This window comes from Lontra canadensis, unplaced genomic scaffold, assembly GCF_010015895.1.
Source record: "Lontra canadensis isolate GAN:19392208 unplaced genomic scaffold, GSC_riverotter_1.0 scaffold61, whole genome shotgun sequence".
NCBI lineage: Eukaryota > Metazoa > Chordata > Mammalia > Carnivora > Mustelidae > Lontra > Lontra canadensis.
This window is the reverse complement of record NW_022631055.1, coordinates 7,082,101-7,226,279: the sequence shown is the minus strand read 5'-3', so window position 1 is coordinate 7,226,279 and position 144,179 is coordinate 7,082,101. Positions and strand designations below refer to the sequence as shown.

Sequence of the window (144,179 nt, the reverse complement as noted above, 5' to 3'; positions counted from 1 at the left end):
CCAAAGCCCAAGAGTGCCCCCTGCTGGAAGGCACTGAGATTAAATAACGTGATTGACAAATATCCATTGAGCCTTAAACGTGCCAGGCATTGTGCTCAGGACAGACTCAAGACCTCTTTGCAAGGAAGTAAAAATCTAAAGGGGAGTATGTGTTTAGACATTGTAGAGTACTTCGAGTTTCTAAAAGCCAGGAAAAATAGGCAAGAAAACTTGAAGGTTTTTACCAATCTTTTAGAGAAGCAGATAGAAAAAGTTTTGTTTCTAACAATATTGTTTGTTTCTAACAACAATTTGTTTCTAACAATATTCTGGAATATTGCTACCTCTTTACCTTGAGTAAATTAGGTTGCAAAAGTTCCAAAAGAATTCTTTCCTTTAAAATGGGAATATCAACTTAGAGCGTCTCTGATACCATTTTCAGCTCTGAAAGTGTAGATTTCACAGTTCATCATCAAAATTGTAGTAATTAAATAATAATAGTGGATTTATAATCGAATAGTGGATTTATAATCGAATAGCACTTTGCCCAGTAGTCCTATATAGTCTAGCATACCGCGGTCTAGTGCTCTCTGTGGGCCAGCTGGTTTGATCGGGCCTCACGACGATCCTGTAAGGTTCATGTTAGCATCACCAATATCATCACTCCCATTTTCAGATGAGGAAACAGAGGCTCAGAGACATCAAGGAGCTTGCCTAGGGTCACACAGCCATTACGGAGCAGAGTTGGGATTGGTCTCTGGGCCATGTGGGTCCTGTGTCTATGTTCTTAGCCACTGTGCCATAAAGGATGTAAGAGTGCCTGAGTTGAGTTTAAATAAATTTACTGCCTCCTTGCTGCAGACAGAAGACTAAGAAAGGGTAATAGATTTTGGAATCCCCGCCCCCAGCCCCGTGTGTGTGTGTGTGTGTGTGTGTGTGTGTGTGTGTGTGAATAAAGTTATCACTTGCCTGCAGGGATCTGGGTAGCTTAGAGCACCTCAGAGGCCATGGCCATCCTGCCCTCCCTGTAAGTGGTGGAGATGTCTAATGAGCATCTGTTGGTTAATTGATTGATCACTTCTCAAGGCCTTTTACAGCCTTAGAATTCTATTAGTCTCTCTACAAGGAACAGGTTGTAAGGAATGAAAGGCAATTTATCTTTTAAGAATTAAGTGAAATCCTTTAAACTCTTGCTTTTTGTGCCTCAAGCTGTATTCTGATGGAAATATTCTTTCTCAAGGTGTGGCAGTGGTAAAGTAATTTAATCTGGCTTTTCAAATAGTTGTCATCTCATACATTTATTTAAATAAAGATAGCTGCATTAGATATGTAGATGCTGTGGACAACACAAGAGAATCAGGGAACTTTGTAGACTTACAACAGTGATTGCATTGGAAACATTTTTTACTCCATTGTAACATATGCACGTGTGCACACACAGGTTACAAGACCCTACTTAAAATCTTTGGGTATATCCAATATCCCTGGGTCTGGCACCAAGCCTGGCCTAGCATAGAGTAGATGTTCAAAGCCTGGCAAATTGAATTAAGTGGAAGCAAATATTAGATTAAAACACTGGAAGCAATACGCCCATCTCTCAGTGTGCATTTGTTCTAGGCAAAGCTTTTGAGGGGTGGTGAGCAAGAATTACAGCAGTAAAAAATCATCTGTTCTACTGAAGAAAGAGTTCTTGGCCTAGAGTACTTTCTAAAATATAATAAAACTTGAATTAGTTTCACTTAAAAAAATTAGAATGTTTAATAATGTGACCCAGTTTGGGCTGAAGTTTACCTTTGCATTACCTCTTAAGAAACAGAGTGTTAAGGAAATTAATAAGGTAAGACTTATTGTAAGAGCTTTTTAATTTACTTAAGGGAAAAGGGTTTTTTTTTTTTTTTGCCAACATATCCTGTGTACATTATAGCCAATTAATGATGCTTAATACCAGTATTGGTCATTTAATTAAAGAAATTTAACATACTCTTAATTAAAAACACTTTAGATTACATCTCTCCCCAGATTTCATTTGAAGCAAATCTCAGATTTTGTATCTTCTGAGCATAAATATCTTGGTATATGTACCTAAAAGATAAAGAGAAGCCTCATGTTTTTAAATAACTATATACCACTGTCACGTATTAAACTTAATGAAAATATGGTAATGTCAACTATCAAACCACCATTCAATTTCCTAATTTTCTCATAAAGATCACAATTTAAAAAAAATCCATTTACTTGTTTGAATCTGGATCCAAATAAAGTCCATAATTGTGATTAAAAAAAAAAAAAACACTTTAGGAGTTAATGTATATATAGTAATGAACTTGTACTTATTTTAAAGCTGGTATTTTAAAAGTGCAGATAGATTTCCACTAGTTGGTGCAAAAATTCACTAGTTGGTGAGTTTTGGTAGTATGTTATCTAAACAGAACTTACACTGCCGTAGTGCTAATGGAATTGTATATTAAAGAGAAGGACGAGTGCTTTTTACGTTTAAGAGAAATGTTCAATGACCATTGACGTACTTTGACCATTTGATTTTTTTCTTCAAGGTTCTGATCATCCCCATTGCTTGTCATACAAACTAGAACTTGGATCAGACCAAGAAATTCCCTCTGATTGGTATCCATTTGCTACTGTTCAATTTGGAATGCTGGACACCTGTGCCTCGAGGACAGAGGTCAGGTCTCTGGGGGTGGAGAGTGATGTCCAGCCACAGAAGCATGTTCATCAGCGAGCTTGCTACAACATTCAGGTATATCCTCGTACTTTGGTTCAAATTGAGGCTTCTGGAGCTATGACCTGATTGGCTTGAGATGTCTGTTTTGCCCTTGTCAATGATTATGTATGTGTATATGTATGTGTGTTTATTTGACCTAGAAAAGAGCCCAGTCATGGAAACTTGTTGGTAACCAGTGAGCCAAATTTCTCTCAGTTCTAGAAATCAGGAGCCTCAGTACATGGTGCTACTTAATTCTGTTCTCAAAGAATAGGGCATTAAAAGCAAATTCACATTTCAAAAGCATCTGTGTAATAGAATTATGTTAGAATAGCATTTCTCAAGGTGTGTTCTTTGGAATACATATACTGATCCCCAAAAAAATAAGTTGGGGAATGCCATACACTAAGTTAATGCTAAATAAAGACTGAAAAGTTCTGCAATAAAGAAACTTGTTAGACTTAATTTCTCCCAACTCATTGATTATAGAATCTTGTCCTTATGGGCATGTATATGTAGAACACCCATCAGTGTCTTCCAGAATAGTCCTCTGTGGTGCACCCTTTGGGAAATGCTGAGTTATTCTATTACAACAGTTTTAAATGTTCACCATTGGCTCTTCTGCATTTTTATACCAGATGAGTTAAAGAGTGACATACACTTGCACCTATTTCTAAACTTGCTTTTCCTTCTCATCTTTGAAGTTAGTAGATACAGAGATAACCTCTGCCACAGATTTCCCACAGTATCTTGAAGTGGTGTGATTATGTATGACATCATTAACACCAACTGGTGGTTTCATAATACAGTAATATAAGTCAGGGTTTTCTTTTTCTTTTTTTATTTTGGACCATCTGTTTATATGCCTATGTGTTTGGGTCTGGTGATTTTTTTTTTTTTTTAACTATTGATAAAATTATTGATGGGTGAGTGCCCTTGTATGGAGCCCCTTTGGGACCTAGGACTTAACTCTTCCAGCAGCTGGAAATTGCCCTGCTGAAGAAAACTGCCTTGCCTCAGGTCACACCCTCTTTCTGTGGATACAGGTATATCAAGACCCTCTTGCCTCAGCTTGGGGTAACTCCACACCCCTCCTAGCTCCAGCTCACCCTGGGGGATTGGCTGAAGCCTTTATGGTGATTGCATTGCAGCCCAACTTCTGTCTGCTTCCTTCCATTCCCTTCCTTCCCCCACAGGTGCCAACCCTGACAGCACTCCCCAGTATGCTTTCTACACACCAGTCTCCATCTCAGAGTCTGCTTTTTGGAGACCCTGACTGGTCACACTAGATACATAAGTATTATGTGTGACTGAATTATGGGTCAAGTACAATGGAGAATTCATTTATACTTCTTTTCCTATGCATGGGCTGTTCCAGTTTCCTATTGTTTTAGAGGACAGCCCAAAACTACAGGAACAAAGTCTGCTGCTTTAACAGCATTTACTAACGCTTGTCACTTGGTGACAGTTTCAAAATGTTACCTTCCATTTCATAAGGATTTATTGAGCAATTTCAAAGTGCCAGGTACCACTCTGGATGTTAGAGACACAAACGTGAGCAAGAGACAAGTCCCTGTCCTCGCAACACACACCTTCTAGCAGGCAAACAAAACATTATTTGTAAACAGATAAAGAGTTTCCAAGAGGGACAGATTCTAAGAAGGGAATAAAATAGGGGACTAAGAGATAGAATGATGGAGAGCGTCCTTATGTCGTATGGTCCAGGAGGGCCTCTGTGATGAGGTAGCATTTGAGATGCGATGAAGAAGATGAGGGGCAGGTAGATGGTTCTGTCCAGCTGGTTTACTAGCTTGTAAAGTAGTTCATATTAATGAGAGGATTTGAGGTGGGTTATAAATCTCAAGTGGGCCAAAGGCTACAGATGTGATACTTGGGGGTATAATTGATTGCATGTCTGGCCAGGATTCTAAAGGTCTTATCAATATGTGTATTCTGTGTCTATTTTATAAACCCTCTGTCTGATTTTGAAGGGGAGGAGAGTTTCAGTCCTCTTCCCTGGAGGGAAGGGTTTGGGGGGCTTTGTTGCCCAAGAAGAGAGAAGGCTGGCTCACTAGGAGCTAGCATGAGACAGTGGGGGCACCGTCTGTGTCCAGAAGAGGTGGTGGCTTCAGTCCCTGTGTCAGGCGCGAAGTAGAAGCCAGCAGGGTTAGTATTGTGTTGGTTACTGCCGCCATGTTTTGCTTTTGCATACAGGTTGAAATAGAAAAGAAGAGGATTAAAATCGATGGAGAAGACCCAGACAGAGCTGGTGACTGCGTAACTCAGTAGGAGTAGCAAGAGGAAATGACGACCTACTTTTCAAATATGTCATTCACAGAAACCACACGCAGATCTGCTTCTGTGTACTGGGAGTGATTTCAGAATAGTGGGCCTGGGACAGGTCCAGTGGCCATGTTTGGAGAAGTGAAGACCTGAAACTGAACAATATTTTATGCTTTTGACAATGTTTGTGTTCTAGGGGTTTCATCTAAAATGTCTATCATTTGTATGATGTTTTTGCTTCCCATTAAAACTCTAAGTTTTAATGTGTTACCAGACAGCCAGCTTGGCGAAAGGGTTTTGGATTTTTAATTACTCAGTGGCTAAGTGTTTTGCACTCTGGGTCACCTGGGGGCCATATTTATCATCTTCCAGTCCCCATCTCTTCTTGCTCTGTTAGCCCCTCTACTGGAGGGTGAGGCCATCAAAGGAGACGTAGTGGAAATACTCCATCTTTCCTCTTGCTTGTCTTTGGAATGTGGCTAGGTGTGGGGTGATGCCAAAACCACAGGTTAAAGTGGTGATGTGGAAGTACTGTGATTTTGAGTAATTTATCTTCCTGTGCCCGTACTACATTGGTGAGTAATCATTGACTGTATTTGGTACCTGTCTTTCCCCCATGGTGTTAGCATTTTCAAAATATATTTGTATTCTGGTGTGTTGTTACAAAGAAGTTATTTCTGGGGATATACATATTTTAGTACAAGTCAGTAAGACATATTGCCTTTTGCTTGGAGAGATTCCTTTCAGAATGGAATGGTATTGGGCACTAGTTAAAATATTTATGTATATTAGAGATGAATTTTTAAAGTTCATGAATATTGTCTCCCAAAAGTACAGACTCTAAGAATGTATTTTTGATAAAAGTATTATTTGTAATTAACACAAAGCCTCTCTTGAGTAGAATTCTAAATCACATTATGATTATTTTATGCTGGTTCTGCTATTCTGCTATGTATGCTAATTCTGCTTACTTTAGAGTATTTCTCTTTAAAAGGTAAAGAAAATGAGACACTTGATTATTTTACCTGGATTTTTAAGAGGTGACGTTTCTATTATTCAAAGTCAGGTAAATGCTTGGGGTTTCTTTTTCTTTTTTTTGCTTCGGGTTTCTAATAAAAAGCCAATGGCATTAGCAGTTATAATTCTGTTTATAATTTTCTTACAGTATTTACAGTGAAAGGTAAGGCTTAGATTTATAAATTTTATAGTCTACATATTTTTTAGTCTGGAAAAACAAAGTAATCCTTGGGGTATTACTATACTTTCAATTTGTATTAAATCTTAAATATGATTAGGAGGCATGTTTCTCTATTTACCAGATTTGTTTTGAGTCAAAGCTGATGATATAATAATGTTCTTCCAAACAGCATTTATTTGTTGGTGCACAGACTCGATGTCACATGTTTTATTTAATGTTGTATTTACATTCATTTTAATCTGTTCAGGAACAGATTAAAACAAACACTTATGATGGCCTGTAGCAATCAGTGGATTTTATTGCTCTTCATTATTATACCTTAAAGACAAAAGATGCAAAGGTTGGCTGTTAAAATGTTCTTGTTCTTCTTAACTTCACTTGATGCATTGGTTGTAATGTCACATGTTTCAGACTCACTGTGGATGCGTAGGATCCTGAATCTGTGTGTGTGTCATTAAAAAAAAAAAAAAATCCACTGTTTTTCCCCATCAGCTGGTGTGGCACATTCTGGAGTGACTTCAGTCAGCTCAGAACAAATATGGAGGCAGGCTAGACCGGATGCTGCTCCATGATCCTAAGGAAGTCAGCTGGGTTAACTACTGCCTTTCCTTTTAAATCTGTTCTATGGCATCCTGCCCATAAAGAACTCAGGGTCTGAGTCAGATGAACTTAATGAATATTTACACCTCCAAATAATTTCAGCAAAGGGTTCAGTGAATCACCCCTCATGTTCCACAGGTTGCCCAGTATTGATGGGTACCCCACTGCTGGGGTCATTTACCCAGCAGCCATCCAGCCTTCAGGAGCATCTCAAGATTCCGTGTTGAAAATATTAGTAACAAAAGGCTGACTGAAGACCAAATTGAGTTTCTGCAGCAATGCAAAGGTTGATAGCATGAACAGCGGGGTGTTACAGCATAATTGTTAATTTGCACATCTATTAGGATCCTTAAATATTCATTACTTAGCATTAAATTAACATTCTGTGAAGGAAGGAGAGGCTTTTTAATACAATTCTTCTGACCTCAGAAATGGCAGAAGGTCAAATGTGACCATGGTGCTCTAAGTGAAAAATCTGGTAAGATTCATTTAGACTTACAAATTAAGAAGTGAAATTGCCTTCGTCAGAAAGTAAATGATAATCTTCAAAACAATCACAAAACCCCTGCTTTTAAGATTGGGAAGGGAGGAAGGATGTGAGTGGAGGAGGAGCTACTCCTTTTTAACATTTTAATTTAAGTACTTTAGATCCACTCTTTATGAGTTGGACTGTTTGGGGATCAGTTGTTTGATGGACACACTGGTGGAGTTCCAAGGAGTTGACCAGTCTGAGACAAGTTGTTCTGCCCTCATTGTTCTGATTTGGTTGCCTTACTAGTCAAAGGATCATATTAACCATGTAAATGAATTCATGGCTTGATGGTTACCTGATCAATTGTATAGGTCTGAATTTAAGTACATTTCCTTTTTCTATGGGAAGAAAAATAGTTGATCCATTAAAAATGTATAAAAATAATTATTTCCCAGCACATAAATAAAGGTTGGAATTTTTGACCTGATTTATACATTAGACAGTTTTAGGGTTTTAGTTTCCTTCATTCTGGAGCTGTACTTATGATACAGCCCTTTTTCTTACAAATTCAGTTAGAAGGCCTTCCTTAATAATTCAGCATTATTATGTCTTACTCAAAATATGATTTTTATGTCATAGCAATACAAATAGAGAACAGATTGAGCCTTAATAATCATGTAACAAAGTATTTTGTAGATTGCATATTGATTTTTTAAAATTAAAGATGTATTTCAAATGCTTCTTGCTGTGCGGTGGACTTATATCTTTTTAGCAAGGTCTGGGGCTATTTTTTTTTCTAAATTTTTCTTTTTAAGGCATGAATTCCATTTCAAGGATCTTAAATAATTGAGTCTCTGTCAGGCAAATGTATACTGCTTCATTATGAAGGAGTTCAGTGAACGTGACATCTTGGCACATCCTGGAAAAACAGCACCATCAACTACAATCTGATGTTAAAGGATGATTTTTAAAAGAGGGTCTAGTTGTTACCTCATAGAGAAATAATATGAGTATGTGTCTAAGGTTTTAGTTAACTCATTAGCTAATGAGGGAACTGTAAGATGTTATAGCTGGTTTCGAGGACGATTCAAAGAGCAGAGATGCTTAGAAGCAGTAAGGATTCTGAAATCAATTTACAAATAGATGCAGAATGGATCTATCCATAGGGCAATAATCAATAATCAATTTGCCCTACCCCCACTCAATTTATTTGCATTTGTATGGACAAAGATCATGTGCATTAATATCCGTTCTCTAAAATTTACAGAGTTGGAAAATAACTCAAAGAAAACGAAAGGTGTTGATAACCTGAATAAATGAGCTAATAGGGTACCTGCTGTCAAAATTCTTCGCCAGTTTTTCCTGACAACCATATGTACTTTGTCCACAGGAGAATCCTAAGGAATTTTCAAACGTTGGCAACTAGTATTATAGAAATCATGTTTATTTAATGCAATTTTTTTTCAGTTTAGAAAGTGATTTTTAGGGTAGGAGAAGAGTAAATGAAGCAAGATGGGATTGGGAGGGAGATAAACCATAAGTGACTCTTAATCTCACAAAACAAACTGAGGCTTGCAGGGGGGGGGGGGGTGGGGGGGATGGGGTTATTATGGACATTGGGGAGGGTATGTGCTACGATGAGTGTGGGGAAGTGTGTAAACCTGGCGATTCACAGACCTGTACCCCTGGGGAAAAAATATATATGTTTATAAAAAATAAAATTAAAAAAAAATTATAAAAAAAAAAAAAGAAAGTGATTTTTATGCAATTGTACAGAATATGTTTCAGATAAGTTATGTGTTGGGGCGGGTGAGGGGGGTAGGCCATAGAAGTTGGGAAGATGTATCAGCTAAAACCAACTTAACAATTTCTCTACCTGCCCTTTTTGTAAGAAAGCTGCCTTGTGTTGAAATTCAATTTTTATCTAGCTAGAGAAGTTAAATCTCCAAACTGCATCAGGAAATAAACTTTAGGTGGCTTGGGGCGCCTGGGTGGCTCAGTGGGTTAAAGCCTCTGCCTTCAGCTCAGGTCATGATCCCAGGGTCCTGGCGGACTCTCTGCTCAGCAGGGAGGCTGCTTCCTCCTCTCTCTCTGCCTGCTTCTCTGCCTACTTGTGATCTCTATCTGCCAAATAAATAAATAAAATCTTTAAAAAAAAAAAACAAACAACTTTATTGTGGCCAGATCATTGAGCGCTGTGTTAGCCACTACTGGAATGAACAGGGTTTGGCTCTAGTTCTGCAGGAACAACTAAAGAATCAAATGGCGTAAACTGATTATATTTGTAACCAAATTCCTCAAATTCCCATCAATCAATTCTCCATCCCTTTGTCTCAACTCCACCTAGACTACCTTGCTTGTTGTGTGTGTAGACACACCCTGAGTCTACTAGGTCGTGCTGTGTCTCTCTCAGACCCTCTTAGTACTCTTTCTTACCCAGGCTTCCAAAGCACAGGGGCTGGGTATATTTGATGAAACCATTAGAAGTGGCCAATATTTAACCATTCTTGATGGCAATTTCATGGGGCTCAACTTCATTCCCTGCGTATTTTCCCGGTTTACAAGAAACAAAAGATTTTTCTGGTTATAATCGTATTAACACATTCCTGCTTAGAACTGGCATCTAAATATGAATTTGGCTGTATATTATTAATTTTTAAAGCAAGACAGGATTGCTAATCAGAAAGCAAATAGTTGAGTTAAAAAGAGTACCTTACATAAAAGACACAGGTAGTATTCTGCCTTTAAGATCATGTCTGTAAGGAAAAGGAAAACAGATTGGATTAGTTAGTTGCTCCATCTTTTGAAAGATTAAAGTTCATTTCTCAGAGACTTTCCTGGGGATGAAAAGCAAATCACCATTAACATCTGGGGTTTCAACTTTCCCCTCGTCTTCCCCTCCTACCTGCTCCAGAACAGCCTGACAAATCTCAGGGGGGAGGACAGCATATTTAAATAATACGGTTGTGTGTGTTGACATTTTCCTGAAAAGCCCATGTTACACTAGCCAGAATTGCTGTGGATTCCGAGATGAAACTTGTGGTGTACTTTTGAGACAGAAGAGGGCACTCTCAGACAAGCTGCTGCTACCCAGAGTTAGAAAAAAACAGCATTTGAGTTTGATGGTGCTTGTATTATGATTCATAAAAGATCTTGGGGGCATTTTGTAAAGCATTTCAAAGCATTGTGAGTCCAGTGGAGTATAATTAAAATTAATGCAGTAGACAAACACTTTAAGTATTCTTAATGCCCTGTCTAAAAATGCTGTTGAATACAATTTTACACATCCCAGAGATTTAAATATCATGCTTCTCTCTAAACATTTGTAAGTACTAAAAAGACAGGAAAATGGTGCCTTCCTTCTCAACAGATTTCAAACAACTTTTGTTTAATGAGAGTTAATAAACTCTAAATCTGCTTACTTTAAACTATTTATAAAATATTACAATTAATATATCCTGTTTGACTTCTGAGTTTTTAGTTGCTGTGTATCAACTGTCACGTGGTCTGTAAAAAGCTCTAGCCCAGGGTTGTACTTTTAGTCTGAGGTAAGCAAATCCGTGCTTTCGGGAGAATATTCCATACTGCCTTGCCTCAGAAACCAGTAATGAGCATTGTCCTTTCAAGATGGGCTCTTTCATAATAATCTTTCTGGATGGATGTAGTCAGTGTCTTATAAAGCCTGTTAGAACAATATATTTCCAAAAATCCTACAGGATGAGTAGGTGTATGAATATGGCTAAACACTTCACGCTTCCCCAAAGTTACCTTCCACACTCTGAGGTACAGAAGGCTTGTTTGGCATTGGCTGCCTTAAGTGGTCACATTGAATCACCTCAAAATGCTGTGTGACCATTGTTCCAACTCACTGTCTTGTTGACTTTAATGTTTATTGTGTGCCTACTATGTGCTTGCCTTTTTCTAGATACTGGGGTTAAGCAATTGCAAAACAGTGAATTCCTGTTCCTGTAGAGGATATTTAATAGTAGGGGAATTTGGACAATAAACAGATACTGTGCTATGATCATTGCTGTGCAGGGAGGAGGGTGGGGGGAGCAACAGAGTGGTGAAAAATTGAAACCCATTTTGGTTTTCAGAAGTCCTCTGAGGAGATGACATTCTAGCAGAGACCTGAAAGAAGTGAGGAAGCTAGTCACCAAGATCTCCCAGAGGAGGGTGTGTCCAGCAGAGGGAAATGTTAGGGCAGAGGCACTGAAATCCGAGGAGGGCAGACGGCTTCTGGGTGGCGGTAGCAGATGAACAGAGGGCTGGTTGGGGGAGAGATCAGAGAGGTTGTGGGTGGGTGAGGGAAGCAGATCACACAGGGCTCTGTGGTCTTGGGGAAGGATCTGGATTTTGTTCTGAGGGAGACAGGAGCCACTAGAAGGTTTGTGCCGGTGAATGACAGGAACTGAATTACACATTAAAGATGATTGCATGGACGTAGAAGGGGGGTAGCGACAGAAGCCGCGTGTGGTTGGAAGGCTGTTGAAGTAACTCCGGTGAGAGGTGATGGTGGCTAGGAGTGGTGAAGGGGGATAACATGACTGGACACGTCTGAAATTAGAGCCAGGAGTGTGTGCTGACTGATTGGATTGGGCTCTCAGTGCGGAGGGGAAAGGGAAACAAAACGGACTCCCAGACTTTTGGCCTGAGCAGCTTAAAAAAGGGAGCTGTCTTTTATGGAGAAGGGGAAGAATGTTAAGGGAGAAAGTTTGGGGAGAAAGATCAGAAATAAATGCCGGTTTGGTTGTGTTGGCTTTGAGATGACTATCAGACAGACAGCCAAATGGATACACCAGGCAGGAAAGAGGGTCAGGCCAGAGATGGGACGTTTAGAGACACTAGTATTTAAAACTGCGAGACTGGATGAGACCAGTTAGGAGTGAGCCATGGAGAGCAGCAGCGGTCTGAGCAGTGGGCTTTCAGACTCCAACATTTAGAGGTCAGGAAAGCAAGGATGATCCAGGAAAGGAGATGGAGAAAGAGGAGCTAGCTAGACTACGTGTAATCAGCTGCCTCAGATGCTACTGATCTTATAAGCTGAGGAGTAAGAATGGGCCATTGAATTTAGTAACGTGGAAATCATCGGTGACGTTGACAGACAACTCAAGTAGGAGTGGAGACGGTGAGTAGATGACTTTTTTGAGGAGATTTGCTGTAAATAGGAACAACGGGACAGTAGCTGGTGAGGATGAGATCTTTTCAACACCCTTGCCTCCTAAAGACCAAATTCTTGGTCTTGTTCTTAGTAGGGTCTATAGTTTCCATTTTTTTCGTCATTGTTTTCTTAAATCTGACTGATGTTGATATTTGCTAAAATTTCCCTTCTCTTCCTCATTGCCAGTACTTCTCGAGAATAATTCCTTGTCAGCTCTTGGTCCCGTGTCATCTGAATCAGGCTGTTGTTTCAACCAGGCGTTCTGGATGCACTTGCATTCTTCAGAGTTTCCATTAGCTGTGCATGTGGTGTTGAAGGCATTACAGATTTAAAAATAAATTCAGCCATTGCTTTAATCGTCTCTTGTTTTGCCTTAGGACTTTTCTTGGCTAGTTTCCACCAGCCAATGTTATTTCACGTTGGTATGGAGATCTCAACTTCAGATTTTTTTATGGAATTTAGAACAATTATGAACGAGTTGCTGGTTTCACAATCTTGTGAACACCCACCAAATTCCTCCAAGTCCCTGCAGGACGAAAACAGCACAACTATTTATTCAGTAGTTTTTATATTTACCCAACAGTTCGTACTTGGGCTCTGTGTTATAGTCTGTTGTAATAAAATTATATGTAAATTGTCCAGTAACTAATACATGAATTTTAATAATACAGAAATATCTGCAGTAGGTACAATCTAGGCAACTGCTAATTTAATGTTTTATTTGCCTAATTCCTTCTTCAGTTTTAAAATAATTAATGATTAAGATAGAAGAATAAACTTCAATTTTAAAGGTCCTATTACTCAAATACAATAAATATTTCATGTGTGAAGTAACCAAACAAAAATTTCCTCAGCAAAAATATGACATCTTGCCATACTCACTCTGTTTCACTCCTGTATTTTTACTTATTCATTTTGTAAATTTATTTCTTTATTTTTGAGTAATCTCCACACCCCACATGGGGATCAAACTGACAACCCTGAGATCAAGAGTCACATTCTCTTCTAATGGTGGGCTGGGGGGGCGGTGCGGTGTCTCACTGTTTTACTCTTTTAATTTAAAGACACAAATAGCAATTCCGAATGGTCACACAGGATCACAAAAAATGAAGTCACTCAAGTTTTATTTCTTCTTCTTTATGATCATTTTGACTGTGAATTGATGGTTTACACCCAGGAATCTGTAATACCAAGGGGAATGAAGACAGGAACTGCACACGAAGCAAGTTTGAATGACTCTGCACTGTTATGAATTCACAAAATGAACATAGGCATCTGAGTCCGTGAGTGTCTTGGGCCCAACTGTGTAACTGGAGGGTTTTCAAATTAACTTCTATATAGACTACAATGTTACATTAAATGCTAAAAAGCTAATATGAGCTGATTTGATGTTTACATATATATTATTAAAACAACAGTAATTGCAGGAATTGTTTAGAACGCTATACCAATACGGAACTGGGTGGGGGGATGAGTTGTGGGAGTTGTCTTATTTTAGACATGGCTTAGTTGTCTTATTTTAGACGTGTGGTGATAAGAGCAAGCCGACTGCCTTTTAGTTGTTTTCATTCTTGTTTGTAAATTTTCTATGGACAATGCACATGCCATTACCCACATCCAGGACTGACTGGCCCCTCTCCCACCTTTGGTCTGCTCCTGGGTGGTGGATGTCTGCATGTTGGCAGTGATCCAGAAGCAAAAGGAAAATGGATGATGCCGAAGACAGAGAGAGAAAAATTGCTAAGATCATATCCCTGAGTAGACAGTAGGGATGAGCTCTTAGGTGCTAATGAGGGAGGGGCTGGTTTGGATAAGGGCATGTGCAGTTCACCCATTGCAATAGGAGGGAAGGCAGAGTTTATGGGTGCAGAAATGCAAGCAGGCCTCTTATTTTTTAGTTTCTTTTCCAGAAATGGAGTTGCATTCAAAAGCTTTTCACCCTTCCATGGAGGGTGGGTGTCTGTGACTCCCTTTAAGGGCCCTTTAGGAATGATTTTAATTTCATTTTCTTGAAGAACTGGGTTGGATATTTTAATTTATGTGTTCTTTACTGATAATAATGTTTGGATAGCAACTATACTGTCCAAGATGGGGAAATTCATGTGATTTTGGGATTGAAGATTATTAATCCCCCTAAAGGAACAGATGTTCTGACTGGGGAAACCCAGTTGTGAATACTGTAGAATGTATTCTTTTTCTGCTCCCTGTCTCTGAGAAAGATGCGGGAGGTCTGTGAGTGGCTGCCTGGGGGGTTGGGGTGGGAGCAGCCATGCTTGGCCTTTTGTGGGGTTCTATTTTGATATTTTCACACTGTTCAGAGAGAATTCCACCTGGGTCCTCAAGTGCCATGAAAAGGACAAGGAAAGAACATCTTTGAACAGTGGCATTGTTAAATGCCAAGAGCCTGCCTCTCCAGTGGTTAATTTTGAGACCTTCTGAAACACTTTTCAAAGGCTTTGCTAAGTACTCATTGTGGAAAAGGACAAATTCTATATTAAACTCACACTGGGACCAGAAGTAGCCTTGGATAAAATTGTTAACGAGATGATGTTTGTCGCCCTCTTTTTACTGCCCTTTTCCTGCCAGTGGATCTCCACCCCCTTCCAGTAAAGTTGCTCAAGTCACTTGGGGTCTTCCTCCTCTCTTCCTCTTTGCCTTCTGTGATTGAGCACCAGGAAAGGATACACATCGATAACTTCGATCTCGTTCTTCCTGTGGACATGGCCTCTGCTGCAGGCCTGCCTTCCTTCCTTCCTTCCTTTCTTTCCTTTTTTGTTTTTTAAAGATTTTATTTATTTATTTGACAGAGAATGGGGGAGAGAGTGAGAGTGAGCACAAGCAGGGGGAGCCGCAGAGGGAAAGGAAGAAGCAGGTCCCCACTGAGCAAGGAGTCTGAAGCAGGGCTCAATCCCAGGACTCCAGGATCATGTCCTGAGCCAAACGAAGATGCTTAACTGACTGAGCCACACAGGTGCCCCAATTCCTTCCTCCAGATTTGTAACTGGTCCTCCGATTTTTGTGGCTGTCCTCCAGTCCAGGCTCCACGCTGCAGTCAGTGGGAAGCACCTGATCTGACACCGACCAGCCAGCCTTAGCCTTGCCTAAACTTGTCTTGTTCTCTGTCGTCTGACCAAACCAATCTGCTCTCATTTCCTCAAACCTAACCTCCCTTGCGGCCCAAGCTTTGGCTTGTATGGCACCCTCTCCCTGGGACATACTTCCTTTATACCTTCCTTTATCCCTGACTCATTCCACAGTCTAAGTTGAGGGGTCCTACTCCAGAAAGTCTTCTTGATTCTCCCTGTTGAAATTAGGTGTTCCTCATATATAATTTTAAGTACTAATCTCATTACATTTTAATTGCTTGCATATTTTTCTTTCCTCTCTCCCCATTTGTGATTTTCATTGGGTTGACTCTGCCTATAGTAATTTCCCATTCTCTGGGAAGAAGCTTCAGGAATGGTGGGTAGGTTATTTCTTGTATCAGTGTCAATGCTATGGTGTTGATCCCTTAGCCAGTTTATCACCTACATGTTGAATAAAAAATATTGAATGAATGAATGGAGATATCATTACTTCTCCTATGGATAGTTTCATTTTTTGTCCCTTTTCTCCCCCACCTCCTCAGTAGGATAGAAATTCTGTTTTATAGCAGTTTAATGATAATATCAAATCAATAACATTTAATGAATGCTTTCTGCAGAGGAAGTATTATGCTAGGAGCTCAGGGGGCATATAAGGATAATAACATGCAGCCTCAGTCCTCAAGAAATTTAAAATCTATCACACTTAGAAATGTATTTTTTCATAATAAACACACATATATCTTCAAGGGATTGAAAAAAGTAAAGTGTTTGTTTTAAAATTTGATTTAATCTTATTTTTGAAAGCTGCTGGAAATGAAGAGGAAGCACCTTTAGGCTTTTAGACCTCTTCTGTGCCAGGGGTCATGTTTTCTCATTTAGTACCCAACATCCAATAAAGTGGTATTTTGGGTTGTGAAATGAGTGTATCTGTCTTTTGTTAAACATATTTTGGAACCATTTGGTAGCTTCAGAAGGTTTTTGTCTTGCATTTGAAATAACACCAGGCACTTAATTTCCTAGGCCTGCCCCATAAGGATAAAATGCAATTCCAAGTTAAAATGAAGAGTTAACTGTTTAGTGGGTACAGAGTTCAGTTTTGTAGGATGAAAAGACTTACAGACATGGATGGTGGTGATAGTTGTACAACAGTGGGGAGGGGCTTAATGCTACTGAGCTGTGTACTTAAGAATGGTTGGGGAGGGGGGTTGTGCCTGGTTGGCCCAGTGTTCCACTTTTGGTTTCAACTGAGGTCATGATCTCAGAGTTGTGTGATAGAGCCCCACGCCTGGGCTCTGTGCTCAGTGGGGAGTCTGCTGCTTGAGATTATCTCCTTCTGCACCACCCCAACTCATTCACCCACACTCTCTCCTTCTCTAAAGTAAATAGAATCTTTGAAAAAATGGTTAAGATGGCACATTTTATGGTGTGTTTTACCGTAATTAAAAAATAAATTAGGTCCACCCTAGAGAAGAGAGCCTCCCTGATTCCTTGATCCTTTTTAACAGCTTTTTTGATGACTGGGTCTCACAATATTCACCTGTTTTAACTGTACAATTCAAAGATTTTTAGTGCATTCACAGCATTGTGTAACTATTACCCACAATCAATTTTACAACACTTCCACATTCCCCCAAACTTCCTTGAGTCCATTTTCAGTCACTTCTTTTTATTCTTTTAAAAATATTTTATTTATTTATTTGAAAGAGAGAGAGAGAGAGTGAGCGAGTGCACCAGTGGGGGGTGCAGTGAGAGGGAGAAGCAGACTCCCAGCTGAGCTCAGAGCCCAGCTCGGGGCGCCATCCCAGGACCACGAGATCATGACCTGAACTGAAGGCAGACCCTTAACCAACTGAGCCACATAAGTGTCCCTTCAGACACTTCCTATTTTCATCCCAGTCCCAGGCAACCATTAGTCTAATTTCTGTCTCTATATATTTGCCTTTTCTGAACCTTTCACATGAATAAATAGTATAAGTTTTTTGTCTCTGGCTTTTTTAACTTAGTATAGCATTTCGGAGGCTAATGAATATTGTGTATCTGTGTTCATCTAGATTCATGTACATATCAGTGCTTCATTCCTTTTTATTGTCAAATAGTATTTCATTGTATGGCTATACTACATTTTATTTACTCATTTCTCATTTGATGGTCATTTGGGTTTTCCCCAGTTTTTTTGCTATTATCAACAGTGCTGCAATGAACATTCATGTATCAGTGTTTGTGTGGACATGTTTTCATTTCTCTCGGGTATGAGTGAGATGGCTGGGTCATATAGTAAATTTATTTTTTCCCCCCAGAAACTGCTGAACTGTTTTCCAAAGTAGCTGCACCATTTACATGTGTAGTTCTTGCCAACGCTTGTCTGTGCCTTTCTTTTTCTGTTTCTTCCCTCCGTTCTTTATTTCTCTTTTATTTTCCTGTTAGTTACTTGTGCACTTTTTTTTTTTTTTTTAGAATTCCATTTTGATTTATCTGTAGTATTTTCGAGTATATTTCTTTGTGTAGCTTTTGCTAGTGGTTGCTCTGGGTATTACATTATACATACATGACTTATCCGTCAATGTTTTTCCAGTTCTAGTGGTATTTTGAATTGAAGAAACCTTATCTTCCTCTATCTTTCTCCATTGATAATAGAATTTGAGAACTATATAAGGCAATGTTACAATTTTCGCCTCAACTGTGAAACACACTCAGAAAGGCAAGAAAAGGAAGTCTACTACATTTAATCATTTTTTCTTTTCTTTTTTCTCTTCTTTCACTCCTTCCTTCCTTCCTTATATTGTTCCTTTTGTTCTTTTCTTTTTTTTTTTTTTAAATATGTTATTTATTTATTTGACACAGAGAGAGACAGCGAGAGAGGCAACACGAGCAGGGGAAGTGGGAGAGGGAAAAACAGGCTCCCTGATGACCTGAGCGGAAGGCAGATGCTTAAGGACTGAGACACCCAGGTGCCCTATATTCTTCCTTTTATCATTTCCTTTCTATTTCAAGAACTTCCTTTAGGCAGTCTTTTAGGTTAGTTTTGCTGGTGATAAATAATCTTAGGGTTTTTTTTTTTTTTTTCCATTTGAGAATATTTTTATTTTCTCTTTTTTCCCTGAATGGTATTACCACTGCCTTTCGGATAGTGAGTTGAACATTCTTTCAGCCCAATTTCTTCTGACCTTTATGTTTCCTGACTAGAAAGACACTTATATTTCAATTGTCTATTTTTGTCTTCGTTGCTTAAATTGGGCTGTTCTGTTTTCAAGTTCATGGATTCTTTCTTTTTTCTCTCCATTCTGCTGCTGAGTCTTGTATTAGTTTCTTAGGACTGCTGTAACAGACTACTATGACCTGAGAAACATATTTCATTCCTGAAATAACAGGAATGAATTGTCTCAATTTGACATTTTGTTAGAAGTTTGAAATAAGGGTGTTGACATAGCCAAACTCCCTCTGAAACCTGTAGGGGGGAATTTCTTCCTTGCTTTTTCCAGCTTTCCAGTGTTTGCCCACAGTCTTTGGTGTTCCTAGTTTGTAGGTACATCTCTCCACTATCTGCCTCTGTTGTCACATGACTGCTTTCTTTCTGTGTGTCTTTGTCCTTCTCTTAAAAGGATCTTAACTAATTCCATCTTCAACAACTCTATTTCCAAATAAGGTCACGTGCTGAGGTACTGGGGTTTGGACTTCCACATACCTTTTTGAGAGATACAATTAACTCATAATAAACCCATCCATAGAATTTTTTATTTTGGTTATTCTATTTTTTGGTCGTAAAATTTCCATTTGATTCTCTTTGTATCTTCGATTTCTTTGTGGAGACCTTCTATGCTTTCATTTTGTGAAACTCATTTCATTTCAAAGTGGTCATTAAATTGCTTGCCTAATTGCTCATCAAAGCAGTTTTAGGAAGACTGCTTTAAAATCCTTGTCAGAAAATTCCAACACCTTAGTCATCTTTATATTGGTGTCTACTGATGGTCTTTTCTCATTCAAGTTGAGATTTCCCCATTCTTGTTTTGACAGATGATTTTCAGTTGTTTGCTGGGCATTTTGGTTACTATGAAACTGGATCTTCTTTAAATCTGTTTTGGCAGGTCTTCTGTGACCCCAGGTCAGTGGGGGAAGGTAAGAGTTCCATCTTGCTATTGCCAGGTAGAGGTGAAGGGCCTGTTCTCCACTCAGCCTCTGCTGACACTCCAGGAGGGAGGAGGTCTCATTACTATTGGGTCAGGTAGAAGTTCAGGCTCCCCACCAGGCTTCCACTGACATCACCCTGGCTGAGACAGGGAATGGTGCCTTGTCTCTCCTTCTCACATAGTCTCCATTGGCACTGCATGGGACAGGTCCCACTCTTGGCAGCAGGGCCTTCTCTGACACAGCCCCAGTGGGTGGTAGGGATGACTCGTTATACCTGGGTGGAGTGCAAGTCCCCACATCCCATGGGGTCTCCAGTGACATTGTGGGAATGGCTGTACCTTGTTACATGTGGGCAAGAGTGGAAGTCTAAACTCCCTTCTTTGCCTTCGCGGACAAGTGTGGGATGGAGCCAATCTTCTCTATGTGTTTGACTGCAGTGGAGCAGTGTTGTTTAAGAATTTTCTGTCTTACTGCCCCTTTCCTGGTCCTTTGGCTAGAAAGAGAAGGCTTTTGTGCTTTTTTTGGTCTGTGACAGTTGGTTTTTCTGGGTTGCCCACTTCACCAGCACCCAGTTTGGGATATATGAGGCAAAAAGAAAACCAGGGAATCCCCTGCTGTGCCATTCTCTGGGTTATAAAGTCGCTAACTGGTCTGTGCTCTTCTCTCTACCATTCAGGGTCTTCTTATGTTTGTTTTATATATAATATCCAGAGGTGTGTTGTTTTTTTTAAGCTCTATTTAGCAGGAGGAATAGGAAGACGTGTGTCTACTCCATGTCTTCCCTGCCTCCCCTGATATTTGAAGCACCTAAGGAAACAATATAGAATATTAAGGTGCTGCCATTTACTTCTTACAAAATGAGACAAATTAGATAAGAAGAAAAGTACAGTTATTGTGGGAACAAAGCTAGTTTGTTCTCTCCAAATCGTAGCCTTAAGTTCAGTTTTATTTGTCTTTACTTCTCTCTTCTCTAGGTAGAAATTTATGTTGGAAAATTAACTGGACAATGGACATTTTCCTCGCTAACATTTCATGTTCATATATGATTACACACGTTGTGATTTTAAGAATGAAAATGGAATCATTTGTTAGCTAGGAAATTACTGAATCCTTATCAGACCCTGATGAAACTATAGAAAAAGTAGCTGTGGGGAAAATTGTGTTTGAAGTCATCCTCCACACTCACTGTGAGTTAATTATAGTCACTAATTTTCATATGTACACAATGTATACATCTTTTTAATATTAAAATATTTTGAAAGAGGCAACAATGTGATCATTAAGAGTTCCACTGTGTGTTAAGGTTACCAGTTGGCCATAGCCTAATGGCACAGTCATTTTAAGTGAAATCATGTTGGGGTGGGGAGGGGAGTTCATCATGGTGAAGCAATATCTGATGTTCACATAATATAAGGTGATTTTGGACTACAAAATGGAAAATGTTACAAAAGTACAGAATGTAAATAAATCAGACCACCAACATTGTAACCATTTCAAAGTTACAAGGTGAGATAGAGATTATCTGCATTTTCATTTCCTGGAAGATGTGAAGGATGAGACAGTCAGAGGAACACAATACTGCTGGTTTAGTGCAGTGGTTGCAAAATGTGCAGAAACTAATTATGAATATTTGCTGTCTTAAGCCATATGCTCATAGACTAACTTGTATTTTTCATTACAGATTAAAAATATTATTTAGAATCTATACAGTTACTGAAGTGTCCTATATTTGGCTGTAGAATTTAATATATAAAAGATAATGGTCTTTTTCTAAAATACCTTTTGTAAAAAAATATTCTCATTCAGAGAAAAGACTTCACAGATCTGTTTTTTTCTCACAATAAGCATAGTGAAATTGTTTCTTTACTCTTGAAGTAATATCACTGAGACCTCTAGGCAAAAATAATGAGAATATACAAAATACAAAGAAATTAATCTGATTATTAGATTTGTTTAAATGTTGCAAAACTGGTGTGTGTTATAGATGAAATATTACATATTATAGTCTGTAAAGAAAGCAGGGGAAAATGAAAATCTGTTGCTCTGAATTGTGATGAGCTGCTAGGGAAAATCTTTGTGCTTTGCAGTAGGTGTAATTTCAAAGAATTGAGCACTCAAAGAAGGACCACAGCTCAGCATTCTTTTTTTATCTTCTATTTACTAACATAAAAAATCGTCACTGAAGATTGGCCTCGCTGAAGCTTGAAGATCTAGAAATTTCAATTTTAGCATCAAAAGTGTTTTGTGTGTGCAGCACACTTCCCTGATGGGTTTGAAAAATTGACAAAAGAAATACGACCATAACTATAAGAGTTTGCTTGTTTGATGATAACCTGGGGTCAATGCCACCAAATATCAGTCTATAAAGTTTACTTTACATACATTTCAAATGCTTTTATGATTGACAAGAGTATTCAAAAAACTTTAAATGCTGAGATTACAGTGAGGGAAAACTAAACCTTTGGAAGTCACAATCCAATCAGACAATGGGTTCTGTCTTAGTTATCTCATGCTGTGTAACAAATTTATCCCCAAATTTAACTGCTTAAAATGGCATGTATTTATTATCTCACACAGTCTCTCAGGATTAGGAATCATGAAATGCCTAGAGGGTGGTTCTAGTTCAAGGACTCTTGAAGGAATGCAGCCAAGCTGTCAGTCGGGGCTACAGTAAATAATTTGACCACCCAAATGGGGAAGGATTGATTTCCAAGCTTACTCATGTGGTTGTCTACAGGCTTCTGCTCTTTGCTGGCTACGGGCTGGAGTCTTAGTTCCTTGTCACCCAGGCTTCTCCATAGGCTACCTGAGTGCCTGAATGTCCTCACAACATGACTGCTGTTGTCTCCCAAAGTGAGAAATCTGAAGGAATTTCAAGGAGGGAAGCCACAATCATTTTTTAAAAAAGAATTTATTTATTTATTTGACAAAGAGAGAAAACAAGCAGGCAGAGAGGCAAGCAGAGAGAGGAAGCAGGCTCCCTGCTGAGAGCCCGATGTGGGGCTCGATGCCAGGACCTTGAGATCATGACCTGAGCCGAAGGCAGAGGCTTAACCCACTGAGCCACCCAGGTGCCCCGCCACAGTCTTCTTTAACCTCATTTCAGAAGTGATACAACACCACCTCTGCTTTATTCTATTGGCCCTCCAGACAAACCATAGTACAGTGTGGGAGGGGACAACATAAGGCTGTGAATGCCAGGAGGTGAGAATCATTGTGGGCCATCATGGATGGTGGCGACCACAGGTTCAGAGCAGCCTTATGACTTGGAGTCACCTAGAATTCACCTAGAGGTTAAAATATACTTCCTCTAAAAGCCATTGTTTATTATCAGGGAAAAATTACATCTGGGTCTACTAGTGACTATCCAGACAGACCACAAGGGGCAAATGGAAAGCTGCTGACATTTCTCTGCCAAAGTCACATAACCTCTCTGTCACCTGAGTCTACTAAGTATACTAAGCATTAACAATTCAACTCTTAGCCACACTTTTTATGGGGATTAACGGCCAAATTTAATTTAAAAAATGAGTATGATCTATAGTATAGCCTTGAGAAGGGTAAAATAAATAAGGGAGTAATATAAAAATATGCTGTAAGATGATTACCAATCATATGCTTGTAAGAATAAACTTTTAAAACTTGATGAAAAGTTAGAAAACAAGAGACCTTTCAGGTTGCTCCTCAGTTTGAATAATTTAATTGGATTTTATAATATCAGTAGGAATCAGTGACTGCTTTTAGCTTTTCTATTTTGGGTGGTAGATAAGTCACTCTGAATACTTCTGGTAGTAAATTGCCAGGTAGAGATACAATCATTAAAAATTACTATATAAAATTCACAGCTTTTTTGTAAAACAGATTTCAGATACTTTTTAATTTCAGAAAGTCTTCTAAGAGGCTTCATATAAATCAGCTGCTTAAAACTCACAAATCATAAGGTACCTGACCCAGGCAAAGCAAATACAGAGCAGTAGGGCATAAATAGCTCTACTGAATTTATACGTACAAATAAACAGCCAATTTTAAACCTACTATTATTTTTTAAATCATTAAATAACCTAGCCATCTGGTTAAGTCAGGACCTATATGTAAATTAGAAAGGCTATTTAAAAGACAGAGCAGTGGCAATAGATGACTTTTTCTTAAGAGTTCACATTGTCTATGCTTGGATTTACTCTCAGTCCTAGGCAAGATATGCTCCTAGATGCTCTCTACCTTTCAGGGGAGGGAGGGAATTGTTGCAGGTCAAGAGATGGTGATTGCTATCTGAGGAAGAAAAAGAGACTGGGTAGTGCCTGGTGCTAACTTTATTTTAGCAGTCGTTCCCCTAAGGTGCTTAATAGAATCAAGAGTCTCTGCCGTGAGACTCAGGTGCCAAATATTTAAACTCTCCAAGTGATTTCACTGGGCAGCCAAAGCTGAGAATTTTTGTCTTGGGGCAGTAGATCTCATTTCAGAGATCATCAGAATCTTCTGGAGAGCATGCTGAAATTACGGAATGCTGGGCCCCATCCCTAGAATTTCTGGTAGGTAGGTCTGGGGTGGGCTCAATAATTTGTGTTTTTAACAGGTTCCCAGATGATGCTGATTTGCTGTCCTACGCTTTGAGGATCAATCTTAGATGAGTTTTGGCCTTTTTTTTTACTAGAGTTCAGTTGTGCGTGGGGTGTAGGGGGAGGGGTGAAAATTGGTAGAAGGAGAGGGACAGAAGCCGCTAGTCTCCCCACTTTCCTGGCCCAATCCCCTTCCAAGCTGAAGGGGAACTGGAATCTACCACTGCATCACATCTCCCCTATTTTCTGAGTCTTTATTTCACAGACCGAGTAAATAAAGGTGCTTCAGGGGTCAGTTGAACGGTCCACAGCTGTTTAGATCGCAGTTAACCAGCCCATTTTAGCGGGCTTCTTCGCTCACGCACACCGTCCCTCCAAGGAACCCTGCTCAAAGTGGCCCACTAACCTTTCTCTCCTCCCTGCCCCGCCCCCAGAGTCTCTGCGTAGTTGCGCAGACGACGTGGCCGGCGTTCAAAGCGAGCAGCTAGAGGAGTTCAGTGGGGCACCGCGTGCCGCGCAGGCGCTAGGGGAGAGGTGCCGGAGCCGCCATCATGGCCTGTGTCAACCCCGTGGTAAGGAGGACCGGCCTAGCCTGAAGGCCCATGGTCTGTGTGGAGGGAGGGCTGGTCCAGGGATCACGGCAGGCAAGGCCTGTACACACGCTTTCCCCTCCTGGCCCTTCACAGTCTTTCAGAAACCGTCACTCTAAGTGCCCCCCCCCCCCCCCCCGCTGTTCGCCTCCGCTTTGGAGGAAGCCGGTGAGGGCCAGTAGTAGCTCAGCCGGAAGTTGGAATCCGCCCGCTGAAGGAACCGCTGCCTCCTCCTCCCCACCGTTCTCACTGGCACTGAGGCTGTCTGGAAGAGGTGGTTAGAGCTGGAGCTCGCGGTAACCCTCCAGTTTCCTGTCCTGAGAAAATTCCCGAGTTCAGCTGTACCCTTATTCTAATTCTTACTTCCAGTGTGGCCATTGTTGATTCTGAGCTCTATTATTTACCTGAAGTAATAAGTGATGTGGTATTTCTTGTTGCCCAGGCGTATTTTTTGAGTTCTCTCCTACCCCGCATTTCCCCATCCTGAATGCTTAAGTACGCCATTGGAATTAAACACAAACCTTGATCTCCTACCCTTACAGTGAGAATTGACAGGCTAGCCCTTCAGCTCATAACCCTGCTGTCATGAGCACTGGCCCTTTTAGTTTTAATGGCGGAAACCTCGATATCAGCGTCACGTGATGAATTAAGCACGTTATCCCAGATGTTTCATGAAACACTTGGTCCCGAGTCTTAGGAAACATCTACCCTAAAAGAAAGATAACCAACACAAATCTAGACCCAGTTTACTGGAGAGGCTTCCTTTTTTCGTTCTTTTTGTTCCCATTTCATTCAGCGGTCTGAGAAATTTGGGAGAAAACAAGGGCACCTGGAATGGCACTTGTGAAACGCTCTATCAATTTTTAAAGAGCTGAATTAAAGAGAAAAACAAGGATTCACCTTTATTTTCATTTCACCTGAACAAACTTGGTATTTGGTGAAAGGCAGTGTGCTTGTCCCGGTTTGTTATTTTATGGGTTCCATGTACATACATGCAACATAAAAGGGTACTTTTTTAGAGACACATTATTTCATTGTGTATCCATTTTTTGATGCTAATGTATTTTAAGATACGTAAAATACTCAGGCTTGAATATAAGTTTACCATGTGTACCGTTTTATCTGATGGTGAACTCTGCGGAGGGTGTGAGTTTTCTTAAATAGAGAAGAGGTTAAGGTGGATTTCCTGGACTATACATTGTTCTGATTAAGGTATTAGGGAAAGAATATAAAGGCTAACCTTAGTTCCAGAAGAAAAAGGTATGTTCAATACTTATTTTCCTTTTTAAAAATTGTGTTCTAATGGTTTATTTTTGACAGCTGCTCTTATATTCTGAGGGTGGATCTTTTTTTTTTTTTTTTTAAAGATTTTATTTATTTATTTGAGAGAGGAAGCATGAGAGAGGAGAAGGTAGAGGGAGAAGCAGACTCCCCCCTGGAGCTGGGGGACTGATGTGGGACTCAATCCCGGGACTCTGGGATCATGACCTGAGCCAAAGGCAGTTGCTTAACCAACTGAGCCACCCGGGCACCCTCTGAGGGTAGATCTTAAGGAAGTTTTTAACCCTAGAAGTGTTTTCTTCTTGTGGTAAAAGTGATCAAACTAGCTGGGATGAACACCGAAGTATCACTTTAGTATGCCTTTATCGGGGTAAGCTATTTGAGAAGAAGCAACTAATCTAGGGCACTTAATGGATATGCCTGTGAATAATGTGGTACTGATTGGCCTATTTATAAGCTTACCTGGGATCTTTATGGGGATTAATTTTAAACCTAACTATTCTTGATGTGAGCGGGAGTATTTAGAGAGTATTTACTGGGTAGTGTGAAAAAGCAGTCCTAGAATGCTACAATTTTTATTGCCAAATCTTGTGGAAAGGTATAGTTCATTCATGTCTTGGTTAGGTTCTGTTAGGAATCCATTTGGGTGCACTTGTACTTTTCACTTGACAGTGGTTCAGAATATTTTTTTGGACTACAGGTATTTTGGAAGTGGGATAGTCTTTGGTTACTCTCTTGTAAGTGCTTGTCTCAGTCTTACAGCTTGCAGTTTATTCATATATGTGAAAGTAATATAGTGAACTCTAAAAACTCCTTTGTCCGCTTTGAGAAAATAAATTGAAGACAGTAGGTTCGTTTCCACCTGCCTTAAATGAATTTATGCTAAGCGAAATAAATCAGAGAATTATCATATGATCTCACTCATGTGGAATTTAAGAAACAAAACAGGATATAGCAGAAGAGAGGAAAAAAATAAAACAAGATGAAGTCAGAAATGTGACAAATCAGAAGAGACTTTTTTTTTTTTTAAAGATTTTATTTATTTATTTGACAGAGAGAGATCACAAGCAGGCAGAGAGGTATGCAGAGAGAGAGAGGAGGAAGCAGGCTCCCTGCTGAGCAGAGAGCCCGATGAGGGGCTCAATCCCAGGACCTTGAGATCATGACCCGAGCCGAAGGCAGTGGCTTAACCCACTGAGCCACCCAGGCACCCCCTGAAGAGACTCTTAATCACAGGAAACAAAATGAGGGTTGCTGGAAGGGAGGGGTGGGGGATGGGGTAACTTGATGATGGACATTAAGGAGGGCACGTGATGTAATGACCGCTGGGTATTATATAAGACTGATGAATCACTGACCTCTCCCTCTAAAACTAATAATACATTATATGTTAATTAATTGAATTTAAATAAAAAAATAAAAGGGAGAAGGTTAAATTTTGACAAAAACCAAGTGACGTAATTGTAACCTACCATCTTGATTAATTATTATCTCATATTTGATTGTGGTTCTTTAAGTCAGTCTTGTAGATAGCCTGAGACTATGGGTCAAAAGCTAACACAATTTATGGACAGTTAAGACTATACTGGAAGTAGATCGCATTTAGTAAGAATCTTTATGGTGGTTTTTCTTTAAACCATAAGAAAGAATACACTGCATGTATTCTTACTTACTATTAAACGTTTAATTGTTTTAATGTTTAAACTATTTAAACATAGTTTAAAATGTTAACAATTGCTTTTTTGTAGCCTAAACTCTACAGATCAATAATTGAAGATGTAATTGAAGGAGTGCGGGATCTATTCGCTGAAGAAGGTATAGAGGAACAAGTTCTAAAAGACTTGAAGCAGGTTTGTAGACAATGCAAGTTACCCTTTTTGTTCTTTCTTCTTAAAAAACTTATAAATTTTAGTTTTAACCCCTCAATTATAGTTTAATGCTTACCCATTCATTGTGCCATCAGCTGACATTAAAAGTTAAATACCTAAATACCCTAACTTTTTAAAAAAATTTTTTTCTCTGCAGCTCTGGGAAACAAAGATTTTGCAGTCTAAAGCAACGGAAGACTTCTTCAGAAATAGTGCCCATACACCCGTGTTCACCCTTCCATTGCCAAACAGCTTGCACCAAACATTGCAGTCATCAACAGGTTGGATACAGTTAGTAAATTAGTACTAGTTTGGTCTTCAGAACACATTCTCATTGGTGGTGGTTTTATTTTAGGGTAATGTTCTTAAGGTAAGGGGGCTTGGAACTCAAAACCATTACTATTAAATGAACACAATAAACCGTCATCTTGTAATTATGGGTAACAAACTTAGGTTATTCAAGTCAGCTTTTGAAAATACTGAAGTCCACAAAGATGACCAACTGTTACTTCAGAGGAACAAGTTACATCATTTGTGGGCTATTGGGAATACCCACTAGTTATTTCAGAGAATTTGATTGGGTTGTGTCAAGGAGTAACTGAGCCACCATTGCTGGAAAAAGCAGTGGGAAAGATGGGTGGTTGCATGCTTGTGCATTCTTTATCTTTCTCTTGCTTGTTGTATATATTATAAATCTGCTATTGTACTGGAAGCAAAATAGAGAGTTAACATGAATATGGAGATTATTCAGGCTACTTTGCTGTTTTGGGTATTATATATTATGGCTAGAAATTAACCCTATGTACTTTTCTTCATTTCTTGGACTTGAAACCTTTGCTTTTGAGGAAATAATTTTCCATATTACGTGTATCAATTTAAACTGGAAAAAAGTGGCTAAGATAAATGATACTGTTTTATCTTTCTAGCCTTTATTCCTTCTTTTCTGATGCTTAAAATTTTTATACTATCCTAATATATGTGTGTGTGTTGTCTGTATGTCTGCATGCAACACACACACACACACACACACACACACACACACAGGTTTTATTTTGTTTAGTTGAATTAGATTGATGTCTGCCAGAAGCGAGGGTAGATTTTGGATTAGATTTTGGATTGGATTGTCAGTAATGACTAGGTTGTTCATTGCACACGTGGGAAAATTCAAAGGAAAATCACGTGGGACAAGGTGAAGAGAAAATAGTAAGGAGGCTAGTATCTTGTTTATTATAAAATAAGAGAATTTAAGCATGGCAGCAATTATAACTTAAAAATGAAATAAGTTAACAATGAATATTGAATTCCCAGATGTAACTTTTATCTAATGTTATGCTTCTAAAGTATAACTTTACTCTGTTAGCCACAGCAGTTTTAATTACTAAGTTGACACTTTGAAACATTTTACTTCAGTTTCTATAGTTTTGATTATGCTTTTGTTTTTAACTTTTTTATTAGGTCATCCGTTTTCTCTATTTAAATAACATTATTTTCTTTATTGAAGAACTTTAAAGATTTTCTTTCTTTCTTTCTTTCTTTTTTTTTAACCTAGGAGTGACTTGGAGGATGGCCAGTGTGGAGGAATGAAAGATTAGACTTTTTTTATCAAAAGCAGTTAACACTTTTCAGGTTCTTTGTCATTCAAAATTGCAATACTTGTTTTTGCCGCAAGATGGTAATATTAGCAGTGATTTAATCACAAAATAGTCTTGCAACTAATATGTCTAGCTGGCTTTCATTCTGCACTGTATTCCTATTCTCTTTCTTGGACGTTAGAATAATAGAAATAATTACATTTAAACAAGACAGTTTTTATTCTTTTCTACATCATTTATAATGAAAAGACTTAGGAGGAAGTACATGTCCTTTAAAAATGCATTACAAGCCTTGTTTTTATCCCTCTTCATTTCTAGGTTCCCTAGAATAAGATTCTTGAAGTAAATAGCCTCATAAAATTTAAGTACTTCTTAATTATATCTTCTCATTGTAGGCTTTTAAAAGCCTGATTAAAATAATCTAAACTAACTTCTGCAACCTTTTTATCCCTGATAACAAGTTCGAATTAAATATACAATGGAGTAAATCATTTGCCTTTGTTCCATCTTTAAAGCTTTTTGCTCTATCATATTTTCTTTGACTCTATTGTCCATTTGCTTAATAATTTCCTGTATTTTCAGTTGTCAACTTTTTTTGGTCTCAGGACCCCTTTACACTCCTAAAAATGGAGGACCTTGAAGAGCTTTCTTTATGTGGGTTGTTAAGTATCTATTTACCATATAAAAGCTTAAAACTGAGAAACTTAAAGTTTTATAAATTCCAAAAATTGATAATATGTTAACATAATTACATATATTTGTTAAAAGTAACTTTTCCAGAACAAAAAGTATTTAATGAGAGGAGTGGCGTTGTTTTACTTTTCTGAAAATCTCTTCAAATGTCTGGCTTAATATAAAGTAGCTGGATTCTCATATCTATTTCTAAATTCAGTCTGTTGTGATACATAGTTTTGGCTAAAGTATATGAAGAAAATCTAGCCTTCCACAGATGTATAATTGGAAAAAGAGTGTTTTTATAGCAATTTCAGGTAACTTGATACTACACTAAAACTCAACAAGTGTTAGTTTCTGAGAGTTTAGCTACAAGGTGGAATCTGAAACTTTATCAGTGGACTTTGTAATGTTAAAAGATCACTGGTGTGTCTTGCACTTTGAATGACTCCTTAACCTGTGTGTGGTTTTGTAACATAAGTTAGTTACTTGGAAAATACTGTTTGAGTTATGCACTTGACAAATTATTCATTATACAAGATTAAAAAATACTGTTAATATCACCACACATTTCTTCAGAAAAATTGGAAAGCTATCAAGCTCACTGTGGTGGATATAAAATTTACAAAATTTAGATTTTTGGTTGAAAGCTTGAATTTTACCATTGCCAAACAAATACTGTCAGTTTGTTTTCCTTGAAGTGACGGGCACATTTGGTTCATTTAAAAAAAAAATGACTGCCAAATATCTGTCTGAATAACCATAGTTTGTGTCACTTATTCTCTCAAGTAAAAATGTTTCTTAAAAAGGAGAGGCTAGATCAGCTTTCACCTTAAATAATAGCACCAGTCATTTTCCATGTACTTCCTTGTGTATCTGTATGCTGCAGAAATGCTTTGTGTTCTTCCCATTTAATCCACAGAATATTAAAAGAAAGTATCCTCAAGGGTTGAAATTTTATAAAAATAGTTCTTTATGGTTACATTTAGGAACTTCTTTAGTGAAACTGTTTTATTGTTGCTGTTGTTTATCTTTTTTACTGTGAGTGGGTGGTGATGGAGAACAAATAAAGGGGCCACTAGCAGGTTTGGTAATACTGCTTTAATTCATGCTAAGATGCCCTCTTTCTCTCTCTCTCTTTCCCTTTCCTTCTCTCTCTCTCTTTCCCTTTCCTTCCCTCCCTCCCCCTCTCCCTTCCTTCCGTCTTTTTTTTTTTTTTTTTTAATAAAGTAGGCTCTGCACCCACCCAGCATGCAGCCCATTGGAGGGCTTGAACTAATGACTTTGAGATCAGGACCTGAGCTGAGATCAGGACCTGAGCTGAGATCAGGAGTCAGATGCTAAGGGCCCCTGGGTGGATCAGTTGGTTGAGCCTCCAACTCTTGGCTTTGGCTCAGGTCATGATCTTGGGGTCCTGGGATGGAGCCCTGTGTCGGGCTGTGTGCTCAGTGGCCAGTCTGCTTGAGATTGTCTCTCTCCCTCTTCCCCTTCCCCAGCTCGTGTGCATGCAGTTTCTCTCTAAAAATAAAATCTTTTAAAAAAGAAGTTGGAGACTTAACCAAATGAGCCACCGAGGCACCCCAAAGTGCCTTTACTTTTACTCATCATTGCTCTGCACTGTAAGTGCAAATGTCAAAAAAGGAAAAAAAAAAAAAGTGAGAAATGAAAAAAAAAGATTTTTATTGTCTTGGTATTATAAAAAATAGTCTGACCTTGTGAACACCCTGAAAGGGTCTCATGGACCCCTGGGGGTTTGCAAAGTACAATTTAAGAACTGCTATTCTATCATTGGGGTAATTATATATGGTTTGTAATCCACTTTTTAAAAAAGACAATGTTTTTAGAACTTTATATTCACAACAAATTTAAGAGAAGGTACAGAGACTTCTCCTATACCTCGTGTCCCCAATCATGCATCATCTCTTCAGTTATTAACATCCCCCACCAGAGGGTTTCATTTGTTAACAATTGATGAACCTACATTGACCTATCATAAACACCCAAAGTCCATAGGTCACATTATTGCTCTTGGTGTTGCATGTACCATGTGTTTATTCAAATTTATAATGACATGTATCCATCATTACGGTGTCTTACAGAGTATTTTTATTGTCCTAGAAATCCTCTGTGCTCCTCCTATTCATCCTTTCCTACCATACCAACTCAAGGCAACCATTGATATTTTTATCATCTCCATTGTTTTACCTTTTTCAGAATGTCCTATAGTTGGAATCAATCATGTAGTATCTAGCCTTTTCAGATTGGCTTATTTTACTTAGTAATATGGTATTAGGATTCCCTCATATCTTTTTGTGGCTTGCTAACTCATTTCTTTTCAACACTGAATGATATTCCATTGTCTGGATGTGCCAGTTTATTTAATTGTTCACCTGTAAAGCACATCTTGGATGCTGCCAAGTTTTGGCAATTAGGAATAAAGCTGCTGTGTGGAGGTTTATGTGTGGATGTAAGTTTTTAACTTCTTTGGGTAAATACCAAGGAGAGTGACTACTGGGTTGTATGCTTAGTTTTGTAAGGAACCACCAAATTTTCTTTCAAAGTGACTGTGCCATTTTACATTCCCACCAGCAGTGAGTGAGGGTTCCTGTTGTTCCACATCCTTGCCAACATTGGGTGTTATCAGTGTTGTGGATTTTGTCCATTTTTAATTTAATGTAGTGGTATCTCATTGTTTTAATTTGCATTTTCTTGATGACTTACGATATGGAGCATCTTAAATGCTTATTTGCCATCTATATCTTCTTTGGCAAAGTGTCTCTTAAGGTCTTTGGCCCATTATTGGGTTGTTATGGTTGAGTTTTAAGAGTTCTTTGGTTATTTTGGATAATAGCCCATTATCATATATGTCTTTCACAATATTTTTCCAACCAATGTCTTTTCATATCATCTTGATTTTTTTTTTTAAAGGAGTTTTAAGTTTTTATAAAACCTGGCTTATCAATTATTTCTTTCATGCGTTGTGCCTTTGGTGTTGAATCTAAAAAGTCATTGCCATACTCCTGGTCATCTAGATTTTCTTCTATCTTCTAGGAATTTTGTAGTTTTGCATTTTACATTTAGTTCTGATCTATTTTTAGTCATTTTTTTTGGAAGGGTATAAAGTATGTGTCTAGTTTCATGTTTTTTTGCATTGGATAGCCAGTTCAGACATTTGTTGAAGAGACTATCTTTGTGCCATTGTATTGCCTTGGCTTTTGTGTTAAAGATCAAGTGACTATGTTATGTGGGTCAGTTTCTTGGCTCTCTGTTCTGTTCATTGATGTGTTTGTCTATTCTTTGACCAGGCAACACTACCTTGATTACTGCAGCTTTCTAGTAAGTCTTGAAGTGGGGCAGTGTCAGTTCTCCAACTTTTTCTCCATGAATATTGCATTGGCTCTTCTGGGTCTTTTGCCTACAGTTCACTTGTGAGAAAGAAATGGGATTGCATTAATAATAACCTCAGAATAATAGGTGTAAACTAGGACGGTCCTGGGTTAACTGAGACGTGGGATTCACTTTGTCCATGATTGCCCTATTTCTAGAGCAATTCAAATCTGTGCTATTTGGTCTTCATGTCACATAGTTTTTTTGATGAAACTATCATTGTATGAGCAAGAAAGGGAAGAATAGGAATTTTGAGAAGTTTGTGATGGCTTTCATCTTTGAGTGTTCAGACTCCTTCAGGTACAAACTACATGTCCAACTGTTGCTGAATTTAGATCTGGTGAAAATTTCAACAGTGCTGTTGGTTCTTGATGTGATTTGAGGTAGAATATTCAGTTTGGTTATCAGAGATGTGTATATGCTAATGAGTAGTCAAAAAGAATATTGACCAGTCTTTGCACCTCTTGAGTCCCGTGACTTGGATATTAAGATTTGGAATGGTTTAAAGCAGGACCAAGAATTGTGAAGTTATTAAATGCCTTAATGTATCAAAGACTTCTTGGTGTGTAAGAAAGAAATACTCTTGTAGATGTCACAATGTAGCATCTTTTCTTAATTTACACTTCTTAAATTACATTTGTGGGATTGAATTCTTTCTATATTGTAAAGCCTATTGTTTGTGAAATTTAATATTTCTAGAATATATACATGAAGACCAAAATTCTAACACTTTTTAGTTTAAGTAAAGACACATACTCAGTTAAAACTTAATTGGGTATTGAAACCATCTTGGATATTTTAAAAAGCATGTTTCAGGCACATGTAATGGTATATATAATTTGTGGAAGTATGTAAATGGTGCATTTAGTATCAAAATTAACTAGGAGCTGCATGAAACTTCACTATAAAACTGTTCAATGCTTTTATTCTGATGACTATAAAGGAACTCTTAAACTCTCTTATAGCTCTGTTTGATTTATATAAGATTAGAGAATTATCCTTTAGGATTTATTGCAAGGTATTTAAAAGAGGGGGAATTGTTGCTATTTTTCCTCAAGAAATTCATTTAATTGCTTTAGACAGCGTGTTAACAGATTTTTGTTTCCTCTCAGGCAATGGCTTCAGCTGTACCAGTTTAAGCTTCGCTCACTTCAGCTAATTAAGACTAATACCCTTGTGTTCCTGCCACACCAATTCTTTCTACTTTAGCCTTTCTAAAAGAATGCCTGTTAATAAGCAAAGCCATAGATGAACGGAGGATAAAAATAATTTTCTGCTTCATTAATCATCAATCTCTGTAGCTTCACTTCTGTTATTCTAATGTGGGAAGAATGGTTAGTTAAAAAAAAATATTTGCTCTTCTGAGTGACTTGCTGTTTATAATGGAGTCATTCTAGTGTCAGAAGCAAATCTTAGGGACAATTTAATGTGGTCTGTGAAAAAACACCATAATAAACATTACATTTAATATATATGTGCTCCATAAACATGCTGAAACATTCTCTTTTATATTAAAAGGCGAAATGATATTGTAACAGTCATGTTCAGCTAGGTAAAATCAACCTTGAGGTAAAGTTTAAGGTTATGTTGATCTCCTGAGGTCTTTCTACTATAGTTACTATTTGTTTTTTACACTTATTTTTTAATGCTTCCATTTCCAACCATTAGGCAAATGTTTTAGTTATATTAAAAACAAAGAGATAGCATAGGAAATTGGTAGATAATAAAGAAAAGATATGTGAGATTGCAACTTTAATGCAGGTTGAGGTGGTCTTCCCCTAGGAATTTGTTCTATTTTTCTTAGTAGTCATACTTGTTTCATGTAAAGACTTGTGGAGACGTGTTATTCATTAATTCCTAAAACTATGTAGTTGTGCTGGCTAAAGTATTATAAATAACTTTTCCTGAAATGAAGGAATGGGAAATTCTTTTGAGCCTATAAAATTTAGAATGGTTTATGTTGGGTTACATTTTTTTTGCTCAATAATATAGTCTTTTGGAAATGTGCTACTTGAATAAATACTACCTTTTCTCCTCTGTGAGAAGTTGTAATGGAGATTTAGTGCTAAATTGACTTAATAAAAATAACCTAGGTATTTTCTTGTGGATTTCTATACTATGGTATACTTGATAACAAATAATTTCTTTTGGTACTTAAAACAGGTTAGTTATAAAGTCTTTATCTGAAGTTTTTTGGGAAAAAATATAGTTAAATTCGTTTACCTCACTTGCAATTAGGAAGTTTAGAACTCACCATGGTCAGACATGCTAGTGATGGAAAACATTTTTTTTAAAACAAGCTATACTTAGCAGTTTTATTAAACTGGTAAATTGTAACAAATGTATAATATTTATTTTGTTTTCTATATAGCATCATTAGTTATTCCTGCTGGTAGACCTCTTCCCAGTTTTACTACAGCAGAACTGGTATGTAGCCTGTTTAGGATATTTTTTTCTTTTTAAGATTTTATTTATTTATTTGACAGAGATCACAAGTAGGCAGAGAGGCAGGCAGAGAGAGGGAAGCATACTCTCCGCTGAGCAGAGAGCCCGATGAGGCTTGATCCCAGGACCCTGAGATCATGACCTGAACCGAAGGCAGAGGTTAACCCACTGAGCTACCCAGGCACCCTTAGGATATATTTTTAAAGATATGCCTCACTTTTAGTGAATGGTAGCAGGAGGCTAGGCATAGGTATAATTCATAATCCCCCATTTGAATGAGAAAAGATGTAGTAAGGGATGGGGAGATAGGAATAACTTCTAAAATGTACATGTTGCAAAAACTGAGGAGTTTTAGAATTGACATATTCTTTACCAACTTTTCCTGTCTTCCAGAGCAGTTATTAGCATCTGCCAGTAGTATATATAAATACTGTTGTTAGTATCTATAAGGTCAGGAAATTTCTGAAGTTAAATTCTATGGAGTTTTAATACACAGTATAATGTTATATACTAGGTAGATCCTAAATAAATGATGTTGATACGTTCTGATTTTTTTTTTTTTTTTTTGGCAAGTTGAGCTACATAATAGTTCTTCTTTTTATTTAAGTAAAGTATTTTGGTCATTTTTTGTCTTTGTGTGGTAGAGATTTAGAGGATAGGTGTCCCCCCACCCCTGAAGATTTGGAGCAGAAAATAAATTACAACTTGTATTTAGAAAATTGAGTAGTTTTCAGGTGGGGAAATAATAGCACTTTTTCTCTTTTACCTTTCTTCAGTGGTATATAATCCACTGTTTTTCACCTTTCAGCCCACTTTCTGAGCCAAAAGGGTTGGTAGGCTGTTAATTTCCATTTCTTTATTAAATATAAAATCATACCCCTTACCAAGAGTTTTGGGAAGAATGGTGCTGTTTTTGATAGGAAACCAATGAAAAATATATCTACCTTTGAAATTCTTGAGACTACTTTTTCTCCTGGTTAAAGAAATAATACACTAATAGTAAAATCAAGTTTATAAAATAAAAAGCAAAAGAGCCCTGCAGTATTGTACCTCAAAGATAACTGTTTTAACTGATGTATATCCATCTAGCATTCTTTCATGAAAGTTACCTTAATTTTCAAGGTAAAAGTAGGCACATCTCTGTGCCTTGTTCTGTGTTTTTACTTAGTAATATAGATGGATCCTTTTCCCTGCCAGTTAAATATTGACTAACCTTAGTTGATGTATCATTTTCATTAACTGATATTTTATTAATGGACATTTATTTTTAGTTTTTTTTCTAATATAATTGATAATACTTGTAGATAAGTTTTTGTGTATTGGTATGATAGCAGGTAGTGAGGATAAATTCTTAGAGGTGGAATTTCTGGGTCAAAGATTATGCATGTTTTCAATATGGTTATATATTGTGAAATTGCTCTCCAAAAAGTTAGTACATGCATACTCATACAAGCAGTGGTCTGAGAAAACTGTTTTATTTTTTTTTAAATCACATCCTTACCAATATTGGATGTTTTTAATCAATCTTATAAGTTTTTGTATGTCTGGTAGGCAAAAACTTTTTTGTCTTTTGACTTAGCATTTAAAAAAAATGGAAAACCCTGAGGTTTATTCATTCTAAAATAAAAAGTGTACACTGTAGTATTAACTAATTTAAAGTACCATTAGTGATCAACCTATGGACTAGATGGCTCTTACAAACAGCTGTGTTTCTTGTATCTGACAATTTGAGGATCAGGGACTCATGCAAAGTTATGTAGTGGGGAAGTTTTAGGAATTAGTGTTCATACCATTTACTAAGACTTTACTGGCTTCATTGCGAATAGCCATAGAATAGAATTCTTTTTATCTTTAAATGATCTAAATCAAATATTGAAAAGCTGTTTTGTTCAAAGAACTTAGCCTCAATGTTAAATGTCCAACCATTGTCCTGTTGTCTGAATCAGACTTTTTTTTAATCCCTGTGAGATCAGGAAAAAAGATAAAAGGAAAGCCTTTTTCTAACTTTCTAATTAAATTTCTCATATCTAGGGCACCTCAAACTGTAGTGCAAGTTTCAATTTTCCTGGTTATCCTATTCATGTACCAGCAGGTGTGACACTACAGACTGCATCTGGTAAGGGTATAGTCCCCATTAAATTTTGTTTTGTTTTGTTTTGTTTTTTGTTTTGTCACTGGTACTGACTGCTGGATGTTAATTTTTGTGATTTTTTTAATAAACTGTATACTAGAAGTTACAGGAACTTTTTAAAATATAACTTATTTTAAGAACAATAATAAGTGGTGGTTATTCCTGTTGTGGAGGCAACCTACCATAAAAGACACTGTACGAGATTTGTCCTGTAACTTATTCCCGTTTCTTTTTCCCAGCATTATAGAAGTTGCTTTATATGTTTCTTTAATTCAAATCAATTACCTAAATTCTGACAAATGCAAAGGAGCACATCTGTGTCCCTGCTAGCTCTAATCAAGAAAAACTAAAGATGACATTGATCAACCTTTGCCGCCTTTGGTACTGGAGATCATGTAGGAGAATATCCAAAAAGTTTGGAGAGTAACCAAACTTTGCTTTTTCAGAGTACTATGTCTTGATTTGAGAGAGAATCCTACCTATTCTTTAGGTTTTTGCAAAGTTTAAAGCACCTAACTCTGTGCTCAAAAGAATAAATTTCTTCCTCTTCCTTTTTAGCATTATTTTAAAGGAAAAAAGGGAGGAGGGGATTTGATAGCTTTTGAAATTACTTAACTCTTTTTGGATAGTATTACCTTATAGTAGTTACATGGTATCTTACATGAAATACATTCTCCATTATTATGTTTGTTAAAATCCCAGTTTGGGTTGGTAACATAGTAATTTATCAAACAATGGGATAGGTCCATGAAGTAAATATCAGTGGGTCTGTATGTATCTCAAAGTGTGCCATATAAGCAAGAAGTAAAAAAGGCTAGAGTTCAAGTGAGATGGCTTTAATTGTTAAAAGTAGAGTAATACATATTTATTGTAGAAAACACAATCTGAAGAATAAAATAAAAACTCCGAGAAAACTATTAACTTACTGATGTGTTTTTGGACAGCCTGTTGTGCCTGAGGGTTGGTTGGTTTCTTTCTTTCTTCTTTTTTTTGATTTTTAGAGGAAATTAGGTTTCTATCATACTTACGGTACTATTTTCTCCTTTTTGAGGTCACCTTTATAAAGTCAATGTACCAGTTATGGTGACACAGACTTCTGGAAGAGCAAGTATTCTACATCCAATTCAGCAAGTATTTCAGCAGCTTGGGCAGCCTTCAATAATCCAGACCAGCGTTCCATGCCTGAACCCATGTTCTCTCCACGTGACTGCTGAAAAATCACAGAGAATAGAAACTGTGCTCCAGCAACCCACAGTTCTTCATTCTGGGTTGGTGGATAGGAAACATTTGCAAAATGCAGCCAGTGATACACTTGCACTTCCTGGAAATGAGCGTGAAATCATGTCTGAAGCTTTGTTGAGTCAGCCAGAAAGCCTGACTCAGTATATCCATCTTCCAGGTGTTTTGTTTCCTCCACAGGTCTCTCAGATAGATGAACACGGGGAGCCAGTGCTTGGTGTTTCAGGCGGCATGACTCAAAATCTGAATGGTGTGCCCCTCTCCACTGGCCGAAAGGGGGCCCAGCACCAACACATGTCTGATATTCAGCTTCATGTTCTTAAAAATAGGATGTTTGGATGTGATTCTGTAAAGCAGCCAAGAAATACAGAGGAGCCCAGCAGCCTACCTGTCTCAGAGAAGGTAGTTCTCTGTTGAAGTGAATGGTATTAGGGGAGAGAGAGTGGCCGGTGATTTGACATTCTGAGGGTTTTTTTAAAGCTGTAAGGTACTCAGAAGTATAAGTGTTCTGTTTTTTCCTTTAGAAGATTATTACTGCTTTTAATATAGTAATCCGTTCTTATAAATGCCCAGCATTTCAGACTTTTAATTTCAGTTAATAAATTAGAATAGTCTTCGAAGAAAATGGATTTGTTTTAAAGTAATCCATATTACCTCTACCTTACATTGTGAGAATGTTCATTTGCGTATAAATTTAAAAGACTCAGAAATCAATCCTAATAATTAACTGAAAATAAATGAATATTTTGAGGTAATTCTTAATATACAAAAGAGGTCCAAAATTTTTTTTTTTTTTTTAAGAAGCTCTACCAAATTTTCCTGAACTCCATCAGAAACTTTTCCCTTATCTTACGACTACTTTATTTCTCCCTGTTTGCTGAAATATGAGTTAATGTCTTTTGGAATTCAAACTACTAAAAAATAGCTCCTAATTAACTTTGCACATTGAGAAAAGGTTCAAATTATTAATTTCCAAGGAATTCATGGTGAAGGCAGACAGATTCATGGAGAATTTTGGATGGTAAAATTAAAAAAGAATCTTGCATTCTTTTTACAAATGTGAAATATGTCTTATGGCTAACTCTATAAGGTTTAGTCACATAAGACAATTAATTAAAGGTCTGTGTGTCTAACTAATGGTTTAGTGGCCCCCTAGAACTGCTGTACAAACCTGTAGCAGTGGATAGTAAAGTGTTACTTTAACATTTTCCTAGATGGAAGGGAAAGTTACAGTGTACAGTGAAGGGTAATGAATGAAGAAAATGATTGTAAAACTGTTGGACCCATTTTAGAAAGTTTCTGTTGTTTGATGAAGCCTGTTCAGAATCTTGTAGCAAGTTGAGGTTTGGTATAGAGTATAAAGATTAAAATGTTTTTTGAGTATTATTTCATTATATTTTCCACATAATACATAAAATTTAAGAAATGTAGGCTAAACTCATAATTAGGAAACATTTGTTTTTGAGGTAAAAACAATACCTGTGAATTTAAAATAAGTGTTTTAATTACTTAAGACTTTTGGAGGCATTTTTATCCCAGACTCTGTATGAACTTTGCAGAGTTTTGGTATGAGGATTCAAGGACTTACTCTGTAACTTATGAGATGTCACCTTGTACTTTGTTCTGAAATGGCAAACTAGATTAGTTAAGGGAGATTAATCAAGAATTGTTTAGGGGATAGTGGTCGAGAACTTAGGTTGAAGCCACAATAGGTTCAAATTCCAGATTCACCGTTTACAAACAAGCTATGTAATGTTACTCTCTGAAATTCAGTTATAGTCTGTAGACTGGGCATGAGACCAACCTCATAATTTTAAAAATTATCAGAGATGATTTGTATACAGCTTGTAATAGCTTCTGGGACCACAGTAAGCTTTGGGTTAGTATGGGCATGTGATAAATTGGGTAACTTTTCATATAACTGTTTGGTTAGTTTTAAAATAGAGCTATATTTAAAACACAAAAATCCAAGTAGCCAAAAGTATTTACTTCATAAGGTTTTTTTTTTTTTTTTTTTTTTGTTAATATGCAGTAGGGTCTTTTCAAATAGTAATCTGGTAAAGTTGATGCTGATAAAATTTTTGCAAGAATTATAAATAGGTTTTCTTTCTTTCTTTTTTTTTAAAAGTAGCTTTTTAGTGAATCTTACTGCTTAAAGCAAGTTACAATTAAGTATACATGTTTACTTTTCCTGTGTAGACTACCAGAGATCTAGTTTCTATGTAGGTTTAACATTCTTGCTGTTACATAAAATGTATTCCTGACAATTTTAGATGTTTTAAAATGCATATTAGTATGTTGGATTATTCTTAAGTGTGGGGATTTTGTTTTATAGTCTTAGGAGGCTACAGAAAAATAGAAACTTGGGTTTTCATTGAACTCTAAAAAGTAGGAGTAGAAGGAGAGAAAGGGGTATGGTAATGTATCTTCTGTAACTGTTTTTATCTCTTGACTGCACTCCCTATCATTGTCATTGCCCCACCTCCAAATACTGCCATTTCTGCTGCCTCATCTTTTAATTCTTTACCTGTCTGACTGCAACCTGTTACCTTCTTTCTGAGCTCCTTTTATGTCTCTCTTCTATTTCCAAAGGTTCTGCCCTCAGACATTCTCTTTTTACTTGAAGTTTTCTTTGGACAATCTCCTGGATTATTACAGTTTTAACTACCGCCTATTTGTTGATGACTGTGTTTCTAACTGTATTACTCCCTTGAGCTTCATTCTTCTATCTGTTTGCCTTCTAGACAGTGCTACCTGAATGTCACAGCAATTCATTGATCCTCATCAGAGGCATGCATGGTACCACTGTCTAGTTGGTCTCCCATGCTAAGGATTTAACAATTAACTTTTGGCTCTTTTCCCCCCGTATTCTCCTTATATCATGTGCTTTTAAAAAATTATCTTTAAGATTGCTGTAGAGTGTATACAACATACAGTTTATCATTTTAACCATTTTTAGCTATACAGTTTAGTGGCATTAAGTATGTTGATGTTTGTACAATCATCACTACTATCTGTCTCTAGAACTTTTTCATTGTCCCAAACCAAATCTCTGTACCCATTATATAATAATTTCCCATTACCCCCTCCATGTAGCTCCTACTAACTTGTACTTTCTGTCTCTATGAATTTGATGCATCATAACTGGAATCATAAAATATTTATCCTTCTGTGACTGGCTTATTTCACTTAGCAGAAGATTTTCAAGGTTCATCCATGTCATAGTATGTGTCAGAATTTCATTTCTTTTTAAGACTGCATCATGTCATTTGATAACTTTATAACTTCAGTACTAAATATTTTAGGACTCTCTTCCCTCTTTTCCCTCTCTTCTGCTGTTGTCCTCATTGTCTCTCATTTAAGATAATATAATAGTTTCCTAAGTAATTTATTAACCTGTAGTCTGCTTTTTTCACTCCACTCCTCCCAGTCCGAAGAGTTTCTTACTTTTTTTTTAATTTCATGCCTACTGCTTGGGTGGGAGCACCAAACTGATTGATTCTCTATTAACCTTGGTGTATCCATCTTTCTGTTGCTTTTGTTATTCCCTCTGCTTGGTGCCTGAATCTTCTCCTCCCATCCTCCCATCCTCCTCTCTAATTGCTTCTTATGAAGCAATTAATACTTAATACCACTTAATACTTCCTCCAGAAATTTTATTTCAGTGCCTCTCTACTCTCCCCTCATTTTTGGATTGGCTATGTATCTCTTCTGTGTTATCATTGCACCTTAAGCATGTGTGTGTCATAATGTAGTTAAAAGCTGCATTAAAGTGTCCTGTTCGCCTTGAGAGGTACGTTTTATTAATCTTTGTATACATAGCCCCTAAGAATATATATACATTCATGTATACTGGAATATACTGTCTCTAGGTGGGGCTTGAACTCCTGACTCTTGAGATCAAGAGTCACATGCTTTACCACCTGAGCCAGCCAGGCACCTCTAGAATGTAAGCTTTTTAAAAAAATTTTTTAAATTTATTTTTATTTATTTATTTTTTAATAGAATGTAAGCTTTTAAAGAATAAGATCTAGGGGCAACTGGGTGGCTCAGTGGGTTAAGTCTCTGCCTTCAGCTCAGGTCATGATCCTTGGGGTCCTGGGATGGAGCCCTGCATCTGGCTCTCTGCACAGTGGGGACCCTGCTCCACCCCCACCCCCCACCTGTCTCTCTGCCTACTTGTGATCTCTGTCTGTCAAATAAATAAAGAAAAACCCAAAACAAAACACCAAGATCTATGATTAGTTATTTGACTTAGTAGTTCTTAATCCTGGGACATTAGGGAAGCCTGGGTGGCTCAGTCGACTGGGTTTCTATCTTCTGCTCAGGTTGTGATCCTGTAGTCCTGTAATTAACTGAGCCCCTCATTGGGCTCTGTGCTCAGCAGGGAGTCTGCTTCTCCTACTTCCTCTGCCCCTCCCCCCACTTGTGCTCTCTTTCTCTTTCTCTCTCTCAAATAAAATTTTAACAACAACAACAAAAAATTACTGGGGCGTTAAAAAAATGATCAGGTCTACCCCAAGGGATTTAGATTTAATTAGTCTGGAATGAGTTCTGCTCATTAGTGTTAAAGAACTTATCTGAGATGCTTGTAATAATGTAGTTGAGATTAGGAACTATTAACTTAGATCAATGTATGAATGAAATATGGATGGAGTAAGGGGGTAAGAGAATATATAACTTTAATTTTTCTTTCAAATCCATTCTGCTACTCCTCCAAAAATCCTATTAATAGTTAGTTGAACTCAGAATTTAGTTAACTGAGCACGTATATTTTGAGTCACTGTGTGTCCCTCCTAAATATTTCTAAATCAAAGATTTTTAAACTAGATAGGATATTTTTCTTTGTAGGAAAAAAGCCAATTTAACAAAATACTTTTTTGTGTTTGTCAAAATAAGGTATATTTCATGCCAGGTAAGAGTGGAGTGGCAAGGGATGCAATTGTACATGGTCAGGTAATATATAATCATTATTGCCACCCATTATGTTATGGTAAATACCTGGATTAAGTTTCTGTTAGGAATTAAAATGTATGATGCCGTTATGATTATAGGCAATTCAGTTTTACATAATGTAGTTTGAAAATGTAAAAAGAATGGGTATTTATTATAGCTTAGGTTTCTCTTCTATTTATCCCCACATATAGGTGTGAAGTTCTGTTAGTCCTTATAGCATTTAGAAAAACACTGTTCTTTAATTAAAAGAAAGCTTAAATTGAAAGGATTGGAAACGATTTGGCCAACAAGGCTTTATCTTGAAGCCTCCTGTGCATTTGTTTATTGTATGACCCAGACACAGAAGCCATATACAATTGAAGAGACCTTGGTGAAGATGAGAATCTTGGAAATTAGGAGCTGCCTTGTTTGAGAACAGAGAAAGAAAATTGAAGCAGTGCCTCTGTCAGATGACATCATCTGCACTAGAATTGTTGACATTTCTTCACATTCAGCTGGAATTCACTGAACAATCAGTAGTGACTTTAACATTCAACAGGATAAAAATGTGAATGCTTCTCAGGGCAGCTAACATTTGATTTTAATCATCATTTGTATGTTGGCACCATCAAAAAAGTTGCTGTTGTGAAACTTTTTATTATTATTTTTTTCTTAGCAAAACTTGGTACTGTCCATCCTCATGGAGCTTCTGAGATGGTTGGCAACAAATGGTTCTGCCACTTCAGGAAAGAGAGCATTGCTCTCTGTTTCAGCACATGGCATACATGAATGTTAAGACACAGCCAATAACTCTAAAAGAAGTCTCATCTGCTGCCATGAAACTCAGATACATTAGAGCAGAAGTATTGAATTATTGCCCTTTCCAAGACATTTGTCAAAAAGTGTGGGCAAAACGTTAAGTTCTTCTTCATTCAGAATTTTTCTTGCTTTTCAAAGGATGATGGTTGAAGTTCTTTTTTTTTTTTTTTTAATATTTTATTTTTTATTTATTTGAGAGAGAGAGAGACAGAGCATGAGCGAGGAGAAGGTCAGAGGGAGAAGCAGACTCCCCGTGGAGCTCGGAGCCTGATGCGGGACTCAATCCCGGGACTCCAGGATCATGACCCGAGCTGAAGGCAGTCGCTTAACCAACTGAGCCACCCAGGCGCCTGATGGTTGAAGTTCTTAATTGATCCTTGGGGAGACATTGATTATTTTTGAGAGAGAACGAAAACCCCCTTGTAAGAATTTGACAGAAGTCCATTGCTGATGTATGTAGTGGATGTTCGGCCATATGAAAGACTTAAATCTTTGTATTCATGATCCTGTGGTAATCAGTTTTGGATTTTGCTGCAAACCTTCTGGCTATTCTGGTCAAATTACCGCCTTAGAAGAGGAGATTGGAGTCAGATAAGCATTAAGAACTTTTCAGTGCTTGGAAGTGCTTCTGAAGTTGAGAATTACAAAACTCTTGTAGTTACTGATACTAAATTTGTATTTGTAATTTTATTCCTCTCCCAAAGTAAACATGACCTTACTGATTTAAGTAAGATAAGATGATGCTACATGAATTTAATCAGAAGAGTCCTGAAATCTTCAATATTCCTTAATAAGCTTAAACTTTTTTTGCAAAGTACTGTGAGAGTTCTGATTAATTTTGCAACAAAACATCTTGTGGGTTGAGGTTTTCAGTACTTGTCACTGAATTTTAAATTTGAAATTTTAAAGATTTTATTTATTTATGAGAAAGCATGTGTGTAAGCATAAGCAGGGAGAGAGGCAGGTGGAGGGAGAAGGAGGCTCCCTGCTGAGTAAGCAACCCAATGCAGAACTGGATTCCAGAGCCCAGGGATCATGACCTGAGCTAAAGGCTCAGGGTGCTTCACTGACTGAGCCACCTAGGTGTCCCTACTTGTCACTATTAAAACCAAGAGCAAATTCCAACATGTGATTTAGGCCTAGGACCAACCTAATCATAATTTACTTAAACCAGATTTATTGAGGTGGAATTTATATATGATAAAGTTAATACTTCTGTAGGTACACAGTTTTTTGTTGTTGTTGTTGTTTTGGGTACACAGTTTTTATGTGTACAGTGTGAATTTTTACAAACAGTTATATAACTAGTACCAAGCCGAGCCACAGAACATTTCTGTTACCCCAAAGGGGTTCCTCATGCCCCTTAGTAGTCAGTATCCTCCCTCTGCCTCCATTCTCTGTCCGTCACTCACTGATCTGTTTTCTTTTGGTTTAAGCTTGCCTTTTCCAGAATGTCAAACAACTGGAACCCTACAACATGTAACTCTAGCATAATATATTTGTGATTCATCCATGTTGTCGCATATATTGGTATTCTGTTGTACCACAGTTTGTGTATTCATTCACCCTGTGGACATGTGGATTCTTTCTAGTTGTTGGCATTTGTGAATAAAGCTCCTAAAAACATTCACGTATAGTTGTTGTTTTTTGGTGTGGACCCAGATTTTCTTTTCTTTTGAGTAAATACGTCGGAATGGGCTTTCTAGGCCATATGATACATGTATGCTTATGAGAAACCAACATACATTACCAAAGTGATCATATTTCCACCAGCAATGTATGGTAGAATTTTTCATTTTTCCTAGCAGCGTATAAGATTTGTAGCTACTTGACATTCTTGCTACTTTAATAGTGTTTTCTGGAGAAGGTTGTGGTTTTGATGAAGTGTACTTATTTTTTCCTTTTGATTTCTGTTTATATATCTTAGCCAAAATTTGCAAAGATCTCATGCATCTAAAAAAATTATAGGTTTTACATTTGGGGCTGTGATCCATGTTGGGTTAATTTTTGTATATAGTGCAAGGTTAGGTTCTTTGTTGTTTGCATGTGAATGTTCATTTGTTTTAGCATCACTTACGGAAAAGACTAGCCTATCTCCATTGAGTTGTCTAAGGTTCATTGAGTGTCTAAAACACTTCACCTTCAATGAAAATCAGTTACCATATGTGTGTTGGTTTATTTCTGGACTTTCATGGTTTCATGAATTCGTGTATCTATCTTTTCAGTCATACCACACTGTCTTAATTGTCTTAATTGTGGTATGACTTTTCAGTCATACCACACTGTCTTAATTCACACAGTCATACCACACTATCAGAGAGTATAAATCTCTCAACTTTGTTCTTTTTCAAAGTTGTTTGGGTTATTCTAATTCTTTTGCATTTCCATATAAATGTGAGATTGAGTTTGTAGATTAAAAAAATGCTAGGACATTGATTTGTGTTGTATCTATAGATCAAGGGGAGAACTGACATCACAATGAAGAGTTTTCCAATTCATAGATAGGACACATTTTCTGTTTAGATCTTTGACTTTTCTCATTAAGTCTTGTAGTTAACATACACAGAATGTATGTGTTATTTTTTATCTAAGTATTTTATGGTTTTGGGTGCAATTATAAATAGTACTAAGAGACCTATAAAGAATATCTTAATTCATATTTTATGCTTCATTTGTATTACTTGTAAAAATATATATGTATTTTTTAAATATATTTTCAAAGGTAGGGTTATCAAGAAAAAAAATTTCCATGGTCCTTTACATACATTGCCACAATAATTTCAAAAGGTTGTGTCAGTTTTCCTGCTACAAGTGCTCTTAATCACTGTATTTTATTACATACTTGACGGTTCATTATCACCATTGCTTTTGTTCTCTTTTTTGTATTGTGGTAAAAATTTATCATTTTAACCATTTTTAACTGCACAGTTAGGTGGCAGTAAGTGCATTCACATTGCTGTGCAACTATTACCTCCATCCATCTTCAGAACATTTTAGCTTTCCCAAATTGAAACTCTATGCCTGTTAAATAACTCTCCATCCTTCCTTCACCCCATCCTGGGCATCCACCATTCTGTTTTCTATCTCTACGAATTTGACTGTTTCAGATAACTCATAGAAGTAGAATCAGATGGTGTTTGTTCTTTTGTATCCCTTGTCAGTATAATGTCTTTAGTGTTTATTCATGTTGAGGCATGTCTCAGAACTTCCTTCTTTTTTAAGGTTAAAAACCACTCTGTGTTAGGTACATACTGTATTTTATTTATTCAGTCATCTGTCCATGGACATTTGGGTTGCTTATACCCTTTGGCAGTTTTGACGAATGCTTTTGTAAATTTGGGTGTACAAATATGTCAGGTCTCTGCTTTCAATTATTTGGGGGATATAGAGCCAAATGTGGAATTGCTGGATCGTATAGTAATTCTGTTTAAAGTTTTTAGGGAACTACTGTACTATTTTCCATAGTAGCTGTACCATTTTATATTCTTACCAGTGTACCAGGATTCTGTTTCTCCACATGCTCACTAGCACTTGTTAGTTCCTGTTGTTTTACTCCTTTGATAATTGCCATCTTAATGGGTGTGAGGTGGTATCTTACTGTGGTTTTGATTTGCATTTCACTAATTACTAGTGACACTGAACATTTTTTAACATACTGGTTATTTATCTTCTTTGGAGAAATGTCTATTCAAGTCCTTTGTATGTTTTTAAATCAAGTTGTTTTTTTGTTATAGGATTTCTTACATATTTTGGATATTAATTCCTTATATATAAGGAGTTTTATATATATATATATATATATATATATAAATATATATATTGCAAACATTTTTTTCCATTTTGTGGGTTGTCTTTTCACTCTGTTGATAATGTCCTTGGATACATAAAGATTTTTAAATTTTGGTGAAGGCCATTTTATCTATCCCTCCCACCTCTTTTTTTTTTTTTTTGCCTGTGCTTTTGGTATCCTCTTTGAGGAATAATTCCAAATCCAACATCATGAAGATTTTCCCCCATGATTTTTTTCTAAGAGTTTTATAGTTTTAGTTCTTTGGTTTAAATCTTTGATCCATTTTGAGATAATTTTTGTATATAGTATAAGGTAAGGGTCCAACTTCTTTCTTTTGCATGTGGATACCCCGTGTTCCCAGTGCCATTTGTTGAAAGGACTGCCCTTTCCTCATTGAATGGGGAATCACGTAAAAATCTTTTGACCATATAATGTGAGGATTTGTTTCTGGGCTCTTTATGCTTTTCCATTGGTTTGTTGTTTGTCTGTATGCCAACACCACACTGTTTCAACTACTCTCTTTTAAGTTTTAATATCAGGATGTTTTAGATTTCCAACTTACATCTTCTTTTTCAAGACTGTTTTGGTTATTCAGGGTCCCTTAAGATTTCATATGAATTTTAAGATGGGTATTCTATTTCTACAAAAGAAATAGCAAGGACACCTGGTTGGCTCAGTTGGTTTAAGCGTCTGCCTTCAGCTCAGGTCATGGTCCTGGGATTGAGTCCCACATTGACTTCCTTGCTCATCGGGGAGCCTGCTTCTTCCTCTGCCTCTGCCTCAGCCCCTGCCCCTGGTTGTGCTCTGTCTCCTCTCTCTCTCTCTCAAATAAATAAAATCTTAAAAAAGAAAGAAATCAGGAGTTGGGTTTTGATAGGGACTGTAGTGAATACATAGATGGCTTTGGGTGGCATTAGAAATATTGACTCTTTAAAAAATTCATGTACACAGAATGTCTTCCCATTTATTTCTTGCTTCTTTAACTTCTTTCAGGAAAGTTTTACAGTTTTCAGTGAGCAAGTCTTTGGACTCCTTGGTTATGTTTACTCCTAAGTATTTTATTCTACTTGATGATAAGTTAAATGAAGTTGTTTTTTGCATTTTTTTTCAGGCTGTTAATTATTCGTGTATAGAAATGCAGCTGACGGTTAGTATGTTAATTCTTGCCTTTTGCAATTTTGCTAAATTCATTCATTGGTTCTAACATTTTTATGTGTGTGGAATCTTCTGGGTTTTATATAGGTATGAGATAGTAGTATATGCAAATAGATAATATTACTTCTTCCTTTCCAATTTGGATGCCATTTATTTATTTATCTAGCTTAGTTGCCCTGGGTAGGACTTACAGTACATTGTCAAATAGGAGTGACAGAGTGGTCACTTTGCCTTGTTCATGATCTTAAAGGAAAAGCATTTGAGTTTTTCAACACTGAGTATGCTCTTAGCTGAGGGCTTCTCATAGATGGCCTTTATTATAGTGAAGCAGTTTCCTTCTAGTCCTAGTTAGAGTATTTTTTAAAAATTATGAAATGGCGGGGCGCCTGGGTGGCTCAGTGGGTTAAAGCCTCTGCCTTCGGCTCAGGTCATGATCCCAGGGTCCTGGGATCGAGCCCCGCATCGGGCTCTCTGCTCAGCAGGGAGCCTGCTTCCTCCTCTCTCTCTGTCTGCCTCTCTGCCTGCTGTGATCTCTCTCTGTCAAAGAAATAAATAAAATCTTTAAAAAAAAAAAATTATGAAATGGCATTGAATTTTGTCAAATGCTTTTCTGTATCAATTCAGGTGATTATGTGTACCCCCCTTCATTATGTTGTATTACATTGATTGAATTTTCATATGTTGAATCATCCCAGCTTCCCAGGAATAAATCCCACTTGGTCATGATGTGTGATCTTTTTAGTGTGCTGTTGAATTCTGTTTGTGTTAGTATTTTGTTTAGGATATTTGAGGATTGGTGTTAATTCTTCTTTAAATGTTTGTTAGAATTCTCCAGTGGGGCCATCTGGTTCTGGGCATTTCTTTGTTGAGAGATTTTTGATGACTAATTCTATCTTCTTACAGATCTATTCAGATTTTCTATTCATAATTCATTTTGGTAAGCTGTGTGTTTTTAGAAATTTGTTTCATTTAGGTTATCCAATTTGTTGATATACAGTTCATAGTATTCTCTCATAATTATTTTTATGTAAAATCAGTAGTAAAGTTTCATTTCAATTTTAGTTAGAGTCTTAATTTTTTCTTAATCAGCATAGCCAAAAGCTTATCAATTTTGCTAATTGTTTTTGAAGAACGAACTCTTCATTTTGTTGCTTTTCTCTGTTTTTTTTTTCTTCCTATTCTTTACTTTATCTCTGCCCTAATTGTTATTATTTCCTTCCTTATACTAGCTTCGGGCTTTGTTCTTATTTCTGGTTCCTTACAGTGTAAATTTAAGTTATTAATTTGAGATCTTTTCTAATGTGAACATTTATAGCTATAAATCTCATTCTTAGCACTGGTTTTGCTGCATCCCATAAGTTTTGTTATGTTGTATTTTCATTTTTATTTGTCTTAAGATACTACGTTTTCATAAAAATTTTTTTGTTTTTGTTTTCAAGATTTTATTTAAATTCCAGTTAACATAAAATATAATACTAATTTCAGATGTAGAATTTAAGTAATTCATCACTTACATACAACACATAGTGCTCATCACAGCAAGTGTCCTCCTTAATACCCATCACCCATTTAACCACGCCCCACTGCCCACCTCCCCTCCAGCAACCTTTAGTGTGTTTCCTATAGTTCAGAGTCTCTTTTCTGGTTTCTCTCTTTTTTCCTACCCCACAACCAATGTTCATCTGTTTGTTTCTTAAATTCCACATATGAGTGAAATCATATGGTATTTGTTTTTCTCTGACTTATTTTGCTTAGCATAATACTCTCTAGTTCCATTCATGTCATTGAACATGGCAAGATGTCATTCTTTTGGATGGCTGTGTAATACCCCATTGTATGTATGTACACACACACACACACACACACACATAGATAAGGAAGACCCATTCATCATGTGGTGGACATTTAGGCTTTCTTCATAATTTGGTTATTGTTGATAATTCTGTTATAAACATCGAGGTGCATGAATCCCTTCAAATCAGTATTTTTGTATTCGTTGGGTAAATACCTAGGGGTGTAATTGCTGGATTATAGGGTAGTTCTATTTTTACCTTTTCAAGGGATCTCCATGCTGTTTTCCAGTGGCTGCACCAGTTTCCATTCCCATCAACAGTGTAAGAAGTTTCCTGTTTCTCTACATCCTCACCAACACCGGTTGTTTCCTGTATTGTTGATTTTAGCCATTCTAACAGTTGTGAGGTGATATCTCATTGTAGTTTTGATTTGTATTTCCCTGATGAATGATATTCAGTGTCTTTTCCTATGTCAGCCATCTGTATGTCTTCTTTGGAAAAATATCCATGTCTTCTACCCATTTTTTAACTGGATTATTTGGTTTTTGGGTATTGAGTTTATAAGTTCTTTAAAGATTTTGGGATACTGACCTGTTATCAGATACATCATTTGCAAGTATCTTCTCCAATTCCATGGGTTACCTTTTAGTTTTGTTGATTGTTTCCTTCACTGGACAGAAGGTTTTTATTTTTATGAAGTCCCAATATTTATTTATTTATTTATTTATTTATTTATTTTAAAAGATTTTATTTATTTATTTGACAGACAGAGATCACAAGTAGGCAGAGAGGCAGGCAGAGAGAGAAGGGGGAAGCAGGCTCCCCGCGGAGCAGAGAGCCCGATGCGGGGCTCGATCCCAGGACCCTGGGATCACGACCCGAGCCGAAGGCAGAGGCTTTAACCCACTGAGCCACCCAGGTGCCCCCAATATTTATTTTTGCTTTTGTTTCCCTTGCCTCAGGAGATGTATGTAATAAGAAATTGATATGGCCAATGCCAAGAGGGTTACTGCCTGTGTTCTCCTCTAGGATATTGATGGTTTCCTTTCTCACATTTATGTCTTTCATCCATTTTTTATTTATTTTTGTGTATGGAAGTGGTCCAGTTTCATTCTTTTGCATGTTGCTGTGCGGTTTCCCAATGCTGTTTGTTGAAAAGACTGTCATTTTTCCCATTGGATATTCTTTCCTATTTTGTTGAAAATTAGTTGACCACCACATTAATAAAAGAAAGGACAAGAACCATATGATCATATCAATATATGCCCAAAAAGCATTTGACAAAGAACAGTTTTCATTCATGATAAAAACCCTCAGCAAAGAAGGGACAGAGGGAATATACCTCAACATAATAAAGGGCATATATGAAAAACCCATAATTAATATCATCCTCACTGGGGAAAAACAGAACTTTTCCTCTGTTGTCAGGAATAGGACAGGGATGTCTACTCTCACCACTGTTACTTAGCATAGTATTAGAAGTTTTGGCCTCAGCAATCAGACAAAAAGAAATGGAGTCCAAATCAGCAAGGAAGAAGTCAGTTTTACTGTTCGTGGATGACATGATACTCTATAAAAAACTGAAAAGACTCCATGAAAAAATTGCTAGTACTGCTATATGAATTCAACAAAGTCGTAGGATACAAAATCAACATGCAGAAATCTGTTGAATTTCTTTTTTTTTTTTTAAATTAACATGTCTATTATTTGCTTCAGGGGTATAGGTCTGTGAATCATCAGTCTTAAACCATTTGTAGCACTCATCATAGCACATACCTTCCCCAATGTCCATAACCCAGCCACCCTATCCCTCCCCTTTCACCCCCCCACCCTCAATTAGTTTCCTGAGATTAAGAGTCTCTCATGGTTTGTCTCCTTCCTGATCCCATCTTGTTTCATTTTTTCCTTCTGTGCCCCCCACGACCCCCCACCCTGCCCCTCAAATTCCCTCATATCAGAGAGATCATGTGATAATTGTCTTTCTCTGATTGACTTATTTCACTTAGCATCATACCCTCTAGTTCTATCCACATCGTTGCAAATGGCAAGATTTCGTGTTTTTTTTTTTTTTTTGATGGCTGCGTAGTATTAAATTGTATATATATATACCACATCTTCTTTATCCATTCATCTGTTGATGGACATCTAGGTTCTTTCCATAGTTTGGCTATTGTGGACATTGCTGCTATAAACATTTGGGTGCACATGCCCCTTCAGATCACTACATTTGTATATTTAGGGTAGATACCCAGTAGTGCAATTGCTGGTCAAAGGGTAGCTCTGTTTTCAACTTTTTGAGGAACTTCCATACTGTTTTCCAGAGTGGTTCCACCAGCTTGTATTCCCACCAACAGTGTGGGAAGGTTCCCCTTTTCTCCATATCCTCACCAACATCTGTCGTTTCCTGACTTGTTAATTTTAGCCGTTCTGACTGGTGTTAGGTGGTGTCTCACCATCATTTTGATTTGTATTTCCCTGATGCTGAGAGATGTTGAGCACTTTTTCATGTGTCTGTTGGCCATTTGGATGTATTCTTTGCAGAAATGTCTGTTCATGCCTTCTGCCCATGTCTTGATTGGATTATTGTCCTTTGGGTGTTGAGTTTGATAAGTTCTTTATAGATTTTGGATACTAGCCTTTTATCTGATATGTCATTTGTGAATATCTTCTCCCATTCTGTCAGTTGTCTTTTGGTTTTGTTGACTGTTTCCTGTGCTGTGAAAAAGCTCTTGATCTTGGTGAAGTCCCAAGCATTCATTTTTGCCCTTGCTTCCCTTGCCTTTGGTGATGTTTCTAGGAAGAAGTTGCTGTGGCTGAGGTCGAAGAGGTTGCTGCCTGTGTTCTCCTCAAGGGTTTTGATGGATTCCTGTCTCACATTGAGGTCTGTTATCCATTTTGGGTCTATTTTTGTGTGTGGTGTAGGAAATGGTCCAGTTTCATTCTTCTGCATGTGGCTGTCCAATTTTCCCAACACCATTTGTTGAAGAGACTGTCTTTTTTCCATTGGACATTCTTTCCTGCTTTGTTGAAGATTAGTTGACCATAGAGTTGAGGGTCCATTTCTGGGCTCTCTATTCTGTTCCATTGATCTATGTGTCTGTTTTTGTGCCAGTACCATACTGTCTTGATGATTGCAGCTTTGTAATAGAGCTTGAAGTCTGGAATTGTGATGCCACCAACTTTGGTTTTCTTTTTCAACATTCTTCTGGCTATTTGGGGTCTTTTCTTGTTCCATATACATTTTAGGATTATTTGTTCCATTTCTTTGGAAAAAATTGATGGTATTTTGATAGGGATTGCATTAAAGGTATAGATTGCTTTAGGTAGCATAGACATTTTCACAATATTTGTTCTTCTAATCCACGAGCATGGAGTGTTTTTCCATTTCTTTGTGTCTTCCTCAATTCCTCTTCTTCAATTTCTTTCATGAGTACTTTATAGTTTTCTGAGTATAGATTCTTAGCTTCTTTGGTTAGGTTTATTCCTAGGTATCTTATGGTTTTGGGTGCAATTGTAAATGGGATTGACTCCTTAATTTCTCTTCTGTCTTACTGTTAGTGTATAGAAATGCAACTGATTTCTGTGCATTGATTTTATATCCTTTATTGAATTCCTGTATGAGTTCTAGCAGTTTTGGAGAGGAGTCTTTTGGGTTTTCCACATAAAGTATCATATCATATCTGCAAAGAGTAAGAGTTTTACTTCTTCTTTGCCAATTTGGAAACCTTTTTTCTTTTTGTTGTCTGATTGCTGAGGCTAGGACTTCTAGTACTTTGTTGAATAGCAGTGGTGATAGTGGACATCCGTGCTGTGTTCTTGACCTTAGGGGAAAAGCTCTCGGTTTTTCCCCATTGAGAATGATATTCACTGTGGGTTTTTCTTATATGGCTTTGATGATCTTGAGATATGTACCCTCTATGCCTACACTTTGAAGAGTTTTGGTCAAGAAAGGATGCTGTACTTTGTCAAATGCTTTTTCAGCATCTATTGAGAGTATCCTATGGTTCTTGTTTTTTCTTTTATTAATGTATCACATTGATTGATTTGCACTTGTTGAACCAAACTTGCCGTCTAGGAATAAATCCCACTTGGTCATGGTGAATAATCCTTTTAATGTACTGTTGGATCCTACTAGTAGCTAGTATTTTGGTGAGAATTTTTGCATCTGTGTTCATCAAGGATATTGGTCTGTAATTCTCCTTTTTGATGAGGTCTTTGTCTGGTTTTGGGATCAAAGTAATGCTGGCTTCATGAAATGAGTTTGGAAGTTTTCCTTCCATTTCTCTTTTTTGGAACAGTTTCAGGAGAAAGGTATTAATTCTTCTTTAAATGTTTAGTAGAATTCTCTTGGGAAGCCATCTGGCCCTGGGCTCTTTTTTGTTGGGAGATTTTTGATGACTGCTTCAATCTCCTTACTGGTTATGGTCTGTTAAGGTTTTCTATTTCTTCCTGGTTCAGTTTTGGTAGTTTATGTTTCTAGGAATGCATCCATTTCTTCCAGATTGTCAAATTTGCTAGTGTATAGTTGCTCATAATATGTTCTTATAATTGTCTTTCTTTGGTGTTGGTTGTGATCTCTCCTATTTCATTTGTGATTTTATTAATTTCAATCATTTCTCTTTTCTTTTTGATAAGTCTGGCCAGGGGTTTATCAATCTTATTAATTCTTTCAAAGAACCAGCTCCTAGTTTTGTTGATGTGTTCTACTGTTCTTTTGCTTTCTATTTCATTGATTTCTGCTCTAATCTTTATTATTTCTCTGCAGGATTTAGGTTTTCTTTGCTGTTCTTTCTCCAGCTCCTTTAGGTGTAGGATTTGGTTGCGTACTTGAGACCTGTCTTGTTTTTTGAGAAAGGCTTGTATTGTTATATACTTTTCTCTCAGAACCGCCTTTGCTGAGTCCCAAAGATTTTGAACAGTTGTGCTTTCATTTTCATTTGTTTCCATGAATTTTTTTTTGTTCTTCTTTGATTGCCTCCTTGACCCATTCATTCTTTAGTAGGATGCTCTTTAGCCTCCATGTGTTTGAGTTCTTTCCAACTTTCCTCTTGTGGCTCAGTACTAGTTTTGAAGCACTGTGGTCTGAAAATATGCATGGAATGATCCCAATCTTTTGGTACCAGTTGAGATCTGATTGGTGGCCCAGGATATGATCTATTCTGGAGAATGTTCCATGCGCACTAGAGAAGAATGTGTATTCTGTTGCTTTGGGATGGAATGTTCTAAATATATCTGTGATGTCCATCTGGTCCAGTGTGTCATTTAAAGCCTTTATTTCCTTATTGATCTTTTGCTTAGATGATCTGTCCATTTCAGTGAGGAGAGTGTTAAAGTCCTATGCTTTTATTGTATTATTGTTGATGTGTCTCTTTCTTTGTATTATTAATTGGTTTATATAATTGGCTGCTCCCATGTTAGGGGATTAAATTAGGGGATTAAATTAAATAACTAATAAATTAGATATTTAAAATTGTTAGATTTTGTTGGACGGACCTCTTAAGTATGATAGAGGGTCCTTCCTCATATCTTATTATAGTCTTTGGCTTAAAGTCTAATTTATCTGATACAAGGATTGCCACTCCAGCTTTCTTTTGATGTATTAGCATGGGAAATTGTTTTCCACCCCTCACTTTAAATCCTGAGTTGTCTTTGGGTCTAAAATGAGTCTCTTGCAGACAGCATTTCTACGGGTCTTGTTTTTTTTTTTTTTTTTTTTTTTTTTTTAAATCTACTCTGATACCGTGTGTCTTCTGATTGGGGCATTTTAGCCCATTTACATTCAGGGTAACTATTCAAAGATATGAATTTGCTGCCATTTTATTGCCTGTAAGGTGACTATTACTGTATATTGTCTCTGTTCCTTTCAGGTCTGTTACTTTGAGGCTCTCTCTTTGCTTAGAGGACCCCTTTTGATATTTCCTGTAGGGCTGGTTTGGTGTTTGCAAATTCTTTTAATTTGTGTTTGTCCTGGAAGCTTTTTATCTCTCCTTCTATTTTCAATGACAGTCTAGTTGGATACAGTGTTCTTGGCTGCATATTTTTCTCATTTGGTGCTTTGAATATATCATGCCAGTCCTTTCTGGCCTTCCAAGTCTCTGGATAGAAGTATATGTTACAGACCTCTTGTACATTACAAACCTCTTGTTCCAAGCTGCTTTCAGGATTTTCTCTTTGTCACTGAGACTTGTAAGTTTTTCTATTAGATGATGGGGTGTGGACCCATTTTTATTGATTTTGAGGGGGATTCTCTGTGCCTCCTGGATTTTGATGCTTGTTCCCTTTGCCAAATTAGGGAAATTCTCTGCTATAATTTGCTCCAATATACCTTCTGCCTCCCTCTTTCTTTTTCTTCTGGGATCCCAATTATTCTAATATCGTTTCATCTTATGGTATCACTTATCTCTTGAATTCTCCCCTCACGGTTCAGTAGTTGTTTGTTTCTCTTTTTCTGTTTTTCTCAGCTTCTTTATTCTCCATCATTTGGTCTTCTATATCTCTAATTCTCTCTTCTGCCTCATTTATCCTAGCAGTAAGAGCCTTTGTTTTTTATTGCATCTCATTAATAGCTTTTTAAAATTTCAACCTGGTTGGATTTTAGTTCTTTTAGTTCTCCAGAAAGGGATTTTATTTATCCAGAAAGAGATTCTCTAGTATCTTTTTTTGAGCCCAGCTAGATCCTTGACAATTGTCATTCTGAACTCTAGTTCTGACATATTACTAATGTCCATATTGATTAGGCTCATAGCCATTGGTACTGTCTCTTGTTCTTTTTTGGTGGTGAATTTTTCCACCCTGTTATTTTATCCAGATAAGAATAGATGAGTGAGAGAACAAAATGCTAAAAGGGTAGCAACAACCCCAGAAAAATATACACTAACCAAATCATAAGAGACCTGAAACTGGCGGAAGAAGAAAGGAGGAAAAAAAGAAAAAAAGATATATATATTAGATTGGTGAATAGAACAGAGCCAAGCACTTGATTTTGGGTGTATTTTGGTCTGTTAGAAGAAACTAACTCCCAAAATTTTAAAGAAAGAAAAACTTATATAAAAATAAGGGTAAATATGATGAAGGGATGGATTATGACTGTAAAGATGAAAATTTAAAAAGATTCTAAAAAAGGAATTGATTAAGAAGTTGGTTGAAAAAAGAAAAAAAGGGGGAAGGAATGTGATTACGCTGGAGACTAGAACAAAGCCATGTGCTAGATTTAGGGTATATTTTAATCTATTAGAAGAAACCTTATCCCAAAATTTTAAAGAAAGAAAAACCTATATGTACACAAAAAATAAGTTAAATACAATGAGGGGATAAAATATGACTATAACAATGAAAATTTTAAAAGATTTTTAAAAAGGCATTGATAAATAGTTAAAAAAAACATTAAAAGGAAAGAGGAAAAATAAAAAAAATAAGAAAAAAATAAAATTTATAAAATTTAACTTTGAAAGACTAAAGGATCATGGGAAAAAAGCCATGAATTCTATGTGTTGCTTTCCCCTACCTCTGGAATTCTGTAGTTCTCATTGATTGGTGAACTTGGTCTTGGCTGGATGTTCTTGCTGATTTTCTGGGGGAGGGGTCTGTTGCAGTGATTCTCAAATGTCTTTGCCCAAGGTGGAATTGCACTGCCCTTGCCAGGGGTCAGGCTAAGTAATCTGCTTGGATTTGCTCTCAGGAGCTTTTGTTCCCTGAATTCTTTCCGTACAGCTTTGGAGGATGGGAATGAAAATGGCAGCCTCCCAGTTTCAGGCCCAGGGGAGCTGAGAGGTTGGGCCCCACTCTTCAGTTCACCCTCAGAGAAAAGCAGTCAATCACTCCCATCTCCCTGGACCCCAGGCTGCACTCTGTTCTCACCCAGCCTGTGACCGAGCATTTCTATCTCCAGTGCATGGCCCCGTTTGGAGTCTCCAAACCCAGCAGATTCCTGCCGTGCACTCCTGCACCACTCCTCCCAGAGGAGGAAGGTGAGTCTACCCGGATCTGTTGCTTGTGCTCGAAGAGCCGTGATCTGACTGTCCCTCGGATCATGGTTTTAGGTAACCCCGAGCTGAGAGCCACTCCTCGGCTCTGTCTCTATAGCCGGCCTCCCCATTCTGATACCTGGGAGCTCTCACACTCAGACACCCCTGGTCTTTTTGTGACCCTGTGGGTCTTGAGACCACAGTGTCCCCACAAGGGATCCACACTCTGCTTAGCCTCTGGAGTGATGTCCCTCAGTGGAGCAGACCTCTGAAAATTCTAATTTTGTGCTCTGCTGCTCTACCACTTGCCAGGAGCCGGCCCCTCCCCCCATGGTCTCTCTTCCCGTATATTGCTTCAGATTCACTTCTGTGCACATCCTGCCTTCCAGAAAGTGGTCGATTTTCTGTTCCTAGAATTGCTGCTCTTCTTCTCTTTGATCTCCTGTTGAGTTTGTAGGTGTTCAGAATGGTTTGATAACTATCTAGCTGAACTCCTGGACCCTGATGATATCTAGCTCTCGTACTCCTTTGCCACCTTGCTCCTCCCTCCTCTGTTGCATTTCTATACACTAATAATGAAGCAGCAGAAAGAGAAATCAAGGAATCAATTCTATTTACAATTGCACCAAAAACGGTAAGATACTTAGGAATAGACCTAAACAAAGAAGTTCTGAAAACTATAAAAACACTTCTAAAAGAAATTGAAGATGACACAAAGAAATGGAAACACATTCAAAGTAATGAATTGGAAGAACAAATATTGTTAAAATGTATATACTACCCAAAGCAATCTATACGTTTAATGTAATCCCTATCAAAATGCCAACTGCATTTTTTACAGAGCTAGAACAAACCATCCTAAAATTTGCATAGAACCTCCAAATATCCCAAACAGCTAAAACAGTCTTGGAAAAGAAAAGGAAAACTGGGAGCATCACAATTCCTGACTTCAAGTTCTATTAGGAAGCTGTAGTGATCAAGACAGTATGGTGCTAGCACAAAAACAAACCTATAGATCAATGGAAAAGACTAGAAAACCTAGAAATAAACCCACAATTATATGATTGATTGATTTTTTAATTTCTTTTTTATTTCTTCTTTGACCCATTGATTTTTTGAGTCTGTAGTTTAATTTCCATATCTTGTGTGTTTTCCTTCTATTATGATCAGAAAAGATACCTTGTGTGATTTCAGTCTTTTTATTAAAATTTGTTTTGTGGCCTAAAATGTGGTCTTTCCTAGAGAATGTTCTGTGTGCATTTGAGAATGAGAATAATGTGTATCCTGCTATTGTTGGGTGGCATGTTTTATATGTCTTTTAGGTCCAATTGGCCTATAATATTTAAGTTCTTTATTTCCTTATTGCTATTTTGTCTGGTTCTATTCATTATTGGAAGTGGGGCATTGAAGTTTCATACTAGTATCATAAAGGTATCTATTTCTCAAATTCTGTCACTGTTACATGTATTTAGGAGCTATAATGTTTGGTGCTGATATGTTTATAATTGTCAAATCTTGGTGAATTGATTCTGTTTTGATTGTATGATGTTTTTCTTTGTTTCTTCTAATAGCGTTTGGCTTAAAGTCTATTTTGTCTGATAGTAGCATATCCCAGTTCTTTTGGTTGGTATTTGCATGAAGTATCTTTTTCCATGCTTTTACGTTCAACCTATGTGTGTCCTTAGCTCTAACTTGAGTTTCTTGTAGACAACATATCTAATGATCCTCTTTTTTATCCATTCTGCCAATTTGTGTCTTTTGATGAGGAGCTTAATCCATTTACATTTAAAGTAATAACTGATAGAGTAGGACTTTTGCCATTTCGTTACTTGTTTCCTCTGTCTTTTAGCTTTTTTGTGCCACATTTCCTCCCTTACTGCCTTCCTTTGTGTTTAGTTGATTTTCTTGTAGTGACACATTTTGATTCCCTTTTCATATCCATTTGTGTATATTCTATAGATATTTTCTTCTTGGTTACCATGGGGATTACTTGTGGTATCTTAAAGTTATTACGGTCTTGAAGTGATACCAACTCAACTTCAGTCTCTTATAAAAATTCTGCTCCTCTTCAGCTCTGCTTTCTCTCACTTTGTTAATGATATCCCAAATTACATCTTTTTATATTGTGTTCCCTTAATACAGATCTATAATAATAAATGCTTTTATGCTTTTGTCTTTTAAATCTTGTTCAGGAATAAGTAGAATTACAAACAAAATTATAATACTGGTTTTTGTATTTTTTGTATTTTTGCATTTCTTTATGTATTTTTACCAGAAAACTTTTTATTTTTGTATGGTTTTGAGTTATTGTCTGGTTTCCTTTCATTTTAATTTAAAGGGCTCCCTTTAGGGAGCCTTGTGGGGCAGGTCCAGTGGTAATAAACTCCTTCAGCCTTTATCTTAGAATCTTTTAATTTTTCACTCATTTTTACAGGACAGTTTTGCCAGATATAGAATTCCCAGTTGACATTCTTTTCTTTCAGAACTTTAAATATATATCATCCCACAGCCTTCTGGCCTTCAGAGTTTCTGCTGAGAAATCTGCATGTTACCTTATTGAGGATCTCTTGTATGTGATGAGTTTCTTTTCTGTTGGTGCTTTAATTAGTGCTGTTTTTATTTTTTAAGATTTTAAAATTTTTTATTATTATTTGTTTTGCTGCAATGACCATTTATTGAGTGCTTCTGTAAAGTAGGCACTGTGCCTGATATTCATATAAACACAGAACACTCAAAACTGTATGAACTAGGTCTGATTTAAATAGATCACCACCCCAACCTCTCCTCTACATGTTTACTTTTGGGACAGTCTTGTGCTTATTCTTAAGGAGCATTCTTGCCGTTTGTGCCTGGAGTCATAGGGAAGTGAAGGATATTCCCTTGTTGGTTTCATGGTGTTAGCTCTAAGACACCTCTTCTCCTATATAACCTGGAAATCACACCCCTAACTCAAGCTAGTCTGTCTTTACAGATTTTGTGGGGAAAAAGTCCGCTAATTTCCACACTCACCTGATCCTGTTTTCTTTATCACACTTCCCTGCATTTCCTAGTTTCAATTAGAACTGAAAACAATGCACCACAATCACATGAACATAGCTTCTCAGAGTGCTTCCCTCTCCACAGAGGAGGCAGCCCTCATCTCTCCAAGGAGGTGAAGAGCTCATTTAGACTTCTTCCCACTTAGTAGATGTGCAGACTCTTAAAAACTGGGCAATTTTTTTGTTATGTTGAGCACTGGGTATTATGAGTAAGTGATGAATCACTAAATTCTACTCCTGAAACAAATAGTACACTAAATGCTGAGTGGAATTTAAATAAAAACTTTAAAAACCCACAAAACTTAAGCTCAATGGGGTAACTTTTGGAAACTTCTCTAAAATTTGAAGTAAATATTTAAATTAATTAGTGCTATTTAAAATTTCAATTTCTAATCATTTATTGCTACTACAAAATTCTTTTTTATTTTTAATTTATTATTTATTTATTTATATTTATTTATTTATTTGATAGACAGAGATCACAAGTAGGCAGAGAGTCAGGAAGAGAGAGAGAAGAGGAAGCAGTCTCCCTGCTGAGTAGAGAGCCTGATGTGGGGCTCGATCCCAGGACCCTGGGATCATGACCTGAGCCAAAGGCAGAGGCTTTAACCCACCGAGCCACCCCGGCACCCCCAAAATTAATTTTTTAAACTGACTTATTTCAGTCTGAATGTTGGTGTTCCTCTTCCCCTCAATTTATTGTTGAAATCCTAACCCCCAAAGATGGTGGTGTTAGGAGGTTGGGTCTTTTGGCATGATTAGGTCAGAGTGGAGCCCTTACAAATGGGACAAATTGCCTTACAAAAGAGACCCTATACAGAACTAGCCTAGCCTCTCTGCCATGTGAAGACACAGTGAGAAGACACTGCCTGTGAACTAGAAAGTGGGTTCTCACCAGATACTGAATCTGTGTCTTGATCTTGAACTTCCCAGCCTCTAAAACTGTGAGAAATTAATTTCCATTGTTTATAAACTACCTAGCCTATGGTATGTTGTTATAGCAGTTCAAATGGCTGAAGACAATTTCCTTATCCTTTTAGTATCTTCAGAATCTATGACAAAACCACTTCTTTAATCCCTGATAGTGTTTATTTGTTTTTTCTTTCTCTTTTTCTTTCCTTGTCAGTCTGGCTAAAAGCTTATCAATTTTATTGATCTTTTTAAAGAATGAACTTTTGGTCTAACTTTCTCAATATTTTTTCTATTCTCTTTTTATTGTTTTCTTTCTTGCCAGGAGCTTAATTCAGTCTTTTTACTTTCTTATGGTAGAATTTTAGGCCATTGATTTGAAACTTGATTCTTTTTGAATATAATCATGTAATGCTGTAATTTCCCTCTAGCCACTGCTTTAGCTACATTTCATAAGTTTTGAAGTGTTATGTTTTTGTTTATATTCAATTAAAATTATGTTCTGCTTTCCCTCGTGACTTAACTCTTTGATCCATGGGTATTTAGAAATGTGTTAACTTTTAAATATTAGAAGATTTTCCAGATCTTTCTGTTACTGATTTCAGGTTTAATTCCTTTGCACTTAGAGAACATTGTGTGTGTTAAATTTTTCAGGATTTATTTTAGCAGAATATGGTCCATTTTGGTGAACATTATGTGTGCTCTTTAAAAAAGTGTGCCTTTTGCTATTTTGGGATGGAGTATTCTATAAATGTCAATTAGGCTAAATTGTTTGATTGTGTTTTTCATGTCTTTTATATCCTTACTAAATTTCAGTCTATTTTTCTATTGTTCACTGCAAGAGGAATGTTGAATCTCCAACTATAAGTATAGATTTGTCTGTTTGTCTTTTCATTTCTGTCAGTTTTGATTTCTTTTTGTTCTTTTGTGCTTGGCTTATTTCAGCTAGTATAATCCTTTATGTTTTTTATTTATCTATTGAGCATGGTATCACTTTACTTTCTACTTCATTGAATTATTGTTTAAAATAAAATGAAAGCGTTAAAATCTAACAAGTACTGTATAAATTTAAGGTGGTATATATAAAAGCCAGCAGTTACTACCTGGAACTGGTAAACTCATTTGTTGTCTATGAATGAATGTGAGTGGGTTTACTTTATTTATGATTTAAACCTTACCCCCATGTTGCATAGAAATGCTGAAATTGTTCTAAAGTAAAAAATTAGGGAACATACATAGGAAAGAAAATAAATATAGAAAAGAAATATATTTTAAGATTATTGTGAAATGTTTAACTAATTTTATATTTTGTGTGATAAAATGTTTTATACACCTTTTTAACTTGAAAAACTTTACTGCATTTCTTTCTCTTTCTAGGATTCTAATTCTCAGATGGATTTAAGCATTCAGGTCACTGATGATGATATTAATGAAATAATTCAAATAGATGGAACCGGTGATACATCTTCCAATGATGAAATAGGAAGTACAAGAGAAGTAGATGAAAATGAATTTCTAAGGATTATTGATGCAGGAGACCTGAAGGTACTTGAAGAAGAAGCTGACAGTATCTCAAATGAAGCTTCAACTGCCAACAGTAGTGATAACGAAGATCCTCAAACAGACATTGTAGAAGAGGTGAGGATCACTTTTGAGCTGAAACTTTTTTTAAAATTAAATTTACAGCATTTGTACTTTAGTATACTTTAAATACACTTTATTCTTTAATATATTTTAATCGAGAGGAATCACAATTAAGATTAACCCTGTCTTTAGTCTTTTAAAATGAGACTTATTTGTACCCTGGTATTTAAACTTTTTATCTTAAACTGTAATCCAAACTAGTATTAGGTATTTGGGAATTGGCTACTATATTTGTTGGTCTTAACTGGAGATAGTGGGAGGTTTATAGGACAGGAGTGGAGGTACAGAAGGCAGCCAGGTTAGAAGCATATAGTATCTGCTCTGATTCTAATAAATGCAGTAAATATTTGTGGAATGTGGTAAGTAGTACTAACTATCATTTATGGTGGCCTTAGGGATATGCCAGATACCACACTAAGTCTACCTGCTTTATGTTATTTAACATTCCCACAGCCATATGGGTCTTATTACTGCCCTCATTTAACAGATGAGAAAACTGAGATATGAAGAGTTTTAGTACGTTGACAAAGGTCACTCTTATAGTTACCAAGTGTCCAAGCTGGGATTCAAACTCAGGCTATTTGACTTTTTAAGTACAATACTATTGTCTTTCCAAGTAACTTCCTCCCTCCCTTCCTCCCTTCCTCCTTCCTTTTGTTCCTTCTTTCCTTCTTTCTCTCTTTCTTTCTCTCTCTCTCTCTCCCCCTCCCTCTCTTCCTTCCTTCCTTCCTTCCTAAGATTTTATTTATTTCTTTGAGAGAGAGAGAGTATGGACACAGGGGAGAGCACAAGCAGGGAGGAGAGGGAAAAGTGGGTTCCCTATGAGAAGGGAGCCTGATACGGGGCCTGATCCCAGGACCCTGAGATCATGACCTGAGCTGAAGGCAGATGCTTAACTGACTGAGCCACCCAGGTACCCCACCAAGTGCCTTTATTTCTATATGTATCTCTGTCTTTTAAAAATTCACAGCATCATGAAATTCCTTACTGTGACCATCTTTCATCTTTAGGACCCCTTAAATTCTGGAGATGACGTTAGTGATCAGGATGTGCCAGACCTGTTTGACACGGATAATGTAATTGTCTGCCAGTATGACAAGGTGCTGTATTCACCTTTTGAACTGTGGGTTTATTAATTGCATTTATGGTAGAAAGGTATGTACAATTATGGACAATATGATGGTGAATTACAATCCATAGTTAATCCTGAAAAAGCTAGTTAATTATATATATTTTGTGTCTTAACATTGTGCTGTGTGGTCTCAGGGATACAAAAAAAGTGATAGTTCTTATCTTAAGGAGGTGACAATCTTATTGAAACAAGATGTTTCTATATGTAATGAAAGAATGGCATACAATAAGATGGTAGGTAAATCAGAAGCTAATATCTGTGACAGGCAAATCAAATGCTAAAGTATGTGGCATATAAATCAAATGCTAAAATACATGGCATATAAATCAAATAGTAAGATGAGTGGTGCAGGCAGTAAGTCCAAAAAGTAGCTAGGAAATATAAGAAATCATTTGTAGTTGGAGTTCTCCATAAATCCTTCATGGGTGATGTGGAGCTTTGAAATAGGTTTTAAATGATTTGTAAGATATAGATAAGTGTGGAGAGTAGACATTCTGAGTAGAACAGCTTAATACAAGTAGAACAGCGAAATGAATGCATGTAGAATATACAAGGGAGCAGTGAAGAGACAGCTCTGCCTTACATGTTCTTTTGGATTTATCAGGAAATGAGGTGGGGTTGGGGACAGAGTTGGCAGCAGATTGGAAAATCCAGAAGTTTGGTAGGAGAAATTCAAACTTGATTTGACGGACGTTGGCGTTCTGAAAATGTTACTGAGAAAATTATAACTGGGCTTAAAACTGGCTGTATTTGCTGATTAGGCAGAGGTAAATGGTTAGAACAGGGATAGTGCAGACATGAAGTAACCAGAGCCTGGACTAGGGGTGGCAATGTAGAACATGAAAGAATCAGAGGTGGAAGAATCAATGGGACTTGATTATTTGGACATTAGAGAATGATCAACAAAGAGAGTTGAGGGGCACTTAGGTGTCCAACTCTTGATCTCAGCTCAGGTCAAGAGTTTAAGACCTCAGGGTCATGAGTTCAAGCCCTGCAGTGGGCTGAGCCCACTTAAACAAAAAAATAGTTGAAGGTGTGTCAGTTTTCAAATCTAGAGATTAAGTTAAAAGCAATTCAGTTTTGACAACTAAAAGAGAATACTGCTTTTTCTTCTTTTTAAATACTATATCTGTGATGATGTGGTAGAATAGTCAGCTTTTGTCTTTAATTCCTGTATATTTACTTCTTTATTTTTAGCAGCTTTGAGGTAAAATTCACATACAATACAACTCATGTTTAAAGTATACAATTCAGTGGTTTTGTATATTCATGAGTATGAATATACAGATGCAGCCATTAACATAGTCCATTTTAGAACATTTAATCACCTCAAAAAGAAATACATTTCCCTTTAGTTTTCACTCCCATATCTCCCCATTTCCTCTCATCCTCACCCCAGGCCTAAGAAACCACTAATTTACTTTTTGTGTCTTTAGATTTCTCTATTCTGGAGTTCCATATGTAAGGGATCATATAATAAGTGGGTTTGTGTGTGTGTGTGTGTGTGTGTGTGTGTGTGTGTGTGTGCCTGCCTGCTCTTACTTTACAGTATTTCAAGATGCATCTATGTCATAGCATATAACAGTTCTTCATTCTTTTTTATGGTTGAATACTAGTCCATTGAATACCACATTTTATTTATCCAATCATCTGTTGATGGACATTTGGGTTGTTGCAAGTTTTTGGCTATTGCAAAGAATGATGCTTTAAACATTTATTTACAGGTTTTTGTGTGAACATATATTTTCATTTCTCTTGGTATATACCAAGAAGTGAAATTCCAGGGTTATATGGCAATAGTTTGAGGAAGTACCAGACTGTTTACCAAAGTGGCTCTACCATTTTCCATTTCTACCAGCAGTGTATGAGGGTTCAGATTGCTCCAAGTTTTCACTAACATTTGTTATCTGATTTTTTGATTCTAGCCATTCCAGTTGGTATGGAGTGTATCCCATTGTGATTTTGGTTTGCATTTCCCCGATGACTAATGCATATTTACATCTTTGTCTTTTTTTCAGTAACAATTCCAATATACTTGAGAGAAACAGAGGATGGCGTTTTGAATTGCTATAAAAAGAAATCTGTTTCTCTAAAAATAAGATTGTTTTCTCTCCTATAACATTTTATATAGATAGAAAATGGCAGTTTAGATGCTGGTAAACATAAGCATAAGAAGGAATAGGTAATAGAAAAGAGACCATTCTTAGTTTGAAACGTATTTTAGTTTCATATAAACAGTATATTGCCTTCTATGAAGAAGACACTATAAGGCACTAAATTACGTATGCATCCCATAGAGTCACAGAGGATATTCTAGACCATTATGGATATAGTATCCTTTGTTGTATTGCATTGTGGGAAATAGCTTATAATTAATTACATAGTGCTTTGAATTTTTCAAAGTGTGTTTTCATACATTGTCTTTGCTTCTTACAGGGGGTAGAAGGAGTGATATTAGGTGTATAGTGTTGACAAATCTAGTTGTCTGAGAGTCCTCTCTAATTGATGAATATTTTAAAAACAGTACTAAACATTTTAAACCAAGGCAGTGGGGAGCCACTGAATTGTTCTTAAGAGGGACTGATGAACTTAGAAATAGCTATCAAAGAAAATGTATTTATAAGGTCAAAGTGGGATGCAAGAGACCACTGCCAGCAGTAGATGTTTATGAGGGAATAATTTCCCAGTTCTGGGCATCAGTTGGCTCATTTCAGGTCGCACTTAATATAATGAATCTCAAGTTTTCAAGAGTTTTCAGTAGTATTTTAAGAGTTCTACTAGTCAGTGTGTTTTGAAGGCCAGTATCATCAGTTTGCCTGGGAGAGCATTACGAATGTAGACTTTTGGGTCTTACTACAGAGTACGGAATCTGAATGTGCATTTGAACAAGACCCTGGGGTGATTTGCATGCTTATTAAACTTTGAGTAGTGTTTTGTGGTTTTTTTTAGTATATTTAATCTGGCTTTGATTACCGTATGGAATTTACCTTTGAAATTTATAAGATAACAATTGGGGAAAAACTGAAAATATTGAGATGTGCCATGAAAAAAGGTTAAATGAAGTCATTGGTCACCATGCTGACTGCAGAATTAAAGGATATAATCATGTTATAGAATGTCTTAGAGAATGTCTAAAATTAATATAAAGGTTAGATATAGGGAATAATAATAATAAATAAAATAATAAATATAAAACATATAAAATAAATATATAAATAAAATTAATATAATAATAAATAATAAATATAAATAAATATAAATAAACATAAACATAATAATAAATAAAAATAAAATAATGATATAGGGAAGATTGATGGTGAAATGCAACCTTTTACTGTAGATGGGAGTGTTTTATACCATAATTGGACACTATAGTGCGGTGTAAAACTATTTGAATATGTTGCATCTTCATGTAACAAGTTAGCAAACTTTAGCTTATTTATAGTTGGCTTTGTCTGGTAGATGATGATACAATGAGTAATTGGTAGGTGTGTAACAGTATCTTTCTCTGTATAAATATAAACTTTGTTTTATGAATAGATATTGCATACATGTCTGATAAAAAGTCAAAACACTATAAAACGTACACCATGAAAAGTCTGATTCTTGCTCCTTCACCATTTGTGCTTCCTACTAGTAGCTCCCTGTCTCTTCCTTGAGTGTAAAAATGTAACCAGTTATAATAGTTTCTTTTTATTTTATTTTATTTTATTTTATTTTTTATAATAGTTTCTTAATGTATTTACAGGGTCTTTTTACTCAAGTAGAAACCTAAAAGGTAGCATAGTCAACACTGTATTCTGCACCTTGTCTTTTAAGACAACATATCTTGGAGATCTTTATCCTAATATTTTTATAGCTGTGTAATTTTCCATTGCAGAATTATTTCTGATGAATCTTTGAGTTATTTTTCCGTCATTTGCTATTGAATGACCACATCTGTAAGATATTTCATAAGTGCGCAGTATATCCATTTAAAAGAAATACCCAGTAGGACTGCTGTTTGGCTCAGTCAGTAGAGCCTGCCTCTCTTGATCTCAGTGTTATTGTAAATTCAAACCCCATGTTGGGTGTGGAGATTATTTAAAAATAAAATCTTTAAGAAAAAAAAAAATCCTCAGAAGTGAGATTACTGGGTATTGCTCTCCTAGACTATATTCCAGTATATACTCCCATTACAATATTTGAGAGTGCTGCTTTTCTTACAATCTTGCCAATGGAGTGCAATAAAATATTCGAATCTCTGCTGTTATAAAAAGTGGAAAATGATGTCTTGGTTAAAATTTTTAACTTTTCACGTGTTTAAGGACTATTTCTATTTTTATGTGAACTCCTTGTTCATATTATTTGTCTTTTCTTTTTTTTTAAATTGGGTTATTGTTGTGTTTACTGATTTCTAAGAGCTCTATATTGTTTGGGTGGAGATTAGCCCTTATATACAGAAATAGTTTTCCTCAGTTATTTGCTCCCAGTGCTTTTTCTTTCTTTGATGCAGATGTTATATTTGTCAACCTTAATTTTTATGGTTTCTGATTTTGAGTCATGAATAGAAAGCTCTTTCTTAAGATTTTAAAGGGGATTCGCTCATGTGTTCTTGTAGTATTTCTTTGGCTTCTTTCATTTTTCTTTTCCAGGCGGTTACCCAATATTCCTAACATCACTTATTGAAAAGTCTATTTTGTCCATGCTAATAAGAGAATGATTCTTTTTTAAAAAATATTTATTTTTTATTTATTTGACAGAGAGAGAGATCACAAGTAGGCAGAGAGGCAGGCAGAGAGAGAGAGAGAGAGGAGGAAGCAGGCTCCTTGTTTAGGCTCCCCAATGCGGGGCTCGATCCCAGGACCCTGAGATCACGACCTGAGCTGAAGGCAGAGGCTGAACCCACTGAGCCACCCAGGCGCCCCGAGAGTGATTCTTTTATCGCCTACTACATTTCCCTCTATATTGGTCTATTTGATTTTCTTTTTTGTCCCATCGGTTTGTCCATTGACCTATACTACATTGATATAATTAAGATTTTTAATATCTGGTAAAGTTAGTACTTCTTCATGAAGCCAAGTGAGGAAAATATCTCAAAGAGGAGAGAGTGTTGAAGGGTGCCAGTAGATCAAGTATTTAAAAATTTACTGCTAGCTATTTTATCTTTCTTGCCGTGGTTAAAGGGCTTTCTCTTTGTATCTTCTAACCAGTGCTTATTATATACATGAAGAGTATGAATTTGTGCTTATTAATTTTGTATCAATACTGAATTATTTTTGGTAATTTTTTTTATTTTTTAATTTTTTATAAAAATATATTTTTTCCCCAGGGGCACAGGTCTGTGAATCGCCAGGTTTACACACTTCACAGCACTCAACATAGCACATACTCTCCCCAATGTCCATAACCCCACCCCCCTCTCCCAACCCCTCCTTCCCCCATCAACCCTCAGTTTGTTTTGTGAGATTAAGAGTCACTTATGGTTTGTCTCCCTCCCAATCCCATCTTGTTTCATTTACTCTTCTCCTACCCCCTTAATCCCCCATGTTGCATCTCCTCTCCCTCATATCAGGGAGATCATATGATAGTTGTCTTTCTCCGATTGACTTATTTCGCTAAACATGATACCCTCTAGTTCCATCCACGTCGTCGCAAATGGCAAGATTTCATTTCTTTTGATGGCTGCATAGTATTCCATTGTGTATATATACCACATCTTCTTTATCCATTCATCTGTTGATGGACATCTAGGTTCTTTCCATAGTTTGGCTATTGTAGACACTGCTGCTATAAACATTCGGGTGCACGTGCCCCTTCGGATCACTATGTTTGTATCTTTAGGGTAGATACCCAGTAGTGCAATTGCTGGGTCATAGGGTAGTTCTATTTTCAACATTTTGAGGAACCTCCATGCTCTTTTCCAGAGTGGTTGCACCAGCTTGCATTCCCACCAACAGTGTAGGAGGGTTCCCCTTTCTCTGCATCCTTGCCAGCATCTGTCATTTCCTGACTTGTTAATTTTAGCCATTCTGACTGGTGTGAGGTGATATCTCATTGTGGTTTTGATTTGTATTTCCCTGATGCTGAGTGATATGGAGCACTTTTTCATGTGTCTGTTGGCCATCTGGATGTCTTCTTTGTAGAAATGTCTGTTCATGTCTTCTGCCCATTTCTTGATTGGATTATTTGTTCTTTGGGTGTTGAGTTTGCTAAGTTCTTTATAGATTTTGGACACTAGCCCTTTATCTGATATGTCGTTTGCAAATATCTTCTCCCATTCTGTCAGTTGTCTTTCGGTTTTGTTAACTGTTTCCTTTGCTGTGCAAAAGCTTTTGATCTTGATGAAATCTCAATAGTTCATTTTTGCCCTTGCTTCCCTTGCCTTTGGCGATGTTCCTAGGAAGTTGTTGCTGCGGCTGAGGTCGAAGAGGGTGCTGCCTGTGTTCTCCTCAAGGATTTTGATGGATTCCTTTCTCACATTGAGGTCCTTCATCCATTTTGAGTCTATTTTCGTGTGTGGTGTAAGGAAATGATCCAATTTCATTTTTCTGCATGTGGCTGTCCAATTTTCCCAACACCATTTGTTGAAGAGACCGTCTTTTTTCCATTGGACATTCTTTCCTGCTTTGTCGAAGATTAGTTGACCATAGAGTTGAGGGTCTATTTCTGGGCTCTCTATTCTGTTCCATTGATCTATGTGTCTGTTTTTGTGCCAGTACCATGCTGTCTTGATGATGACAGCTTTGTAATAGAGCTTGAAGTCCGGAATTGTGATGCCACCAACTTTGGCTTTCTTTTTCAATATTCCTTTGGCTATTCGCGGTCTTTTCTGGTTCCATATATATTTTAGGATTATTTGTTCCATTTCTTTGAAAAAAATGGATGGTAATTTGATAGGAATTGCATTAAATGTGTAGATTGCTTTAGGTAGCACAGACATTTTCACAATATTTATTCTTCCAATCCAGGAGCATGGAACATTTTTCCATTTCTTTGTGTCTTCCTCAATTTCTTTCATGAGTACTTTGTAGTTTTCTGTGTATAGATTCTTAGCCTCTTTGGTTAGGTTTATTCCTAGGTATCTTATAGTTTTGGGTGCAATTGTAAATGGGATTGACTCCTTAATTTCTCTTTCTTCTGTCTTGTTGTTGGTGTAGAGAAATGCAACTGATTTCTGTGCATTGATTTTATATCCTGACACTTTACTGAATTCCTGTACCAGTTCTAGCAGTTTTGGAGTGGAGTCTTTTGGGTTTTCCACATATAGTATCATATCATCTGCGAAGAGTGATAGTTTAACTTCTTCTTTGCCGATTTGGATGCCTTTAATTTCTTTTTGTTGTCTGATTGCTGAGGCTAGGACTTCTAGTACTATGTTGAATAGCAGTGGTGATAACGGACATCCCTGCCGTGTTCCTGACCTTAGCGGAAAAGCTTTCAGTTTTTCTCCATTGAGAATGATATTTGCGGTGAGTTTTTCATAGATGGCTTTGATAATATTGAGGTATGTGCCCTCTATCCCTACACTTTGAAGAGTTTTGATCAGGAAGGGATGCTGTACTTTGTCAAATGCTTTTTCAGCATCTATTGAGAGTATCATATGGTTCTTATTCTTTCTTTTATCAATGTGTTGTATCACATTGATTGATTTGTGGATGTTCAACCGAACTTGCAGCCCTGGAATAAATCCCACTTGGTCGTGGTGAATAATCCTTTTAATATACTGTTGAATCCTATTGGCTAGAATTTTGGTGAGAATTTTTGCATCTGTGTTCATCAAGGATATTGGTCTATAGTTCTCTTTTTTGATGGGATCCTTGTCTGGTTTTGGGATCAAGGTGATGCTGGCCTCATAAAATGAGTTTGGAAGTTTTCCTTCCATTTCTGTTTTCTGGAACAGTTTCAGGAGAATAGGAATTAGTTCTTCTTTAAATGTTTGGTAGAATTCCCCTGGGATGCCATCTGGCCCTGGGCTTTTGTTTGTTTGGAGATTTTTGATGACTGTTTCAATCTCCTTACTGGTTATGGGTCTGTTCAGGCTTTCTATTTCTTTCTGGTTCACTTGTGGTAGTTTATATGTCTCTAGGAATGCATCCATTTCTTCCAGATTGTCAAATTTGTTGGTGTAGAGTTGCTCATAGTATGTTCTTATAATTGTTTGTATTTCCTTGGTGTTGGTTGTGATATCTCCTCTTTCATTCATGATTTTATTTATTTGGGTCGTTTCTCTTTGCTTTTTGATAAGTCTGGCCAGGGGTTTATCAATCTTATTAATTCTTTCAAAGAACCAGCTCCTAGTTTCGTTGATTTGTTCTATCATTTTTTTGGTTTCTATTTCATTGATTTCTGCTCTGATCTTTATGATTTCTCTTCTCCTGCTGGGTTTAGGATTTCTTTCTTGTTCTTTCTCCAGCTCCTTTAGCTGTAGAGTTAGGTTGTGTACCTGAGACCTTTCTTGTTTCTTGAGAAAGGCTTGTACCGCTATATATTTTCCTCTCAGGACTGCCTTTGTTGTGTCCCACAGATTTTGAACTGTTGTGTTTTCATTATCATTTGTTTCCATGAATTTTTTCAATTCTTCTTTAATTTCTTGGTTGACCCATTCGTTCTTTAGAAGGATGCTGTTTAGTCTCCATGTATTTGGGTTCTTTCCAAATTTCCTCTTGTGATTGAGTTCTAGCTTCAGAGCATTGTGGTCTGAAAATATGCAGGGAATGATCCCAATCTTTTGATACCGGTTGAGACCTGATTTAGGACCGAGGATGTGATCTATTCTGGAGAATGTTCCATGTGCACTAGAGAAGAATGTGTATTCTGTTGCTTTGGGATGAAATGTTCTGAATATATCTGTGATGTCCATCTGGTCCAGTGTGTCATTTAAGGCCTTTATTTCCTTGTTGATCTTTTGCTTGGATGATCTGTCCATTTCAGTGAGGGAGGTGTTAAAGTCCCCTACTATTATTGTATTATTGTAGATGTGTTTCTTTGATTTTGTTATTAATTGGTTTATATAGTTGGCTGCTCCCACATTAGGGGCATAGATATTTAAAATTGTTAGATCTTCTTGTTGGACAGATCCTTTGAGTATGATATAGTGTCCTTCCTCATCTCTTATTATAGTCTTTGGCTTAAAATCTAATTGATCTGATATAAGGATTGCCACTCCTGCTTTCTTCTGATGTCCATTAGCATGGTAAATTCTTTTCCATGCCCTCACTTTAAATCTGGAGGTGTCTTCGGGTTTAAAATGAGTTTCTTGTAGGCAACATATAGATGGGTTTGTTTTTTTATCCGTTCTGATACCCTGTGTCTTTTGATTGGGGCATTTAGCCCATTAACATTCAGGGTAACTATTGAGAGATATGAATTTAGTGCCATTGTATTGCCTGTAAGGTGACTGTTATTGTATATTGTTTCTGTTCCTTTCTGATCTACTACTTTTAGGGTCTCTCTTTGCTTAGAGGACCCCTTTCAATATTTCCTGTAGAGCTGGTTTGGTGTTTGCAAATTCTTTCAGTTTTTGTTTGTCCTGGAAGCTATTAATCTCTCCTTCTATTTTCAATGATAGCCTAGCTGGATATAGTATTCTTGGCTGCATGTTTTTCTCGTTTAGTGCTCTGAATATATCATGCCAGCTCTTTCTGGCCTGCCAGGTCTCTGTGGATAAGTCTGCTGCCAATCTAATATTTTTACCATTGTATGTCACAGACTTCTTTTCCCGGGCTGCTCTCAGGATTTTCTTTTTGTCACTAAGACTTGTAAATTTTCCTATTAGGTGATGGGGTGTGACCTATTCTTATTGATTTTGAGGGGTGTTCTCTGCACCTCCTGGATTTTGATGCTTGTTCCCTTTGCCATATTGGGAAAATTCTCTCCAATATACCTTCTGCTCCCCTCTCTCTTTCTTCTTCTTTGGAATCCCAATTATTCTAATGTTGTTTCGTCTTATGGTGTCACTTATCTCTCGAATTCTCCCCTGGTGGTCCAGTAGCTATTTGTCCCTCTTTTGCTCATCTTCTTTATTCTCTGTCATTTGGTCTTCTATATCGCTAATTCTTTCTTCTGCCTCATTTATCCTAGCAGTGAGACCCTCCATTTTTTATTGCACCTCATTAATAGCTTTTTTGATTTCAACTTGGTTAGATTTTAGTTCTTTTATTTCTCCAGTAAGGGCTTTTATATCAACCAAGAGGGTTTCTCTAATATCTTCCATGCCTTTTTCGAGTCCGGCTAGAACCTTGAGAATCGTCATTCTGAACTCTAGATCTGACATATTACCAGTGTCTGTATTGATTAGGTCCCTAGCCTTTAGTACTGCCTCTTGTTCTTTTTTTTTGTGGTGAATTTTTCTGCCTTGTCATTTTGTCCAGATAAGAGTATATGAAGGAGCAAGTAAAATACTAAAGGGTGGCAACAACCCCAGGAAAATATGCTTTAACCAAATCAGAAGCGATCCCAAATCGTGAGATGGGAGAAAGGGGATAACAAGAGGTTCAGAAAGAAAAATAAAAAGAGAAACAATTAAGAAAAGAAAACGAATAAAGAAAAAAAAAAAAGAAAAAAAATATATATGTTAGATAAACTAGTTAAAAAATGTTAAAAAAAGAAAAGGGTAAAAGTTAAAAAAAATTTAGCAGAAGAAGAGAAAAAAATTGAAAAAGAAAAAAAATTAAATTAACTGCAAGGCTAAAGAATCATGGGGAGAAAGCCATGCGTTCCGAGCTTTGCTTTCTCCTCTGGAATTCCGCTGCTCCCCTTGGTATTAAACCTGCACTCCTTGGTAGGTGAACTTGGTCCTGGCTGGATTTCTTGTTGATCTTCTGGGGGAGGGGCCCATTGTAGTGATTCTCAAGTGTCTTTGCCTCAGGCGGAATTGCACCTCCCTTACCAGGGGCCGGGCTGAGTAATCCGCTCGGGTTTGTTTTCAGGAGCTTTTGTTCCCTGAGCGCTTTCTGTAGAGTTCTGGAGGATGGGAAAGAAGATGGCGGCCTCCCAGTCTTCGGCCCGGAGGAGCCGAGAGCCTGGGGCCCCACTCCTCAGTGCGCCGTCAGAGAACAGCGCCCAATTACTCTCGTCACCCTGGCTTCTGGCCGCGCTCCGAGCTGACCGAGCCTGCGACCGGTTCAAGGTAACCCCGAGCTTAGAGCTCACTCCCCGGCTCTGTCTCTGTAGCCGGCTTCCCCGTTCTAATACCTGCAAGCTCTGCGACACTCAGACACCCCCGATCCTTCTGTGACCTTGCAGGACCTGAGGCCACGCTGACCCCGTTGTGGGCTTCACCCCAGATTAGCCTCTGGAGCGATGTCCCTCAGCGGAACAGACTTTTAAAAGTCCTGATTTTGTGCTCCGTTGCTCCGCCGCTTGCCGGGAGCCGGCCCCTCCCCCCACAGTCTATCTTCCCGTCGCTTTGGATTCACTTCTCCGCCAGTCCTGCATTTCAGAAAGTGGTTGATTTTCTGTTTCTAGAATTGCTGTTCTTCTTCTCTTCGATCTCCTGTTGGATTTGTAGGTGTTTGCAATCTTTAGATAAGCTATCTAGCTGATCTCCCACTACCTGAAGTAGTCTCAGCCTGCTACTTCTCCGCCATCTTGACTCCTCCTATTTTTGGTAATATTTTTAAAAGATTTATTTATTTGAGAGAGAACACGAGTGCTCACAAGTGAGTGTGGGAAGGGGCAGAGGGGATCTCAAGCAGACTCCACGCTGAGTGTGGATTTGCAGGTGGGCTCGAACCCACAACTCGTGAGATAACAACCTGAGCCAAAATCAAGAGCTGGATGTTCAACTGACTGAGCCACCCAGGTGTCCCTTTATTTAGTAATTTTTTACTTGATTCTTTTAAGAGTTTTCCAATGTGCAGTCATTGCATCTGTAAATATTTATCCTTTCCTACTTCTATACCTCCACTTCTTTCTTCTTGTTTACTTGCATTATCCAGTGCAAGTTGTACTTTCCTCTTACCTAATTGTATTAGGATCTCTAGAATAAAAACTTGAATAAGCCTTGTCTATGTCTTGATTTTGGTGGGAATACTTTTAGGATTCCCCACTAACCACTAAGACAGCTTTTAGACTAAGGTAGGGGTGTGTGTGTGTGTGTGTGTGTGTGTGTGTGTGCGCGCGCGCGCATGTGTGTGATGCAGTCTTTGATTCTTCTTGAGTTAAACAAAAGTCTTAAGTTCTTTAATGCTTTTTCAATATCATTGGAGATTATTATATGGTTTATCTCCATAGGTCTAGTAATACAGTTTTTATATTAATAAATTCCTAATATTGAACCATTGTTGCATTTTTAGAACAAATGTACTGTTTATGCACTATTTCTAGAATAAAGTTACTAGGATGATTTGCTGCTGTTACTGTTGTTCTCCTCCTAGTTATGGTCAGATTTTTTTTTTTAAAGATTTTATTTATTTATTTGACAGAGAGAGTGAGAGAGCACAAGCAGGCAGAGCAGCAGAGGGAGAGAGAGAAGCAGGCTCCCCACTGAGCAAGGAGCCCGATGTGGGGCTTGATCCCAGGACCCTGGGATCATGACCCAAGCCGAAGGCAGTCGCCTGACCAACTGAGCCACCCAAGGGCCCCAGTGGTCAGATTTTATCATCTGTGCTGAGTTTAGGATTCTGAATATTCTGAAGGACTTTTTTTTTTTTTTAATATGTATGTATGTATGTATTTTCTTCAGAGACTTTTAAAGATATGTCCAAGTGTAAATTTAGGAGTCAAACTTAGAAGAAATTTTCCATTATTAGGACTTCTTTCCCCCATACAAATAGGGGTTTATCATTTGTATTTTCTTATGCTTCACAAAATGTATATGAATATTAGTCACAGGTTTTCCTTCTTTGGTTTGACTGTTTGCAATAAACATCTGGGTTTAATTTTTACCCTTGATTTCAGATCATACATATCTAAGGTTTTTAAATAGTCACTTGTGGTTTACCCAGAGGTAATAATGATTTTATGATTTCTTACCTCTTGGAGTAGTAGGATTTTCTCGTTTTTATTTTATCTGTATTTAGACTGACTTATTAAGTCCAAGGAACTGCCAGTAGATTCTTGTAGATTATAAGCTGTATCTTCTGACCTTGCTCAGTACTTTACTGTAAATTTCTCATTCAAAATGAAATTCCACTTTTTTTCATGCCTGATAATATTAACTACATCCTCTCTGTTTATTTTGTTGTAGACATACTGAACCCTTTGCTGTTCTTGAACAATCCAGGTATCCTCCCTCCTCAGGACTTTGGTGCTTCTGTTCCCTTTGCCTGGAATGTTCTCTGTGGTTAATATCTTCCTGGCTTTATCCTTTACCTTCTTTAAGTCTTTGCTCAAATGTTATCTCATAAGTCAGGCTCACACTGACTTTCTTATTTAAAATTATAACCCACCTCTGTATTTGTGATCTTCCTTTTCCTGCTCTAGTTTTCATAGCACTTAGGACCTTTTAATATGCCTTATAATTAGTTTATATTTATTAGGTTTCTATTCCCTCCATCCTTACTAAAGTGTAAACTATTCAAAGTCAGGAATTTTTCCAGGTTTTAAAAAGTAAAAAATATATATATATGACATATATATATATTTTAAACTGATATATCTACAGTGCTTAAAACAATACCTGACATAAAAGAACTCAGATATTTGCTGGATGAATGAATAAACTATGTTGAGGAGGTCTTATTTTTATTTTTATTTTATTTTTTTTTATTGATATTTTTTAAAGTATTGTGAAGTAGAAGGAAAAGGAGTCGAAGTGAGACTTTTGAGGGTTCATCCTGAACACTCTGTGCTAATAACGAGGTATATTGGGAGAAAGTGTAGGTATAGTATGTGAGGAGGTCTTATTTTTAAAGAACTCCTATTTAGGGTCAGAATAATCCTGTGTGATGTGCAAAGAATTATAAATGATCCTTTAACTTATAAAATTAATTAATTTAGACTGTTTTTCTCCCTCCAGATTCATCGAAGCAAGAACAAATGGAAATTCTATTTGAAAGATGGTGTTATGTGTTTTGGAGGGAGAGATTATGTATTTGCAAAAGCCATTGGTGATGCAGAGTGGTAAAACTTAAGAGCTCGATACACCATAAACATCAGTGGGACTATATCACATATTGTGAAACCTATTTTTATTTTTTATATAGCCCAGTACAGAGCTGCTCAAATTTTTAAGTTCACTGTGTGGAGTTTAATAAAACTATAATTCAGATGCAGATACAAATATACAATTTTATATTTCTTTCATTTGTTGTTTTAATGGGGTTTCTTTAAAAAAAACCCCTCATTATCTGTAGCATTATGAAGCATAAATGAATCAGATGTAATGGAGCATGAAGAAATATCACGTTTCTTTCATCTTGAAGTAAAATTTAAATCAGACTCCAATTCACTTTCATGATAAAGTTGGTATCAGTTATTAGATTGGGGCTGGTGTCCTCCCATCTCTCCCCAAACCATGTTACAACAGACCCTAGAGAATTTTGTAATTAGAAGGATATTCAAGAAAGCTTCTCTAGGTCTTCAGTCTACACTGATAACTAATGATATGCTGACTGTGCAAGCCCAAGTGGTCTCTTGGAAGCAGATGTCTGTTGAAACTGTACTATACTTGAACATGGAAATCTGTGCTGAGCCCAGGATCCCTGGAGCTAGGGATCAGCCTCTTTAGGCTTTGCACGTGACTGGGCCATTCTTCTTCATATTCTGCTATCTTCCTGAGAATTGTGAGGAAGTGGTTATGTTCCATTCTGTTTTCTTGAAACTTCAGATTTCTGTCTTCTTAGTCATGGTGGGTTTTTCCTCCATCTGTAGTTGTTTTTTTTTTTTTTTTTTTTTTTTTTTTTAAACAGTGGAAAATCCCTTTGCAGACTCCTTTTCCCTGAAAGACACCGTCTCTTTTCATTTGCCCTCACAGGGAATTCCCTCACTGAATTAGGGATTTCTGAAACAAAAGTTAAGAAGAGATGTTCTTTTCAGGAACCTTTTATTTTGGCCAGGCAGTCTCATCTGACACAGGAAGATCTAGATAACTCTTAAAATCAGGGAGAGAAAACAAAGTGCAAAACACAAATAGCTCTCATTTTCCTGCAGCAATAAAAACTAATGAATAGGGGCACCTGGGTGGCTCAGTCGTTAAGCGATTACCTTCAGCTAGGGTCCTGGGATCAAGCCCCACATTGGGCTCCCAGATTGGCAGAAAGCCTGCTTCTCCCTCTCCCACTTCCCCTGCTTGTGTTCCCTTTCTTGCTGTGTCTCTCTCTGTCAGATAAATAAATAAAATCTTAAAAAAAGAAACCGAAAATCTAATGAATATCCAATGAGCTGTTCTGTAATAACTCTTTCCCTTAGTAGATTCAAATTCATGAAGGGAACATTTTCCCCATCATTCTGGTTCTCTTAACAGGTAGAGTATACATGGTCTCTAAGATTCTACTTTCAGCCCTGAATGGTGTTTTCTAGGATGTAACTCTCATAGAAAATCCAGTGCTGATATGAGTGGTTTATGGTCTCAGAAAACTCCCCAAGGATTAGATAGCTCGGTTTGACTGGTCACAGGGCAAATTCCTCATTTCTTTTTTTTTTTTTTAATTTAATAGTTTCTTTTTATACAATTAAAAAAAAAATTAAGTAGGCTCCATACCCAATGTGGGGCTTGAACTCATGACCCTGAGATCAAGAGTTGCATGCTCTACCGACTGAGCCAGCCAGGTTCCCCAAATTCCTCATTTATTTTTCAGAGGCAACCCCATTTGGAGAATTTAATTTATTCCAGTACTTGTCCTGTCCTACCCAAGGGACTCAGCTACTGGTAAATCTTTTCAAAATCTGGATTAATCTTTTCTGGGCCTTGGACAACATTTGTGGGGTACTGTATTTGGCCTAAAGTAGGCAGCTGAAAGAGGATTCAGTTAGTACTAGTGAATGTGCTGCTCTCCAAACCAGATTCTCCAGCTATGCCTGCTTTATCCTCAGAGTAATTATTCTTTTCCTTATGACGCCTGCTGTCCCAGATCCTTGTCTGTTTTTTTAAGAACTTCCAAAACTTCCCTTTAATGAATGTTGTCCTTCATGTGAAATGCCCATCTTTTCTACATGGAAGGCAAAAAGACGGCACTTACTTGTTTTGTTCTTTCCTAAAATGTACCCCATCCAGGACTGAAGATTCTAGTGTTCTTGCTTTCTCCCTCCCAGTGTGGTCCAATCATTCTGCATTTGTCCTAAGCAAATTAAGGGCTGAATTTATTGAGAATGTGCATTCACTTGGGAGCTGGGGTTTAATGTATTGATTCAAATGTTTGGGAGATGTAATAACAGTTGTTTCTAAAATTCATTTACTCTTTTCCATTGTGGATTTTAAAATCTCACTTTGCTTCAGTGATTTTTTTAAATGGCATATCACAAATACTACTATGTTGGTCCTCTTTATTTATGTGGTCCTCCTTATTTTTTATCATCAGAGAAAAAAGTCACACTTGTCCCATTTGTGTCTCTGCATGCCTTCATGCCCCTGATCTTTTAAAACTGCAAAAAATCAATTTAAAAACTAAGCTTATCACAAAAGAAAACAAAGCCAACAATAATCTTGGCATGCTGATGTAAATGATAGTTTTGGCGATGGCTGCAGAGAGAATTAAGAGATTCTCCAAATTATTTTGCACCTGGTGTCCTTTTATTAGTTTCAAATAATGCCAGAAAAAAATTCTACTTCCTGAAAAGTTGTCAAAACCAGCAGTTTTGAAAATTTTTTGGTCATGATTTACACTAAGAAATTAACACATTTACATGTGCATAGACACACATAACAAAAGTTATATAAAAGTTTTAAAAAATCATGCTTAACTCTAGCACACGATGGCCTCCTATATTTCCTATTTGATTCTGTTCTGTTGCATTAAAAATTGATGGTCTTGACCCACTAAATTAATTTCACTACCTACTGATGGGTCATGACTCGTAGTCAAAGTATTTTTAATCTTGTGCTAAAGAGCGCAAGACAAATCTTACTAGTGTATTTTAAAAGAAAAAATTATTTTATAAACCCTATAAGTGGTGTTTGAGACTTGGCTTTGATATGGTATTACTTTTACTTTCAGAAACCCTTCATCATGTCCAAGCTGAGCATTTCTTATTGTATGTTATAACAAAATCCTATAAGGTAGGTTGTAAATACAGTACCTTGGCAAATGTCATCCTGTGCCCTTTTATAGGTAGAGAAAGTGTCTCTATTATAGAGGTTACAATTTGCTGTGTTAAATGAAATTTGTGAAAGTCTCATGTATCCTTATTCCTATTTCAAACTTTTTCTCCTGCTTGCATCCTACAATGCTTTCTTACATACTTTCCACCTCTCCCTAAAGGGAAAGATCTTGTTGAATTTGCACAGTCTCTTAGGGATTGACTGATCTCGCCTGGAATACCTCCTTTACCTATTTTATTCAATGTGCTATAATATGTGTTACTAATCACCCGTACAGCTCAGACTCTCCAGGGCAATGAGGTTCCAACTCTGGCTGAGGCACTCCGTTTCAGTAATATTAGTTATATGTGAAAATGAAAATCTTTAGAATGAATACAACAGTTAATTGGGGTGGTAAGCAGGGGAATTTAATGGGGATTTTCTTTTGACTCCTGTTAAATTAGGTTAATATTATGCCATTTTCATGTAAATATACTGTAATATGCCACATGGGAACTTTGTGATTTATAATTAGAAAGCTAAATTATAAATAGGAAGGCTATGGTAATAATGCTTAGGAAGGAATTCAATATTAATAAAAAATATTGCACATTTTAAAGGAAAGATTATTTCCAATTAGGAACACACTTATTGAAATCTTTGTGACATAAAGATTCTTAATTTACATGTGGACTTAATACATTTTTGAGGAAACTAAAACCAGGCCCTTTAAAGCAAATGTTAGGAATGGAGGACAAAGTACCTTTAAAAATATTTTGTAAATTTAGATGAGTGATTCTTAACTGATTAACCCTTCTTTGTCATTTTGCAAACTGCCAGTGATAATATTGAGCATGGTAAAACAAGAACAAAAACAAACCCACAAGATAGAAATAAAATTTCTTGAGCATTTGATGTTTTTGTCATTTATGTATGAAGGATTACACAGGTTAAGAATACATGAGACCAGGGTGCCTGGGTGGCTCAGTGGGTTAAAGCCTCTGCCTTCGGTTCAGGTCGTGATCCCAGGGTCCTGGGATCGAGCCCCGCATCGGGCTCTCTGCTCAGCGGGGAGCCTACTTCCTCCTCTCCCTCTGTCTGCCTCTCTGCCTACTTGTGATCTCTGTCTGCCAAATAAATAAATAAAATCTTAAAAAAAAATACACGAGACCCTCTAATGAGGAAAATACTTCTTCATAACGATTTGTCTTATGTTTTTGTTAATAAAGTGAATTAGCTGAAAGATTATTAATCACCTACCATGTATAAGACTCAAGGATAGATACAGTGGGAGAAACAAGTAAAAGAAATGAGTTTATCACTAAAGAAATTTATAAAATAGGTGAAATAAGAGGTATATGTATATGGACAATACCCAGCATGTAGCGTAAAAGACAGATGAATGATAAGGATGCCAAGTGCAGAAGTCCAGAGAAATTGTTGTGGGCCACATATTAACTTATGCCTCACTTTATTTCAGGTAAAGGAGGTGTCTTAAATTCAGTGGTTTAGAGAGAAGGTGGATTAGGAGAGCTTAGTAACAAAGTTAAACCCGTGGCTGGGGTCTTGTGGGGTGCAGGAGGAGGACAGGTAAGGAGGAAGGTATTCTGGACAGTAACAGCGGCACAGGCAGCAGAATCCAGATGCTTGGGGCATGGCTAGGGAAGAGCAAGTGGAAGAGTTTGCTTCTTGGAGAACAGCAGCAGGAGACCAAGCGAGCAGATTTAAAGATGGATTCTGGAGCTCTTTGAATGTTAGTCTAGGAGCTAAAGCTTAAATTTATAGGTACAGATGAGCTGCTTAGGACTTTGGCAGATGCGTAATAGGATCTAATAGGATTTTAGGAAGATCAGTCAGTAGTGGGTATGAGAGTGTAGCTATGGCAAAGATTGGATATGAATAAAAATGAGGGGGATAGATAAGACTCTGTGATGAAGGGGAATGGCCTGAAGTGTGGGTGTGGCAGCAGGCGTGCAAAATAAAGACTTTATATAGAAGACATTCAAAGACACTCAACAACTGGTAGGTCTTTGTGAGTGAGAAAGGATAGGAGGATGAGGGACATAGTAAACTATAACTGTTGAAACTTACAAAAGTCAGTATTTGTGGAAAAGGCCTTCGTATTTACTTTGAGAGGATGTATACAAATACTTTGGCTCAAGCAATATTTAAGATATAATTTAAACAGAGTTTTTCTGTAAAGATATACTTTACTTTTTTTATTTGGCTTTCTGCTTTTTTGCTTACTTAGTTGTTTTGGTTCTGGGAATTTATGAATCATTCAAAAAGTTTATTGCGTATGTGTATAGCAACACGACTAATTAGTATTCTCTCACATCACTGAGACAACTTCTAGAACAAAACAGCCTACCAGAGAGGATTGTATCTGAGTAAAGAGAAATAACTAGTTCTACAGTAGAAAAGTCAGAAATGTGAAAAACATACAAAGAGATACTTTATAAAGCTTACAGTCTTTTATAGGCTATTTTGAATCACCACAGTGTCATAAAGGTTGAAGGCAGATTAAATACATAGTCTAGTTGTGACTATACATTTATTTAATAAAATGTCAAAGGAGAGCTAAAAACTGGAAACAGCCCAGACATCCATCAGTAGGAGAATGGAAAAGAGTGTTAGAGTTCTACAACTCAGCAATGAAATGGAATGAACTACAACAATGACACAAGCAACAGCCTGGATGAATAGAAAAAACATTGTGTTCAATCAGAGAAGCCTTACACAAGAGTATATACTGCATGATTCTATTTATATGAAGCTCTAGAACAGGCAAAACTAATCCATGGGGGGAAAAATCAGAACCATTGTTTCCTTTGGCAAGTGGGAGTGAGGGGTTAACTGGGAAGGGGCATGAGGGAATTTCCTGAGAGTGATAGTGTTCTGTGTCTTCATAGAGGTTTGGGGTCCCATGGATGTATGCATTTCCCAAAACTTACTAAAATGGTGTGCTTAGTATTTGTCCATTTTACTTGTCCATGTAAGTCTTACATCAAATGTAAGATACGGAGCCTTGTTTAGTGAAAAGCATGCTAGAAGTGTTTAGGGCTGATGAATACTGATGTCTGCAACTTGCTTTATTTTTTAATTACTAATTTTTTTGCTTTCAAAATTTTTAATTTCAATAGACTTTGTCAAAGTAGTTTAAGATTCACAGCAAGATTAAGTGGAAGGTACAGAGGTTTCCCATATGCCTGCTCCCCCTGCCACACCAGACACAGCCTCCCCCATTATCAATATCCCCTACCAGGGTGGCACATACACTATGACTAATGAACCTACATTGGCCCCTCAGAGTCTGTAGTTTATGTAAGAGCTCACTCTTGGTGTACATTCTTTGGATTTGGATAAGTATATGTATCTACCATTGTAGTATCACACAGAGTATTTTAATATTTTTAAAGAATTTTAAATTTATAATTGAAGTATAGTTGACCCTATAATACTATATTAGTTTCAAGCATAAAACAGTGATTGACAATTATGTGTATTGCAAATGCTTACCACAATGAGTGTAGTTACCATCTGTCACCATACAAAGTTATTACAATATTATTGACTATATTCTCTATGTTGTACTTTTCATCCCTGTGACATATTTATTTTATAACTGGAAATTTGTACCTTTTACTCCTCTTTACCTGTTTTGTTTGTCCTCCCACTCTTCTCCCCTCTGGCAACAACCAATTTGTACTTTATATTTATGAGGAGGTTTCTTTTGTTTTGGTGTTTAGGTTCTACATGTAAGTGAAATCATATAGTATTTCTTTCTTTGTCTGACTTATTTCACTTACACCCTCTAGGTCCATCCATTCATGAATGGCAAGATTTCACTTTTCTTTTATGGATGAGTAGTGTTTCTGTGTGTGTGTGTGTATGTATGTGTATATATTTTCCAAATCTTCTTTATCCATTCCTCTGTCTATGGACCCTTGGGTTGCTTCCCATATCTTGGCTCTTGTAAGTAATGCTGCAGTAAACATACGGGTCATACTGGATAAATAGCCAGAAGTGGAATTATTGGGTTGTATAATATTTCTATTTTGATTTTTTTGAGGAAACTCCATACTGTTTTCCATAGTGACTGCGCTAATTTCCATTCCCACCAACACTGCCTAAGTGTTCCCTTTTCTATACATCCTTATCAAGACTTGTTATTTTTTGTCTTTTTGAGTCCTGCCATTCTCTCAGGCATAAGGTGGTATCTCATTGTGGTTTTCATTTGCATTTTCCTGATGATGAGTGATGTTGAACATCTTTTCACGTGTCCGTTGGCCATTTTTAGGTCTTCTTTGAAAAAATGTCTATTCTGAGAGTGGATCGAAGAAGGACTCCATCTCTAGAGAAGGAATAGCCCCATCTTTGCCCATTTAAAAATCAGATTATTTGATTTTTTGGTGTTGAGTTGTATGAGTTCTTTATGTATATTTGGATATTAATGCCTTATCAGATATGTCATTTGCATAGATCTTCTCCTGTTTACCAGGTTGGTTGCCTTTTTGTTTTGTTGATAGTTTCCTTAGCTGTGCAAAATCTTTTTATTTTGGTACAGTCCCAATAGTTTACTTTTGCTTTTGCCTTCCTTGCCTGAGGAGACTATCTAGAAAGAAAAATGTTGCTAAGGCTGATGTCAAATAAATTACAGCCTGTATTTTCTTCTAGAAGTTTTATGGGAGAACTACATTTTAATTTTAATTTTAATTTTTACTTAGCTGCATATGGCTAGTGGCTACCAGATTGGACAGTGCATTCCTGGAGAGTGTTTTCAAGCTATCTGAGGAAAAGGACCAGTTATTTTAAATTTCAAATCTGTTATAGACTAATATTTTTATAAAATGCAATAAAAATCACTATAAAGATGAAATGAAAAAAATAAATCACTATAAAGATGAAATAAAAAAAATAAAATACCACCTCATTTAAAAAATTTTAGATTCCAAAGACATTAAGTTACTCTGTCAAAATTGCTAGAAATGTTTCTGAACACTCTCAACATCTGTATTTTATGTCATCATGTACCAATGACAAATAATTTTTACACTGGCAATCATGGACAACACTTTGAGTTAAGTAGATTATCTCTTTTTTTCCCAGTGTGCCTAAGAATAAATAATTTCCTGAAACCAACTCTTTGTTAAAATTACTAGTACAGATCATTTTTTACATTTTTAAGCACTACACGATAATTTGGTTACTGATAAAACAGTTAGCACTCTTTATTAGCAAGTCTTGTCTGGGACAGTTATATATTGACACTGCAATGGAGACAACTTCAGGGTGGACTGAGAAGGCTTATTTGATCCAGTGAAGCCATTTTTGCAGTTGGAGGTATAAGCCACAAAATCCTTCCTTCTATATAGTTCAACCCGACGTTTACAGCAGCCAAATTTGCTCAGCAACAGAAAGAAATCCCTTTGGAATGCCTTTGTGAAAATCGCATACAGAAATGGATTGGCACAAGAATTGACAGGATAAAAAAGAACCAGTAAAACTTTAGAGTTGGTTACTGTGATAAGGGGCACTTTGAAGGCAGCTGAGATGGCAAAAAAAGAGATTGGTGCCATGCAAGTGAAATCAGTGAAGATGAGGACTGCCATTTTCTTGGCAATCTTTGTATCTTTGTTGGTAGCCATCAGCTCTGGATTTTGAACTGCAAAATAAATTTTAATGTAGCAAGCACAGATGATGGTGAAGGCCACCACATTGAGTATCAGAATGGTTAATATGTAGACTTGTGAGAGAGTGGTTTCCACATCCATGGGGAGGCAAATGCTGACCTTCATGTAATTGCTGACACCCACAAGGGGCAATGTGGCAATTAGAGTAGAAAAGAGCCATCCTCCAAGCATGATCGGTATGGCATGTCTTAAACGTAGCTTTTGGTCCAGCTGAAGAGCATAGGTGATGGTGTGCCATCTTTCTAGTGTGATAACTGTGAGGGTGTAGACAGAAAGCTCACTTGAAAATACAGTGAAAAAGCCAGCTGCACTACACCCACTCCCGGTCTGCCAGTCTATGGCATGGTTATAATACTGGCCTTTGGTTTGGGAATCAACTGAGGCAATGAGCAGCAGATAGAACCCCATGCAAAAATCTGCAAAAGATAGATTGCACATGAGAAAACGGGGCACTGTCAGTTTATAGCGACTAGTCAGGAGTACAAAGAGAACAGTCACATTTCCCATGATGGCCAGGATATTAATTAGCCAAATCAGGACCCTAAGGAAGTCATAGCCCATAATATCTTCACAGGGATTAAAAGCATCTGGTTCAGGAGCACATCGGAGTGTCTTGGGTGAGCAGAAACCATAGTCATAATCCCAGTCACTCAGTTCACTCTCAGCAAAGATGGCAGAATAACTGTAAGAAGAATATTTTGTCTCAATGTAAACTCAAGAGATATTCTATGATAATGTATATTAAAGAAATGGAAGAATCCTCCTTAGTGTTTTTTAAATCCTATGAAACAAAAGGAAACAAAGCCACAACAGCCTCATTCTTAGGTTTATTTGTATCTGACAACTCTGAATTGATATAGGACTTCCTTAAGGGAATGAAAAGCAATTTATACATATATATGTCATAGATGCAAAGAGTTAAAGAAGCTCTTTACAGAGGGTGATTTAGAGACACAGTATTAGAGACACAATTTTAGAGGCACAGTAAATGCTTGCTATGTCTAAAAGAATCCTTTCTTGGCATTTTCTTAGGTATTTATTTCATTTACTTGCCAACCAAACTGATATCAAGCCGAGTGTCTGTGGTAGAACACAAATGGGATTGGAAGGCTCTCCCTGCTGAAGGTGGTCAGCCGCAGATAGACTAGCTTGCACAGTGGTCTCTAACTAAACAAAAAGCTCTGCTGAGAAGTGGAAAGAAGGAATGGACTACCAGAAATCTAGCAGAAAATAAATATAGATATGAACAATAGGGAGAAATGTCTCTCTTGGGGAAATAGGGACAATAGATACTCCTTAGGGATATGAGTCAAATTCAGAAAGTGGATTGAAGAGGAACTCCATCTCTAGTGAAGGAACAGCCCCACTTCTGCCTCTCCCTTCCTCCCAAACCTACTGCTACTAATTGAGTTCAGGTTTTCATCCTCTCTTACATGACAGTTACATTAGTTTCCCCCCAATATCCTTCCGAATTCTAGCCCCCTCCCCATCCATCTGTACCTTCCTTCTGGAATGGTCTTTTAAATACAAATCTTTTCAAACTTTTACTAGGTTCTCATTGACTATGGGATAAAATCCAGACTCCTTGTGATGGCCTCCAAGTCCTAAATGATCTGGGTTCTGCCTCCTCCTCCAGAAGCAGTAGCGCTGCACAATTGAGAGCATGGGCTCGGGAGCCAGACTGACTGGGTTCCAGACTTTACAAGCTGTGTAAATCTGGGTGGGAGAGTTACTTACCATCTCAGTGGCTCAAGCTCTTCATTTGCCAAATAGATCTACGAATCCTACTTCCCTCATTAGGGCTGTGCTAAAGATTAACTCCATTAACACTTATAGAATGTTTAGAGTAATGCCTGATACATATTAAGTGCTCAGTGACTGTTAGGGATTCTTACAATTATCTCTTGTAGATCCCTTGTGCATCTTTCCTTTCAGTTACATGAAATGACTTGGGGCTCTCAGAATCTACTCTTTCATTCCTGTCTTTGTATGTGCTGTTTCTTCTTCCCTTCTTCTCCTCATCTTTCTGGTGAGTTCGCCCTCATCCTTAAAGGTAACCTCCTCTATGAAGCCTTTCTTGATTCTACACCTCCAGGGAGTTTATCACCCCTTCTCCCTGCCATGGCTGCACTTAAGGACTACTGTAATCATCAAACCGCACTGCTGTTGTGTGATGATTTAATAATCTGTGAAGCTATTCTTTAATAGCTTTGAAGGCAGGGGTTACTATGTCTTACTTATTTCTGAACTCTTGGTGCCTAACAGTTTTGGCTCTGACTGAAGTATCCATTCAGTCAATGCTTGCGGAATGAGTAAACCAGGGTGATCCTGGCTCTGAAAGGAAGTGAAAGGGTACAGGGACAACGAGTGTGTACAGTAGATGCATGTAGGCCCAACAAATTTTCTCTTTGCTCAGTCTGCTTATATAATCTTGGGAGCTGGAGAAATGGCCATAATTTTCCTGCCAGAGCCATCACTAATACGTATTTTACCTTAGGGTTCCTCACCCATTCAAAGAGTATTTTTCTCTGCTCTTAAAACTTAGCTTCTCATGTTCCAAAAAAGGAAGTGTGAACCTAATTCGGTGAGTAGATGAAAGGATATATTTGAATGATACAATTACTGAAGGGAAATAACACAGATTAAAAAAGGAATTAAAACGAAATCTATGATCTGGGATTCCAAAATGGTGCTAGAAATTCTTAGAAACCATTTTGGAACTTGTGAAGGATTGCTGCTCTGCATAGAAGGTTGCAGAGGAACCTCCCCTGTTTTATTACTAAATACAGGTACATTTGTTTGTCCTCATCTCATGCCCATTAACAGAATTATCTGTTGTTTTTTTTATAATCTTTGAAGGGATGTGGTGGTTATAAAGAACAATGAAAGAAAATAGGTTATTTCTTTGCATTAAAAGCTTCTTAAAGACCATCTCACCGAACCCCTCATTTTACTGATGAGGAATCCAAGATTAAAGGAGGTGGGTGATTAGCCTAAGGTCCCCCAGCACTAGGCTGTAGTGGCAGTGCTAAGTCTTCATATTCATAGTGCAGGGTCCTTTCCTCTACTTCACTGGCTCTCAGTCAGTGCTTTTCAAAGTGGAGTCCTTGGACTATTTCCATCAGAATCACCAGGGTGTTTGTTAAAATACAGGTTCCTGGCTTTACTTGAAACCCTGAATCAAATTCTTGAGGGACAGAGCCCAGGAATTTGTGTTTTAAATAAGCTTCCTGGATGATTCCTACGAAATAATAGCCTTTATTAAGCCAGATGGAAACTTTCCAACTATTGCTACCTTAATTTCCCTTGCTCCTTTCCCCTTATCAAAACTACTTCAGGGGTGCCTGGGAGGGCTCAGTGGGTTAAGTCTCTGTCTTTGGCTCAGGTCATGACCTCAGGGTCCTGGGATGGAGCCCCGCATGGGGTTCTCTGCTCAGTGGGGAGCCTGCTTCCCCCTCCCTATCTCTGCCTACCTCTCTGCCTGCTTGTGATCTCTGTCAAATAAATAAATAAAATCTTTAAAAAAACAAAAACAAGGGGCGCCTGGGTGGCTCAGTGGGTTGAGCCACTGCCTTCGGCTCGGGTCATGATCTCAGGGTCCTGGGATAGAGTCCCGCGTCGGGCTCTCTGCTCAGCAGGGGGCCTGCTTCCCTCTGTCTCTCTCTCTCTCTCTCTCTCTCTGCCTGCCTCTCTGTCTACTTGTGATCTCTCTCTGTCAAATAAATAAATAAAATCTTTAAAACAAAAACAAAAACAAAACAAAACTTTTTCTTCAAGGGCACTTGGGTGGTTCAGTTAGTTAAGCATCTGCCTTTGGTTCAGGTCAGGATCCCAGAATCCTGGGATCCAGCCCTACAGGTGGCCCCCTGCTCTGCGGGGAGTCTGCTTCTCCTTTTCCTTCTGCCTTTACCCTGTGCTCATGCTCACTCACTCTCTCTCACTCAAATTAATAAATATAATCTTAAAAAAAACCATTTCAGCTGCTACTAATAAAACAATGTCAGAAACACTAATTCAAAGCTTCTAAAAATTCTGCCATGACTTTTGAATAAATTTGTGTCAATAAGAGGTCAAACATGTTCCCTCTCTCACTTCTCTGGTCCTTTGCCTTTTCTTTTTTTTCGCCCTACTGAGCATATGTCTAGCAGTTTTTCTCATGATTTGTCTTTAGACCTGCTGCTACTTATATTTGTGTCTTGGGATGGCTCCTGAGGGCAGCAGCATGCTATTGACAAAACCCAGCAGGGAGCTGTCTTTAGTACAGAAGGATATGAATGGACTATTGGCCTACAGCACTGAGTCAGAGGAAGGAGAGGCCGCTTCAACCACAATGAACAAAGACAGGTGGAAAGATAGGGACTGTTGGAGAATGATGGGGCCAGCTGTAACAGCAAGGACACTGATATTTTGGTGAGAGTAGGTGAGCTGTAGAATTTCTAAATTCCAGGGATTTAGGAATAGCCAGGTAGTGGGAAGAGGGGAAGGGGATTTCACAGGGAGCACATTCTTTTTAGCTAGATTATGTACTAATTTCACGTAGTTTTGGGGATGCTGGAAATTAGGGGATTTGTTTTAAACCAGTGTTAGCATAGCAAACTCAAAAGATTGTAGCCTTATTTGGGAAGGCTTGTGGCAGGGTTGATGAGGATTATTGAGAGTTGGCTAAAGTCTCCTGTCCCCACAAACTACCCCTTGATGCTATCGTTGGCAATAGCCAAAAGTGTTTCCTGTTGATGAGGCAAAAAGCCATAGGTTACAAAAGAGTTACAGGGAAGGTGACTGACGGAATATCAAGAGGAGCAGGAATGATGAGGAAAGGAATACTGGAATATACTTGGGGTCAGCCTAAATGAAAGAGAAAAGAAGGATACAGAGTATGATATTTCTAATGTACCCCAGATGCTGTCAGATTCTTTAACAACTCTCTTCACTCTCATGGTTCTGAAAGCCAAATGATATTCCTGCTGCCCTTACAGATGAGGAAAAATGTCTCAAAAAAGGTAAGTATTGTCCAGGGATACCCAGTGTTACAGAACATTACTGCCAAGGATTCATGTCCAACTCTGAGAAGCCCCAGTACCCAGGGTCCTTCCATCATACCACCCTGCTGTTTCTATGTAACTTGCAGATTGATGGGGAAAAAAAAAAAAAAAAAAAAGAGAGAAAAGAAAAAAAAGACAAAGAGAGAATGGAGAATGGCAAGGTGTCTTAGAAGGGCATCTGGTTTTGTAGCCTGAAGGACACATGGGAGAAAAATAAGATTTATAAATCGTAGTAAATGTGGCATAGGGACACTGGGATTATCTTTTGAGACATGCTCTTTTATATTTGAACGTATGTGAAATGTCAAGGCATCGGAAAATGTTAAAAAAAAATCAGTCCGTAGAATAGAAGTGGAGCTCCCATGAAGTGTATGTTAGTGATAGCATTGAGGTTGAATAATTTTAAGCTCCAGAGCATAGTGGTCAAGGTGGCCTAAGTCTTTTTGAAGGGAAGTGGCTCCTTCTAGAAGCTGTGTCTGCAATCAGTTAATCTTTTTGACCACTGACTAGTGAAAATTCCTACAAATGAAGCTGTCATTTAAACAAGCCCTTAGTGACCTCAGGATAACTGCAAATGAAATTTTAATTTCTGGGGAGCATTTAACTGTAGAATGAACATGTATATACATTTTTTAAAGAGTTTTTTTTTTTTAACCAGTTAAAAGAAATGTCTGATCAACTGGATGCCATTTGCAAAGGAAAAATTCCCATCTTAAATCTACTAAAAAATGCTTTGCACCCCCCCCCCCCCCGACCCCTGGTGAAGACTTTTATCAGAAGAAAACCATTGGCACTGAAAATAAGATGCACATAGAACGAGACATGGCTTCCTGAGTTTCTTTGCATGCAAATACTTACAGCGTTTCATTATTTGGTCTCCTTGCTGTGCTTTCACATTGTTTGGAAAAGTTTTCAAAAATGGAAAATGAAAAATTCTGCCTGAAAGAAAAGAGTTTTTTTTTTTTTAAAAAAAAAAGCAGTTGAGCTTTTGGTCTTTAAACTAAACATGATCATGTCTATTTATGCTTTGTTCATCCAAATTCTTTACCTATTATATTTCATGTTCTGCACCATTGTCCTAACTGAAACATTTCCTGGGGAGAGAGTAAAGGCTTCAGAATTGTCATTAGAGTGCTTCCAGCTTAGATAAAATGTTCCTGAATGCTAAATGTTTTGTGTGGGCTTTAGAGATGAAAAAGCTTAAATCCGTCAGGTTGAATCATGGGTTTTTCACTGCTTATTAAAAACTACCTTTATGGTATATTAGGGTTTGCTCCTTACCAGTCTCCTTACCACATTACTCTTGATGAACAAATAACCATTCAGGATTCATGGCTTCGAATCCTAACTGGGAAATCCGTTTTGTAAGGATTTGAAGATACTGGACTTGACATTATGATGTGAATTTTCTGCCTTTTTTCCTTATGTGGAGAAATATGTGTAGGTATTCCCTACTCCTCCATTGTTCCAAGAAGTTTAGCCTAATGGAAAGGTGAGAAGTCTCAAGATATTAAAAGAGACCTGTACTTATATTCCTAAGATAAGACCAAAGGGAGGCACAAAAGAAAACTGGATGAAGAAATAGAGGGAAAGAGAAAAGGTGGTGAGAAACTCAACCTTCCCAAGGAGGAAGGAGATACAAGGCAATTAAGACAAGAAATTTCTATATATTCTCCTCCAATATTAACAAGACAATTCCTTGTACAAATAACTTTATATATAAATTCCTTATACAAATAACTCTGTATATAAACTTTGTATATAAAGGTGGATAATATAGCGGAACTATTTGATCTACTGGACCCATTTTCAAAAATTAATCATCTTGTTATTTTGGGTCAGGCTTATAAGTCCTCACATTTGGATCAAAGTATGTGTGCATGCGTGCATGCGTGCATGCATGTGTGTGTGTGTGTGTGTGTGTGTGTGTTTGATGCTGGCTCCATGTCTGATACTTAGAGATACTATGCGTGAACCACCCTATAGTTAACAGGAAATGTGGTTGTTCTTTGCCTTCAGCTCATAGCATTGGGTTCCATCTACTCTTTTTTGCAATTTTAATCATAGATACCAAGGAAGTCTTTGGGGCCATCTGCCTAGGCAGCTGTGTTTGTTACCCAAGCCCAGCAGCTGCAGGGCAGAGGAGTAGCTCAGAGTTTGCTTCAATATTCCCCTGGCCCAGCTTCAGGCTCTCTGGCCTCACTAGCATCCAAGGTTTCAAGCTTTATAGAGACAGGGGGAGTCAGTTAAAGCTTGTAATTCCAAGCAAGACACCCTCTGCGTGACTATATTCCCATCTTACTTTGATAGTGGCCTACACCTGCATAAGCCTGTCCTCCTTTTTTTTTACCCAGAGGCAGTCTTTGTCATTTACTGGAATAAAAAGCCCCTGAACTACTGTTTTTACATGCCAGTAATTTCAGAAGGGATGTGACCTCTTTGCCTCAAAAGTTGAGGTGTCCAGAATCAGCTTTATCATAAACCAGTGTCTGTATTGTTCTTCAGTTTGGTCTCTCACCAGCTTTGCTCACCTCTAAGCCATCCTCCAGAGGTGTCAGAGTGTTATTTTACAAAAGCAAATCTTAGTAATTTTGCTTTGAGTTCTTCAGTGGTTCCCCATCCTCTGAACAACTAGGCCTGACACCCAGAGCCCATCACAGCCCACCTCTCCCTGTTTCCTCTGTGTACCCATAAGGCTTCTTGCTCCAGTTTTTCCAAAGGACTTCCATCTTCTGTCTCTTGCCTTTGTGCCTTCACATGAACTACTTTGTCTTCTTGACATGGTTTTACCCACACTTGCCTAGCCAACTCTTACCCCTTCTCTAAAGCTCAGCAGAAGTCACTCCTTTAGGAAGCCTTCCATAAGTCCTGTTGCTGTTTAGAAACTCTTCTTCAGGGCTCCCAGAGCATTCTATTCTGTTCTTAGCTCTACTATTACCTTTGCTGTATTGTACTTAAACATTGGTCTCTTGTGTACTGCCCCATATAGCTGTTTGTGATTCTTGGAGGGTGGGATGAGCTCTTAGTTATCTTTGTATCTTCATATTTTTGCACAGTTTGGAAATGGTAAGTGTTCAATTAACATTCTTTGAAGGTCAGATAATGATGCATGGCTCTCTGAGTGCTTTGTCTTCTTGGTTACCTCAAAACTTCAGATAGCGCTTCCTGCACCTCTGCAAGGCACAAAGTAGATGTACAATAATACTTGTTGGTTGACTCATTATAAGTAGGTTGATTTCAAACAAAGACAGCAGCATCTTAGCATCACTCTTTGAGCACCTCATCTAATTAATTGAGAATATCTTCTTAACCGGCATAATAATCCTTCAGGGCAAATGTTATCCCAGCTGTGAGTTGTATCCCATTAGTGTGTCATGAAAACAAAAGAGTGCGTCAAGACTAGTATTGAAAACAGAACACACGTGAAATAAAATAGAGTAAAATGGACAAGAAAAATAATGTGTGTATCCCATGATACACATGTAAAAATGTATTGTTACCTAGGTGATGTGTACTGGTTTGCGATGTAAAAAAGGTAATAGTATGTATCTCAAAAAGAAGTCTGAAAAATAATCTTTAAGGAAAGAATGAAATCCTGCACATGCTGTCCTTACTTTCTGGATTGTAGTGTATCAGTGGAATCAGTAAGATGCTCCCACTGGACACAAACCAGCCAGGAGTTCATGTCCTTTTTGTTCTGACACTAAGCTACTCCTTAGGGAGCTAGAATTCTGTTCTGAAATGAAAGATGATCTTCTCGCTGGGAGAGAAATAGCTTTTAAAAAAAAGTCTTCTGTAGAGTTTGTGTCCGTTTTTTTTTTTTTTATTAAAGATTAAGATGTTAGGTAAAATTTACTCTCTTGAGCCTACTTCCCTCCTTCTTTAAAAATGATGCTCTCTGATAAGGATTAGAGCTAATCTTTAAGATGCTAGTTTTGTACTCCATTTTGCAACTGCAATTACAGCCTAATTTAAGGTTGTAACTCAGTTAGCCCAGAATAGGCTACAAAGGTCTTATAGCTGCAAGGTGAATCAACTGTTTGGAATTAGTTTTCGGGAGGAAACAGGATGGCTCATTTTCTTCTTGTTTCTCTGAAAGTGACCCCATGGCTCTGGAGCTGATCTAGAGCAGGCAGTGAAGAGGCAGGAAGCTGTTGACCAGTTGACTGTTTTGAAATCTGCTTCTGCCACATCTTGGCAGGCTCTACCTTTTGTTTTTTACTTACTCTTTTGTTGGCAAATTTCTAAAAGCACAGCAGTGGCTCGAGTAAGTCAGTGTGGCATCCAGGAGGTTGGCAAATTTTTCCCTTGATGGCAGTTTTTTTAGAGAATAGGATGATGTGGCAATGAGTGTCTGGATGGACTCCAGCCCATAGCTAGGCAAAGCTTGCAATTTGGTGGAAGAAATATCCCTGAAAAATAGAATGTAGTAAGCCTTTTTGTTTATATATTTTATACATTTGATTCATGGGATGAAACCTCCTCTCAACAGTATTGTTCTAGGTTCTGAGGAATCTTTTCTCCATCTCATCTTTTCCCTAATTCTCCATTCAGTCACTCTCATTAAGATTTAAATTAAAAAACACACACACACACACACAAAACCCATGCTGTATTTTTTTTCCTCATATGAACCCTGTTATTCCTTTCAAGGTTGAGTGTAACTCCTTCTAGGTATAAGCTGTCATCTATCTGGGAGGTAGACAGCACATTTTCTAAAGGCAAACTGGATTCATCAGTCCAATGCAAGCAAGCACCTGGCCAAGCAAACAGAACTGTATGGAAAGCTTCAGTTCTGTAAACAAGGTCCCAAACTCGTTGGTTTTTCTAATCTTGAGGCAATGTTCAAGAAAAATCCAAACAAGTTCAAAGTAAGGAGGAAGACGAGTCAGTGGAGAATTTAATAAAATACTGCCCATCCCCTAAGTGGTTGCTGCTGATGCCCCATGAAACTTTCCAGCAGTGTAGTCCCCTTCAGCAAATTGTCCCAATGCTTAGTGCCCGGCACACGGAAGGAGATCAAGAGATGACTGATAGACAGATGAACTTAACAACATGGAGCGATAGCTAGTGTAGGCCACTGGTGGAATAGTCAAGACAGCAGAATTTACCTCAAGGGCTTCAGACTCCTGCTGCTTTTGTGTCCTTGTTGAATGAGATCACCCGTGTTCCCATCCTGTTTTATGGAGTTATCCTGGATATGTTAGGGACAGAGCACACAACTCTTTGCAGGTGGATTTTTTTTCTGTGTGTGTGTATGTGTGTATGTGTTTTGCTGGGGGGCTATTTTAGGATTTTAACGTTTAGGATTTTAAATTAGGATATTTAGGACTTTAAATTAGAACTCTAGGAAAGGCAATGTCTCATTATAAAGGAGTAAATCTCTGATAATATATTTTCAGTCTCAGTGGAAGACCAGTGGGGGATGTATTTTTGGGTTATGGGTGGAAGGAACACTTCTAGACACCTCTTACTCCCTAAGGGTGTAATGAGAACAGCTGCTTGTGAAATAAGACTGGGTGTGGTCTGACTGTTCTGGACAAGACAGTACAGGTATCTTTATTGCTCACAGTCATTTCTAAGCAAGTGGACCAAGCAGCTCTTCAGGCAAAAACTATCAGGAAGGATGTCTCGGACCACACTAACTTCATCATATACTTTAACCCAGAGGCAACTCCCTTTGGCTGGCTGTCCCATGGCTCGGTCAGTAGCTGGCTTGCTCTAAGAGCCAGACTTCAGAATCTCTCCAACCTGGATGATTGTGAGTCTGGTGAATATGTCTCTGAATAGGAGAAATACAGACAAGGATCCATGGTGTAGGGGAGCAGAAGCTGAGACACAACAGAGAAAACAGTGGGCAGGAGCCATGAGGTAGTAGACGCAAAAGTCATGAGGTTGAATGGACAGTAGAGAGTGAGTCAGGATTGAGAGCAGCAGAAGTTAGGAAGTTGAGAAGGTGAGGAGTTTTAGTGGTAGACATTAGGAAGTAAACAGAGTTAGGGGTTGATGGTTGCAGAAATTGAGAAGTGGAGTCAGAATGGATATTGGGAGGAGCTGAGGAGTAGATGAAGTCAAGGGTTGATAGTGGTGGGGGCTAGGACTAGATACAGTTCCGGGTTGACAGTAGAGGGGGTAGAAACTAGACTGGGGGGTTGACAGGAATGGGGGCTGGGAAATAAGAGACAGTAAGGGATGACAGCTCTGGGGGCTGGCAACTAGACACAGTCAGCGGGGGTTGATAGTAGTGGGGACTGGGAACTAGAGATAGTTGGGGTGTTGGTTGATAAGATTGGGGGCTGGGAACTAGACACAGCCAGAAGTTAATTGTGCTGGGGTTGGAAGATAGTGGTTCTGCACCTTGTACCCTCAGGGAGCCTGACATAGCAGCTCAGCTCTGTCCAGACAAATGCCAGGGACAAGTCAGATCTTTGGCCTTTGCATGTCCAGAGTGGATGCCAGGTGGACAGCCACCCACCCATCTGCCAGCGCGTGAGGCAGCCCTGCATACTTGGTGTTAGAGGTTGAATTGTCTTTCTCAAATTCAAATGTGGAAGTCCTCAGCCCTCAGTGCCTCAGAATGTGACCTTATTTGGACACGAGGTTTTCACAGAAGTAATCATGATAAAATGAGGTCATTAGGATGGATCTAGATCCAGTATGGCTGGCGTCCTTATAAAAAGAGGGTAGTTCAGAGACAGGCAGATCCACACAGAGAGAGCGATGTGAAGGTGAGAGTTATGCTGTCACAACCAGAAGGCACACCCAGGAGCCAGGAGGGAGGCCTGGAACAGAGCCCGCCTTCGCAGCCCTCGGGAGGAATGAGACGTGCCACCTCAGGTTCAGACTTCTGGCTCTAGAATGGAGACAGTTTGTGTCATATAAGCCCTCCTAGCTTGCCTTATTGGTTAATGGCAGCCCTTTCACAGATGGAGGTTGAATGTCCACAAACCAGCCTGGGGACGGGGTGGCTGGACACCCTCAGCAGGCCTTGGTGGGGAGGGAAGGCAGCACTGCTGTACTCACAAGATGCTAGGTCCTGTGGCCCCCCGGAAGGCTCCATTGTGCATCTTCTCTAGGTGTGCATTTTCCTTGAGCTCCCTGTGAGGAAGAAAGTGTCCTTAGTGGAGCATGCACTTGCACATGTCACTGGTCACAGTTGCACGGACACACGGTTGGAGCAGCCTGCCTGAGTGGTGCTCAGTGCTGGAGGGGAAAGGGGGACCATAGGGAAAGCGGAAAAAGACATGCCAGTGTGGGGCAAATTGTCCTGTTGCTGGAGTGTGTGTCCTGCCCCACCTTTCCCCTGCAGTGTCCCCCTCGCTCTGTAGAATGTGTTGTCCTGCAGCTTAAAGCGCTCACCCGCTTCTGGCCTGGAGTTAGGAAAGTTGGCAGCCACAAAGGTGCGCAAGGATGAGAACACGCTCCAGGGTTCAAGGCTGAAGGGCAGAGATGCGGTCCGCTGTGTGTCCTGTGCTCAGCCACCCTGACCTTGAACGTCTCAGAGTTGGCTAAGAGTCAGATACAGAAGTTTATAAATGCTTTACTTGAAAAGAAGAAGTAGGGTCCATTCAACAATACCCCTTTCATCCTATGAACTGTACTCTTTTTCTCTCAGATATGCATTCTCTGTGGGTAGGAAAGGGGAGGAGGGACAACCTGTGTAGAAAATTGCCCCACACCTTGCGCACCCCACATGGGCTCTTGTGCTGGGTGTATGATTGCCATTGTGTATGCATGCTGTGGAGGCAAAAGGCTAGAGGGCCACTGCCATTCAGGCTATGGCACAACCAAACGCTGCTCCACAGGAGCTCCCTGCAGCTTCCTTTCCCTCGAGCTCCAAGCATTTCAGGATGAATTGCTCAGGAATAGCTAGCTCAGCCTGGCTCTGCCCAGCAGCCTCCTGTCTGGGCCTGGATGCTGGTGTCTCCAAGACCAGGCCCCTCTCTGGGTGTATCAGCAAGCTGGGAGAGGAGTCCCTCACTGGGCTCAGGCTTACCAGCCTTCTTTTAAGCTCTTTCTTTCTACAAGAGAAGAGTGGTGCCTCAAAGAGCATTCTGGAACATGCTTCCTTGTTGGTGTGGTGATTTCAAGCACGGGGACACGATTCTTTGGCATCACCGTTACAGTGTTACATAGCAAAACAGATAGACCGACACCCGCTGTCCCCTCCCCTGCAGATGCTTAGGCATCCTGGCTCACCTCATAGCTCTACAGCTTCTTCATTGTCTTTCCGCATGTCTCCACATCACGCCTGCCATTTCAAAATGGCAAAACCCCCTGCATCTCGCTCCCTGGGTGGCTGTTTTCCACATACTTCTACTAAGCATTTTCCTTGGAAACCCTCAGCCTTTCCATCAGAAGGCACCCATCAGTCTCATACAGTTCCATCCCCTGGGTGTATTTCCACTTTCAAAGAGATGAGGTTGTCAGAGTCAATTGCTGTTTAAAATCTAAATCAAAAGAAAATTTCCTTTCTGAACCTCCATGGCTCTTCTTGCTAATTTGGTTTGTTTTAATTTTGTTCTGTTATGGTCATAAATCATTGATACGGGGCTCTGGGAGCAAATAATCCTCATGTCAGCCAGGTCAAATTAATTGTTCAAGTTTCATGACAGAGCATTTCACATGTTTTATTAAAACTCAGATTTTTCTGTGTACTGATAACTCTGTATTATGTAACTCAGTTAAAAATAAATCTATCTACCACATTTTCCTGGGGGTCACTTTCATGCTCCCAAGTGACACAAGCCCCCAGGTATGAGAAGCACGGGCAGGATAACCTCTTGAAGCACAGTGGGAGAACTCCCAAATTCCACCCAAAATGTTCATAAGTGGGGCGCTCTGGGAATGGTCGGGACTGAATTTTAGAACCCTGGAGGTGTCTGAGGGCAAACTTCTGGTGCTGCTTCTCTCCATCCCGTCTTGCTTTAGTAAATAGGAAGTTTAAGAACTTTGCAGGGCGTTGGTATTATCATTCTGAACGACTTTGGACAGGCCCGTTTATGAGGAAGGTATCAGAAACTGGGTTGAATGTATAATGTGAAACTTTTGCTTGGTGGTTTTAAAACCTACCGCCCCTTCCCTGCCTCAATCCTTCAATGGGCCTCCTTGCCTGTAGAAAAGAATTCACACTTTTCCATTGCCCCTGAGTTCTGCATGATTTGCTTCTTCTCTGTTCCATCTCCAGGTTTGTCTCATACCTGTTTCCCTTGCTGATGACCCTCCAGCCGCCCTGGCCTCCTGTCAGTTCCTGGAGCTTACAACTTCTTTTCTTTGCACATCCTGCTTCCTCTTCCTGTGACATACTTCCCCTAACTATTGCCATGGTGGACTCTGTGATCCTCTAGGCTCAGCCCAAATTTCATGTCCATGGCAAGTCTATCCCTGGGCACCTAACCTAAAGTCAGGCAACCCCTGTATGCTCACAGATCTCAGTAATGGGTTATTTCCTTCTTAGGATATATCCTTATATGCAACGACTTCATTTATTTACTTATCTTTTTGTCTCTGTCTTCTGCTAGAAGAGAAAATTCACAAGGGCAGGGGCTCTTTCCGCTCTGCCATCTCAGACCAAGCTCCTAACGTGGTGCCTAATATTTCAGCGATTCTTAATAAATGTTTATAGTATGAATAAATGAATGAAATTGATTTGTATTCTTGGCAAACTGATTTGTGTTCTTGGTGCCCTCTTTCCTGTAACAGTGAGGTGTGGAAGATATAGAATCTTGACTATTAAATCTGCTGGGCCGGGGCTTTTTGAAGTTTACACCCACTTTGGCATCATTGAAGCAGCTGGGACACTGCTGACCAAGGCCCTCTGCCCCAAAGTCCTGTTGTCCCTGACCTCCCAAAGATGTTCTCTGCCGGTGTCCCTCCCACTGTTTGCTTTTGCTCTGGCTCTCCTCCTCTCTTGTTGTCCCCCCAGTTTTATATTCAGTTCTCTTAGTTCCCCCCTCATCCAGGTGACGTCAGCCACAAAGGCCTTCAGTCACCCCCTCTATTCAGAGAGCCGGTGTCTGCGTCTAGCCCTGCACCCCTCACCCCCAACTTCTGTCCTTTCTGCTAACAGATGAACCTTCTTTAAGTGCTTGTCATCCCAGAACTTTCAACAGCTTCTTTTCTACAGGAGAGAGTCCAAATTCTTTACTGTGGCACCTGAGGCCGTTCCTGCTTTGTCCCTAAATCACACCTAGAACTTTCTGAAAGGTACTGTGTGCTGTTCTGTGAACACATGTTTCTTCTTCTGGGCCATTCTCTTTATTGTCCTCTGCTTGGAATGCATTTTCCTTCTCTCTTTGCCTGTCCGACGTAGACCCAGCTCAAAGTTTACATCTCTCATGAGGCTTTCTCTAATTATGTTCTCTTCTGCCTTTGAAATCCCAGGGGACTTTACTTCTCTCGGGGGAGGCGTCATGCTTTGCCTTCTGTTTTAGTTACTACAGTTTATATACCATTAGGCAATGCTTCTTTCTAGGCTGTAAGCTCCCATGGGGCAAACACCAGGGCTTATTCATCTTCATTTCCACCCCTGATCTAGCATGTTCCTCCAAACACAGCTGATGCTTGGCAAACCCTTGTTGAGCGTATGAGGCATCTGCAAGTGCCGTGCCAGGAGAGGATATGATTTGATTTTGGCAGAAACAGATTCAATTGGCTAGAGTGAACTCTTCGTTAAATTTAAGTCAACAAGAAAATAAAGGAAAATCTACTCCATGATAGGAAGGTACCATTTCTTATGCATGTGGTATGTGCCAGACTCAGGCTAAGATCATAAAAATATAATCTTATTTAATCATTTATTCGTTAATTTGTAGTTAATGAAATGTGCAAGGTAATAAGTAATAAATAAGCAAATACCCTGTGTGAGGCTCAGTGTTAAGTACTGAGGATTCAAAACTGACCTTTTCATTTTGGGGGGATTATCCTGAAAACAAGCCCATTAGTGGCTCTGTTTTATGGCCGAGAACACTGTGGCTGGGATACGTTAAATAACTTTCTCAAGGTAATCTGACAAATGTTGGCATTGGAGTTTGAAGTCCAATCAGCGACTCCCAGATCTGTTCTCTTTGCCACAGAGCTCTGTAGCATTATATTGATGTAACAGAGTCTTTGGTTAATATGTATAGTTAAATAGTATATTGTACAGGCTTGTGCTACTCACCTTGAGACTGGCAGCATCAGCATCTCCTGGGAGCTTGTTATAATTACAAATTTTCAAGCCCTACCGTAGACTCACTGAAGCAAAGTCTCTGGGGCTGGGGCCTGGGAATCTGTGTTTTAATAGTCTCCATGTTATTCTGTGTGTTAAAGTCTGAGAAGCCTTGGTATAGGCTGTCATTTACACAATTTATTATAAAAGCCTTTTCATTTGTTTTCCTTAATTTTGGCTTCATTTGAGCTTTTCAGGCACTCTTAGTTTTTATTATATTCAACTGTAGGGTGATTGTCATCTCACTCAATACCTGTTATGGTTCCAACGGCCCCGGCCCAGTAGATTTAATGAACAAGCCATTCTTTTAGAAAAGGAGTTATAGAAGGAAAGAGAGTTGCAGAACAATGAAGGAAGCAGTTGGTAGGGATGCTCTCCTTGAGTTAAAGGCTATGAACACTGGGGACTGGGGTAGGACATGGTGAAAGCACAAGGCCCCCCTCACCCTGTGAAAAATGCGCTCTATAACCCCCCTAGCAATAGGGGGATGGGACTGCGAGTGGGCTTGTTGTGGCTGATTAAGCTGGTAATTGGGGTTACCTGATTTCTCTGCAGTGTGGCTGGGGGAAGAATTTCTTCACTGAAATCGTGCTGCTTCTAAGAGACCATCAACCTGAGTGAGGGGGCTAGAGAGTGAGGCTGAGAGATGAGACTAAAGTAGGGTGTTGAATATTTTAACAAACTGTCAACTTTAATGTCTCCAGGCTGCATCTATCTTTGAAATCAGGGTGCTCTGGGGTTTCTAGCCAGCCAGTTGCCTAGTAACATGAGTGAAACACTGAGGACTAGCCACTTGAAAGTTTATTTTTGTCCTGAGTTAGTTGCTGAAGATTGAATGTGATCTGGTAGCTAGAGTAATATTTCATTTTTATTCATGAACTGGGGAAATAAGCACATACTTACAGGGAAATCAGAGTTGTCCCATTGAAGGCATGACTTTGTATTTCTTCAAACCCATTTCCATATAGTTTGCTGAAGTAAGAGGAGAGAGGATTTAGCAGTGAAAGAAGCACATTTTGGAATCACACATTCTTCCTTCTGTGACACTTATTACTAAGATAATTACTGGCATTCTAAGGAGCTGGTGAGATGGAGCTGTTTTTATTCCCCCCCTTTCTGCTCTCATTTGGCTTCACTTCCACCAGTGGTATCATCACCAGTTTGTTTGTTTTATTTAGTGTTAATTAAGTGCCAGATATTTGATCAGTCATTCTACATGTATGTTATGAAATAAACCTCGTCATTTCCATTATTCTGATCAGAAATCTAAGTCTCAGTGCTGTTGTGTAGTTTGCTCAAGGTTAAAGAACGGAGGGGTAGAAGCAGAGTTAGTGACCAGAGCCATCTGACTGACACTCAAGTCTTGCCTCTGCTTCTCCATGCCTGTGGGCATTTGGGCTTTCTGGGCAGCTTTAAAGTTGGGGGGCAGAGGAAGGCCCCAGGCCTGAGTTAGCTCTTCTTTTCCTTGGAGAGTATGTGTTTTTGCTGATGCCGTATTTGGCTCCATAACCAAGAAGATTTCAAAGCCTGTAAACGGTTCTATAAGACCAATTAATGGATAGTTAAATCAGTTTAGTTGGGTGCAGTCACCATTTAGCAAAATGAAATAGAACAGAATAGGACAAAAATGGAAAATATTGGAGTGTATTCCTATAATCAGGGTAGTACTATTTATGGAATTTTGTTCCACCATTTTTCTATGTTATGTACATAAATATATATATATACACATACATACACGTACCCGCCTAGAGTAAGACATGTCCTGCTCCTCAGGACAGATGATGGGAAATGTTGGAGCCAGGAATGAGCTTGGGGAGGATCAAGTGGCACACCTTCATTTTACAAAGAAGGGAAGAGGCTCAGAAAGGAAAATGACTTGTCTAAAGCCCACCATAGGCAGAAGTGGGACCAGAACACTTTGTCTTGGGCTACTTCCAGCATATCAGTTTCACTGGTTGTTTTCACTTTTCTTCCCTGAGATATCCACATGGCTCTGCTTCCTCCTCCTGCAGGGCTGTGCTTGATGTCGTGTTCTGGGTGCGGCCTTTCCTGGCTGCCCATTTAAACTCACTTCCCTCAGCATTCCACATTCCCATCCCCCCCTCATGGATTTGTGTTTCCTCGGTGGCTTTATCAACATCTGACCTATCATACTTGTCCATCACCTGCCTTCCCCTGCAGAATGTAAGCTTCAGGAGATCAAGGATTTCACACTGTTCCGTTTCTTACAGAATCCCCTGCATCCAAGTGCCTGGTGCTTGGGAGGATTACAGTAAATATATGTTAAGTGAATTGGATGAACAAATCGGTATATGTAAGATGAATTTCTTACTATAAATCATAGTCAACCAAGCAAGTTTGAAAGTCACAGTCTTAGAAGTACTTGTGTAAGTTCTTCAAGAACCAGGATGCAATATTCAAGTGAGAAAGGGTTATGGTATAACATAAATTTAAGCTCTACCATCTGGCAAGATCCTAGCTTCCCTTTACAGAATTGCTGATAGTGGCATGGCCACGGAGGAATGGGCTGGTGGCTGTGACTTAAGAAAGAGTTTGGACACCTTTCCCAGCTGTTCCTGTTCCCCGTGGCTGTTGTCTACAATCATTCTCTAGCCTCTGTTAAATAAAATAAGCATAGAAGTGTGTCTTGTGGTGTATGTGTGTGTGTGTGTGTGTGTCTGTGTAGTGTGTGTGTGGGGGGGTGGGGCGGTCAGCACACCCGAGACAAACCAGCATATAAATAAGGAGGACTCAGGGTTGAAGCATGATATTTGAACACTGGCATTCAGAAAGTGAAGATTACAAAATAATTTATAAAGCCTCCTTATTAATTTGAGTTCAGAGCAACCTCATTTTGTAAAACCCTGGGGTCTCTCATGATGCTTGCTACCTGGCAGGAGCCCAGCCTTGCCCTTCCATGTGAGGAACAGGCTACTCTGGCTTCTCCTGCTCTTCTGTGGTTTCTTCTGGAATTTTGAATTTACAACTTCACCTGTGAGCTCTTAACTATATTCTGTAATGGATTCTTGGGTGCCATTTTTCAGTAGTTTTCTAGGATTTGAGGGTAAAGTTACTTGGGTTATCTCCCCTGTCTTGTGTAGTTACGCACAACCTTCTTGCCTCCTTAGCAGCACAAAGAAAGAATTCTTTTTTAAATTTTACACAGACTATGATTCTTTGGCTGTCCCTTATCATTTGGGGGTTTGAATTCCTTTATAACAATCTCTTGTAGATGAAGAAATTGTATTGGACTTTTCTCTGAACTTCTTTGAAAGTGGATTTCTTAGAGTCTCGGCCAGTGTTTGTTAATACATTCCCCTTCATCCACTGACTCAGAATCAACTGGAGCTGCTTGCTGGAAATGCAGACTCAGACCCCCTAAGCAGGTGCCCTGCAAAGCTACAGCATCAGAATGTGGTAGTGGTGTTCAGGGATATGTACTTTTGTAACAAGCCCTCCCAGTGAAGGTGGGCATGCCGCTGTGGGGCCCTTTGCCCTAGGGTACAGCATTGGATGATATAGCTCTCATTGCTTCCATATGCAGAGCAGATGGTCTGCTGCACAGAACGGAGTTCAGAGTCTGGTTCCCTTACTGCTTTCCCTGCCTTGTAAGTGATGGAGCTACATGTATAGTGAATTAAGATAGAGTAGCTCCTACTCTGTTTTGAGCAAAGCAAAGCTGCCAGCAGTTGTCTGGATGCCCATGCCCCATCATCCTTACATGCTGTCCTGATCCTAGTTTTGATGCATATTAGGATTTTATACCCCCCCACCCCCAGTGGGGCTTACAGTGCCATTGCTCTAAGTGCAGCTTTGTGGTTAAATTTGCAAGTCTTCAACACAGCCGCTCACTACTTATTCATTGAATTACTTCAGGCTGTTACTTAACCTCTTTGTGTCTTAATTTCCTAATTTGAAAATAGGGATGATAATAATAGTACTGACCTCAGAAGGCTGTTGGGTGATTAAAATGCTAAACATATGTTAAGCGCTTAGAAATAAGTCCTGGAACACCATAAATGCTTAATGTGTTGCCATTATTATTAGTAGTAGTAATAGTAGTAGTAGCAGCTCTGTCTCTCTGACCAGAATAGAGGGAAAGGGTTTCCCTTGCCATGCTCTGGACAGGATTTCCATGAAATACAGCAGTCCTTTTAATTGAACTGTGGTCCACTGGGGTAGGGGGCCTTCCTGTTCTTGGTGGAGCATGTCAGTTCGGTGACCTGGCTGCTTCACATGTACTCACTTTCATAGGCCCTCAAACATCTTTGGTCTGTGTAAGCATCATTGAACATGCTTGTACTGGGACATTTTTCAGGTTTTTGTTCTTGGTTTTTTTGTGTGTGTGTGGTTTTTTTTTTTTTTTTTTTTTTTTTTTTTCAAATAGTCTGGGTCCTGCTTGTCTTGACTTTCTAAAGAATGGGCTCACTGTTTCCTTTTCAGCTGCTTCTCTTCAGCTTTTCTTACCAGTTGTACACAATAGAATGTGTTGCTTTGTTTTGATTAAAACAAGTGGCTTCCTTACTTTGGAGAACTTACAAATGTGAGTGGGAGGCCTCCTGCTGTCATGCCCACTCCATGCTTTCAAATGCCCCTTAAAACATCTGGAGAGTGACTTAAGATAACTTTTTTTCCCCCAAAACATCACGGTGTCAGAATTAAATGAGGATGGCTTCCTTTGCCTTGAGGATGCTGTCACAAGCACAGAAATTTTCCGCCTCCCCTGTATTACAATAGCTGCACCTTATTTTAAAGCATTGTCTATGTTCTCTATTCAAATGTCAGTAATTGTGATTCAAAACCAGAGAATGTCACCTTTTTATTCAAAATAAAGTTTAGGCTTTAGAACTTAATCACAGATGATACTCTCACTCTGAAGGCTGCCTTGAAACAAACTCCAAATATTCCTGGGGCTCTTAAAGCATTTCTGGGGTTATATTAACAGTATTAGATGGTCTTCTGTGGTTCCCTTTTGGATTTTGTAACCACCTAGTTTTTGGACGATTTTAAAGACAAAAGCTTAATTTGTGTTTGCAGATCTGCAGGGTCTCAAAGAATGGCCTCAGGGATTCTATTTTAGAGAATATGCCCTATGGTGATATATCTATAAGCAAATATCTATCAAATGACTATACGATACCTACCTAAAGAATAGAGATCCTAAATTCATCACTTTCTTCTCCCTGTGGTATTTTGCAGGATATTTTTCAATATCCTGTGTATGAAGTGTATGAAGACCCCTCTTGAGTGCACGCGCTGCCCATGGTTGTATGGATAACTCGTGACCAGTCACTGTCACCAGGCTGATCTCTATGTGCTGCCATGACCTTAGTTTTGAATGTTCATCAGAATTCCCCTATTTCTGTGGGGCTCACAGTCTCAATGGCATGGGAATCCTCTCTCTGATGTGGGCATACCTCATTCCTTTCAGCAGCCCTGAGTTGTTATGTTTCTCTCAGCCAAGTTCATGTCATCTTAATGACTTCACCATAGGTAATAACAAAAAGATGACAGGCATCCAAAAGAATGATGACAGCAATGGATTATAATACATTCAATAACATTTTTGAAAAATCTACTTCTATAGTGATATTTAAAAAAGAGATTGAGAGAAAAGGAGAGGATTCTTTTTTTTTTTTTAAACAGAAGAATGCTGGTAATAAGTGTAGAAAAATGATGAAATTTTAAAACTTCTGCTTTGTAACTACCTGCATAAAAACCAAATGGAACCATTAGATGAAATGTTGGCCAATGGGCTAGTTGTACCAACTCACCGTGTCCCACTATGGTTTATTGTTAATGACAAAGGGAAAAATATGCCCTTACAATGAAGATGTCTGGCAGTCATACTTCAACCAAATGGCTAAGGAGCATGGCATGCTGTGCCTTCTGGTTTGATGCACTGGGAGGGACACAACATGCCCTTTGCAGTGTTCTTGCAGCAATGTTGTCCTGAATCTAATCCTGACAATATAGTCAGATGAATCCAAACAACTGACCTGGGCTTCTTCAAGGAATTGGTGTCATAGAGAACAAAGGAAAGTGGGGGAGAAGATCTTAGTGGGTGGGGTAGGAGGTGAGGTTGGGAAGACTAAGAGACATAATAGTGAAAGTGCAAAGCATAAAATTTTGATTGGAGTCTGAGTTGAAAAAAATTCTATAAAAGATATTTTCATTGGAATGCAGACTGTAGTTTGGACAATGTCATTAAAGTCATGTTTTTTTGGGGGGTATAATGGTGTAGTTATGTACAGTGTCTCTGTTTTGGGGAGATACATACTGAAGTATTTGAGGTATGAAGTGTCATAATATCTGTAAACTTCTTTTGGATGGTTTGGCCAAAAGGAAATGTATTGTATATATTTACATATATAGAGATGGGGTGGGTGTTGCAAACTGCTAATAGTCGATAAATCTAGGTAAGATGTATAGGGCTGTTACTGGAAAGAAAAATGGAAAGCAACTCTACTTATCCACTGAAAATTTTAGAATAAAACATATTTAAAAAGAGATAACAAGACATGATGTTTTCAGGATGGTCTAATAACAACTGGCTTGCTGAATATGAGCTTTTAATCATGGTGGTGCTGTGTAGTTGACACGATGTGATTGAATTTGCACAAGGAGGTATTAATAATCCCATTGGATACATAGGGACAGAGCGATGTCTGGATGGTGTAACTTGACTGAAGGTCATTAGACACAGGTCCAGGACTAGAACCCAGGTTTTCTGTTTCAACACCCAGCAGTCTCTTTGGCGTGGCTCATCACAGGGGCAGCCAGGAATCTTGCCGTCCTTTGCCAGGCATTCTTTCTCTGAGAATTAGTTGCCATGACCTTTACTTTTCTTTGTGGAGTTCAGACGTGAATCAAAGTTGTCTCTTTTTTGAGACTGGTATGACAAGTCATCTAGAATATTTTAAAGGTGGTACAGCCAAATCCTGCTCACTCAGGGGGTACATTTCCAGGTGGCCTCTTGAAGAGATTTAATGAAAAGCCAAAGTGGCTATAAAGGGACATAAGAGTATAATGCATAGTTTTAGCATTAACCCCACTGAGCTTCTCCAGCATCAAGTGAAGTATTTTGTTTTCATTAAATGAGCTCACAGTTGGTAAAGATTTGGGGTGGGGGGAGGACAGGAAAGGTTCCATAAATAGCAAAATCTCAAATACTACTAATAATGAAGAGAGAAGGCCTGCTTTCATTATTTTCTAATTAGGGAGTTGAACTTTATAGCTGAGAAAATAAGGTTTTCCTCTTTAAGTGTAATACCCTTTTTCCAACACAGTGCTCCACAGGATTCTTCACTTACAGAAGGGCCCATTCAGCTGAGAACAAGTGCCAAGCAAATGACTAATCACTCCCCTTCCAGTCTTGGAGGGCTGAGAGTGAGGAGGGGGATGGAAGTACAATGCCCCCTGGGCCCACTAGGAGAGATGAATCTACATTCCTCATTAACTTCAGAGGTGGGGCAATTATGCCCTGCTGGTAGGCACTATTCTTCTTGAAATCATAACTAACATAAGTTAATGGCCCCATAATAAAAATACTGTGCAGCTCTCATGTGCATATGCTAAAATGTGATGTGTAAAAGGAATCTGTGGTCGTTCCTTGAGTTTGGTGAGGTGGTCCAATCTTGGGAGCTCACAGAACTCTGTAGGTCATCCCAACATTTGTTTTCTTATTGATTGTTCACATCTTCTGTCCTTTCATTCATACCATTTCTGCTTCATTCTTATGGCTGTACATTTACCTGGGATGAGTACTGTTTGGGTCCTGATTATTTTTAGATTCAGGTCAAAATCAAAGGAAGTATTAGATATTTGTGATCTTTGAATAAAGGCTACTCTATTGGGTGGTTTCTTCTTAATAATTTTCTCAGAGTTACTTCTAAGTTTTTAATCCTTTACCCAGCATTCAAGACTCAGCAATCCAATGTCCCCTACACCCTGCCATTTTTATTTAAACCTATTTCCTGTTTCTTAAGCTGGGTGTATACTCATCCATAAGTAAGACATATCCCATTGTCCTCTTTCCCACAGCCATGCTTTTGCTCATGATGTCCCTTCACTTAGACTACTTGCTCCCCTTCTCTTGGTAGGTGGTACCACATAACGGTTAAGACTATGATTCTGGAGCCGATGGAGTCTAAAATCTTGACCCTGGGCAAATTATTTAAACTTGTAGGGCCTTGGTTTCCTCCTCTAAAAATGGAGCTGATAGTCCCTACCTCATAGGGTTGCTGTGATATGTAAACAAGTTTTTAAAAGTACTTAAAAACAGTGCAGGTATTTACTAAGTGCTGTATAAATATCACTGCTATTATCAGATTTGCCCATACAATGTTAGTGATAGTACAAGGTCTAAGTCAAGTCTCAGCTCTACCAGGCAGCCTTCTCTGACTCTCCAGCCCAAGAGGACTTCTCCAAGACTTCTCATTTCTGCATAACACAAACTCTAACAGTGAATATCTACTGGTTTGTATTATTCTTTATTGTTTCATGTTTGCCCCCATAACTTCTCCATTTCCTCATAATTGAGATTCTGAGCTCCTTAAAGACATGGATCATATGTCTTCTGTGTTCTCACTAGAGTCAGAGGAAGACCCCAATCCTAAGGTATGTGGTACCTCCCCATGCAGTCTGCTCTGTCTCTGACAGGGGATGTGATAAATGAGTAGTTCTAGATACAAGCAATGATAAGTTGGAAATACTTTATACAATAGAGCTGGAAGAGCTTTAGTGTGTGAGGGAAATAGAGGGGCAGAGAAGATTTTCTAGGATCTCCTGTCTCTTTCCTTGTGTTTAAGAGCTGCAAGTAAAGAATTTATCTTGAAAAAGAAATTTTTATTTTGGTTGTTGCTTTGTATTCCCTTGATTGCAATACTCTGAGCTGGGTCTGCATGGGCAATAGCTTTGTAACATGACAATTAAATGTGTGAAATAATACCTACACAAAGTAAAAAAGTACTATTCAAATGCAATGTACATTGATACCAATGTTTAAAATCCATGATATAAAAAAAAGTCCTCTCCTATGGTCTCTTCTCTTGCTTTACAACTACCTCCTCATTTGGGGTCATCCAATGCATGCTCTCTCTTTCTTTAAGGGCAAGCTCATTTATTGACTCATTATAACCCTGCCTTGGCTGTAACCAAAGCAAAAGAGTGAGAGGGAGATGGATGTGAGGAAGAGAATTGGGTATGGGTCACTGGATTTTGGATATAAGTGCCCAGAAGTTCATGGTGCCCAGAACACTCCTTCTGAATGGTGGGGCAAAGGTGGGTTCCCATGTGCAGACAGCAGGGACCCCAGAGGGAAGGAAGTCAGGCAGAAGAACAGTGAAGAGAATGGGTCGGGTTATCTTAGTACACTGCCCTGTGAACTTCATGTGCATATGAATCACTTGGGAACTTGCAGATTTCAAGTCAGTAGATCTGAGTCCTGAGAGTCTGCATATCTAACCAGCTCTTAGAAGATGCAGTAGATGCTGGTCTATGGACCACACTTTGAACAGCAAGGCCTTAGGAAAGAGCATAAAAGGGGTAGGATCTGTGAACCTGTGAACCCTCACATTCATGAGGGACTGTCAAATAAAAAGACACTATTTTCAGGTATTAGGGGATGTAGGGAATGGGTATAGATGGTGCTCTTCAGAAGCAAAGTAAAAAGTCAGAGAGAGTAAACGAGTGAATGCAGGCTCTATCGATCAACTGTCCTACCTACTTAGAGAGTATCTTTCCAAACTTTTCATTTGAAACTTGAAATTTCTGTGCTCTTTGAACCAGGGCAGCCATTTCCCTTCTGGCTGTCTCTTCCCAGCTTCAAAGCGTTCCACTGATGCAGTGAACAATTTCCTTAGTTGGTAATTTGGTCACTGTCAATCCGCAGGGTCTGTCTGATTAATTTTAAACAGAATGCTTCGGTTGGTGGTTGTGTGAACACATGACCGAGCCACAGTCCTGCACAACTGCTCTCACCGTTAGCATTTTTGGTCATAAAGAACGTTACCAGTGAATGAAGAACATGGTAAAAGATGAGAAAGAGCTCACCTCAAGCTAGAAGCGAGAATAGCAGGAGCCTGAATGGCAGAACGTGAATCTGGGAGTTTACTCACAGTGTTATGGATTCGTTACTCATCCCTTGAAAAGCATTTCCTGGTATGGTGGTTATGTGTAAATTATCACAAATTTCCCTGGAGGAATAAAATGAGAAATATTTACTTTCCAAATTTTAGCTGCAAATAGGAAACTGTTACGCATAGCAATCAGCCTGGTACTTACAGAATGAAATTAAATTCAGAGGAGAAGATCTTCGTAACATCTGGAAGCTTTCGGATGCCTGTGTTACAGATGCTCCTGTGATTTGGGGCAGGGTGGGGATGTGGGCAGAGAGTGAGTAAAAGTGTAAAAGTGATTGTTTTTAAGGCATAAAGATAAATGCAGTAGAAAGGCACTTTGAAAAGACTATCTTCACATTAAAAAAATACTGAGTTTGGCTTTATTGGTAGCACTTTCAGCTGTTGAAGATTGGCAGAATTTTAAAGCCCCTAACACCATGGGAGAAGTTGCTCTAAAGATGCCTGTTTAAAGATCTAGGGGCCCGGACTAAACTCTCAAGTCTTTGTCCTTTATGTTTCCATCCTGTCTTTTCCTATTGTATCAATTGCATTTTTCTGTTGTATTCTATCCCATTCCTTTTTGGTAATTTGCTCTCGATAGTTCTAGAAAGCATCCCTCTACTTTGGAATAGGATTTAACTCAAACCCTTCAGGAGTATTAACCTCCATATGAGAAATCCATATCCATCATTATTAAAAATCTTTCTTTCTTTAGCTGCCTTGTGGTTCAGGAAGTTCTTCCTTATAACTTACTGAAATCACTGTACATGCTTTTGGTTTTTGGAGCTAGTCAGGGCTCTTCTTCCTCCCACCCGTTATTTAAGCTTCAAAGAAGAGAGAAGCTTCAGTGATAGGTTAAACTGAAAGTTATTTTATACACAAGAATGAGACTCCTTTAGTCCAGGCATCTGGATTTCCTCGAGTTTTAAATTCACCTATGCAGGACTGCAGAAACTGATACAAACTTCCTTGAAATCCAGTGACGATGGAAGGAAGCCAGGTTTGTCCTTTGGCTCTTTCTGAGGCTCCTTCTTACCTGTAACCCCAGATGGCGCTGAATCCTTGCCCTCTCTGTGGCTGGTGATGGCACTGTAACTTAGCAATATGTACTGGGGTTGAGGGACTATATCACTTGTTTTTGGCGGGGGGGAATGCTATTTTATGGAGACAGTGATTCTTGGATAACAAGGGACTGCAGTGGTCAAATTTGGTTCTGGCATTATGTTTTTTTCTTTCTTTCTTTCTTTCTTTCTTTCTTTCTTTCTTTCTTTCTTTCTTTCTTTCTTTCTTTCTTCCTTTTCTTATGTTTTTCTAAAGTGGTTGACACTGAAGATGCTTATATGTTCTGCACAGCCTCGGAGGCCTGGAAAAGCAGAATACCTGGGCTAGTAGCCGTTCAGGGTTAGAGCTGCCAAAGGGGCTAGGCTTGGGCCAGCAGCAGCTCCTGTAGGAGGCCCCAGGGCAAGGCTGTACAGGTGACATGAATACCAGACCCAGAGAGATGTCCTCTGGTCCCTCTCCTTTTTTTTTTTTTTTTTTTTTTTTTTTTTTAGGTGGTGGGAGTTGTGGACTTCCACTCTGGAGATTTTATGAAATTTAACTTCTCAGGAAGAAGAGAGGATGTCTGTGTTAGAGGGATTTAATTTTTTCTGCGTGAATAAGTGACTGCTTGACCTATGAGAAGATCCATAGTGATCAGTTTATAGATTGTGTCAAGTTTTAGGAATTTTGGTTTTGTTGGCAAGGCAATGAGTCTGCTGGGTTACCGTGGGTACTCAACTTAGAATTCTAACTATAGACCTAATAAGATTTAATGGGAAATAGAAAATAGTGATTTAGTTTATATGGCACAGTGCCTACCTCAAGGTAGTACTTACAAAGTTTTCACTTAATGCATAAAGGAACAAATGAGATGAAGGCATCAGTAATTCTTTTTTGCATCAGTAATTCTTAACCAGGCATGGGTGTCCAATCAGAATTGCCTCTTCTACTTTCACCTGTGCTCTGTCTGCATCACCACCTCACCTTAGAGATTCCGATTTACTCTTTTTCAAGTGTCATGACCCTGCCTCCCCATCAGTTTTGAAAATCATTGCAAAGGGGGTGATATTCTTTTCTTGTGCTTTTTGGAGAGCAAAAATGTTGGGAGCCAGTTATATGGATTCTGAAGGCACCCAGCCTGGTAGCTGAAAAGAAATGCTGATTAAATTTTAATCAGAAGGCTGAAGACAGACGTGCAAATAATGCTAAGTATATAGTTAAAAAATTCCTCCCAACATTTTAACTGTTTTTGATTTTCATCAGATACCCAATTTCTCTCCCCAGTTGCTCAAAAAGGAAAAATTCTCACAGGTATTTTAACCGGGGGAGATTTCTAAATGCTCCAGCCTCGATGTACACCAGGTTTTTTGTGTTCTGGATCAGTCTGTAAAGAGAGAAGGAGCAGTTTAAGAAATATGTATTGTTTGGAATGTACAAGACCGTAGTTATCAGAAGATGATGGCTGGAATTACATCAATAAAAATCAAGTGACTTCTGTATGCTTGAGGGGAGCTCCTAAGAGCCTGCAGAATGAAAACTGCATGGTGGGAGCCACTTGGCTCTTGCCAGGAAGCTCTGCTCTCAACCTCTTTCAGAGGCAGGTATAAACCTCATAGCTGGGAGTCTGTTCCACCCCTACTCGGTGACACAGCACCAACTTCCAGGACTCCTGACCAAGTGGATCCTGCCCCACCATGAGCCTGCACGCTGGGGGTGATGGGAGAGTCCACTCCCAGGTCATTGAGCAGACTGGCTACTCTCCCTTATAGGCAAACTGGTCTTCTTCAGACTGGGCTGGCAGCCCCACTGACCAATGATCCAGACAGGCACTCAGTCTTTGGATCAGACCAGCGGCTTGGGTTTAGGGGAATTTTATGCTCATTGTTATAGATAATTTGTTGTGTGATGATGCACAGCTTCCTAACTTCCCTGAGCTAGTGTGACCTTCTATAAAATTAGAATAATAATATGCTCTCTTCCTTCCTCATAGGTTGGTATGTAATGAGTAATAGAATAGCTAGAGATAATGTAGGGAGGGCTTTGTAAAGTATAAAAGTATAGCCATGACTCCACAGTGGTGTAATGGCCCTTCTCCCTACTTCTCCAGTGACTTTGACCCTTTGAGAAGTAGCCACAGTTGCCTTTGACTCTCTTACCCATGCCACAACCACCTGAAAGAATGATGATTACTCTTGTTCTATAGTGTGTTGGTTGTTTGGAAGGGTTCTGGAGTCAGTTTGGTTTTAGTAATTGTATGACCTTGGATGCATCATTTAAAGCTCTGTTTCTTCATAGGGTAGTTTTTGAGAAGTAAATGTGTGTTTCTGGTTCACAGTAGGGCTTTAACCAGTGTTAACAATTATTAGTATAGTTGATGAAGCAAGGATGTTGAATGATTTATCTCTAGTCACACAGCTAAGAAGTAGCACAATTTGGAAGTGAACTCAGTTTTACAGACTCCGAGTCTAGTGTTCGTTCCCCCCTTACTATAGTTACCCACCATTGGTGCCTATTTCCACCTTTTATGTCCTTTCGATTCTTTGGAGGTGAGTGATGTTTTACTGTAATTATTTTTACAACAACTTAGTCAAGCCATTGTGGATCATATAAAGTATTATGTAGGTAGAGTGGAAGGAACTTTTAAAGAACTTTTGGGGTCTGATTTTAAACTACTCATCCATACATTCCCTCACTCGACAAACATTTATTAAGTACCTATGTGTGTCAGGCATTGTTTAGGTACTGGGGCTACAGCTGTGAAGAAATAGAGCCTATATAGACCTAACATCCTAGTCTCAGGGCCTTCCCTTGGAAAGTCCATAAATTTTCCCTTAGAGCATTTTATTTTTCTTTCTGTTGCATCATGAGCAATTTATTTATCTTAAGCTATTCTGGTGGTTCTCAGTATAAGCTGTGCTTTATTATGACAGGCAGATTTCTAGGTCTAGGATAGTACTGTCATTTATAATGGTGATGACCACTTCTATCCTTCACTTCCTTACCCCCTCCCCACAAATTCTACTTCATAGCCAAGTCCCAGACTATAAATCTGCATTTGAATATCCATTATTTTGGATTTCCCCATAATCAGTTGATGAGGTATTCTCACCTCCCTGAGTATATTGTCATCTCCTGGGGAAGATTTATTTTTTATCTCCTCTGTATTCCAGCAGCACTTGACCCTTGGTTGGACATGTGGCAGGTACTCACATTCTTATCAATCAGTTATTCTCTTTAGATAATTGCTAATTGGACCATTCATAGGGAGGCCTTATGATGTGGTGGGAAATGCATGAGCTTTGAAGACATACAGGCCAGGGTGGAATCTCAGACCTGCCATTGTGCCACTCTGGTAAAGTTACTGACCTCTCTGAGCCTCCATTCCTTCCCTTGAACAACAAGGATAATGACCCCACTTCGCAGCGGAACTGTGAGGATTAACACAACCTCAAGGAAATAAATGCCAGATATAAGTGCTTGGAAGATGTTTGTTCTAATATCCTTCCCCTTCTCTTAACTTTCAAAAGTCCTATGCAGGTGACATTTTTTAGAAGTTCAGGTTTGAGCCAAATAAGGCAGCAGTAAGAAGCCTGGTTTGGGAGTCACATGACCCAATTCCTGGCCCCAGCTCTAATATAGACTTGCTGTGTGACATCAGGCAAGTCAGTTACCCTCTTTGGGTCATCAGTTCATCAACTGAGAAGTGATTTGAGGCATTCACCCATCTTTTTTGTATATTGGAGGAAAATAATAATTTGGAAAGAATTGTTTTTAAGTATCAATTCTAAAATATCACAATAACAAACAGTATACACATGTCCAACACAGGATTTTACATGGATTTCTAGGAATCATTTACTAAATAAATAAAGATGCCCAAACAGTGCTCAATGAACTAATTCATGATCTCTAAGCTCCCTTTCAAATTTCCCCGCTATCCCAGGTACTTCATACCCTCTCTTCCATAGGTAAGAGCTAGTCGGCAGGACTCCACAATGTCAATTTTAATTTCCAACTTTGTGTTGTGATGTTTCAGAGTTTATACAGCTCCCAGGGAGAAGCAGTTGTCACCATGGCAACCTTCAGGCCACTGCAGTGAGAGAAATTAGTGCCTGCCCAGACCTAGTAATTGCTGTGGTCTTTTCCTCTTGGATTTCTAGCAGTGGATGCTTGGATACAAATACTGAATGGGCTCCAGCCATCAAGGATAATAGTGTACAGCAATAAACTATCTGTTAACTGATGCTTACATTTCAGACAAATTGAAGAGGTTGTCAAAGGCATTAGCTTCTATCTTTTCCAGAGAATCACTTTGAGAGATTTCACTAAAGGAGAGAAAAAAAAAAAAAAAAAAAAAAAAAAAAAAGAAAGAAAGAAAGAAACGTAAAAGAAATGACCATGCATGCATCATAATAACCTGTGTGTGTGACCCAACAACTAGGGCTCCAGTGTATCCTATTAAAAAGAACAGGGATGCCTCCCATTGTCCTCATGTCATAAAGTGCTACCATCTCCCTTTAGGAGCATTGACGGGCATCTATAACCCAGGTGCAGTTGAAATGCAGGTTTCAGTAGCCCCTCTTTATGTGACAGGGTTTTTTTCTTGTTTATGTATGACTCAGAGCTCCAGATTGTTAGAAATGGACAGGTCTTTTGAGAAAATCTAATCAGATTCCCTTCTATGACAGCTTTGGAAATGGAAATTTTCCAGAGGAGAGGCAAAAAATGCTTATGGGCAGGTTCAGGACAAGGCTCAGGATGTCCGAATTCCCAGCTCCATCACTTTAGTGAGGTTTTAATTTGGGTTGCAATTCATTGTTTCATAACTCTTTTTCCTTTTCCCCAAATCCTGCTCTGAGGCAATTGCAAAGTGGTCAGTTTCAGCATGTAGTATCATTTTTGGGTTGTAACTGTCTGTTTCTTTGACTTTTTTCCTTTTACCAAATGGAGGACAAGGAGTATGTCCTGTCCGCTTCAGAAACTGTGCTGACTTCATATTGCATGGTGAATAGTGTATGAATGAATGGATGGATGGATTAATGAATGGAATCTTTTTTTTTTTAAAGATTTTATGTACTTATTTATTTAGAGAGTGAGAATGAATGGCAGGCGGGGCGGAGGGAGAGGCAGAGAATCCCAAGCAGACTCCATGCTGAGCGTAGAGCCCTATGCGAGGCTTGATCTCACAACTCTGAGATCTCAACTTGAGCCAAAACCAGGAGTTGGGTGCCCAACCAACGGAGCATCCCAGGCATCACTGAATGGATTTTTTTAAAAAGACACAAACGTAAAGGAACTAGCCTTGCCATATACCATCCCAGGCATGCAGGGAATGTCACTGTTACCCTGAAATCCCAACATAAGCTACCATTCGCTGCCAGCTGAGAAAAAAAGTCTCAAATTCACAAATTGTACATTTGAGTGTTTCTAAGGTTAACATTCACTGAAGCCTTCAGACTCGAGAGCATTAGTCCACAGAAAGGCTGAGCCTAAGGCAGTTAATGTCTTTTATGAACAACACGATAATGGACTGGACTGATTCATTTTATTTGTACCTAATGGTTTGTTTCTTTAGCTGTGGCTGCTTTTCTCATGAGGAGGTTTAACACATTAAAAGTTATCAAAACTCAACATTTAAACTTGAGAGCAGAAGAGTAAGGGTTAGGTTCAAGGAAATTGTCATTCTGTAATTTTGGGGGAATTATTTTTAATATCCTCATTGCTTGCTAATACCCTAAAGAGCAGTCAGAGATTCCCCAAGGAGCTAGGATTGATGATGCAGCATCTTTAGTGATGTAAACTGGCTTCGAAAGCCCCATGGATTGTTAAGATCAGAGATGCTCTCTAGGAACTAAATGGCCTTTGAGGTCCTTTCACGTGGGCTGACATTAAGGAGGATGCTGAAAAACCAGACTCCTGAGAAAGTTCTCTCTAGCGTATGGTGTCTTACGCCCTAGAGGCTGAGACCCAGGGAGAAAGGATTGAAGTTACATCTGACAGAAATGTGAGATCATGTTGTATTATCGGGTTGCTTTACACTTTTGATGAAGGCCTTTTATCAATACAGCTATAAATACTGTGTTTTTGTCATATACTTATTATATTTTAGATATAAAGATTATCTTCTGATGCACAATAAACCTCCAACACATTTTCTTCTGTGTGGGTGTTATCTAAAAATGTGACACAAGGGAATAACTGCTGTAGCAGAAGGAGAATTTTTATGATTAGAATCTATTTTCTTCTCTACTTGAGAAGTTTATCATCACTTATCAAAATGCATTCAGTTCATTGAAGCAAGGTTAATTATCTGGAATTTAATGACTCTTGAAAATCATACTTTTCTTCAAAGGTCCCTAGATATTATTTGTATTATAAAGATAACAATACTGGGGTTTCTTTAACACAGTTCCTCTCCTAGAAAAATTATCCCTTTTCAACTATGTTTTCTCTTACAAAAAATTTATTATTCCAATTACAAATGTCTTTTGATATGCAGTATCTTACTTACATTTTTATGACCTCATTAAGTCCTCTGAAAGCTTGAGATGGGATTAGTTTGATAGGGAGATAGTTGAGTGATCTAGAAAAGAAGAAAGGAAAGCCAAGAGTTTAATATTTAAGACTGGGTACCTTTTAAGTTAATGAATAAAACGTGTGTGTGTGTGTGTGTGTGTGTGTGTGTGTGTGTGTAGGTGTGCATGTGTGCATGTAACTACATGTAACTCCAGAGTTCCAACGACTGGATTCAGGTGTAGAATTCCAACATATCGATAAAGAGATGTGCCAAGACTCACTTTTGGTCTTTATCAAAGAGTATGTTATTTTATAAGTAAGATCCCAAACTTTGGGCTCAGACACACCTGGGTTCAAATCTCCATTCTCCCATTACCTGGCCAGTTGATCCTGAGGATGTTATGTAAGCCCTCTATTTTGGTTTCTTCATCTATTAAATTGGAATAATAATTCCTCCTTCATGGGGTGGTTATGAGGATTAATCAAGATAAGCCATGTAAAGAACAGGGCTTGGGCACCAAGTAAAGAGCTGATAAATCATTGGAGGGTGGCCCCATAGGCCTTGTTGGGAAGATAGAAAATAAGCTGTCTTGAGAACAGTAGAGAAGTGACTGGTGAAAATACAATTGGAAACCAGGCAGGCAGAGAAGGGAAGATTCTAGGAACTAGGAACATGTTCCTGTTTTGATCTATACCGTCTTCCCCAGACAGGCCCTTTCAGCATCCTCCCCTCCAGACCATGGGACTGCTATGATAGCTCAATCACATAGGCATCTCATGCCATTTTGAGGGACCATCTACAGGGCATTCCGTTCAGTCACTCACATGTATTCAGAGGAAAAATCCGAGTGTTCTTGAATTGAGACAAAAGTTATGCATTACATAAAAGTTGAGAAAAGAGCAATTCCTCAGCAATAGCAAAAGCAGGACAGGATGATGTATGCCTGCTGGGGTTAAGACATCTCAGATGAAAGCATCTGCAAAGAGGGGTGAATGTTCAGCCAGCATCAAGCATCTACAGTGGTTCAGGGTTTTGGACCAAGCACTGGCAGAGGTCGGGGGAGTGAACAAGGACATTTCAGGTGGGAAGTGAGTATCAGGAATAAGAAAGTAGAGGTGGGAGATGCTGTCAAGTGGACTGTCGTGGTTGCTGGAAAGAACACCTTCTGCATCAGGAGTGTATTTGAATCAGGGAGATGTCTTATGGTCTCTGAAGGGACTTGCTACTGGTATAAGGTGCTATGTGAGTTGTGCACACCCACCTATAACCTTATTTTATCCACTCAACAATGGTATGAGGTGGGTATTTCCCTTTGATAGCAGAGGAAGTAGATCCCAAAGAGACTCAGTAGCCTGAACAAAGTAACGTGACCAAGTGGACTGAGCCCAGATGTTCTTTCTATGGTGTGATATTGAGCCAAAGTATGTGACTCTTTACCCAATCTCTTTCTCTCCCCACCACAAACTTAACTGAGGAATAACGACAAATATAATTCTATATACTTAAAGTGTACAGTGTGGTGACTTGATACACACATACATTGTGGAATCATTACCAAGATTAAGAAAATTAACACATCTGTCACCTCACATGGTTAACTCTTCTTGGGAGAGGGTGAGAACATTTAAAATCTACTTTCATTAGATCCTCAGAACATAGTCTTAGAACTCAAAGTTTGTGCCCTTTGATCTATAGCTCCTCATTTTCCCCTCCCTGCAGCCCCTGGCAACCATGATTCTCTTCTGTTTGTAGGAAACTGGCTGTTGTTGTTTTTAGATTCCACATATAAGTGATAACATACAGTATTTGTCTTTCTCTGTTTGGCTTAGTTCACTTGGCATAAAGCCTTCCCGATGTGTCTATGCTATCATAATTGGCTTCTTTTTTATGGCTGAAAAATATCCCTGTGTGTGTGTGTGTGTGTGTGTGTGTGTGTATTTACCACATTTTTTCAATGTACTCATTAATTTTATGAATAATAATTCATTAATTCATGAAGGACCCTTTGGTTGTTTCTATATATCTTGGTTGTTACTACTGGAATGAACATGGGATGCAGATATCTCTTAAGAGATGGTGATTTCATTTCCTTCAGGTCTATACAGGTAACCCACTCTCTGTCAGTGAGCAAGGTGGAGGAACAGGCATTGTAATCTTATTTCTCTTGATAAGAGAAATGCTGCACTCTCTCAATTTCTCCTACAGAGCATCTTACCCATAGTTCCTCTCTAGGGACTAATGCAGAGAAATTTCATTTCAGAGATGCTTTTACTCAACAGTTTCTTAGAGATGGTGCAACTTAGAGGAAGTAATCCAAACTTGATCCTCTGACTTTATTCCTGAAGACAGTCCCACCAAACACATTGTTCAATACCCAAACTTATTTAACAGGGCATCCAAGAAGAACAGGGACAGCGGGGGGAGAAATCTTCTTACGATGGCATGTTTGCTTCCTATATTTCTTCTGGAATCATGTCCGCTTGGCTTACTGATTAAAAACACAGTTTTATTGCTCTCTGCACTGCCAAGTCAATAAATTTCCAGAAGAGAAAGCTGTATTCTACTGTACTCCATGCCACATCAATAAAACTGACAGCCAAATTCTGATTCCAGAATCTTTATTGCTGGGGATAATGCAGTACAGAACATATTTTGGAGAGTGTTTACATAAAAGCTTAAAACGAACCCTTCAGAGCTGTTTATTCATGCAAATGGAACCCAGAAGCTCGAGCCTCTCAGCAAGCAGCCTCCTCCTCAGAAAGGGAGCACGATGTGGCTCCCAGGAGAGCAGTTTGGCTCAGGTTTGACCAGGAAGGTTGCCAGAGCTTTTGATTGATGGAGGGATGAGGGATGAGGAGCAAAGGTTGGACAGAAGTGAGAGAAGCTGTAGATCTCGTACTGGCTGTCCCCAGCGACTACAGGACAGCCCTAGTGCACGATGAAATTTTGTAGTTGATGTTGATGCTGCAGATCAGGAAAGGCAGCCGTAATGAGAATAAAAATAAAGTTCCTACCATAAAGGAGGCACTGAGCAACCAGCAGGTAACTTTGTGGATGTGGTTGGGGCGAGGATGAGGCCTGGGAGCCAGAGAATGGGGAGACAGGTGGGTGAGGCAGGTGTACTGAGCTTTTGCCACTAGATGTGTTCTCGTGAAGTGAAGGGCAGAATGTGGTTCTATGACTGCAAAGCTATTTTTCCCACTGACTTACATTTTTTTTTTCGAGATGTCATGTCTGCCTTCCTGATTCATCTTCAGTTGGCAGCAGTTCCTGAGCAGACGTGCCAATAACCATTTGAATGTACTGCCTTTGAAGGTGCTCCTTCTCTGATGGGTGCTTTTGTGAGGCCAGAAACTTTTAGCAATGTGAACAACTGTCTCCATAATAGCCCTGTGATTCTCCTCTGGTATACATCCCAGAGAAATTCTGACAGTGATACTTAAGGGAACCAGTTTAAGGATGTCCTTCACGGCACTGTGGCAGCAGGGGGTAGGATGCAAAGTGAGCGTCCATTACTGAGTGGGACAATGGTAGTGTGGGCAGCACGTACCTAACTCATAGGTCAGCAGCTAGAAACAAGAGTCTAAAGGCACACAGAACAGCCTGTGTGGATCTTAGAATCATGGTACTGAGAGCAACAAGTAAGAAATTCATGACATAAAATCCTACTTGCCAAATTAAAAAGTATACACATACAAAATATTAGCTATTTTAAGAGAAAACAGCTCAGCAGATATTAGGATCCTTGCCTATAGCAAGTTGAAAGGAAGTGAGAGAGGGGATGAAATGAATAACTGAAAGCAGAGTGACTTTGAATGGACCAGCGATGACGTTGCTTGCATGAAGAAGTGTGATCGACTTAACCCTCTGTATCTGAGAGACAAAAAAAGAAAAAGAATGAAAGTTCTATTTTGATGTATTGAGTCCTCCCCTGCTTTCCTTCCCTCTCCCCTTCCTTCTTTTCTTCTTTTCTGGTTTTGAAATTAGGCCTATATGTAGTCCAAGAGTTTTGTGAACTTCAGGAACTTCTGTGGAAAAGCCTAGTCAATATCATTTGCTGTAGAGCAGCAGCCAAGGAGAACTGGGGACAAAAGATCAAGGGCAAGGACAGTTCAGCAGCTCCACTGTCCAGGGTCAAGAAAGGAAATGAAAGCTATGCGTAAAGCAAAGACAAATAAAAGAGGGGCAGAGACTTTTCTGTCTCAGACAAGGAATGTGACAGTCCTAAACTAGGCAGCTCAGATGGTAGTAAAGAGCCAGGCTACTGGGCAAACGTAGGGTTGAACTTGTAGTGTCAAGAGTTCCGTCTGTCTCCTAAATAGTCCATGAGATGGTTTAAGAAGTTCATGGTGGGGGGCGCCCCAGCTACTTATTTTTATTACATTTCACAGCCTTTTCCCTTTCCTTTCCTTTTCTTTCCTTTCCTTCTTCCTATATGACACTTTGATTTTTAAATGAATGGATGATACAACATGGGTGACACTTGGATTAGAGCCAAATCCCACTTTGCCCAAGTGCCTGTGCTACAGATGTTGAAACAAATACTTAGATAGGACGACAGAGGCTGCCTTAATTTCATCAAACTCCATTTATTCATAAATCCTGTTTGGAATTCCCCAGCCTTTCCAGTTATGGGCTAAAGTTGATGTAATTGAAACTCAGCACTCACTCTAGTTCTGACATCCTGTGATTGGTCATGTCTCTGGTGGAGTCCTATGTCTTGCTGCATTGTTTACACTAAACTTAACAATATTTGGAAGGCAGGAGTACACCTGCGATGTCTTGAATTATACTTGCTTCCCCTGACACCATGTTGGTGCTTGTTTTTGCCTTGAGTCCTTATCCTGTAGCCTGCCTGGTCTCCCCAGAGTCCACCTAGGAGTGGAGCCCCTCTCGCCCTTCTCTTCAGTCACCATATCCTGATCCCTATGTCTCTGCTTCTTAAAAAACACTACCGACCCAGAAGAGTTCCTAACTGCTATATGGTTAGGTTCATCATTGTAGCTCTCATTGCTGGGTTCTGACTTTCAATCTGGGCCCCTGGCATAGATGGAGTCTCTTTGTGGGGCGACCCGGTACAGCTGGGTTAGTTCCTAGAGAGGATGCTGTGATTGGCTGCCAAAATCACCCTTCAGGACTGAGGCACTCATTCCCCCAGAGGCTGGGAAGGGGGACAGAGGACGCTCCTAAATAGTTGTTTCCCTGGAATTACCCTCAGCCTAATATTGCAGCCTCATCCAAGATCACCTCTTCTCTCCTGGGCAGCATGCATCCAATGACTGGTCAATGCAGGGTGAGGGCCTGACCCCTTTGCCTCAAGGTCGGACTAGTTAGAAGGGCCATCCCACCTTCAGAGCTCCTTCCCATGCACTCTTTGACCTGGACACCTTCGCAGCCAACCCCAATTGCCAAGCCACCAGAGCATTTTGTGTCAGAACTCAGCACCAAGGGACAATTTACAGATAAGCAAATAGCATTTACATAAACTCAATCACCCTGAAAAGGATGCCATATTATCAGGTCCTCCTTAATTGTTCCTAATGTCTCCTGAATACTCATGAGGTAGGGCTTGAACCCTTCTTACTTTTTTCTTCAGGGTTTAAAAACACAGATGACCTTGGAAGGAACCAGTTTGCCCAGCTCACTGGCTTGTTAAGGAACCCTCAAAATAATGTTAGCTGACGAATTTCAGAGTCAGGAGGACTGTGTCCCCCCTCAGTGAAATCCAGGATTTAGAAATCCTTGCTTATAAAACCCTATCAGTTGGGATCCATTTGCATTATCAAAGGGCTTTTTGTCCTACAAAAGAATTCCAAGGACAGTTCCTTTAAACAGCAAACTCCCTAGGTGAGTGGAAAATACAGTTCCAATAGATGCACTCTCTCCTTTTAAAGACAGATTTCACATGAAGTCAATGGCAACTGTAGGTTCCCCTCCTCCCCTTGGTCTTTAAAAGCTTGGATTGCATCAGGGTTTCCAAGTTAGGATCACCTTCTGAAGCCTGGGGGCTGAGCACGGCCAGAAGAAGGTGAGAGCCTGGGAAAAAGTCTTGCACCAAAGAAGGCCCCAAAGACTGGGTGGAGTCCTAGGTATCCTGTCAGAGCCTTTACCTGTCTTTCTGCCCAGCATAGCAGAAATGAAATATTTTTATTCACTTCCTTCTAATTATTTAGAAAAGCCATCTATATTATCGATTTACGAAAGCTACAAACATCCATCCATCTTTCGCAGACAATTAGTTTATTGCTAGAGCTATAGACTCTGAATTTTAAAATGCTACCAGATCAGAAGGAGGAAAAAATAAATTGGAGATGCTCAAAGCTTTTTGCCTAATGAACTCATTGAAATAGGAGGTGGAAGCATTACCTTACTTAAAAGAATGTTAATGCTTTTGTATTTATTACATAAGACCTTGATCTAAATTCAACAGAGACTTAAGAATGTCTGTGTTCTTTTCAAAGCTGCTCGGTAATTATAATAAACTTGCTTTCATCTTGGGAAGTAAAAGTGGCTTCTCCCTTTCTAAATGATTTTAAATCATTGAGTTTTCAAATGTATCGATCCACTTGGTAACTTCATTACTAGGTATGTCTTCATTTATTGGCCTCTTGTCTTCAACATTTACCTACAGGGAGCTGAGATGTCAATATTACCTGAAATATGAAGTCAGTATAGATGGACAAGCAATTTGTCCAGTTTTACATCTGGAAATTTGGAATGCTCCTTAAAAATACATTGAGGTGTTTTTGACTGACCACTCCTTTAAACACTTACTGTATTAGGCTCAAGGAATCAGAAGAAAGGGCTGCTGACCAGTGATTTGGTCCAGCCCCTCACTTTATAGACAAAGAATCTTCAGCTAGGAAAAGCAAAATGATTTCCCTGAAACCATGTGGCAATTCTGTGGCAGATCTGGACTAGAACATAGGTCACTTTGTTTCTGGTCCAGTGCTATGTCTTTCACTAATCGAAGCACACCAGTGCTGTTCCTTTAGGGCTTTTGCTGATAGACTCTACTAAACAATCCTCTGCTTCTCCGGTGAAAACATAGCCTTCTGACAGAACCATCAACTTCTGGAGGGCATGTGCTCATAGTCTTCAACTTCAAAGATGCTGCTTAAATTCCTCTTCCTCCATGAGCCTACCAGAGTGGGTTGTCTTTCTCTCTCCTACCCTCCTCAGCAAGAAAGACTACTCAGTTTTTTTCCCCCCTCTGTACTATTAATTTGAGAATGTACCAGGTACCCCATTCATACCCCATATGAATGTTTCCTCTGTTCCACCACTGAACACCCATTCTCTGGGGACCCTGCCTTCACAAGGGTTTCTTGCTTCCAGCTCCTTTATTCCTTTCCCACTTCCAAATTTCTTGAGCATTCTTTTCTCCACTCTGACTAGTCCCTGACCTGGTTTACCCTCACCCCACACTGGGTTTCCCCTAACAGGTCTAGATTAATTTTCCTGGTAACTCCCACCATGTTACTATCATAGTCAGTTATCTTTTCTTGGCCTGCCTACTATCTACACGTGTCTCAGCCCTGTATTCAGGCCCTTCAAATAAAGGTTTAAACTTCATTTGCCGGTCCTGTCACCCACTATTTCTCTCACATAATCCACACACTCAACTTGTGCTGTCCAGTCAGGCAGCCACAAGCCACATGTGTCCATTGAGCCCTTGAAACACAGCAGATCTGAATTGAGATGCACTGAAAGTGTACCATATACACTAGCTGTTGAAGACTCAGAAAGAAAAAGAATATAAAGTATCTCATGAATAGCTTTTGTACTGATTACATGTTAAAATGATAATATTTTATACATGGAGATTAAATGAACTATTTCACTGAAATTGATTTCACTTTTTAAAAGCTCTTTAAACTTGGCTATTAGAAAATGAAGATCACACCTGTGACTGATGTTATATTTTTGCTGGACCGTGCCACTGTGGACAAATCACCCTATTGTGGTTCCTGAACTTGCCTCTACCTTTTCTGCCTTCATTCACAGTGTCTCCACCATCTGGCACATCCACCCTTCTCTGCTGGTCAGCTTCTACCCTTGGTTAAAGGTCTCTCTCAGAGGCTCTGTACTTTGCAGAATATGCCGTCATTACCAATGGCATGTGCTTTCTCTCTGGAAGCAGCCTCGTGGGGCAGTGAAGACTGGACTCCGGAGCCAGACTACTTGCATTCAAATCACAGCTTCACTCATAAGATAATGATGATACTAACTACCCCAGTGATTTTTGAGATTAGATAAGGGACCGTTTATATAGTACTAATATAGCATCTAGCACAAGATAAAAGCACAGTGAATACTTTTAATCCACAGCTGCTTACTGCAAAGGATTCAAGCTAACGCAGTGACTTCTAGCAACAACTCTAACTTCCTTGTCAAGGGTAGAGGATTAGTGGGCGTGAGGGGCTGGTGGGTTCAGTACATTGGAATGGACTCTTCTATTTGTCATAGGTCACTCTTTAATCTATAAAATATCTGTGACTTTTCCCTGACTCAACTCTCTGCTGATTATAGATAGGACAACTGAGAGGGAGGGTAAATATTCCCACTTGGTATCTTTCTTTTGGGATCAGGTATTTCTTACAGGTGTCACCTGACAGCCCTTTTAAAAAATGATAAAGAACAATTTTCCATTAAATGTTACAACCCTAGAGAACCACTCTGCAGAGCTCTCATTTGCTCACTGACTTTAAAAAGTTCAGTCAGTTGGAACCCTCCCATGGCAAAGTGTAATTTGGGTGACTCCTCCAAGACAGACTTTCTGGAGCACCCAAGAAGCTGTGAGGAGCTTATGAATTATAGTGTGAACCAAAATTTTCAAGAAGATTACCTGGATAATAGATTTTCCAAGTCATTTGTGCAACAACTAAATTAAAGATATAAAGCCTCCGAGGAGAATGGTAAACACATCTAAGCCCTTACCTCAAAACCCATTTAAAGTTTTCTACAGACACAAAGCCAAATAACCCAATCTTTACCCCTTAAACTGAATTCTTCTAGCAATAATATAACATGACAAGAATAACTCTGGTAAATAAAATTACATGTTGAATTCTCCCCAGGGAATGTCTGTATCATCTGTAATCATTTCTCAAAAGTATTTTTTAGAAGCCGAGAATATTATGTTGTCAGGACAGTGACACTGAAGGTATGCTTCAGGAAACTCTTTCATTACAGGCTCCTGTTCCAGACACTTACAAACTTTTCTTTTTTCTTTTTTTTTAAATAAGCCTGTAAAAGCTGGTTGCAACTGATATACTACATACTTTTAATTAATTTGAGGATAGATTTAAAGTTCCTGAAATGAGGCTCAGGCAGTTAAGTGTCTGCCTTCGGGTCAGGTCATGATCCCAGGGTCCTGGGATGGAGTCCTGCGTCCTACTCCCTGCTCAGTAGGGAGTCTGCCTCTCCCTCTGCCCTCACCCTGCTCATGCTCTCTCTCTCTCTCCTTCTCAAATAAATAAATAAAATCTTTAAAAAAATAATGAAGCGCCTGAAATTACTGGCATGAGTGCCTTCACTCTTCACCAGCTCCTCAGCTCTGGTGGATCCCAATTTGTGTGGTTATGTTGCTCAAAAATGCCCCTTCTGTAGAAGCGCCTCATTGCTGGTTGCGTCTGGGTGGAGCATCTCCTTGACTGTTGCTCCTTTGCTCTTGCGCAGGCAGATTCTCTCTCTTGGGAATTTCAAACTTGTGCTAGGACTGTGGAGCTGACTCATTGTAAAGGTGGAATCTAGAGGAATGGGAACTGACCTCCTGCTGCTAAAACGCCAAATGCTCTTGGGATCCTGCATATCCTTTTGCCTTCCTCCTTATTCTTCTGTCCGGTTAAACTCTGATGATTCAGTTGGTCAGAGCTGATTTCCAGTGCTTACAAATAAGAAAAGCCTTAACTGGAGCTCTGCCTCCGTTTCCAGGGGGAAGTAAGCCTCCGTTCCATTGAGGACCCATAGCAGGGGGAGTGTGCTGGTGGTCAGTGAGAGAGCAGAGGGCTCTGGACAGTGATTCGCCTGTGGCTTCTCTAAGCCCGTGTCAGAGAGTAGGACCAGGCTTCTGGGATAGCCGCACTGGTCTGGCTGTCCCCGTAGAGAAAGAGACTCTGAGAACTACAGCTCGAGCCATGCCTCCACTGAAGTTTCTTCCTTACTCAGACTAGAAGCGATGACCCCCTATTCTGAACTCCTACCAGACTTGGTTTATAAGCTTCCTCACCTCCTGCTTGTCTCTGCAGTCATCTGAGAACTAAACCTCTCTCTCCTATGGCTGAAGACTAGAAGCTCTTGGAGGGCAGGGGCAGTGTCTGTGGGTTCTGCATGTTGTCTTAGACACTTCAGTATGTAATTCCCAGACAGTCAGCAGGTCTTCTGTGTGTCAGCCAGAGCCTTGGGATGGGGAATGGAGAAAAGAAAGGACCCAGAATAGGTCAGATGCTCTAGCCGAATACACAGGACTAATCCGGTTGTACAGTAGAAAACAGCCTCTAATCAGGTGTTAGGAGGCATGTTTCAAAGGCAGCTCAGCCTGTGCTGAGAAGACTAGCATATCAGACTCCAGGCAATAATGAGCTCTGCTATTTTGAGATTCTAACTTATTCACCTTCCAGGTTGAGAAGACCTCGGGGGTCATTTTCTCTAATTATCACCTCCCAGGAACAAAACTATTCCACTAGGCTTGCCCCTTGGAGGATATGTATTTTCTGTTCAACCTCATTCACCAGCTGTGGGTTTGTAGTCTTCTCTGTACCATCAGATCGTTACAATCACACGTTGTAGTTAGGTGGAACCTTTATTTCCTGGTACTTTTGGCTCTGCCAGCACATTTATCTTCACCACAGTCAGCCCTGCTCAGGGGCAGGAACCATCTCGCCCCTTTTATAGACAGCACAGAGGTTTTATCACTAGCCCAAACCCATGGTGCAAATTAAGGGAAGGAGACCTTGTGCTAGAACTCCAGTCTGCCTGGTCTTTATCCTGTTGATCAGTTCAGGTAATGGGAAGGCTGCAGTGGACCCTACCTTGTCATACCAGATCAGCCCTACCCCTGTGGGCTCAGAAATCCTGTCTGCTGCTGCTCCTGAGGTAGAATTAGGAACCCAGGAGCCACCTCATTTCATCAGAGTCAAGGACAAATGTCATAGCAGCGGGGGAGGGGGAGCTTCATTCTGAAAGCTGAGTTTTACTTTTAAATTGGACTTTTCTGGGTTTGGCTCAGGTGGCATTAAGCTGTTGTTCAGGACCACACAGAGCGCAGCTGTGAGTTGTTTGCTGACTGGGAGGGGGTGTCCTCTCCCTGTGAGGCAGAAGCTGGGGGGAATGAAGCCCATAGAGAGAAGCTGTTAGAAGCTGCCTACCAAGTCAGAAAGCCCACCTGCCTGGTGGGTGGGATTATTTTAATTCTCCTCTTTAAAAAAATAGCTGGTGAGAAATTTGCTAAAATCTGCATTAAATAAGATTTTTTGCACGCCAAGGGGAGCTGCCAGAACAGAATACATATGCTTCCATGGAGCCTGCCCCCTTGGGTCTGGAAATGAGCATCAGGGTCTCTCTACCACCACTATTCACATGACTTTAAAGTTCCATGGGTAAGATTATAGTTGCCCATGGCCAAGACACTGTCTGATGCAGCCAGTCTGGCAGATTACATTTTGGAAGAAAAGCTTTTGTGCCTCATTTCAAGACCTGAAAAGAAGCCAAACTGAGAGGCTTGGGAAGAAGATAGAGGGGGTGAAGGAGCAGAACTGGAGCCCTGAATTAATCTGACTTACTGCTTTTGAAATAAAAAAGAATAGGGCAGGAGAAAACACAAGGAATTATTGCTCTCCAAGGAGGATGCTGGGTCTGATGCCAAAGGAATTGGTGTATGAACCACTTTTGGCTCTACACTTGCACTGAGATTTTGGGAACTCTGTTGTTTGCTTTTTTAGTGTCCTGCTAGGGGTCATCATTTACTGTCCCCAGAAAGATGATTTTTAAACTAATAAAATTTGGTCCTTGCAAAGTTTCCTCCAAGGAGTCTGTTCATAGGCACAGCCAGGTTTAAGAATTGCCTTGAAGGTGTCATTGGGAGACTTGAGTCAGAACTGAGGTTCAGGATAACCTCTACTTTGGGCCTTTGCTTTTGTTAGGTGTGTGGGAGTGGTGGTGTTGGGAGCTGAGACGGGAGCTTTATGAATTGAGCTTTTTTTTGTTTGTTTGTTTTGTTTTGTTTTTGTTTTTGTTTTTGGTCAGGCCCAGCTGCGTGGAAGCTGAGGGCAGGGCCAAGCTGTTGTACTTGCAAGAACTTGGTATGCTTTTTCCATGTTTTGTAAACTCTTACCTTGTACCCTTGACTGGGAACCCATTGGTCTCAGTCTGGGCTCCTAGGGGATTGCTTTGGTTGGTTTTAATGGATCCTGGGTTGAAGACTGATTTTTCTCTAGTAAGTGAGTTAAAATAAACAAATAACAAAAATCAAAGCAATTTGGATGGGATATACTCATATGGGTAAGCTTCTAGTTTTGGTTCTTTGAAGTGGATACATTTACTATGCCCATTCAAAGGACAGACTGGGGGGTCTGCAAAATCTGGAAACTAGGCATTGATATAACACAAAGAACTCCCTACACTACCCATATCATCTCCTCACCTCCCTGTCCTCTATGATGGAGATTTTTTAAATGACATTGAGATGCAGTACATGCTAACTAATATACATTTTTGTTTGTGTGTGCGTTGGTTCATTGTTCCTATTCAGCTGTCTACTCAGTTTGATAATCACAGTAGCTGAAGAAACACATGAATATGTGCTGAATGTGAATCATAATACCCATCAAATTCTGGGATTCTTAAGTTGACTAGGATCTCTTCAAGTGGTTGTGGTTCTCACTTTAGCACAGTGATTCAAAACCAGAGGTAGGGGTGAATCTTGCCTCCCATGGGGCATTTGGGCAAATGTCTAGAGCCATTTTGGTTTGTCATAATTCGGGACGGCAGCACTACTGGCATCTAATGGGTGGAGGCCAGGGAAGCTGCTAAACATCCTATAGTGTACAAAACAGCCCTCCCTCACAAATGATTGTTTGGCTCCAAATGTCAGTTGTGCTGAAGTTGGGAAACCCTGATCTCCCAGAAGAGGCTTATTTTGAATAAAAGGTTACATTATGGCAGGGTATGTGCAAAGATATAGGTAAGTACAGAGTATCAAAGGATGCTTGTATGGGAGGGAGGAGACGTTGGAGAAAGCTTCAAGGGGACATGACTCCAAGTCATGATTTTTACTTAATGTCTTTGTAATCAGTTGTTCAAGAATGACTGACTGAATATTTATTAGTTAAGGACTATATATTGGGATTTTTTTTTTCTTTTTGCACAATGCTCTGGATAATGTGAGTATTTCTGATGATTTTGTATTTTCCTTTAAAAAAATTCCCCAAAGGGCCTAGGAGAAGCTTAAAAAGCTCGAATCCATTCAACTTTATTCTTTGCTTCTCAGCAAGGAATCTGAATCTAGTCTAACCTGTGGTTCTTCCACTGGGACTCTTCTTCCTTTCTCTCCTTCAAGGTTCAGCCCCACAATCCTTCATCTGTGCAGCCTTTCCTTGGAGATTTCAGTCCATAGTAATTGCTTTGTTCTTTGAATTCCTAGACCCTTGTTACCTCTCTCTCTGACCACATAACTCTCTTGCGTGTGTTTCTATCTAGATTGTGGGCTCCTCTAGGGACTGGGACCGTGCCCTCCACCCGTACATCCCTCTACAGCATTGAACATTGTTCTGGACCCTGATTTTCACTGAAGCTACGAGAAGGAGAAACATTCAGGAAATATGTCAGGAGCCTAACATCTTCTTGTAATATTAGATTGATAGATACAGCACATTTTATCCTTCCAAAGTCTTTGGATTATTTCTTATAATAAAGTTTAAGGTTTAATGTCTGTTCAGTAGGCATGACATGGAAAAAATAAATTGCCATTATTATTATTAGCATTTTCTAACTAACAGATTTTTCAGAAGCTGTTTCCATATCAAGAAGATCAACCTTTCTGTTGTCATAGAGACAAAGATCTTAATATAACCATGGGCAAGGTGAAAAAAATTTTTTCCCTTTCCTTCCAGATGTCTGAGACTAATAAAAAAAGGAAAAGGAAATGTTTTAAATCATTTTTTCCTTTTCTTTCCCTCCCCCCAATTAGAATGAATGAACACGTGGGAGGCTATTCTTTGTATCACATATTTGATTTTACATATTTAAGTTTTTAATAAAACATGGAAGAGGTAGAAAGATATGAGTGATTGAATAGTGCCCTTTTCAAAATTTGCAAACAGTGGGTTGTCAATGACAATTATAATCCATGTATCTTTATTTCCCCTTTTTAAGCCAAATAGTGGAATTTAGGTGGAAGTCTTACAAGGCAGACTTCCAAGGCCTGGAAGATTAAAATACAAACTAGCATCTACTGAGGGGCCAGTGATGAATTCTGAAATGCTGTGCTGTAGTACCTGGCTCCTCCAACTGCCAGAAACAAGAGTGCTCCCCTTCTTTCTGCAGAGTCCGACCCTGTGCATGACTTCATGTAAGACCTCTCTCTTCTTCTGGGTGCCTTATTCATGATTTCACCTTTCTTCTGATGAGCTCCTGATAATTTGTTATACATAGCATTTTTTCCCTATCTTGTAATTACTGTCTCCCATTTCATTCACTCATTACCAAGGAAAGAGGACTTCAGTATGAAGCTGTTCACTTTTCCTGTCTTCTGCCTCAATGCGAAGTTACACATTTATCCATCCCCCAGGACTCAGGAGCATCCCCTCTCTAAGATTAACCCTTCCCCTGTGATCTGAGACTGACACTCCCACCCTCACAGAGATCTTACTCGATCAAATATGTTCTCTCCCAGCCCTCCTATCTTCGGTCTGTCCTCCATGTCTTCCTTCTCTTACTGCTCTTTGACGACAAAAACGAACAAAACCTTTTCTCAATCCTGCATATTTTCCATAGTGCATGTGTGTGTGTGTGTGTGTGTGTGTGTGTGTGTGTGAGTTTAGGAAAATGTAACTTTCTTACAAAGACAAGCAAATATAAAAACACAGTTAATAGTCTTTGGTACTCAATAGCAAAAGGGGACCTTGGTCAGGTTAGTCCATCTCTTTGGACCTCAGTTTCTTGAAGTCTGTCTGATAAGTGCTGGCGGAATGAGAAAGGCTGTTAGTGGCACAATCATTCATAAGAGCAAGATGGGAGGTTTGTCAGGGAAGGACAAGGGCTGGGACTTAGAAGGCAGTTTCCATAAATTTGTGGATTGATTGAAACCAATTCTATCAGCATGGTCCTCGCCTTCAGGGAATTGAGCTGACAGATAATTAATGGAAACTAATGAATATAAACCCCTCAATCTTTAAACTGTATCTCTCAACTGCAAACATTTTCTGAAGGCCACTAACTTTATCTTTATTTATTTATGTATTTATTTATTAAAGAGAGCACTCTTGGGAGGGGAGGGGGCAGAGGGACAGAGAGAATCTTTTTTTTTTTTTTTTAAAGATTTTAGTATATGTGCTGCCGAAGTGAGCACTTTTTAAAAGATTTTATTTTATGTATTTGTCAGAGACAGAGAGAGAGAGAAAGAGAAAGAGGGAAAGAGGGAGAGAGCACAAGCAAGGGGAGCAGCAGACTTCCCACTGAGCAGGGAGCCCGATGTGGGACTCAATCCCAGGACCCTGGGATCATGACCTGAGCTGAAGGCAGACATTTAACTGACTGAGCCACGAGGTGTCAAGGGAGAGAGAGAATCTTTTTTTTTTTTTTTTTAAAGATTTTATTTATTTATTTGACAGACAGATCACAAGTAGGCAGAGAGGCCGGCAGAGAGAGAGAGAGGAGGAAGCAGGCTCCCCGTTCAGCAGAGAGCCCAATGCGGGGCTCGATCCCAGGACCCTGGGATCATGACCTGAGCCAAAGGCAGAGGCTTTAACCCACTGAGCCCCCCAGGCGCCCCGAGAGAGAGAATCTTAAGCTGGCTTCACACCCAGTGCTGGAGCTGATATGGGGCTGGCTTTCTCCACCCTGAGATCACACCTTGAAATGATAATTAAGAATGGGATGCTTAACTGACAGAGTCACCCAGGCACACCATGAAGGCCACTAACTTCTTCAGGGGAGAGGCTCAGCTCCTCAGGAGAGAGGGGGAATTCCCTTCATGGAGTGGACTCTTGACAGACTGCTGGGGCCCAAAGAAATGGTGGGGGATTGCCTCTTTCCTCCCCAAGAATGGAAATTCATTGCTGCCACTGGTTAGAATAAAACACCAGTCTCCACCAACCTAGTGTCTTTTGGATACTTTTATAGTTCTTGTCTTTCTTCTTTTCTTCTAACAACTTTATTGAAATATAATTCATATGCCATAATATTCACCCATCTAATGTGTACAGTGCAATGGTTTTTAGTATGTCTGTGGAGTTGTGCAGTCATCACTACAATAGAATGCTAAGTAATTTTTGTTACCCCTAGAAGCCACGGCCATTAGCAGTCCCTGGGCCTTCACCCCTACCTGGCAGCTACTGATCTGCTTTCTATGTGGACATTTCATGTAAATATAATCATATGATGTGTGGTACATTTTTCTTTTCTTTTTTTGTTAAAGATTTTATTTATTCACTAGAGAGAGGGAGAGAGAGAGGGAGAGAGAGTGAACAAGCTGGGGGGAGGGGCAGAGGGGGAGGGAGAAGCAGACCCCATCCCCCCCAACAGGGAGCCCAATGCAAGGCTGGATCCCAGGGCCCTGAGATCATGACGTGAGCCTAAGGCAGATGCTCAACTGACTGAGCCCCCCAGGAGCCCGTTTGTGTGGTACCTTTTTCTAAATCAAAGAAGAGAGACCAGGTGACACTGATACACTAGCACTAAAGGCCCCTGGTCTCTTCAACCCATCGCTTCAGGAAACAACTTCCTCCACCTGCTTGCTGATGTGTGCAATTCTTTTAATCACCTTTGTAAAGGGGAGGCCTGGGTGGTGTGTGGGAGGTGTAACACAAGGCACACCTTGATCAGACAACCAGATAGAGATGCAAGTGCATCTGGGAAGGGGCAAAGCTGTGGCTTGTAAACTTACTAAGGCGCACATCGGCACTGGTTGGGAAACGGGGCCAGCCAACAATCCCGGGTTGAGTGACTAGGTCACCCCTTGCCAAAGGGCGCGCCACCACATGCCTAGAGGAGCTCAGGGTGCCGGAGGTCACGGTAACCTTCAACAAGCTGGCTGGCGCAAAGGTCAAAGACATGGACAACTGCTGATTGAGAAGCATCACAACCGATCCCCTTCCAGCAGCTGCAGGGAGCGGGCCTTCCCCCCCTCCGTGGCTTCTGGGCAATTCCACGCCCCTTGCCCCAGCCCCAACGGGGTAAATCGGGAAATTGCGGGTCTGGGGCCACCAGAGGCTGCAGGGTACGCAGCGACAGGGCCCCCACCCAAGGCGTGGCACTGGTTGGCAAAGATAGTTCCCAAACTTTGCCTTCTCACCACTTTAAAAGGTGGAATTTGATAGGACGAAGCCTTTTTTTCCCAAGCTTCCAGGTAAAGAGGGCCAAAGAGTAGGGAAACGAGGTGGCCCGGAGCAAGCGAGGGTGCCGGGGCGGGGCGCCGCGTACTCACAGTCCGGTGAGGCCGGCCCGCGGGCCGGGGCAGCGCAGGGCGCCGTCGGGCGGGCAGCTGCAGGGCTCCGGGCAGTGCGCCCCGGGAAGCGCCCGCCGCAGCAGCAGCAGCAGCGCCAGCAGCGCGGGCAATCGCCGCCCCATGGCAGGCGAGCCTGAGCGTGGGCTCTGGCGGCGGGCCGGGTGCCCTGGCCAGCCCGGGAGGGCCGCCGGCGCCCCTCTCCCCGCCCCTCGCTCTGCCCACCCCCTCTCCCGCGCCCGCCCGGCCTCGGCTGCTGAGACTGCTCTGCCTCGACCTGGGGGAGCGGCCAGCGACCCCACCACCTCCTCGCTTCTGCAGCTACCCCCGGCCGGCCCTCTCCTCTAGTTACAGGAAGGAGAGGGTGGTCCTGGTGAATGCTTTGGACAAGGAGTAGGGAGCTCCGAATTCTCACCCAGGCTCTGCGGTAACTGAGTGTGAAGTTGAGCGAGATTTGTCCCTTCCAGGAACTTCTCTTATTTCATCTGTGAGAGGAGCAGACGGATACTATGCCCCGCTCAGATGCTTTTCCTCTCCTTGGTTCTCAGCCCCAAATTCTTCTTCCTTCTGTCCCACCAACTCCCTCCCCACAAGTAACCTCTGTTCCCTCAAATTCCCAAATAATTTCTCTGTATTTTTCTTGGTAGTGACCACTTTTTTCCTTACAGTATAGCTATTTGAGTCTGTTCTCTTTCTCCACTACATACTGTAACGTCCTAGAGAGCAAAATCCAGTTCAGATTTATTTTTCTATTCCTGGCTTCCTGTTAAGTCTCTCTCTATCTCTTTAAAGATCTTATTTATTTGTTTGAGAGAGAGAGAGAGCGAGCACAGCAGGGTGGGACAGAGGGAGAGAAGAAACATTTACTTATTTATTTGGGAAAGAGCACGAATGGGGTGGGTGGCGGGCAGAAGGAGAGGGAGAAGCAGACTTCCCGCTGAGGAAGGAGCTGCACATGGGGCTGGATCCCAGGACCCCAGGTCATGACCTGAGTGGAAGGTAGATGCTTAACTGACTGAGCCACCCAGGTGCCCCACATGTGAACTTTCTAAAACAGATTTGTTGAATGAATGAAAGGGCTATGATGATGTACAGCAACTGCCCCAAGGAGAGGCCCATTATAGGCTAGACCCTGTGACAGGCGCCCTCCCTCCAGTCATGTCTAAACTTCACAACAAATTTGCTGGGTGTTTGTAGCAACACCAGAAATGATGTCCAGAGAGGTTATGTGACTTCCCCCAAGTCACACAGTTCTTAAGTGATGGAAACCTGTTTGAGCTTACATCCATCACCCACTTTATCTTACCAGTGCAAAAAATTATTGTATGATCTGCATATGAAGGATTTAGAAACAAGGCAATTTTATAGATAACTATGGGAATGCATAATTTCCTCTATTCAATTTCATCGCTAAAACACATTTCCTTCCCCCCTTTACAATGACTCTGGTTGGATAGTGGAAATCCTGGAAGTCTTGCTGGAAGAGGTGGACTTCAAGAGCCTGGAAGTTGTCTAAGACTCTACAGACAGAAATTGAAAGAACAGATTTCTTTCTTTCTTATTTGAAATGACCTCTCAAGGTCATATTGGCTCAGTCACCAGTATGTAGTCATTTGTGAGTTTTTGCCCAAGGAAGGTAGATTTTTTAAAATTATAATTAAAAAAAAATTGACTTTCCCCACATTGTGCTAGATAGCATGAAAAACAAAGCTTATGTCTTTAATACTGTCTTTCTTTTTTTGATCCCTCTCTCCAACTGCTTATTTGATCTCCTTAACCTTTCATACCTCTGTATATGCTATTCATTGATCTGGAATGATTTTTTCTTCCTTTCCCGTATCCCATTAGTTAAACTCCTGGTTTTCCTTGAAGACTCAATGTCATTTTCACTATAACACTGATTCTGACACAACCTAGCTGAGTTTGTGCCCATGACACCTGATTCTATAGTCTGTAATGTAACACACTGTAATTATGGCTTTAGTTTTCCTTCCCCCGTCTATTGCTCTTAATATTTGTTTGAACATGTCATAGCTTCTAGCTCCTAGTAGGTCCTCAGTCTGTATCTATTGAACAGAAAGAATAAGTGAAACCCAAGTGCAGACCCATAGCATATATTTAGTAAATCATCTGAGAAGAGCTTAACAGCCTTGCTTGATTTATTCTCCACCACACTGGATCAGTCTGGATAGGTATCAAGTAATTACTTCTGACTACTTTGGGGTCACATATTCTCTCCTCTTTTAATTTGTCAGGTTTTGGTAGGGAAGTTGGAGTAGCACTGGGGTTTTCAAATCTTTCTACCATGTAGCTTGAATTGTAGGAGAGAAGAAATGAATAACTCACATGGTTGAGTAGTATTTATTTCAAATCTTACATTTCATGTGGCTTTTTCTTTTTCCTTCATAGCATATCTATTATGTAAAAAGAGTGGTTGCTCTCACTTGAAGAACCTTTTGATTCTGTGTTTGGGTATCCTTGGGGGCTATTATTTATACTCCCGTAGGAGAAGGGCTGGGCCACCAGAGCATCTGGATTTTTTTTTTTTTCTGTTCTATCAACAGCGTGACTTGCTCTTTGTTTTTTTTTTTCATCTAAGAGGAGGGGTTCAAGTTCACAGGGGTTCGAACCCTAAGGCTCTTCTAGTTCTAAAATGCAATGTCTTTGTGGACAGTGTTAGTGGTGTACATTGTATATATTGACTTCTTATTGCTTGTCTTGGATTGAAAGTAAAATCCTATTTATGAAGAGGGTAAGTTCATTTAGGAGAAAACTCACAACCATAATGAGTTTTCATAAAATTTTTCTATCTGTGATTAATTTCAGTTGGATTTTAATTATCATGTCAGTTCTTGCAATGTACCTGTTTTAACAAGATTACATCGAATTGTTTGTTATAATCACAAAAGTTTGTTACAATGGAATTTATCCTACTCATTAATATGTGACCTATTTAGAGGAGATACATTTAAATCTGAAGGAATTCTGTGTTTATAGTTACTTTTGTTACAAAACAAAAGTTACAAAAGTTACAAAACTTTTGTTACAAAACTTCAAAAGAGCATGACCCATGGGGATTGCTATTATATTTTACTGACAAACTAAAGTTCATGGAATTCACAAGAAGTTTATCCTGCCTTAGAGATACAGAAATATCTGACACCGGA

The 144,179-nt window shown here is 39.0% G+C and overlaps 3 protein-coding genes across 3 annotated transcripts in view; 2 read left to right on the top strand and 1 right to left on the bottom strand.

Moving 5' to 3' along the window:
• Nucleotides 1–7,992, top strand: part of STON1 (stonin 1) — a 14,065-nt gene extending 6,073 nt beyond the window's left edge. The window contains exons 2-3 of the mRNA XM_032877834.1: nucleotides 2,532–2,734; nucleotides 4,913–7,992. Of these exons, the coding sequence (XP_032733725.1) occupies nucleotides 2,532–2,734; nucleotides 4,913–4,987 (278 nt within the window). The 3' untranslated portion in view covers nucleotides 4,988–7,992. The remainder of the gene's footprint in view (nucleotides 1–2,531; nucleotides 2,735–4,912) is intronic.
• Nucleotides 7,993–24,667: 16,675 nt separating this feature from the next.
• On the top strand, nucleotides 24,668–80,776 carry GTF2A1L (general transcription factor IIA subunit 1 like). The gene is made up of 9 exons (XM_032877836.1): nucleotides 24,668–24,751; nucleotides 27,799–27,900; nucleotides 28,076–28,199; nucleotides 35,941–35,996; nucleotides 38,046–38,130; nucleotides 39,197–39,786; nucleotides 65,165–65,425; nucleotides 66,442–66,531; nucleotides 80,506–80,776. Exons 1-9 carry the CDS (start codon nucleotides 24,731–24,733, stop codon nucleotides 80,611–80,613), a joined length of 1,437 nt encoding a protein of 478 aa, XP_032733727.1. The 5' UTR covers nucleotides 24,668–24,730; the 3' UTR covers nucleotides 80,614–80,776.
• Nucleotides 80,777–88,945: 8,169 nt separating this feature from the next.
• LHCGR (luteinizing hormone/choriogonadotropin receptor) lies at nucleotides 88,946–141,137 on the bottom strand. The gene is made up of 11 exons (XM_032877835.1): nucleotides 140,995–141,137; nucleotides 123,345–123,416; nucleotides 121,084–121,158; nucleotides 118,143–118,217; nucleotides 115,956–116,030; nucleotides 115,790–115,867; nucleotides 106,572–106,640; nucleotides 101,483–101,557; nucleotides 98,686–98,871; nucleotides 95,318–95,398; nucleotides 88,946–90,099 (listed from the first exon to the last, which is right to left on the bottom strand). The coding sequence occupies exons 1-11, from the start codon at nucleotides 141,135–141,137 to the stop codon at nucleotides 88,959–88,961; spliced, it is 2,070 nt and encodes a 689-aa protein (XP_032733726.1). The 3' UTR covers nucleotides 88,946–88,958.
• Between the last annotated feature and the right edge of the window lie 3,042 nt (nucleotides 141,138–144,179).

Coding starts and splice junctions, on each gene's coding strand:
- GTF2A1L (XM_032877836.1), top strand. CDS start 24,731: ATGGCCTGTGTCAACCCCGTG. Junction 27,901..28,075: donor TTCTAAAAGACTTGAAGCAG/GTTTGTAGACAA, acceptor TTTTCTCTGCAG/CTCTGGGAAACAAAGATTTT. Junction 65,426..66,441: donor AAACAGACATTGTAGAAGAG/GTGAGGATCACT, acceptor TTTCATCTTTAG/GACCCCTTAAATTCTGGAGA.
- LHCGR (XM_032877835.1), bottom strand. CDS start 141,137: ATGGGGCGGCGATTGCCCGCGCTGCTGGCGCTGCTGCTGCTGCTGCGG. Junction 123,417..140,994: donor CGGGCCGGCCTCACCGGACT/GTGAGTACGCGG, acceptor CTTCTTTTCTAG/ATCACTCAACTATCTCCCTA. Junction 121,159..123,344: donor CTTAATGAGGTCATAAAAAT/GTAAGTAAGATA, acceptor TCTCTCCTTTAG/TGAAATCTCTCAAAGTGATT.